This window comes from Chlamydotis macqueenii, chromosome 4, assembly GCF_036417535.1.
Source record: "Chlamydotis macqueenii isolate bChlMac1 chromosome 4, bChlMac1.mat, whole genome shotgun sequence".
Lineage (NCBI taxonomy): Eukaryota > Metazoa > Chordata > Aves > Otidiformes > Otididae > Chlamydotis > Chlamydotis macqueenii.
This window is the reverse complement of record NC_141559.1, coordinates 37191778-37316988: the sequence shown is the minus strand read 5'-3', so window position 1 is coordinate 37316988 and position 125211 is coordinate 37191778. Positions and strand designations below refer to the sequence as shown.

General features: G+C 39.6%; 3 protein-coding genes across 5 annotated transcripts; all 3 read right to left on the bottom strand.

The window, feature by feature from the left end:
• Positions 1-22420: 22420 nt before the first annotated feature.
• Positions 22421-35115, bottom strand: RBM46 (RNA binding motif protein 46). The gene is given in 5 exon segments (XM_010128768.2): positions 22421-22467; positions 28295-29077; positions 30637-31104; positions 32122-32283; positions 35082-35115. Coding segments are annotated over 4 exon segments (1449 nt in total). The 5' UTR covers positions 32273-32283; positions 35082-35115.
• Positions 35116-47923: 12808 nt separating this feature from the next.
• On the bottom strand, positions 47924-51081 carry LRAT (lecithin retinol acyltransferase). Its single transcript, XM_086747042.1, has 2 exons — positions 50392-51081; positions 47924-50000 (listed from the first exon to the last, which is right to left on the bottom strand). The coding sequence occupies exons 1-2, from the start codon at positions 50941-50943 to the stop codon at positions 49848-49850; spliced, it is 705 nt and encodes a 234-aa protein (XP_086603168.1). The 5' UTR covers positions 50944-51081; the 3' UTR covers positions 47924-49847.
• Positions 51082-54957: 3876 nt separating this feature from the next.
• Positions 54958-121516, bottom strand: LOC147600951 (uncharacterized). 3 transcript variants are annotated; one of them, XM_086747379.1, is made up of 20 exons: positions 121348-121516; positions 120974-121074; positions 120490-120559; positions 119487-119617; positions 118089-118177; positions 114486-114585; positions 112972-113015; positions 111709-111786; positions 102258-102454; positions 100495-100559; positions 97485-97591; positions 94134-94245; positions 84911-85013; positions 74195-74234; positions 73030-73081; positions 69872-69983; positions 64641-64724; positions 62820-62943; positions 57937-58027; positions 54958-56805 (listed from the first exon to the last, which is right to left on the bottom strand). In XM_086747379.1, the coding sequence occupies exons 1-20, from the start codon at positions 121511-121513 to the stop codon at positions 56731-56733; spliced, it is 1941 nt and encodes a 646-aa protein (XP_086603505.1). In that variant the 5' UTR covers positions 121514-121516; the 3' UTR covers positions 54958-56730. The 3 variants fall into 3 exon arrangements, with proteins under 3 accessions (XP_086603505.1, XP_086603506.1, XP_086603507.1); XM_086747380.1 differs by having other exon boundaries at positions 84911-85010; XM_086747381.1 differs by lacking the exons at positions 54958-56805; positions 57937-58027 and adding an exon at positions 63990-64029.
• Between the last annotated feature and the right edge of the window lie 3695 nt (positions 121517-125211).

Below are 125211 nucleotides of genomic sequence, written 5' to 3'. Positions count from 1 at the left end.
AGCAGATTTCACAGGACATCCAGCCTGCAAACGGGACAGTGATGGCATAAAATTGCTACTGCTGCCTCTGCAATACATTTGTGCAGTCAACAGGGGTACAGAAACATGCTGAACAGCATATTTCAGGTAACTCCATCCAAGCAATTTTCCTTTTACTGCTTTTTACAGTCCTACAGTGCAGCACTACGCCAATAAATGAGATTGACAGCAGGTCTCCTGGAACAAAGGTGCCTCAGCAATTATTTGGGACAGCTTGCCAGTTTTCCTGGGGCCTGTCAGGAGCAGGCGTTAAGCCAGATGTGATTCCTTTGGTAGGAGCAATATACTCCAGACCCTGGGGGCTTCTGACTATATAAAGATAGGGGCACATCCAGTTGTAGAGTGGGGAAGTTTGAGGAAGTAACAGAGAAAGAGGATGGCTGGAAGCTGTTTGCGCTGAAGAGCAGCTCACCCAATATACTGTTATCCCCAGTCTGCTCTCGAGTTGTCCCTAAGAAAGTGGGAGCCATTGCTTGGGAAGAGATGGACAGCACTTGTTCTGGTTTTGTTAGTGAGGGGGGGCCTAAGGTGGTCGCTTCTGTAGGAAACTGCTAGAAGTCGCTCCCCTTTGTTTAGTGGACTCGGCCAGGCCTAGGGCGGACCCGCTGCTGGCCAAGGCCGAGCCAATTGGTAGCAGAATGTCCCGTGATAACGCCTCTGTGCTAAGGTATTTAAGTAGGGGATAACAGAAAAAAAAGAAGAAGATGTGAAGCAGCTGAGCAGGGGGCAGAGAGGGGGAGGCGTGAGCCTTGTGGGCCTTGCAGGCCTCACCCTCTGGCCTCCTGCCGGGCAGCAGACTAGGCCCAACTCGGCCCGGCCTGGCTGCAAGAAGTGGAGAGGAGATGAGCAGTTGAAGTGAATAAGATGTAAAAAGGATCCTGAGAGGCGTCTGCCAGCCTGTTGTGAGGAACGGCTGCAGACGCCAAGGTCAGTGAAGAAGGAGGGGGAGGAGTAATGCGGCTCCTGGCCAAGATTCCTCTGCAACTCGTGGTGAAGACCATGGTGGAGCGGGTTGTCCCCCTGCAGCCCATGGAGGTCCACGGAGGGGCAGAGATCCACCTGCAGCCCGTGGAGGACCCCACGCTGGAGCAGGTGGAGGCCTGAAGTAGGCTGTGGCCCATGGAGGGCCCGCTGGGACAGCTGTTCTAGAGGGACTGCACCGCATGGAAGAGATGACCCACGCCGGAGCAGTTTCACGAAGGACTGTGGCCCGTGGGAGGGACCCCACGCTGGAGCAGAGGAGGAATGCGAGGAGTTCTTCCCCTGACGATGATATAGCGGCGTAAAACAATGCGTGATGAAGTGACCGCGACCCCCATTCCCTTTTCCCTCCCCCGTGCCGCTCGGGAGGGGAGGTAGTATAGATAATGTTAAGCCCGGGAAGAGGGAGGGGTGGGGGGAGGTTATCTTGTTCCCTGTCTCATTCTCCTGCTAATTTTAGAAATAAATGAGTGTTTTCCCCCAAGTCGAGTTTGTTTTGCCCATAACGGTAACTTTAAGGATTCTCTCCCCATCCTTATCTCAAACCTCGAGCCGTTTTCCTTATATCATCTCCTCCTATTCTCTTGGAGGGTGGGGGGAGCGAGAGAGAGACTGCGTAGTCTGGTCCCGATCAGGGCTGAACTACGACAGCACTGCATGAGAAGTTCTGGTGCTGGCAGACCACTCTTTCTTGGGAATGAAGTGGAGGTAGTCATAGGCTTGGTAGGTCTGAAGCAGTGCCCTTATTGATGGAGGCAGATTGAGTGAGATGGGGCAGGGATCTTCTCTGCGTTGGTGTGTCTCTGCTGCTGTGTTTACGAGTTGTCTGAGTAGAGGCATCTGTCAAAGACAAATAGAGATGGTATTGGGAAGGTGGGAGGAAAACTAAATGGATGAAAAACACTCAGCGAGTCCTGTGTTCATCAAACGATGCAGTTTTTAACTTTTAACGACCACCTGAAAGAAAACTTTGAAACTTGCAGTAACCCTCAAAATCACGCACTTGCTGCAATATTACCAAACTCCTGAGACAGATCCCTCAAATAGCACTAAAATAATATACAGCATGCTTTGTAGGTCTTGTTAAAAATTTATTATTTGTCTTCTGATTTTTGAGATGCCAGAGTTCCCCTGAGCCATGCTTACAAGTTTTTCTTTGTAACTAGCATCAGTAGAAAAACATCCATCACGTAATTGGTTAGACTCTTTTTGTTCTTCCTCCAGCAGCTGGAGTAAACTCCATGAAAAAAAAAAATTCAACAAATTTCTGAAAGTTGTTGGTATTGGGGTTTGAATCAGTGATGAATGCATTATAAAGAACTAACCTTGGTATTATCTTTTCATAAAGTAAGGGGGGGGGACAAGATTACTGGCTGTGAACTTCAGTGAATCAACAGCTGTGTAACTCAGAGAGTGGTGTCATGAAAAGCACAGGAGTAAAATTGGCCACGAATAAACCTGGGTTGCAAAATGTGAGAAAGTCCTAACTCAGAAGAGCAAAGCTCTGGGACAAGCCCCTGTCATAGTAAGAGGAGCAGTGGTGGTCTTCTAAGAGGAAGGTGACTTGGCTCGTGGAGAGAATGGAGTTGGGTGATGTACTTCCTCTGTGAGCATCTTAAGAGGGTTCCTGTCTTGCCAAAAAGAGAAGCTCTACTATAGCAGCTCCTCAGGGGTACTTATTTGAAAGGAGCAAAGCACTTCTAAAGCAAGTCCAAAATGTTTTAACTTTAACTATCTTATTTTAACTACACATTAAGAGACTGTGAAATTTTCTTTGAGATGTAAACCAATGATGATCTATACAGTACTTAATTATGTATCCAATAAAAGACCTAATTATCTATATTAGATCGAGTCTTTTGTTAGTGTCTCCCAGATCATGCTGGTATGTTGGCCAGGCATGATTTCAGGAGATGTAAAAAGAACCAAAGAAAAGCAATTTGAACTTGTTTAATTCTAGCTTGTGGCTTTTTTGTTCTGTGTTTAAAACATTAAACACTTCACAGTCTGGTTTTTTTTTTTTTTTTCCTCCTGGTCATCTCAAAAAAAAAAAAAATTATTTGATATAACTTGTGAGAGAAGAAACTGGATTTGAACCATGCCCTATAAACAAAGACTAGTATAATAATTTCCTACAAATGATAGTGTAGTAAAATGCAATTAATATTTTGATGTTACACAAAAGTGTCCTTTTCCAGTCTCCGACAGCAGCCTTGCTCTGGCAAATATACTGCTCTGAAAAGCTGATGTGTGTGCTGGGCATACTAAAATGAGAAATATGAGCTGTTCTCACTGCACTATCACAAGTATAACTGTACTATGCAAAGCCAGGTTGGATGGGGCTCTGAGCAATCTGATCTGGTTGGAGATGTCCCTGCTTCTTGCAGGGGGGTTGGATTAGATGACCTTTGAAGGTCCCTTCCAACCCAAACCATTCTATGACTTTAAGTTATTACAAAAAACGGGGCAGACCTTATGGGTTGAGGTGCGCTGTTTGCTGGCTTGTCAGCCTACTGCAAGGACACTCTTGCACCTTTCCAGATTACGTACTTTGCTGGAAACTAATGTCTTCCACACAGGCACCAACATCATATTACTAACTCCTCACCCCCCGGGAGCAGTTAGATAGGGATGCAATTTGTAACTTTTTGAAGGAGGACTACACAGATGTGATTTTTACACGCTGTTCTGATTTTAAGGATCATAGCCTCACTTTAGTTCAAGCCAGGTTAAGGTTAAAGCAAACAAAAATATTTTTTTAATGGAATTCAGACAGAAAGAGCTTACAGAGGCTTTTGAAGACGCAGGATAGAAAGGAAAGGGAAATGCATACAGTCAAGATGTTACACAATAAAATCTTTAAAGGCTTCTCTTCCCGCATCCCAGTGAGAAGCAGACTTACCTGACTTGCGTTGCTGGGATTCCTCAGTCCTCAGGCAGCAATCACGGGAGGTATGCTTGGATGGGCGGCAGGGAGAGGCCTGATAGTTTTCCATCCCCTTGATTCATGGCTTGATGGGAGAGAGGGATGCAAGGGTGTCCTTCAATCTCAGACCTTCTTGGTCTCACAAATGTTAAATTTCCCACTTTAGATGCCCTCTGGAAATGCTGGTGACCCTGGGCATGGCCAGCCGCTACCACTTCCTATCCAGGCAAGTAACAGATTTTGTTCAGGGTTGCTCTGTGTGCTTTCTAGTTTCACGACCTCATTCAAGTCAAAGAGGACCTCTGGAGGTCTCTAGTCGAACCCTTGCTCCAGCAAGACCAACATCTATGTCAGATCAGGCACTGGGGATCTTGTTCAGGGGAGTTTCGAGTATCTGCAAGGACAGAGATTCAATATCCCTTCTTGGCATCCTTTTGCAGTGCTTAACTACCTTCATTAATTTGACGGGACTATCTAAGGAACCTAGGCACAAGTCCATGGGACCTGATGAGATGCATCCATGGGTCCTGAGGAAACTGGCAGATGAAGTTGCCAAGCCACTGTCCATCATATTTGAGAAATCATGGCACTCTGGTGAGGGCCCAGCCAACTGGAAAAGGGGTAACATAACCCCCGTTTTTAAAAAGGGAGACAAGGAAGACCCAGGGAACTACAGGCCAGTCAGTCTCATCTCTGTGCCTGGCAAGGTCATGGAGCAAATTCTCCTGGAAACTATGCTAAGGCACATGGACAATAACAAGGTGATTGGTGACAACCAACACTGCTTCACTAAGGGCAAATTGTGCCTGACCAATTTGGTGGCCTTCTGTGATGAGGTTACAGCATCGGTGGACAAGGGACAACCAACCGACATCATCTACGTGGACTTGTGCAAAGCATTTGACACTGTCCCATACAACATCCTTCTCTCTAAACTAGAGAGACATGGATTTGACAGACAAACAACTTGGTGGATAAGGAATTGGCTGGATGGTCACACTCAAAGAATTGTGGTCAACAACTCAGTGTCCAAGGGGAGACTGGTCACAAGTGGCGTTCCTCAGGGGTCCGTATTGGGACCAGCCCTGTTTAACATCTTTGTTGGTGGGGGATAGAGTGGGGTAGAGTGTACCCTCAGCAAGTTCACCAGCAATGCCAGGCTGTGTGGTGCGGTTGACCTGCTGGAGGGGAGGGATGCCATCCAGAGGGACCTTGACAGGCTGGAGAGGTGGGCCTGTGCAAACCTCAGGAAGTTCAGCAAGGCCAAGTGCAAGGTCCTGCACCTGGGTCGTGGCAATCCCAGGCACAAATACAGGCTGGGCAGAGAATGGATCAAGAGCAGCCCTGAGGAGAAAGACTTGGACGTGTTGGTTGATGAGAAGCTCAACATGAGCTGGGAGTGTGCACATGCAGCCCGGAAAGCCACCCGCATCCTGGGCTGCATCAAGAGAAGCATGGCCAGCAGGTCGAGGGAGGAGATTGTGCCCCTCTACTCCGATCTGGTGAGACCCGACCTGGAGTACTGCATCCAGCTCTGAAGGCCTCAACAGAAGAAGGACATGGACCTGTTGGAGCGAGTCCAGAGGAGGGCCACGAAGATGATCAGAGGGCTTGAGCACCTCTCGTATGAGGCCAGGCTGAGAGAGTTGGCGCAGTTCAGCCTGGAGAAGAGAAGGCTCTGGAGAGGCCTTCCAGTGCCTCAAGGGGGCTTACAGGAAATATGGGCAGGAACTCCTTAGCAGGGCCTGTTGTGATAGGATGAGGGGTAATGGTTTTAAAACAGGAGGAGGTAGATTCAGACTGGAAATAAGTTAAAAATTTTTTACAATGAGGATGGTGAAGTATTGGAACAGGTTGCCCAGAGAGGCGGTGGATGACCCATCCCTGGAAACATTCAAGACCAGGTTGGACAGGGCTCTAAGCAACCTGATCTGGTTGGAGATGTCCCTGCTTCTTGCAGGGGGATTGGACTAGATGACCTTTGAAGGTCCCTTCCAACGCAAACCATTGTACGATTCTATGATCAGGAGGGGTGAAAAAAGTTGGAATTTCCCTTGTTTCTACCTGTGACAATTGCTTCTTGAACTCTCACCATGCATTTCTGAGTAGCTTTTGTCCAGCGCTCCCCACCTAGCAGTAGTGGCAGCCAGCCATCAGATCCTCCCTCAGCCTGCGCTTTTGCGTGAGCATGATCAGCTCCTGCTGTGGCTCCTGGTGCATTGTGGGCTCCAGCTCTCCACCATCCCAGTAGCTCTCCACTGAGCTTGCTTTCTCCTGTGCTGAGGGAAACACAGCTGAACACTGCTCCAGTTGGGTTGTAGAGTGATGGGTAACAGGAGAAAAACACTTGCCTTGACCTGCTGGTTAATTCTTACTTAACCCCACAGGCAGCTTGCCTTCATTGATTGCCACAGGGATGTACCACTGACCTGTATGCTGGCCTGTGCTCTTCTCCCGACCCGGTCCTCAGCAAACCTTGTGCTGCATGCACAACCAGCACGCTACAGCTACCCAGCAGGATGGAGTTTGCCTTCTAGTTTACCACGTAATCCTTTTCCCTCATGCTGAATCCCATTTTGCAGGAACCACATTTTCATCAGTCACGTACTACATCGCTGGGTAGATAAGATTAGTGCCTACCTCTTGCTAAGGACGACACTTGACAGCAAAGAAGTACTCCAGAGTGACACTGGGTGATTTGGGATGACTGAGCTCCTCTATCCTCTTGCTGGCGTGCTATGTGTAAATAATATGCATTTGGCATAGTACTCTTGTATACACAAGTTTGATAGATCAAAAAGCTGTGACTTAATCCTTTTCCTAGTGTAGCAAACATTTGACAAACTATTGCTGAAGCTGAGTACTGTTTATAGGTTTTTTACTATTTAGTTCTGAACCCGTGGTGCCTAATGATAAAAATGATACTGTACAACCATCAAATAGTTTTAAATACTCTCTAGTAGTCTCTCCTAACGCTTTACTTTGATTTTTTTTAAGTGAAGAAAGAAGGGGGGAAAGTTTAAAATAGTTGTTCTTTCCCCTTTTGGGGACAGGGGAAGACACAAAAGACCATATTTCTAATCCAATACCTCTTCAAAAAAATGCTACATAATAAAATTTAGACATTGAAATACCAGCTTACTGGAAGTCAGTGGTATTTTTGCCAGCAATTTTGTTGCTAAGCTTCTTTTACACCCTTTTTCTGCTGAAGGAAGAAGGTTGAATCAGTCAGAAATGCAGGTGCGTTGCCTGTGGGGACTTCAGTTTGTTATAATTCAGTGCAATTCTTCCCTGAACCAGAGTAAGTCTCTGTCTTGCTTCCTGTTTTGAACTCTATTTTTATCCTATTTTAATTGCATAAATTCACAGAAGTTATGCAGATGTGATACCAGAAGAATCACAGAATGGTTTGGGTTGGAAGGGACCTTCAAAGGTCATCTAGTCCAACCCCCCTGCCCGGGGCAGGGACACCTCCCATTAGACGAGATCGCTCGATACCCCATCCAACCTGGCCTTGAATGCTTCCAGGGATGGGGCATCCACAACTTCTCTGGGAAACCTGTTCCAGTGCCTCAGCACCCTCGCAGTAAATAATTTTTTCCTTATATCTAACCTAAATCTACTCCTCCATGCTACAGTGGCAGCTGTCCTCTTCCACAGCTGGAGGTACTTAAAGCCTGAGGAGGGTGGACTGAGAAATGGGGAAAAGAGAAGAAGCAGGCATAGGCTTTACACCTCAGGGTGCTACAGCTTGGATAGGTCTCCAGTAATCCATTTATGGCAGAATAAACATGTAGGAGGGGAGGCAAGTTTTATTAAGGGCATAGAGCTAAGACTCACCAAGCTTACTCCTATCAAAAGGCTGAATTTGCAGTACTTGGCTAAAACCTATCCATCAAATCTTTTTGGCTTGTGTAAGTACTCCTGATGAAATGTGAGGGGCAAGAGAGGTGGGAGATGATGCTGCTGGTGTAGGGGCTGCCTCTGGGGAGCTGCATCCTTCTTCCTTCCCCGGCACAAGCCGGCACTCTGAGCCCAGGGGTGCCCCGCAGCACCCACGTGTGCCTTGTTTTGCACATCACAGGCTCCTGCAGGACTATAGTTCATCTGTCTGGGACAATTAAGTCAGATAATTAAAATGGCTTTTTTTTTTCCTCTGTCAGATTAATCTCTTAGCCATTAGTGTTAGAATTATGACTTTTTTTATTCATCATTTAAAACCTCATTTTCTGTGCCTGTGTGTTGAGACCCCAGTTCAAAATAACAGCAGCGTAACAAAGCAAGCCAAGCTGTTCCTGCCGCAGAGCGGCCAAGGGAGTTATTCAAAATACAGTGAGAACTGATAGGATCTCGCTGCCTTAGTGCCTTGAAAGGCATTCTTAATTTCTTTTAAATCTGGAAGTTAGCCAAATCCCTGCCCTTTGAGCATTCTGAAATTTATCATACGGCTGGAAGGGAGCGGGGGGGGGGAGTGCATATGACAGCTGCCAGAGTGGGCAGCACCTCAGCCCCTGCGCAGGGGGGCAGCACCCTTCTCCGTGCCCCACGTTTCACCTGTGTAGGTTAGATATTGCTGGCACTGTCCTGTCCCTCGACCTTCTCCATTAAACTTGTCTTCAAGAGCAGCAAAAAAAAAAAAAAAAATTTCAAGCCAAGCCTTGCTTCTTTCCACTTTGCCTCTTCTCTACTCTGCCTGGCTATTTCAGGATATGAAAATGTAAGCGTATGTCTGAGGTTTATTAGGTGTGCACATCTTTCAAAGCCAGCTGTTATTTTAAATGTTTAATACCAAGTTTTGGCTGTGGAGGTGTTATACTGAATGCTGGCCCTGGTCCATCACTGATGAACAAAGCCAAGGCAGTCTCAAGACTGAGCTTGTCATCCTTGTGATACGCATTCACTTGTAAAAACTGATGAATTAGTTGCAGTAAAGAGGCTTTGTTCGGTGAAAATCTATTCTGAAAAGTTGTTATTAGAGTGAGTGTCTTTGATTATGATAGCATGAATAAGTACTTTGGAAAAAAAAACAGAATATTAAATATGAAACTCATATTCACATGAGAATCTGTTTCTTGAAATCCTCTAAAATTCTTCACTTATTATCAGGTATTGCAAAGCTGGAGATAAAATTAACCAACATTAAAAAAAAATTAAAATATCCTTCATTTTATAAAGCTATACATTAATTTAATAATCAGAGCCTTTATTGTCTCAGTAATTTAAATTACCATTAGTTGTCTTGTCATCACAGGCTGATATTAATAATGACTGTTACATATTGCTCTCCGTCTGGTACCTTGCACGCACGACTCATTGTGATACCACGTTTCATCTTTCACGTTACTGCTTCTGTAAGTGCTGAGCCCGGCTGCCTTCAAAGCTGAACTTGAGCTACTGATTTTATTCCCCTGATTTCCACCAGGATTTAGTCCGATAGGGATAGTGCCATCATAATTAGAAATTCATTTTAATGGTAACAATGTTCTGAAAGCAGTGTTGGTTGAAAAGTAGAAGATGGGTTTCTCCCTTGTCAGGCTCGCGCTCATGTTCTTCCCAGCCACGGTGTACCATGCCGTTCCAGTGCAAGTCAGCGTGTGGTGTGAAACTTTTAGTACCGAAAGAAGAGGATTAGAAAGTTCTAGAAGAGCCTAACACAGAAATCGCAAGCAAGCCTTCACTTCCGCCCCCCCCCCCCATGTTGTAGTTTAATTGCTCAAGACTTTTAAGATCTGATTTGGATAGGATTTGATTAAGAACCAGCTTTAACATTTCACTAGGTTGTTTAGGAAATCAGTGTCTTCATGTTGCTTGCCAAAATTTTGATGTATATCTACTGGAAAATAAATTTCTCCATGCTTCTTTTTTTTTTAAAAAAAAGAAGTCTGCTTCACCAATAACATTAACATTCTGTGAATTAAATACTTGTAGATTTATCACTTGATCCCTTATTAAATTAGTGCTTAGCCGAATATTCATATTTAGCTTTCCCCTCCAGAACCACAGTCCCTTTCATGCTTTTCTCTGAGCTCCATGTGAATGTCTTTGGTTTGGATTATTTTTCCCCAGAGGTGATAGTTTTCATATTTTCAAGCCAAAAAAGACATGTTACTGTCTGTCCTGGAACTGTACATTTTTCTCATCGATGACTGGAACATTTCCAGGTTGAGGACACTTTTTACTCTAATTATGCATTTATTTTTTCATATAGATCAGGGCTGAAGACACACATGTTGGCAAATACATGCAGCAAATATTCCTTTCTGGCTTGGGTTGGTGTTTGCTTTAAATGTTACTTGTTTACAGCCCTTCTGGTTCTCCACTCTTAACTTACTTAGCAGAACAATTACGGAGGCTGATCTACCTTGAGGGCTGGTAAGTGCTTTTCAGGCCCTCTGTTATCTCCCTCAGCAGAGGATCTGGGATTATCCCAGCTCTTCAGCACCCTGCCTTTCCTGCAGTCAGATGTTTGAAACCTCTCTCTTCCCTTCTTTGAACTCTTTTCATCAGGGACCATGTCTAACCGGGTCCGGGCTGCCTAACCTAATGCCTCTGGGTGTCAGGGAGCATCAGACAGGTCCAGAAAGACTGGAAGCTAAAAGTGAATGAAAACATAGAGGCAGACAAGTCCATGTCTTGATGTGTATTGACTTGTTAATTTGTACATTAAAAATAAAAATTCAGCTCTGACTAACTGGATGTCATGCAGGAATGTACATGAAACAGAGTGGAGATGGAGCGTGCTGCTGCTCTTCCCAGGCTAAGAGTAGACTGGCAGAGGCGTTTACAGCGCGGTGGGCTCAGCCCAGGCGGGTGAAACTCTGCAGGATGGAAGGGAAAGCTGCAGGGAAGGAAGGGAAATCACTGTCAAGCTTTCCCTCTTCCATAAATAAGAAAGATCATGCCCTACTGTCATAACCCTGTGTGTACTTTTGAAAAACTTCCATTGAATATCACTTAGCCACTGATGATACAGGAACGAAGTTTACAATGCTAAAACTAAATATCCATTTCTTTCTGTTACAAATTCTGTTAGTATGGATGGTTCTTCATAAAAATTGTTCTCTGGATAAGGGATTGCCAGCGTGCTGCAAGAGCTTTTTGATGAGAGCAGCTAAGATGGACGCTGTGGACATCTGGGTGCGTCCCAGGTTAGGGAACGCAGCCTGGGAGCATTAGCAGTCAGCTGGGCTCATGCAGTCTGCATCTTTCTGCATCCCTAGCCCGAAATCTCCTTTCAGAAAGCTGTTGTTTGCTTTGGCAATTTTTACCCCATATTCCTCTGCCACCTGGAGACCAACTGAACTATGAACTTTCATATACTTCATCTGTACTTTGCTTCTAACTTCCTCTTGCAATCCCCTAGTTCATTTTCTGTAGAGATTTTGGCTGCTGTGGCCCGAGTTTGGTTTATACATCCTCCACTCTCTGTATCTCCCAGAACTGACCAGATAATGAACACCAAAAGTTCATCAGGTGCTTAGTGAACTGTGTTTGCACACTTGAAATGATTCTACAAAGGTACTGTACTACCACAATACCGGTGTATTAGATATATTAACATAAAATATATGCAGTGATCATGTGGGACCACTTTTCCACTGAGTAGGTATGTTCTTGCCAAAGAATTAGAGATGTGGTAGATGCATCAAAGTCTCCCTTTGTAAAACAACATCTGTAAAAAATTACTCATCATGAAAAGAACTGAGATGATATTCAATACTTAGCAGAAGTCTGCAATGTAAGCTTCCAGCAGGACCCTGTTGCAGGCTCTGTTATGGATATGAGAAAACACAACCAGTGACAGACAGAGCTGAGCTGGCAGGAGCCTATGTGCTAGTGACGCTGAATCCATACTCAAAGTGACATTCTGGTACCTTACCTGGATAGCACCCTTAAAGATGGACATAGTCTATTTGGAAATAGTCTGGAAACATGCAAGAGGAGAATATTTTGATACCAAATGGTGTAACTGAGAGCAGTCAGCACTGCTTTAAATAAAAGAATCAGAACAGATATGCTTAAGGGATGTGCTGGGTTTTTTATTTCTTTTTAAAGAAAAAGCTATGGTGAGATGACAAGGGAAAAGCAGCAAATAGCACTTAAATACAGTAGTAGACTCAAGCCTATTGTGGAAGAATAATCGATGACCAAGGTCAGGTTGGACTTGGGGCTCTGAGCAACCTGATCTCATTGGAGATGTCCCTGCTCACTGCAGGGGAGGTTGCACTACATAGCCTTTAAAGGTCCCTTCCAAGCGAAATCATTCTATGATTCTATGACAGTGAAAAATATTTGAAGGGGGAAAAATGCCAAGCAAGATCCACAAAATGATGAAGTAGCAATAAAGCAACGAGAATCTAAAGAGAGCTAATGAGAAAGGCAGAACAGTTTGAGATACAGCTTGCCGAACTATCTTGGAAATTAAGCCAAAAAGAGCAAACATACAATATAGTGAAAAAGTTCATCACAGTTCACTTTCACATCTGAGTCTTATCTCCACTAACTAAGATTGCTTGGGTAGGATATTCTCATTTATAGTCAAACATCTGCTTACCCTAGCATTATGAATCCTAATAATCCAACCAGTTTTTTAGAAGTTATGAAATGGTTATTCATGTAATGCAATTAAAAATGTCTACTGGTACTTAGATCTTTATCCCTACTTTTTTCATATTCTCTGCAACTCCTTCCCCATACAACTGTAATTAAATTGCCTTTTTTTTTTTAGTGAACTGCTGAAGTGCCAAAAGCATAAGTAAATTTCATTTAAAGTGGAATTTTTTTTATGTTTAAAAAAAAAATCCTTCATAAACTCTTCCATAAACTTTCAAACAAGATACTGACATGAAGCTTCCCTGAGTTATGGTGGTTCTCCTCGTCAGGCTGCTAGTACATTCTACCTTGATTAGATGCCTCTCCTATCTCTGCTGGCTCCTGTTTGACAGATGGTGCACTAAGGATGTGAACATGTAAAATATGAATCTCCCTACTGTGGCAGACAAAAAAAAAAAAAAAAGAAAGAGGTATTTCAATTACTGCTGGCTACCTTTAATGATGAGGCTGTGTCTGATCAGGTTGTCCTCTGCACCAAAGGCTACTGCTATCTAGAATTTTCTCACATCTTGCAAGTCCAACATGTATTCACTTCTTCCTGAAGTAGAAAAGCTGCAGAACAAACATAGAATGAGAAAGGAATGTGGAAGGCTTAGCATTAAAATAAGAACCCTCAAAATATGGAAAGTGGGTTTTTTTTTTTCAGTTTTCTTCCCCTAATATATTATTCTCCCTATCCCAGTGGATTGCTGATAACTTAAGGAAAAATAGCTTAGAAAAAATCAAGTCAGTCATATCTATACAGGAGCAGCTTCTTTCCATTGTGGAATACTGGTATATCATGCAATAGAAATGGATTTAACAAGAACAAATCCAGTATGAAATGGAAAAACTGGCTTTTCTGGCCAATAATTCTAGGGTAGGACAGCAAAAGCTTGGCAGACACTCTGCTACAGTAGGATTCTTGTGCCAGCCTTTCACCAGCCCTTAAAGCAGCTACACCTGCTTGCTTTTATTGGGATTTGAATTTTGGGGGAGGAAAATCGGAAGCTGAGCTTCCAAAAGACAGCAGTGTTAATCCATCGGCTCGCTTTGTACAGTAGCATTTGAGAGTTCACTGAATTCCTGCCCTAACTGGTACGGTATGCTCTATACATCGCTTACCCTAGCATTAGAAAAGCTAAAATAAGCATTAGTAGAATTGTTTACAAAAATTACAAGATCTGATGCTCTAAATTCCTGTTCTACTTTAGGATGAAAATATTTCACGTTGTGAGGTTTTTTAAATACACATTTTTGTCCAAGTAATCCTTGAAAGACCTTCTGTGACAGACAGACACACCGTCCTCCAGTGAACACCTGCATCCACATGTGCCCCTGCTCTCCTTGTCCCGAACTTTCCAGTGAGAGCACCCAGCTCCAGCTCCTCTCATTAACTAAAGAACTGTGGTTTACCAGCGGCTCGGGGGGACCCAGGAACTGGAGGCCGTGTTCCTCCTCCAGGTCAGATACATCAAAATGAGGGGAGCGAGCTGTGCATTAGCATTCCTCACTAGTTCAGCTGCGGTGTGAGGTTCATGAGCTCTGTTGTGCGGGTACACCAGAGCTAAATACAGCTGAACTCCACATGCTTCACAGCTCGCTGGAGTCCTCTTACAGCGTTATTCACACAGTTATTCAGTAGTTACTGAAATATTAGGCAAGCTTCACATGAGGTTGTGAAAGAGAAGCAGGAAAATATAGCTGACACCACTAATAGTGACAAGCCGTTGCCAGTATGCAGAGCTGGTAGGTAGCCTGGAAAATTTCCTGAGCTCAAAGCAAGACGAGATATCAAGAGCTCAGGAAATACCCTCTGTATGTGGGAGAAATCGAGTATGTTTGCAATGAAGTACTGCACCTATTCAAAGTTAGGAAACCCTGATCCAATTTATGCTGCACGAGTAAGCATCTTGTGGCCTTTAATGCCTTTCTGGAAGAAGTGCTTTCATCAGCTGTTATTGGGCTTGCTCCAGGGGCACATAATGAAATTCAGTGATGTGTTTGGACTGCTGGACAAACTGGGTGATATGACTGTTTCCTCTGGTCTTAATCTGCCACTACCAAGCTTAAATCCTTGACTAGGATGAATGATAAAATAAATATGATTTCATGGTAGCTGAAAACCATATGCATTTTTTTAAGGAAAAATACATAGCGAAAGTTTCTTCAAAATGTATGTCTCAGTGTTAAAGAGAGTCTAGGTAGCTTTCTCTCATGAATGCTGTTTGAGATAGCAGAGGGGGGGGATTTTGTTTGGGTTTATTTGCCTTTTTTTTACATAATGTCATGTTGGTTTTTTTTTTTAAAAAAAAAAAACCACAAACCACCTTTCATCAGTGTTTCCAAGATCATAGTTTTCACTGTAAGACTTCAGGTGTGAAAGATGCTCACCACCTCCCCTTGGAAAGCAAGTGCTACAAATGAGCTGACATCCATCTTCCAACATACCTGTTCCCTGAGTAAAAATAATGTATTACCAACCAGACAGCTCCTTGGATTCTATGAAGAACTGGAGCTTTAGCCTTAGTTGTCTAACAGAAGAGAGATATGAAATTGAACACTTAGACTTTGTTGTGTGGCCCTTAAAATCTGTATCATCCTGCAGGCATCCTGAGTTGATTTTTTTTTTTTTTCCAAGCCCTCCTTTGCTATTTAAGTTTCTGAGGAACCTGAACAACACCTCCTCCACCAGAACCTGTTAGTTCTTGAAAGATCATGACAGCTTCCTGCTCTGAGCCCAGTTAGACCTTCCCAACAGATGTTATTCTGCCTAATATTCCTGAGGCTGTTTTACCTGTGCTAAAGGTGTATATGTCAAAGTATGTACCTACAACCAATACAACACTCATTAGCACTTGTTTTGTTTTGTTTTTTTAAAAAGGCGGGGAGGAGGCTCAAAGGCTTCTTCCCTCATCAGTCTAAATCCAACCTACTACTCTGTCTTCCCTGGGAATGTGTTGCAAAGTTCTGCCTGTGAAAAGGTATAGGGAAATCAGAAGAAACATTCTTGCCCTCACTTGCTGTTGAGTCTGTAGAGAAGAGCAAGGGAGACATCAGGATTCGGGACAGAAGGGCTCTGTTGCTGCAGGGACCAGCTGAGGCCCTCAGCACAGGTAGGGAAGGTCCCACAGGAATGCTTGCCCACCTCAGAACAGCCCAGGACCCAGGAGTTATGTCCTCTTCTCAAACACAAGAGGCAGAAATCAATCTTGGCAGAAAGAAGTAGAGGGCTGAGCACACATCCAGGGAAAAACAGGAACCTCCAGGGCCATTCTTTTTTAAAGAGTAATATTTTTTTTCTTCTTCATTAGTGTAACATCAGTATCACAGCCTAGAGGCGGCTCCTAAATCATAAAGGACTAAGACTGAAGATGTCTCTTTTGTATTTCCCATTGATTTGGTAAGTTTCCTTTGCTCAGAGAGCTATTTTATCACTTGAAATGTTTTGACTTCTCCTTAAAAACTGTGTAACCCATTCTTGACATTCTAGACTTTTGCTTTGCTTTACACGTAGGCATTTCCAGCTTTGACAAAGATCATTTGACTCAGTATTTGTTTTTCATACACTAGTGAATACTTCCCTCTGCAGGAAACTCTAAGTCAATAGCAGCCATAGCCTATGGCAGCGTAGAAAAAAATGTTTTGAGGCCAGAAGTGGTAACCGGTAACAGTTAAATTTACTGAAATGGGTACTTGTTTCTTGGAAAGCTCCCCTAGTGGCATGGTCACATTTTATGTTAAGTTTTCCATCAAGGTACTTCCATTGACTTTCACATTTTATGTTTTTTAGTGTATTTTGACAGCAAATAAATAATCTGCCATTATCGATGCAGAATATTCTAATACTGCTGCTTACAAGTATTACCCTCCTTGGACTGCCAGAGGAGAGAGGGCAGTCATACTTTGCCATGGCTTTCTAAAGGAATTTTGACTTCCTACCTAAACTGAACCATACCGAACAGAGAAGCCTCTATGAGCTACAATCTGCCTTCGTAGATGGTTCTGGTTCCTGCACTGTGATTGTGTCAATTATTTTGTCACAGTCATAAACTCCTGTACTTCCATGCTTTCCCCTCCCCATCTAAAAATGGCAGTATTATGCCTTCTTTCTAAAGCACCACAAGTTTTTAAAATGCACAGTACGATCGCTCCTGTTTGATCTACAAGCCAGTACTGTACTCAGTGGTTGTTACCCGGGAATATTCACCTCTTTCAAGTCTAAAACTTGTAGCTAAAATCTGGTAGCTTAGTTAAAAGTATCACTGCATTCTCAAAAATCTAAGACTGGAACAATCTTGTTCTTGCAGGTTTCTTTTTGAAGATATTTAAGTGTTCTTATAGTTCTTGAAATTTCACCCATCTTCAAGCAGTATGTAAGATTTTCTTTCGGTTCCCATGAGCAGGTATTTGCATTCTAGAGTCCTAAAAATCCCACCTGGTTTGAAAGTGGTTGCGTTGTTTAATTTGACTACGGCTGTTGCTTACATTTTGGGAGACAGAAAAGCTTATTTTCAAGAAAAGGATCAGCCTTACACAAATTAAGCCCTTCTGCAGTATGGCCAAATGGAAGACCATTTAAACAAAAATTAAGCTATTACTGAGGTATACTTAGAGAATTCTTGCCAATTAATGCTTCTCCATGGTAGTTTTGCAGCACCTGTACCTTTGGAAAAGGCCTGCACTCATTCCAGTTCCATCCACGTGCTGCCATTCCCAATACCCGGTGCTATCCTGGTGGCTTGAGCGCTGCTTCGAAGAGGTAACACAGGCTCCGCTTTCTGAGGAGGTGAATGGTGTAAGTTATTTCATTACTGACACAGCCTGTGATGTAGTGAGGAGAGCAAGCCTTTTTTACTCTGACTCTTAAGCTGAACAGTTCAGCCACAGACAACTTAGAACAATGATTTCAAGTTGTGGTGGCTGTAACAGCCTTGTTAGCACAGTGAAAAACTATAAGGGGTCAAGGAAGGAACTCTACGTGACTGGCCTAAACCTTCCCTTTTCTCGGTTGTTTTGGGGCCTGTTAAGGCTTTTTCTAACTGCAGGAATTCTGTGTTTAAGACTGCTGGATTATTACCCATTTTCCTCCCTCTGGCTGTCTGTTAAATTGAACACTAAACAGAAGGAAGAGATGATAAAAACTGGTCATCCTTTGTTAAGCACAGCAACTATGCTAAGAAATTCACTGGATGAGAAGACTTGTAACAATTGACTTCTTGGGGGTGCTTCTACCTCAAGAGTGTGTGTTAACCTAGTAATTCTTGAATACTGTTTCCTATTTAAAAGAAATTCCCATTAATTTAGTAACTCTTGTCCATATTATTAAATTGGACATTAGCTCTTGGTGACAGCCTTAGTTCCCCATCTACTGCTTTTTTTTTCCCCCATGAAAAAAAACAGGGGATGGAAGATAAGAGGCTGCTGCCTAAAACATGTTTGCTCTATATTGGCTTTACCATCTGTTACTGACCACAAGGTAGTAATATCTTTAAAAAAAAAAAAAATTTAAAAAAAAGGCAAGCAAGCACATGAAAAAGGTAACTGTAAGAATAAGGACTATCTTTTTGTATTTAGGGCAAGCTTTTAATGCAGTAGGTTTAGCACAAAGGGACAAAAACTTGTTTCACTAAACTCAGTGACCTCTATTTTCAGAGGGACTTCTAGTTTAGTTTCTACACCAATTAAAGAACAGGATTGGTATACAGACTCACTTTTATCAGTTATACAACAGTACTGTAAAAATGTAGGCAACACCATCTTTTCCCTTTGTCACACTTTTAGAATAAATTATTTGGTTTGTGTTTTTTTTTTTCCAAAGGTTAATAAGCTCCAGTGAGACTTTTATAAGTATGAAAAATATGCTTGCAATTTTGCACACTGATTAGAGATTTTTAATTATTATAAATAAACTTCAAAAACCCTTAATTACAGCTACTGAGTGCTACTGCTGCTTTAGCTGCTTATTCCTTACACCTTTGTTCTTATCTGCAAAACAAAGACCAAATTCTGTCTGAGGGCTGAATTTGGCTTAGATCCACCCAGGACTCATTACACTCCAACGTTTGATCATGGTTTTGTACAGTCACACTTGTTGGGAATACTGAAGATAATTGCCTAGGTACATGCTCACATTAGTAATTATGGGAGTTGCTAGTTTGTAGCAAAACTTCTTTTTGCAAAAGAGTGCCTCAAAGACTGCATGGTGAGAAATCTGAACAAGGATGTTACACACCTGAAAAATATAATCCCATGGCTTTCTACAGTACTGGTCAGCACCTCCTTTTGTCGACTGGTTAAGTCATCTCTCCTACAGGTATTCAATTTAATGCTATGCACTCTCTGTGCAGCTCGTCATGCAGTTCCCTGAAGCAGATAACAATACGAATTCTACCTAGGTTTGGTTGGCCCAGATTTCCATTATAAGTATTATAGAATATTGTTTTATCAAATCTTTCTTGCACATGCAAAACGTCTACTGTATTTTCAAGGTGTCACTAAAGATGCTTATGTAAAAAAAAAACTTGCAATGAAAAAGTGAGTCTTAATCAAGACACCTGAAAAATAAAGCTCATTTCAGCAGTCTGTAGACTGGAATCCTCAGGCTGCCGGGCCCAAATACATTTAAATTTGTTTCCCCATATCTTATCAATATTATGCTGTGTTACTCTATCTCAAACACTGATTTTTGTCTTGGCCTCAGGGACCACTTTGTTGAAACATGAAATAAAGCAAGCCCCTTCTTCTTTCCTCCCAACAGATTTTCTTTGGAAATCACAACAGTTTAACAACTTTCAAATGTGACAGGCACACTACTAAGCAAACTTGTTTTTTAAAAATTACTTTTCTTTTTTCAAGGTTTCCCTAAGCCACTTCATTACCCTTCCTCTTGTTCAGCAATGTACGTGCACTGGAGCCTCTGGCCAAAGCCTGCTAGTAAAGAAAGCAAAGTGAATCTGGCAAAGTAAGTTTTTATGAAGGTACCATGTGTAAAATAAATATTTTTGACACACCAAATACTAACAGCATAAATTTAATATAAATGTTAATTCAAGTACAGAAGTGAAACACATGATTTCAACATTAAAAATTACAACATTTAAAACAACTACTACGTAGCTAATATCAAATGCAAATAAAATTAAACTGCTATAACTGCATCTAAATTAACACCAAAAAAATACTATTTAATATGCTGATGAAACATTTAACTAAAATATGTAATGGATCACAATAGCTGACTGCTTTTAAGAAAAATTATTCAAATTTAAATCTTCCCATTGCATTGTTTTCTGTCTACATAATATTCCTTTTTTACAAACACTTTTCAGACAAAACAGCTTACAACAAATACTTGCATAGGTCAGGCCCTTAGAATCTTAACATATGCCACTTGGCCCATTCCTTGACCAGGAACTTAAACTATACACCAAATTCAAAAAGAAGGATGATCTACTGTATTAGTTTCAGATTTTAAAAAAGAAAAAAAAAATAACGGCCTTTTTTTTTTTGGTCATTCAATAAATAAAGCACTTTACTGAAAAATGCTAAATAGTCACAGTAAAAATAAAGATGGCCCACTCAAAGTGAATTACATATACCCGATTTAAAAACTTGAAAACTATTTTCAGTTTAATGATAAACCGATGTTTTTTTAAGAGCCTGGCCTGATCAGAAAGTGAGCAAGCTGCTGTTCAACATGGCTGCCACAGGCAAGCAGGAGTGTTGGTTACAACGGATAGCCTGGATAAGAGTAAGGCCTCTGTGAACACAGAAGCACACACGTGTCCCACCACAGAGGTGCTAAGAACAGGAAATGCACCTTAGTAAGCTATACATAAACATACATGTAATTTTTATGTGTCAAGAGTTTTTTATGCCCATTTTTGTCTCAAATAATTATCTAAGGTATTGAACTTCAATGTTACAACTACAGCAATATATCTCATGTAGCCTGACAGTACACTGACACAAAGCTCTTCAAGATACCACTCCTCTACTGATGTAATGCTATAGCAGAAGCATAGATTTCATTGAACATGGTCTTCCTACAAAATTTTGCATCAAGTTACATAAACAAATCTGAGTGTGGTATTTAAGTTTTACATTATGTATGTTTATGTATGAAAAGGCAGGGTTGCCAGAGTGGTGTAGTTTTTGGTGGGTTTTTTTTTCTGTTGTTGTTTTTTTTTAATGTTTGCTTAAGATTTATTACTTACAAGAGAAGCTGTAAAAATTCTACATGAAACTCAAAATACAAAAGTAGGAATTGTAGCAAATTATTTCAACACTAAAAATAAGCTACTGTTGTATAAACTGTTACAGGTAATAAAAATCTTTCATACAAATTATCTTTTCAAAACAAATTTAATCAAGCTAACCAAAATAATTTAACATTCAATTTCTCTAATCTTTCAAGTGAAATGTTTAATACACACATGTGCTTTGAAGAATTATTCATCAATAAAGATGTGACTTTCCGGTAATTATGTATCAGTGTGGTATTCTTTTTTCTATCGTGGTAAGATCCAAAGCAACAAATTCCGAACTTTTCTTCTTCACGGCAATTCAAACCACATAGGGTGTAGGTTGGCTGCAGAAAGAGGGGGAAGGTGGAGAAGAAACAGACACTTCATTTCAGCAAGCATACTGTACTACCTATTCCAAGATGGACTTAACTACTGAGGAACTTAAGATAATGCTGTAAACATTCACAGTTTTTGCCAATGTTGCATTCCTCCCTTTCCTCTGCACCCCTAGTACTAACTCAAATCATTAAGAAATTATAGTCAACAGTTCTCTATTTGTTACATATATCACACACATCATAGCAGCAGTCTTTCATATTGCATATTTACCATTTTAGATTGCAGCACGCTATTAACTAAGTACCAAGGTCTGCCAGACACACACTGCATAAACTAAACCAAACTTCACTGTGGTCATTAACGAACTAGAAAAGGGCACTAAATTCAGTCCTGTTTTGAAGCGACTGACTCTACTGAAGTCAGTCAAGTTATTTCCCCAACAACATTCTTTTATCTTTCTTTCTTACTTTTCTCCAAGTTCTCCTATGCAGATACAGACTTAGGAATTTATGTTCCCTGCCCATAAGCAGCAGCAACAGAAAAACAACTGAATCTTCAGGACAAATCCTGGGTGACTCAGATTAGAAGCTTCCAGTAGTAATGTTAACAACAAGCACGGATTTAATGCTATTTTCAAACTGCCTTATAAGCTCTTAAAAACCAATCTCACAACATTCAAAGATGGTAATCCCCATTTCAAAAAAATGAAAGAGGCCTCAGATGTGACAGACATCCACACTTAAATTAATCCACAATAGCATATTTGAAAAAAGACAACATTTACCCTTGCAGCATAAAATGCAGAAACTTAAAATTTCACTTTTTACAAATCAGAGGAGACATTGGTCTCTTTATTTTACAAGAAACTGACTACCCAAAGAAACAGTCCAAGACAAGTGTACTAACAACTCCACTTCCGAACATAAAGTTAAACCCAAGCTGGAAATGCAAATAATACAGAAATGACTGGAAAATGACTGACATTTTAGGAGTAAAAACCATAACCTCCCTTTGTGCTGCATAATCCACGTGAACATCAGACCAGGTGATCCATCAGCCGCTCTACAGCACTAGACTTATGGCCTCCTTTGAAAAAAAAAAACAACAAAAAAAAAAAACCAACAACACAAAACTGGACGAGTATTTCTGCAAGCTTTCTCAGAGGTATGCATGTTGGGAAATAACCTTGAGACCATCTTCTCTAATGAACAGTGCAACTAAGACAATGCCTCTGAGGAGGCAAAAACCTGCACCAAACACAATCCTGGGAGGTCCGCTCACCTCTGCAATCCCACTACACTGCATTCAGGGACAGCAAAGTTATACACACTCACTCAGGGACTGTGATATCAGGGTCACCTGATAAATATTTAGGACTTCTGAATTCAGACCATTAAGGAACATTCTAAGCCTTTCTAAAAATCACTAAACCCCTCACCCCCACCAATCACCATTTGCAAACTCATCTGTATTTGCTAAAGAATGCCAGCAGTTTCTCTATTTTTTTAAACATCTTACATTTTTTTTACCAGGCTGTTACTTGTTCCAACAGCAATATAGTTAATTTTGATAAAGCAAACAAAGACAGTGCTGAAGTAAAGAAAATCCCTACAGCAAAACAGTAAAATAAAAACATTTCACTTGAACTGTGACACCTTTAAGTTTAATGTTCAAAATCTAGGACAGCAGTCTACTGATATGTTTGTTCCAACACCCAGTTGCTGAGTACAGACTCTTGAAGTAGTTTCTGCAAGTTTTATCCTTGACTTGTAAATTGCTACAGCATGCAGTATTTAAGAAGCTTAAACAAGTGAATTCACAGGACTAAAATGTAATGCTTGCTCCACCTCTTTCAGTACAGTTTACTATATATAGTTTATGTGGTGAACTGGAATTAAACTCTTATTTTTGTGCTATAGTTATTAAAATGCTTTTTCTTGATACAGAGATTTATCAGTATATTTTTAAAAATATTTTCTGTTAAATACTTTTAAATATTTTCTTCTAGCTAAAAATTCATTTCTTAGATTGTGTGTCAGTGAGATGACACACAGAACAGCACGTGTGAGTGAACAAAGAATATTCTGTTGTGGAATACATGTCTAAAACCTGGCAGATCCCCGAAACTGAGGAAACTTTACTGAAACTTCTTCCCTTCTTCCCCATCAGCCTTAAGTCAGACTCAGTAGGAAGAGAACTCCCCAGGACTCAGCCTTTGCTACAAAGGGTGTTACCTTAAGGACTAGGAAGACATTCCGACATCTTCTGGTATTTCCTTAAACCTGTGGAATTCTACCAGCAGTAAGTAAAAACAAAACAATCAAACAACAAGAAATCATTCTCAGAAGGATGTTCTGCATTTCCAGGGTTCAGATGTTTACTCTTACTAAAGAAAGGGAGGTGGAAGTTCTGCTACAATTCTCTTCTGCCTATACTTTGAACTCATCTGGATGAGCCAGCTTGACTCCATAAGCTACAAAGCTACCTTACTGATGCAAAGGACCCGAATGATAAATACCACCTCCTACTTTGGGACTGACTCTGCAGCAGCACTGCTTCTGGACTAGAGGTGGAATGTAGAGTCTGCGTTAATTAGCACACGTATACAGTCTCCAAACTAGAGCTGCCTCACATCTAGTCAGCCTCCAGGACAGGCAAGAGTAGGAAGTCTTACACATTTTTTTAACTGGACACCACATTTAACAGCCAAGCACCATTCTGCAAACACCACTAGGGTGTTGCATAACTTCTAAAGCCAAGAACTTATTTGTGTTGAAATGAGATTCAAATTAATGGAAAAGGTATTAATTTCTTCTACAGGGCATTCAGGTTTTTGTCCTAGTCTGTTCCCCCATCCCCAACGTTCACCTTCTAGAACTTCAACATGTAGCTCTGCTTCCCTTCTCATGAACAGACGTCCAGATATGTAATTTCCATATATTTAAACAAGCCTGATATTTTCTACTTCCTCGATCTGTTCATGATTTATACAGTAACATAAAAATATAGTTTATTTCTCTTTCAGTGAAATCTTAGCTTTCTGTATATTCTCTAAGCATCGTTTTCAAAATACTTAAGTGACACCAAGTGGTTAATTGTTGTACTGCTAGCTGTTCAGGACTACTGTATGCAGTAACAACCAAGTACTCTGTTATGTTAAAGTAAATACAGAAATACGTATCAAACCCAAAAAAAAAAAAAAGCCAAAGTGCTTTGATATTATTAATCTTAACAGTCCAATTTTAAAATTCTATCAAAGTAACTCGTTCTCATTCACTTACCTTAGTCTGCTTATATGTCTTAAAAAGAGGAAAAAAACCCACAAACCTGTACATATAATCAAAAATTAAGTGGGAAAAAAAATTAAGTTCCTGTAGGAGAAGTTACTTACCAGAAGGAATTATTCCCTGTGTCCTCTTTGTACACTCACGCTTATAGTAAGTTGCTTCCAAGAAGAAACACACTCAGACTTTTCTCAAAATCACTGCTACTTATAAAAAAAAAAAAAAAAAAACGCAAACAAACCAGCCAAACCCAGAACACATGCACCTATGCAGCATCATTCAACATGTCAAGCCATACAACAGACACTTCAGTGAGACAGTGATCCTCTGTCACATCTAACTACTCTTCTTTAGCTTCAGATGTTTCTTTCAACATACTGTATATATTAAATTGGAACAAAACCAACTTCTGTAGATTAGATAGGGAAACAAAATTCTATTTCTAGACTCCTTAGGGTTACGTTTCAGTATCACGACAATGCCAATGTCAAAAAGAGGGTTTTTATCAACATGAAAGAGGTGTATCTTTCAAAAGTCTGCCATGGATGCTTGCTTTGAAATAGGGCTCTGCATGCTCTGTGCGGGGTCAAATCCTCAGAAAAAAAAAAAAAAAGAATGCACAGGGGACTTTAAAAGAAAAAAGTTTTATAGTTCAAAGATAACAAGACAGCATTACCAGCACTAGGCCACTAGGGAGACAGCTGTTAAAAACCAAACTTGGGATTTCAGAGTTCTGCTAAGTAAGAATTTGTATTAATTGTGATCATATGGCAAGAAGCTTTAAAATACTGATTTAAATTCACCTTGAGATGTTTTCCTTGTAGCACTTACAACTATAATTGAAGAGAAAAATCTCAACACATAGTATTCTTCTTTTTGGGGGGGAAAAAAAAGCAACAAAACCAAAACAACAACAACAAAAAAAAAACCAAAACACTTGCATTCTGCATTTGAGCACAGCTGTGAATAATCATTCTTAGTCTAATTTTCTTTTTAATTGTTCTGGCGATTCCTCCCACAGAAGTACAGGAGAGAAAATACAATCTTTAGAGAATGCTATCTTTAAGCCACAAAATGGGCAGGTATGCATGGTCAAGTATAGAACCAGAAGCTGTCTTCACTCTTCTTTAAAGGAGAGCCTCACACTACCATTTCAAATTTAGCATCCTTTTTATCTTCTGTGTTCAGGATTACACAGGTTATGAAAGTATGGCCCTAACTTTCATATCTAGAAAAAAAAAAAATGGAAACAGAACCATAAAATGCCCCCACAGTGTGTACAAAACCAGGCACAGATACTTGGCTGTTTTATTATTAAAAATAAATAATTCTGATAACTTTGACCACCTTAAAAGTATCACCTTCTGAAGGGGACTTACTAATGCAAACCAAACACATCACTGTTGAAGTGGAGACAATGTCTAAGCCTTTGTGTTTTGGAGATTCTTCTTCCTCTAAGACCTTTTGGGCATGCAAAAACAAAACCAAGGAGAAGACAGTCTAATGAAGAAGAAAAATGTTTACATTTCAGTCAAGCACTGCAAAAAAAGGCATCACAATCAAGCCTGAAATAAGTCTGCTACAAACTGCATTCAAAAGAATCATCTCAGCACAGCCTAAGTATCAAGAGACTTCCAGAACAAGTGCTACGTAGCAGTATTAGGAAGAGAAGGATGGCAACACTATTTTAACAGTTCACTATCAGCAGTAGCTTTTCAAATCCACCAAGACTAGAATAGGTGAGGAAAAAAAAAAAAAGGAAAAGAAAAAAAAAAAAAAAAAGAGGGCCATAGAGGAGAACAGGAAAGTCTTTCTTAAAGCATTTCTCAGGAACAGAAGCAGTCATCACTAACACAGGAGTCCACTTACACTTTCAGTTACTGTATCTGCTTCCATTTCCCTGAAAAAATTTAGTTTCACTGGGCCAAAATTATTAAGTAAAAGCATTTTAATAAACACTTCTTTACGTGTTCTCACTTCTCCTCCTTCCATTCTTAAAGCGGAATCAAGCTTTAAATCTTGTGGAAGAAGTCCTGGGCCCTGTATGCATGCACAGCTGACCAGAAAAGGATTACTGACTGTATTGTATGATCTCACTGTGCTTCTATCCAGAGCTCACTATACAGGATTACCAAATCTGATGCCTCAGACACTGCATGGCCCACACATCATAAGCACTATCCACAGAGAAAGCCACTCCTTTCAAACCTAGAAGTCCATGGCTTGAGCAGGCCAGTATTCTAAACTAGAACGTGAAAAAAAAAATATAAAAAAAATAATAGTAATTGAAGCACAACCTATTTGAACTTCCTAGGTATTATAAGACACACTGAAAGAACTTGCCTACCACCACTCAAAAAACCAAAACACTCCCTTCCAACAGCTCTGCCATTGCTCTAATTCTGAATAAAAAACCACCAAAAACAAAAACACAACAAAAGTAAAACCCCAAAACCCCAAAAAGCCCAACTTTCTACACAGAATTAGACAAGAATTCAGTTTGTATTATGTGAACAAGCCTATCATCTGCATCTCATCACAGAAAGAAAGGAAAAAAAAAAAAATCAAATAAATCTCTGGCTTCATTAGAAACATTTTTTTTGTAACAACAGAAAGATATTTATGTTGTTCTACAAAAGACTAGCAAGAATTCATTTCATGATACAGCATCTACTGATCTAGTCATGCTGAAAGAAAACATGCAATAAATACAAAAGAGCATTATTCAGCAGATCAGAGAAATTACGTGATGATTCATAATACTCACTAAATCATAAAGAGAAGTCCTATCTGATCTTCAAATATAACAGGATGTAAAGGCCAGAAGAAGAGCTAACTAAGCAGAGGAGAAGCTATTCAAAAGAACAAGTGGAATAAATTATACAAAGCTTTGCCTGGAAGTACAATGAATTTTCAAGCCATTACGGTATGGCTCTGTAATAGCCTTCAAATCTGAGTACCAAAGAGCTAAAATTCTGATTTCTTTGAGGATGAAGTTTGATCAGATGATGACTACAATTACCAGTGAAACAATCCGGCACTAGAAATCAGTTCTGCGTTCCGAATACTGTTTGCCGAATGTTCTGAAAAATGCTAGGCAGGAACTAGATTGCAGAAGTGTTATGTTTTGTGTTACTTATGTGTTTCACTCTATAGAGCAATGGGGATAACACTGCAAGAACTACAATGTTCTGTCTTCTTAGTTATGAACAGATCTTACCATAACTTTTTATAACATAAAAACTTCCCTTTTCTAGTAGTTGCATTCTCATCTTAATAAACGGAATACACATAAATGAAGATGCTGGACTGAGAAAGTGATCAAGAAAAACTGTATCCCTATTTTCTTCCTTTTTTTGGTTAAAAAAAAAAAAAAAAAAAGACCATTAAATGACAATACTCTTTACCCAAAGCTAATACGTGTAAAGTCATGTAATGACACTCTGCTATAGCCTTAGGAATGGCTATAAAGAGGACTCAAAAAACCTATGTATTTATCTGAATATGGATCTACCACTTCTGTTTTCCCTATTGATAATACATCAAAAACATAGCCTTTCAAATACATTTTCAGCACCATAATCATCACACAGAAGACCTTATACTTAAGTCACATAGTTCTTCCTTATAAATCACTATGGTAGATAAACATAAGCAAAACTGACCCTAGCATTGCACTGTACAGATGTTTACAGTGTTTCTTCAGTGCTATCACCTGATGATCCAGACTCAGCTGACCATACCAGAAACAAATTCTTCTGTAGACTAACTTATACTTTATATAAAGATACACACACAAGCCAAAATATATACATAAAGAGCAATTTTAAAGCAGCTTTTCTAGGTTCAGTTCTTAAGATCTAATTGAAAGCTTTTATGCTTACCTAGATGTAGAAGTGTGAACTGCGCTGCCAACTCCTTTGCACCTTCTACTGTTGTACAGAGTTTGTCTGGCATGAAGTAACTCTGGGAACCATCTGCAATGCTAGGAATAAGCACCTTGTACACCAAGAGTATTTTCCCATCCTGACTTGTGGTTGAATACAAGTAGTATTCTGGTGGTGCCCAGTTATTTTTATTGCAAAAATAATCCAGATGCATTGCTGCAGAACTGAAATGACTGGATTTTAAAGAATACATGCTAATTGGAGTAAGCTTTATTCCCGGAAAAAATGGGTATGTACATCTTTCAACTTCAGGCAGGCCTGAACTGTGCTGACCATTAAGACGAACTGAAAAACTTGGTGGTTTCCCTAAGGATTTTTGATGACCATCATCTTTGTTAGGAAACCCTAGGAGATTTTCAGAACTGGAAGTTATCTGACCATTAAAATGTTGCTTCCAAGCACTTTCTTTGTTAACTGGCTTTGCCAGTGTTACCTCAATAGTAGCTCCATCAATGCACTTTCCATTCATTACAGACATAGCAGCAACCGCATCTTCACGGTGGAAAAAATGAACAAAAGCATAATCTCTCAGCTTCTTTACACGTTCAACTACTCCTGGTTTGAACTTGTTGAATTCAGCTTTAATTGTGTCCTCTGTAGTAGAGATCATTAAATTTCTTACATATAATACTTTAACTCTCTGCATTGTTTCTTCATCAACTTCTTTCTCTGGGTCTGCCCAGTCTACTTGAATAGTATGACCCCACAGCTGGAATGTTCCTACAGCAAAGAAGCATTACATCAATGAAAAATATGCAAAGGAAAAAAAAAAAAAAAAAACATAATTCTTATTAACCACCTCTAGAAAAAGCAAACATGATGCATGCTGCATGATAATGGGGGATTTCTGCCTGCATCTACTTAAGCAAAATACATAAAATATTACTACTTTAAATTATTAAAGAAAACAAGACTCTGCAAAAATTCAAAAAACAGGTCATCTAAGTGTATATGCACTCCCACAAGCCTTACTCTATGTTGCAGCAGACACTGAAACCATAAACTACAAAACCCCTCCTTATTACTCATTTCAAGCCACCATTTTGAGTATCACACAACTAGTTTATTTTACATTCAGTGATGTGGCCACATTTCTCCCATTACTTCACAAGGCCTATGTAGTCTTAGGTAATGCTTCTTCCTAACACTCTGTCAGCAATAAATGCAAGAGCTGCCTGAATCTTAGCCTTAATAAATAGAGAGTTTTGTCATTCATTTCAGCAAGGCCAATGCTGTATGATCTGTTCTAATGACTTTGCTTCTCCCACTATATTGCTCCATTTCCTCAGTATTTAGTTTCTCTTCCTTCCTTTTCCAGTATTTCCCTTTTTAACTGCACCTTTATCTATTCTCTGCTCTTCCAGTGTATTTTATCCCTTCTACTTTCCCTCCCTCAAAAGGTATAAAATAAGGTGCAGTGAAAAAGTAATCTTCTACTTACTAAACTCTCAAAATTATTTTCTAGTAAAAAATCAGAACTATTTTTTTCTTAAAATACCAAACATTATTAACGTGACACTCAAAAGAAATACAGGACAGATTCCAAGCACTGTATTTTTTAAGCTCAGCTTTAAGAGAATTAATGTGCAGGGACTACTGCATGCAAATGAAAACTGAATGTGTGCCCAAGCAAGTACAATCATAGAATGGTTTGGGTTGGAAGGGACCTTTAAAGGTCATCTAGTCCAACCCCCCTGCAAGAAGGAGGGACACCTTCAACCAGATCAGGTTGCTCAGAGCCCCATCCAACTTGACCTTGAATGTTTCCAGGGATGGGGCATCCACCACCTTTCTGGGCAACCTGTTCCAGTGTTCTATAACTCTCATCGTAAAAAATTTTTTCCTAATATCTAATTTGAATCTATCTCCCTCTATTTTAAAACCATTACCCCTCATTTTAGTAGAACAAGCCCTACTGAAGAGCTTCTTCTCATTTTTCCTGTAGGCCCCCTTTAGGTATTGGAAGGCCACTATAAGTACATATCTTGGTGTAAATTGTGCTTATAAAATAGACAACTATTCCATTCTCAGAACTGATAAAATTTCAGCTTCTTTTTAAAAAATAATAAATAAATCAAACAAAAAACCCACCCTGATTCATGAACAAAAAAAAAAAAAAAACAAACAAACAAAAAAAAACCTCTTTAGCTGAAAGGCACTACTGCCGTTTTGTAACTCTCAAAAAACCTTAAAGAAAGGATAATAGGGACGATGCACCACCACACCCCCTGCAAAATGGAGAGAGATACTCCCCCGAAAACAGCTACAAATAGGTTTACCTGGAATTAGCCGCCTTCTAGCCATCGCAGCTGCTCTGTGAGATTCATATTCTACAAAAGCAAAGCCACGATTTTTAGTTTTGTCAGTGGCATTTGGATAAACAATGACATCCACCACGCCTTCTGTAACTTTTTTCATTTCATTCAGTATTTCTTCTTTCTTCTTTTCTTTTGGAATTGCTCCAATAAATAGCCTGCAGTTGTCCAAGCTTACACAGACACCAATAAATTTCCCTGGACGAATTTCGTAATTATTAAGAATCTTGATGGCTAGCTGGGCTTCCTCTTTAGTAGTGTACATCACAAAAGCATAGCCTCGGTTCTCACCACTGAATTCCATCATCAGTCTGAACTCATAGATCTTCCCAGCTCTCTCGAAAACAGGAACCAATTCATCTTCATACATATCACGAGGAATCTTACCCACAAAAACTTCACATCCACGAGGTGGTGGTGGACCTTCCCAACCTTAAAATAAATTGTCCAATAACAATATTAGTACAAATGCCAAAGAGGGACACTCCCCCTCCTCCCCCTAATGTGGAGGTGGGAGACATTTTTTATTTTTAGTCTCAATTTTAAATTAGCATATTGTCATCCATTATTTCTTATTTTTGTTATGTTTAAATTAAAAAAAATGCCATGAGCCCACAATTTATATTTCTTTCATTTCATCTTCTGTTTCTTTCACTGGAATCTGTATGACAACCCACTGAACCTAGCATTATTTAACACACAGCCAGGTTTGCTGTAAAAGTCTACATTTCAATCATTTTTGACTCTTAAAATTATATGTCAGTTATTAATACAACTGATAGGTGATAACTGAGAAAATTTAAGTTGTATTTTCTTCTGTAACATTTTAAAGTTGCAAATGTTTCTCTGCACTTTTTGCCCATATTTAAAGAATTTTGGTCAGATTGCAGTATTTTTTGGTTGTTCTTGACACCATTCAAGACATACAAATATTTTGCTTCCACCTTCTCCATTCATCCACTAAAACAGGACTCCCTAAGGAAGATAGGATATGGAGAAATCCTTTCTTCAATAGCCAAAAAGACTGAACACTTCTCCTCTAAAAACAGACCACAGTTTTCACAGCCTATGCCTGCTATCACCAACTTGATTATCCCTCTGTGCCAGTAAACGTTTTCAAGCATGTTCTCAGTCATGAAACACACATAGCGTTTTCAACTACACATTTGTTTTGCTACCCGTCAACCTCAACTGCTTTTAAAGCTGTGATTTCTTAAATTCACCAAAAGCAAGTGTTCAACATAGTCTAGCACACAAAATCTTAAACTGCTGAAAACTGTAAAGCGTATCAGGACCCTGTTTACATTGTGTTTCTTACACTCTTTCCCTAAGCATCTTCTACAGGTCACTGTCAAGATACAGGACATGGGGCTACAGAAATTGTCAGTCTGATTAGCTCTCCTTACAGCAAATAAACTCCAACTTTGTAATCTCAAAAGAAATGCTTACCTGGTGGAGGACCCCCAAATTTTCTTTGCCCATTTTCTTGAACCATACTGTATCCAGTCTTCTCCATCAGGGCTAGTAAAGCAGCCTCATTCTGAGTGCCACTTCGGATTTTGCCACACCCATTTGCTGCAGCTTTATTTTCCTCATGCATATCTGCAATAGCTTCAATGGAACATGGCAGATATTTCAATTCAGATAATTCTAAGTTGTTATATGTATACAGAAGCTACCAAAGCACAGTAGAACAACTTATTCTATACTTGCCTATTTACTTGGACTTTGTTTAGCATAAGGCTTCAATCCTGCACACAACTACTATGATCTATGTATTTCCTTTCAAAACATTGTTCTGTAGCTGTGATAATCTTTAACCAGCAACTATATATGCTATATGTAAACTTTCAGAACAGTTTGATACCACTTACAAGTATGCTGTCTAATAATTATTTCTATCATAAATCATATTACCAAAGTTGTGTAGAGACCTATACGCTAATCAAACGGACAAGTTACCCTTTCTTTTTACTACATTTATAGGAATACCAATGATTTTAAAACCATATTTTAATGCAGAAATATTAAAAATACATTAAGCCCACGCCTAATTAATACAAAGAATTCAGGAACAAAAATAATTTAATTAAAATCAATACATAATAAAACTAAGCAGAACTGCCTGGCAAAAGTAAGGCGTTCAAATAATCCCGCCTCTGTGGTCCTTATTTTCATGCCTTTATCCGTTTTCACAATTTCCAAAACTAAAAAAGTTTATCGATACGGTTGTTGCTGCTCTATCCACTATTTCCCTGGCATGCTAAGATCTCGTACAACAGTTTTAGGTTTCTGTCAGCTAGCTGTTTGGAAACAACCACACCAAGGTACCCATTTGGTAATCACCAACTTTACTAGTCAACCCCCTAAAAAAAAAAAAAAAAAAAAATTAACTTTAAAGTCAGATTTTTTTTTCACAGCTTCTTCTTCGTTCCCCAATATGTATATTCCCTTCTGAAAATTTTCTGCCCTAAGGTTTGCAATACTTAGACAAGCAATATTCTTCACCACTTCAATTCTTTGCCCAAATTCTGTGTCCAAGTGCTATGCTACTCATTCTCCAAAACAAATGCTGCCAAAAAAATCACCAGTAGAAAAATAAGCTATCGCTCCTGTTAATTCCTTAGTGCCCCTTCTATTTTCAGCTTGCTTTGTCTTCACAATCAGGCTTCAATAAGTAATGTCCTGAGAGCTCCACAGTTTATTTTTTTTCAAAGAAAAACAGTTAAAACTAACTTAAATTTCATACAAATGTTTCCTGTCAACTCATTATTATTTTGCTGAACAATGAGGCTTCCTAGTTAAGGTCTCCATTAATAAAGTATCTGGAAAGCAGAGAATAAAGGAAACTAACTCAAGGACAGTAAAGAGTGCATAAGCATCTAAGTGTCTGTCTCTTCATTAGACTTCCACTACTCAAGCTCCTCAGAAACCAATTCTCTCAACCACTGCAGTAAACTCCAACTTGTTGCTCTGAACTGAACGCTGCTGAAAGGGAGTGAAGAAGATTTCAAAACCAGTTACAACTGCATCCTTTTTCTACAATCTGAAGATGAAGCCTCTTTCCCCTCCTCTGCCTGTCACTTCTGGTGCTTTTATACTGACTAAAACTACTACTTCTAACTTGATTATAAAAATTAACACCATTATCTACACAGATTATTTCTTTTACCTAACAGCCGACCATGTAACTCCCTGCCACTAGCAGAAGCAAGAATTAGTAAAAATAAAGCCATACACAGAGTTAATGTACCAAATGTTATTCCACCCATCTTTATATATAAAGGTTTTCAGGTGATTGCTGGTCACACTTAGCAAGCTTTTGCCTCCATACTCAAACCATTAATCAGCCCCATGGCTGCTTGTTCTTTTATTCTTCACTTACACATTCCACTGAAAACATTCCAATATCTCAAATTAAAATGAGCTTGCATAAATAGAAGTTTTTTTAAAGACTATACACCATATTTAAGGAGTGATTAAGCCCCTTCCACTGCCACATTTATACACGTTATGCAATGGTATTACTCGCCAGAGGTGGATTTCCCCCTCTCTAACAGCTTAGTCAAAAAATGTGCTTTGAAGCAAAGTAATAATGAAACTATTCTTCATTCTTTTCACAAGAGCCCTCATTTGACACTGTAGCAGACTCTATACATCCCTTGATTAGAGTGGTGATAGAATAAACACAACTGCAACTTCTTTCCATCCTAGAAAAAGAAGACTTCTGGTGGAGATACACGTATTTTGTCTTCCCTGTCAAGCTGGTATTCATTTTGGGGTAGGAATGCACGCAAACACTCTGGAGAATTTAAGTTTATATATGACCCATCACTGGTCATTAAAAAAGCCAATATCCAACCAACTCCTGGCTTCATCAAAATGAAATTCCAGAAATGAAGCAAGGTAGAGCACAGAAAAATCCCGAAGAGATGACAGCAGTTAACAGCATAACTCTTATTTGCTACAAATGGTATCCTACCTCCTTTCAGCAAGTGAATTATTTACTGTGTTTCACAACCTAGAAACTGCATGAAGATTCCATAATCAGGAAATACCTCTCTGCAGCTTCAGGCCTAACAAGATATGGAAATAACAGACAACAACAAAGTTGGGGCAAGGGAGAGGTAAATTCATTTCCCCTTTGTCTCAGTGAGTTCAAACATCCAGCCAAGAACATTATCTGTAAGAGCAGTAAGAGAACACCAGATTAAAATCGTGGGCGTTGATGAGGGTGCCCACAGCTCTCCCACAAAGGTGAGGAGGCATGCAAGAGTCAGGACAAGAGACGAGCAGAGGAAGCAAGCAGACCAGGGACAGGCCCCAGGGCAAAAACACCACCTGATGAGATGAGACGGGCATGTGGGACAGGGAGAGAAAATAGAGGAAGACAGCAGCCCCGGCCATACCCTGCACTACTGTCGCCGATTTGCACGTTGAAGGCAGCTGCTGCAGCCACTTCTCTTCACACCTTCGTCCCTCACGCCGCCTCTGCCTTTCCCCACAACGCACCCAGGGCACCAAGAGCCCGAGCCTACCGTTATCCCCAGAGAGGCGAGGCCTCCACACCACTCTCCCGTAGGAGCTCTGTGCCAGGCCGAGACAGCGCACCCCAAAAACGCTCCCCTCCCGCCTGACCCCGCCGCCACAGCTTTCCCTCTCCTGCCCCCGCCTAGCCAATCACCAGGCGGCCAGGGTGGGCACGGGCACAATGGACTGGCTACACCAGCCAATCATAGCAAGGCAAAGGGCGGTAGCCGGCACGCGAGCCCTCTTAAAAGAGGAGACGGTTGGGCAGACGATAGGGATGCAGAGCGTGGCGCGGGTGCAAAAGCCGTTAGAGCTGTCGCGTGCTGGTGGCGCCACGTGACCACCCTGGGGGCTAGGGTGGCACCCTCGCTTCAGTCCCTCGTTGCGGAGGTGGGGGGGGGAGAAGGAGGGTCTAGCAGCTGCCCACCAGCGCTGTAGCCCACCGTTCCAAGGGGAGGGCCAGTTGCTGACCTCACCCTTAGCTTTTGAGAACCCGGGTCATGGGGTTTTTTTTGTATCTTTTGGCTTACATCTGCTCTTAAAAGGTGCATTTGGACCTCTAGGATCGGCTGTGGTGTGTTCCTGTGCTGCGGGGAGCACTTAGGTGTAGGTCCATGTTAACCAGTAATACCTAGGTGAAATAGGTCTGGTTTTGATCCCTACTGTTTTAGGTAATAGTTCAGTTTATTAGAAGTGAAGCACATTACCTTCAGATCAGCTACAGGTGCTTCTCAAGGCAGTTGGGCTGGGGGCTGTGGGGTTTTAGCTTTGCTCCTGAACCCCCATCAAAACTCAGGTCACAGCTGTGCAGCTGCAGCATGGCATTTTGATGGGCACACATAAATAAAAATAAAAAGGGTCAATAAAAAGTATGGGATTAGTCTGCAAGTTCTTCAGTTTGTTGTTGTCAAAATGTTGTGGCCCATTTAGCAAATAAAAATCTCTGAAAGCCAAAATACTTTTTAGCAAAGACTTCCTCCCCCCTTTTGGAAGATTTAAATGCTCAACTGTGCTTTGTAATAAGGAAGAGAATCCCAGAAATTTTAACTTGGGGAAGTGCACATTCATCTTTATTATGAATGTGTTCCAGAGTTTTTATCAATCTAGTTTTAAATATGTACTGATCTAAAATTGTTGCAACATAATATTAAACATTTACCTATTCAAGTTTGCTTATTTTTCAAAGAGCAAGCTTATTATCCTTTTATTAATAATGGCATGATACACTAATAATGCATTTTACAAATGATACGTCTCCATTTAAAAGTTCTGAATGGCCAATGTACCAAAGCTATTGCCTTCAAGATTAAATTTCAACACCTTTTCATTTCAGATGTCTGTTTGTTTTTTGACCACATCTAAATCGGCCACGAAGCCTCTAATAGGAATGTATTTGGGGTGTATTAAGTTAAATAAAGTTTGAGGCATTTTGACTGCAGCTCGGTGTCCATGTTACCTTGGAGACTGCTCACTCCCTGGCAGAAATCTCCATGTGTCTCAGTTGTTATTGCTGGTGGGAAGTAGCAAAAGAATGCGGATAGTCTCTTCTGGGGGGGGGGGGGGGGGGCGGGACAAAAACCCCAAACAACCAAACCAACCACCACAGCTCCTCAGCATTTTCTTTGTATTTCATCTAAGTAACATCTTACTGGACGGGTTACGACGTACAACCATTTCTGGAGTACAAATGAGTGTTTTCTGCTCTAGGATAGAGGAGCTGAACAGCTGCTCAGCTGCAAATGTTAACTCATTCCAGCACTTAACAGCAAAAAAAAAAGTCACAAGGAAAACATACAAATTTGCCATCAGGTTTTTAACTTTATGATAGGACATGAATAAAAGAGACAATCAAAATAATGAAAAAAAGTATTTTATGTCTACATTATTATCTCTTATTAAACATCAAAGTCAGACATAAGAACTAAAGACTCATTTGGTTTTCTCGCTGACCCCTGCCTCTCTAAAAGAAATTAATGATCCTTTTTTCCCTTTGTTCCCCACGTGCTAATTGGGTATCAGAGTTCTGACTACCCCCTTGCCCACAGGTGCTAGCTGCTTTTTTCTCTCTGACAGTCTAATTGTTCAGTATAATTAGGTTTTAGTAAGAACAATTGTTTCTAACCTGTATTTGCCTTGAATTTTGCTCTGACTCATGATAAAAGCTGAATATTTTTATTTCTCTTCTGACAAGACAAGATTTACAGGGGAATACAATATTTTTATTTAATCTAGAACTATATCTGATAACTTCAGGTCTTCAAAAGAGTTTGCACACCTGAAAGCTTTTCATGGGCAAATCAAAACAAGTTATTCACCTCAGTAGTCTCTGAGACATTGCTTTTGTTGTATTACAGGAAGCAGAATCCTCACCAATCAAACCCTTCAGTGAATCTACCATTTTAAAAAGTTAGGTTTAGTTACTTTTAAACTTTAACACAATGTGTAGTTCTTTCAAGTTGGAACACTTGTAGGAGATAAGCCTTCCTCCAGGTAGGCACCGCCCCCAGTGAATTCCACCTTGTTTTAATTTCTTCCCCTTTCTCTCACGTAGTACTTGATTGCATTGTGTCAAAAGACATGTCTCACTCATTTATCAGTAGCCATCGTTTGGATAAGTGTGGTAGAAGGAGAAGGGCGATTAACATTTTAATTCCAATTTCTAGGAGTGACAACTGTTCACAGCAAAGGGACAGCTTCTCACAGTTGTAATTTCCTTCTCTCTCCCCATACATATATAAATACCAGTCATCCAAATTAATGCCATATCTTAATTCACTAATTTTTAATGAAGATTTACTAAATGATGGGAAAGAAGACCAGGCCCAGAACAATGTTTGTTTTAAAGCTGATAAATAGAAACTTACTTTAGGATTATTTTACAAGACTTACAGCATAATTTACAAAAAGCATTTGGCACAAATTCTGGTTAGAAAATTACTTTCAATTGCAAATAATATGCTATTTGCCCTAAAGCTTTATTCAGTTCCTGTTAACACTGAGTTACTTTCCTCACAAATGTCTTTTTGAAACTGTCACAACTCTGATGGATGAGGAATCAAGGTAGAGTCCTGCCAAGATTATGACATTTATTCCTTTAGCTAAATTTGAAAACGTGAAAGAGGTCTTTTTCTTACACATTTTATTTTATAGCGCTGTAGCAGAGAGTTGCTTTTCTTCTCCTTGTAAGTTATTTTAGCTGTAGTTATTGTAGCTGTAACACAGAAGTCCTTGATGTTTTTTACCTTCTGTTTCATTGGAATGCTAGCAAGCCCTAGCATATATATTCCTGGAGTGGGCTATTACTGCAGTTGCAATATACTTTAATAGAAGCATAACCTTTTTTTTGTCAGTATAAATTTTACTATGGCCTGGAGCGGGAAAAGAGGGCATGTAGTATTTCTACACTGTGACAGGTTTGATATGTAGGTAGTGGAAATACTTTAAAAGGAAACAGACGTCCTTTGAAGTTTAGACAAAGGTCGCTGTAGGAAATCTAGACATAATATGATTGTAAATCTAATTATAGTAAGCTGTCTAGAAAGACTTCATTTCAGTCAATCAGTCCATTTTATTGTGGGGTTAATTTTATCAAGTAGCTACAATGCTTCTTTAGTAGGATCCTCCTAACAAGGCATCCTAGTGCCTAAAGGTTTTTTTTTCTGGAAAGGTGCTGTTTGCTCTCATTCAGCTTTTTAACTTAAAATAGTTGGAATCTTTTTTAATTATAAAATTACAAAATCTGATATTGCTGGAATAAGCATTTAGGGAAACAGAATATTAATTGTATACAGAATTGCTTTCTGGTTGTTTTTTTTTTAAACCACATGATTCCACATGATTTTAACCTGCAGATGTACAATGAATATGAAAAAAAAATGGATCCTGAAGCATATTCTGTCTTCACTCTTAGATGAGTATGAATATCAACAATTTCACTGATGTAAATGGAATTAAATCAACTTAAAGCCAATATTGCTGAGTGCAGAGTGATGTAAAATGTGCATGACAAGGTGTATAAAACCTCTCTGCTTGTTTTTTCCCCCCATTACCTCTATTGCTTTCTGCTCCCTCTGTATCTCCCCCTGAAAACCTGGAGCCTGTGCGACAATGCCGAACCTTTAATCACTGAGTGCAACGGCTGTTTTCTGGCAGTACAACTGAGCCCCAGAGGGAAGGAGCAGATGGGAATCACTGAAAAAAGTAGCACTGCAAAGGGCTGGTGGAAGAAGAGGTGACTTCAGGGAAGAGAAGGGAACAAAGGATGGGAAGGAGGGAAGGGCCAAGGGAGATGGAGAATCTTGTCCTGCAGTACTGCGGTCTTCTGATGCTCCACCATTACAGAATGCTTTCCCACCTGCTTTTTGGGCAGATGTTTTAAATGAATGCTGAAATGGCAGTATATCCTCCACATGTCTGTACAGCAGCAAATTAAAGAGGTTTGGCCTTTTTAATGCTTCTGAAAGCGACTACTGGCCCAACAACCTGGAAACCCAAGTTTTCTTTCCACAAGAATGTGAAGCACAAGGTCTATGGAGCGGGCTTCCTTTTGTCACACCACTATTGTCTCAGTCCTCACCGGAGGGCTCTCAAAGATCAGAGACCATCCCCTCTCACTTGCTGCTCTGTTTTTTATTTCTCTACAAATGTCAGAAAATACTTGAATTTATGGTAGCTCCCGTGAAAGTCTTAGAGCATGTTTCAGCATTGGAACCAAACAGGCATCAGGCATCAAACAGTAAAGACTTTGGTCATACCTGATCTGACCCAGACATTAACTGGAAGTTTACCAAGGAGGTTGAAGATTTTTATATCACATTACTTTTTGAATATTTAATAATTCTGGAAATAAATTGCATTGAGTGCAACAGTGGAGAATAAGATTTGATTTTTACTTTTCCTAGATGTAAATATTTAAAATACCTTAATTGTAGTTTGAAAGGTGGAAAGAGTCTACTCTTTCTTTAGGCTGTTCATAGTTGACTTTGAATTCCTGCTCACTCTGAGAATCTTAAAAGGCATTGATTTGTCAAGCTCACATACCTCTAATTTATAATCTAGCTGCTGTGAACTGCTAGGTTGCTTTTAAGTCAGGAAACTCTGGACTGTCAATGCCAATTATAGTTAAACAACTTACAATGCTTCTGTGTAATTTTCTTTATATTTTTCCTGAGGCTTTAAGGAGATAGTGCTATGCTTGGAGAGACAATTAAAGTCTGAAGCAATGTAGTAGGTCGTTTTGTGTGTTTCTTTCATTTATATATATACAAAAAATGTATAGATATATTTGTATATTATACACACAGAGAATTCCATGACTTATCTTTAGGGGGTTTTATAGCATTCATTAAGTACAGCTAATAGAATGATTTTTAAGTACTTTTCTGTATCTAGCTATTGTCTTTCCTACAAAGCCTAGTGACACAATCAAAAACTGTAAGGAAAAAAACTAAAACACTGTGTTATGGGCAACTATAAACAAAATCAGTGTTTTGCAGTTTAATTGTTCCTTCCTGATTTCTGGTTAGATGTTACAACAGCGAAACAGGAATTCAAAATCAACATTTCTAAACCTACTGAGCTGTTGCATCAACTTAGTAAACATCTGATTTACTCGTTTAAATGCGGGTTTCATAGTTAACTGTTCCAAATTTGCTGGAGATCTGCACAGGGCATTTTCCTGAATGTAAGAGAGCCACTAGGTGGGAGTATGATGTCTTAAAAGGAGATGGTCAACCCCAGCTGATTTTATTTTGAAGGAGCTCTGCACCTCCCTTTTTCCAGCAGCCTTGTTACTATATATCAAAAGCCAGGCATTTGCCAGAGAGAGAACTCACAGATTATAAAGATATACAAAGGGCTTTCTGAGGAAGATTAGACCATAGGGGAGAAGAAAATTGCAGCAATATTCAACACAAAAGTGATGGAGAAGTTTTCAAAGTAATCCTATTATTTTCTACACAAAGTACATCTTCACATTAGTCCTAAACTGAGGGGTCAGTAAAAGGCATTTTAGGACTAATGAGTAAATTCAGAGTAACAAACTGACATGGCTGGGTGTACTCAAGTCTAAAGGAACTGCAGAATGATATTGTTGGACTGAGAAGTGTCATGTGTAATAAATTTCTGAAGGGTGGCCATGGTACCGGAAGGATGGTGTCAAATGAGCCGCTTTCAGAAGAATTTCAGCACAAATTTGTGGAAACTGAAAAAAAGTCAGACTTCCACACCAGGAATACCTGAGAGTTGTAAGACTGTAAGTGGAAAAAATGAAAAAATTATTATTCATTGTTCCCTCTAGTACAAGAAAGGGAGGGACAGCTAATGTAATCATCAGGCAGCCAATTTAAAATAAAGTGGTTTTTCATATGTTGTAATTAATCTTGCCATAGAACTTTTTGGAGACCAAACAGATTAGCTAAAAAAAGAGTAAGACAAGTTCACATAGGATAAAAGTATTAAACATGATGAAATGAATGCGAGTTTTAAAGCTGGAAGTTCATTAATTGTTGCTAACAGAAATTTTTTAGATTACATCAAGACTGTGTCTGTACCCGTACCCTGTTCCTAAGTGCTCACTGGTGGAGAATGATACGGGGCTAAACTGACCTTTGGCTATTGCCAAGTTCATTCCTGTGTTCCTGAAAAATTTGGCCCTCATCTACAAGCTTAAGGCTCTCAAAGGTAGTTAAGTTGTTAACAGGGTCTGGTTTTCTTGCTGCAGCTCTGGATTGAGAATCTAGTTTTCCTAAAGATTAATGGGAGTACTTGTGTTCACAGAAAAAGATCTCAGAAGCCAGCTGAAGAGTGCATTGCCTAGACCAGCAAAAAAAAAATAGGTAGAAAAACTGGTGGCAGTGCAGAAGCAACCATCCGTAGGCAGCTGTCTGAATAGATTTGAAGAACTAAAAAAAAAAAAAAATGCTGCACAGTTTATAACTGGTAAGATTCTTCAAATCGTGATTCAGCGTAAAGTTCATAGTGATCGGGGGTTCATTTCTGAACATCATTATTAAATTTTCACAGGTACAAGATTTTGGGGAGGTCAAGGAATGAGTGGGAATACTTAATCTTGCTCTCTATGAAGACAGTGACAAAGCTCCTGGTGACTTTAGCTGGAACATAACCCAGTGATGCTGTTGCAATAAAGAAGCTTGGAGTACTATAAACTCAGGTACTGAGAACTTGTCCTAATGGGATAATTTTTAAATATGCAGTGCCAATAAAGTGATTTTTTTTTTTTTTTTTTAGTCAGTTATCTTACTATTTTTTTATTAGGCTCAAATGTTGTTCACATCCTATGTTCCCTTCCTGCTCACTTACATATTTTATGTCACAAATCCAGTGTCTTTCCCATAAGAATAGACTGTTGTTGCAAGCACAAATTTGTATTTCCTTGCAGGATTGAGTACTGTCTGTGAGAGAGCTTTTAACACAAATATTCCCCAAGCTGAAAAATGCAAACTAGAAAGTTACTGAGGGAAAGTAATTTCTATAACTGGTTTGGGTGGATATTTTCAGTTTGCTTGTAAAAAAAAAACCTCTTTGCAAGTCATAAAAACTTCATTACAATTTTGAAACCTATTTCATGACTATGCATCAGGTCTGCTGCCTGTGCAATTCTCAATGCTTTAACAGTACTAGAGTTACTGGAATTGCTCAAAGACATCAGAAATAGAAACGCTCCGTTCCTCACTGGAATTTCAGTTCATTGGCCAAGCAGAATTACTGCTTTCTCCAGGCAACTTTTTGAAAAACCATTATTCCCAGCCTACACCCTGTCTCTGTTAATACATAATCAAACCGCCATTCTACAATAGTTGCTTGTACAATGGAGTGGTTCTTTCTTGCATACAGTGCGACCAAACCTACTTGCTTTCAGAAATTGTGAGTAATAACTAAAGGAAAATAAAAAGCTGCCTTTACCAAGCAATTGTCAGTGCTAAATGGCTGATGTACTAGATGAAAAGATGTTACTTTTGCCTCTATTTGTCAAGGCCATGTCCTAGTTTATTACACATTTGGATTTCCAGAGGAACTGAGTTTTGTGCACATCCTGAGCTTGATGAAGGTCTGAGGAATGGGACATGGCAATGTGACTGTGGATATCACAGGCTACATCTTCATGTAGGCATTGCAGCCTTACACACTTGCCAATCTGGGGTGATTCTCAGCCCTGAGAAAGGCCTTTGGGCTCCTCTTCCAAAGCCGGGAGGAGTTAGATACCTTGGGAAGGACTCCTCAAGAACTGGCAGAGCTGGAACATGTGTAAAGTAACCCATGAATAAAATGAGGCTTGGGATGGAATTTAAACAGTCTAGAGTTTATCTGCATGATTCAGAGCTCCTGCTTCAGGTGAGTTGCTGTGACTGTGAAACAGGACAGGACCATGAGGTGCTGTCTGTTGAGACTCCAGAAGTGACAGAGCTGTGATAGCATGATGCTGAATGAAACAGCCTTCTTATGTGATGACTAAATTCAGTTCTGCATTTTTCACAGCTATGTTGTTTCTGCTTCTAGAGGCAACCAAGTCTTCATTGGCTCCAGGCTACTTGCACAGTGCACTACCACATCATTTAGACAGACTCTAAATGAATGTGGTTGAAACCAGGTGCCTCCCTCCTCCTGAGCATACACCTGGAGCTACGTACCATCTCGTCTGCAAACAGAAATAGCAAAAGTTACTCTGTTCGATATCTAACTCTAATCTTTCCACCAGGGGTGCAGAAGACCTCTCATTATCTCCACACCCACATTTCTTCACTTTTGATTAGAATTAATTACTGACTTTTTACCTACTGTGGCAGTAGCAGGCCCACCCCTCCCTGTGTTTCTGTGCAGCACTAAATGGGAATGTGCAGGTACTGCCTGCAAAATTGCAAGGAACACAGGTGCAAATCTGAGTCAGGTCTTAAGACTATGCAGAAGCAGAAAATAAGGTGGCTTGGCAAGTTTAGGGGAGTATAACCCTTCATTTGTGTGTATTCTTAATTATATCAACTAATATACCTCCTTAGCCTCACAGAAAACTCTGGTTTCACAGGCAGGGAAGTTGCTTTCTGGTAAGGAATCATGCATTTTATTTATTTGATATGCCCCATGCAAGGAACCCACAACCTTATGCAAATATTAGCCAGGTCTTGCAGCTGTCCAGAAAACAGAGAGATTATTATTGTCCCAGTTACAAAAATTGGAAAGAATTAAAAAAGATAAACTATAGGTAATTGTTAGAGGAGTACAGCAGGTATCTACTTTAACTGAAAGTGTTTGTTTTAATTAAAACAACCCTGCAGCAAAGCAGCAAACCTTTGATCTAACCTAATAGTCTCTCCCTTATTTTTACCTGAAAGTTTTCTGAATGGCTGCAGTTTCTGTTGTGTCAAAGTCAGAAATGTCCCAGTCTTGGCATTTCTAGTTCCTGGCTGTACCTAGGGATCTGGTTCCCACTCAGAACCTCACTGCGGTAAGAAGTGACATCCCTCTTGGAGAGGGCAAATACATGGAGCCAAAATAGCGCCTTTTCCAACACATAGGGGCCAGAGAGCCATTTTCTCCTTCTAACTCAAAGCCAGAGGTATTGTCTGACTTGATTAAAAAAAAAAAATAAATTAGTAATCACTGTCCTAACCATGAGATAAAATCAGAAAAGGTGAAGGGTAGCCACTGCCTAGCCCTCTCCAAAGTCTGTTGAGTCTCCTGCAGGATGGACTGAGAAGGTCCTAGGAACAGGTCTCCCAAATCCTCAGAAATGCTGTAACCATCACATTTTTGCACTCTTCATGAAATGGTATTGCTGTTTCCATTCAAAGTGCTGCTTAGTCAGGAAAGGACTCAAGGTTTTGGGTAACAAATGGGGATGTCTGCATTAAAATTCTGGCCAGGTTAATCAGCTAAACAAGGTCACTGAAGAGATTTGCACATTTGTACCTGGTCATCTGTGTTTGCATGGATGCTGTTTGCCTGATGCCTGGTAAGCAGTGCTCTCTTGGAGCGTGCCTTGGGACAAGGCAGGCCAGGGAGTACTACGAGTAGACACTGGAGGTGAAGCTGTGCTGTAGCGGTGAGGGAGTTGAGCTCTACAGACATGAGTCACAGTGCACCACCACATAGTCAAAAGATGGACCTCAGCCCATTTTATTTGCTAGGTTTGATTGTGGCATTAACAGCACACCTCTCAATTTAAGGGAAGGCAGGTTAATCTCAGCCCTAACATACAACCCCATCTCAGGCCCCCTAAACTCCAACTGGGGACAGGAGTGGTCACGTCACTCTGCCCACCGTGCCCAACTCAGCAGCGTCTCAGTCTTCACAGGCACGTACCTCTCTGTTCAGACCTCTGACTACTGGTGCTTCAATATGCTTCATGTGCCCTACCCTTGCCAGTAAAAGCAACCTGTTACCTGCCTCCCGCACTTCCACTGCCTGGTTCAGACCAAGCACCCAGTTGTAGGTGTTGTGAAGTAGTTGTAGGGAACAATGATGCTGATTTGCTTCAAATCATGCTATCGCAGAGCAACCACTGGCTGTTTTCCAGTTCGTGGATACCCTATAGAGAAGAGGCAACAACTAAAACAAGGTCACAAGGCTAAAAAACAGTTCCCTAATAAACAGGGAAAACATTAAAAAGCTACAGAACGTCTTACAGAAAGTTTTCTACCCTATGAGACACAGAAACAATAAAGATAAATCACCAGTTTTGTCACAGACAGAACTGTGGTACTGCAGTGTAATTCTGATTTAAGTCTCCTAAAGATCACTGCACTTCCCCCTCTCCTTCCAGCCTCTGAGCACCCAGGACCACATCCTAAACATTCCCTTGACTTCAGAAGTGATGCTACGCCACAAAACACAGCACAGAATCTGTTTTTAAGAAATTATGCCCAGAATAGCCCTCAAATACTTTTAGTGATCTATTCCTACAGCAGAGGAGATTGTTCATTTTACCAGCACAGTGTTCTGAAAGATTTCTGTCAGGCTTACAGGAGATTGCAGTGCACTACAGCAAAGAGCCTCAAAACTACTAAGCTTTTGTATCATCGTTCCCCATCAGTAAGCCCATTCATGACAGGTAAGTGCTCAGAGGAATCAGGTCCTAAGCTATTACAAAGCATGAGGAGCTAATGGCTCCTAGAGTCACCTGAGAACTTTTCTTTTTTTTTTTTTATTTCAGTGGATAAAGCAGATGCTAACCAATGCCTAACAGAGTTCTCTGTCACTCAGTGGTGTGTGATGCTTTATTTAATGCGAGAACATGCGATACATAATACAACACTATCATTTCTAGATATCACAGTTCCAATGTTTCGTGTTGCTGCAGCGTGCTTTCTAAAACCTGTCTGGACGATGTCAAGTCACACACGAATTTAATTCCCTCTTCCCAACCCCCTCAGACTTTAACAAGTATTGCTATGATTTTGTTTTCATTAAAAGCCTCAATGGTATTTATATGTAGCATTCTCCTTCAGCACAGGAGGACCCAAAGGTGAAATCAAGCAGCAGATGACTTTTGACCACAAAATGAGTAATCATTTATATTCCAAGCGAAAATAAATACAAACAGAAAGCTCACTGTTCTAATGTCTTCATTTAGCAACTTACTTTTTTTTTTCTTTTAAACACAGGTTTTGTAAAAACAGTTTGAGCCTTGTGAATGCTTATTTTATTTTTGTTTTCTTTGGAAAGCCTGCAATGAAACATCTATCTTTTTAACTTGATGTCTTCACTACTTGCCTTTCCCACTGGCACAGGGGATGGTTATACTCCTCCATTACATATTCTGGTTTAACCACACAACTTTTCAAAACAGCCCCACCACTAAAATGAACTGCAGCTCTAGATTTACACTCCCCATCACCATGACTTACAGTTACTGATGAACAATTTTACTTCTAAGCACACACAAAATTCCGAACAGCTGAACTGCTCCACAGTTTTTTGTGTTTTTTTTTTATTTTAACTAGCTCCTTAATTTCAATGGTATCACAGTTGAGCTCGAGTCTGAAATGCAACGCTCCACCTAGGGCAAGTGCTTATTTTTACTCAAGTAATTACAGAAATAAAAAGTTGACATTTACCAAAATATTTCAGAGCACAAGCACCACCCGCTGAGCTGAACATGAGAATTCATGCCTGCCAGTCTTGTTTTTCCCCTCCAAGTATGACTGATTTGACTCATGCCTGACTTTTAACAAAATTTGCAGATCTCTGCTAGAGTTATAGTTGGTAGGAAAAAACTTGCCTCTGATGAAAGGATACATAGCAGGACATTCTGGACCCTTTCATAGTATTTCCTAAGCTTAAAACTTTACAATTTGAAGGAAAATTCTCTGCTAATACAGCTGGAAGTCTGCAAGGAACTGCTTTCATTTATTTTTGTAGACACCTATCAAAATCCCAGTTTAGTCCCCCAGTCTAATCTGGATGCTTCTTGATCAACAGCATTAGCAAAGCAGGAGCATTGGTCCTTTGATACTGAAGCTAGAGCAGGAACATGTCTCTGCCTTCCAACAATCCCAATTGCAATTTGGTTACTGGTCGTGACCCTGTTGTTTATTGTGCAAGTGAATCATAAGAATTACTATAATTCTTATAAATGAAGGCGAAAAGAAAAGCCCACCTGTAATCAGACACCATGTAACTGCATGTTAATGGACTGTTCAGTGCCCTACTGGGATCTATTAGAGAAATGCTATAGCAATGTACTCAATTTCAAGAGGCCAGCAGACATTTTTGAATGAATAAATTCTATTTATATAATTACAGTAATGACTACAGTTCATACCTTATGCACAGTAAGTAAAAAAACCACACTGGAATTGATGTAAATATTACTAATGCATACATTATGATAAAAGAAATTCATGTTAATTAAAAAACACCTTACTTTAAAAAGTTTTCCAGAAACAGTTACACTGAGCGTTGTAATCTTCGAAAGCAAGAACAGAAGTTGTTTAAAAGGATGCAACAGTAATTGATATCCAGCTTCTGTGGAGCTGGGCTGCAGGCTGAACACATAGTGAAAGCTGGGCTGAAATCCCCTCTCGGTTGACGGCAGCAGCAGTCATGCTGCTGTTTCCTATGAGCCTGGGATTTCACCCCAGTCTTTACATTCTTCATCGGTTATAGTGGAGCAGCCAGAAGAAGAAAGATGATTACGGACCAACCAAGTAGACTCACAGTTCAAAAATCCAATCTCCAAGCAACTCTAAGGTCTTGGTGAAAGAGAAGGGGGGTTCTAGCACAGTTCAAATGAGTCTCTCTCTAAAAATGGGGAAAAGCTGCCACTTCAGTAGCAGAGCTGAGACAGGATAGTGAATACCACTCATGAAAAGAAGTAAACCTGAGGTTCAGTTGTTGGTGAAGACAACATTGTATTCGCCTTTAACTAGAAAGGAAGGCAAGCATAGTGTGTGAACATGTAAGCGCGTGTATTGCGTGCAAGGCATTCCAGGAGCTGAGCAGTTTCTTTGCATACATCAAAACATTGCTAAGAAAAAAAAATAGCAAAGGTTTTCAGCGCTCAAACAATTAGCTTGATGAATTTGATTTCAAATCCAACTTTACACATTCTTGATAAGCAGCAAGGCCTCATCATTGAACACAAAACATTTTTAGCACCAACTGCTGGCTTGAAAGTGAATATTTATTCACAAGAGATAAGTATAGAAAGACACGTCATCTGTCACCAAGAGGCATTCCATTTTAAGGCAATATCCAAAATGACAATAAAGCCACCACAGAAACTGCTCCAACAATCCCTAATGGCTGAGGGAAGGTAGAAATAGATTGGTGTCTGCCCTCCTCCTCCCTGCCATGTGTCGTGGACCACTGTAAGTTTCTGACTTTTGTATGTCACTAGTTGTCATAAAGCAAGCTAGTTTCTTCCTGTATCCCCTAAAACCTTCTGCAGTCATTTATATGAGCCATACTAACCACTGTCAGTAGCAAGGAAAGTGCTAGGGCCTCTTTTCTTACCTCTAACCAAATCAACACGTTTTTCAATATGGTAGCATGTGTTTGCAAGATTAATACGAATGAGAGATTCATGAGGATTTCCCAGAAGGAAAGTCAAAGGACTGTAGCCAATTCAGCCAGACGTGCTACTGCAGTGCAAAGCGACCAGCCTAGGGTTGGTTTTTCTTCTTTCCTATCAAAACCAGTCCGTTTACTTACTTGTGTCTCCCCTAAAGGGTATTTTAGGAACGGAGACAGTAACTTTTGAATGTAAACTCTATCTATCAAAGGAAGAGGTAAGCGGTTTGTTCTCAATACCACTTTGTGGTACTCCATCATGCATTTTTATTAATAGTTACAGCACCTGGCTATGCAGCCAAGAAACTGAAGAACATGAAGGATATTACCAGAATCGCTTATGGCTAAAGGCAAGGAGCAAAACTGCATCGCAACCCTACTTTTTCGTGATTTAAAGGTGTGTTAAAATGTACCAACTGAGATTTTCAGGAAATCTATTATTCGGCTTACACAGTAAGCTATGCCTTGTGCGCTGTGTTCTAGACAAAGTCGTATTTAAAAATGGCACACAAGGTTCAGAAACTTTTACGCGACGCTGATGAGTAATCCGTGCTGTCATAAATACAGTAGTATACATCCTATGTACAGATGCTGGGGGCGAGCCTCTGGGAAGGCTGTTAGCCAGCCATCCACAAAAAGAAGGGAATGAGGATGGTGGGGAGCGTGGTGGAGGGTGCCAAGCCCAGGCAGACTATTGATGCTAAGCCCACCAGCGCTGAGGCAAGAACGCTCCTCTGGTCCCGAATAATCATCTTCACAGTCTCACAGAACTGAAAAAAAAAAAAAAAAAAAAAAAAAAAAAAAGAAAGAGAGATGAGGGGTGGAGACGAGGGTTAGAGAGGAGAGCTTTAACCGACAGCCGGAGGTGCCCGCTCCCTCCGGTCGCACCCGCCGTCGCCGCCCCGTCTGTGAGGCGGGCTCCCCGCAGCACCCGGCGGCTCCGGGGCCGGGCCGCAGCCCCGGCGGGGACGAAGGATCCCGAGAGCGCTTTAAGGGGCGGCGTAAACCGCCTTACGAACCCAGCCGGGCTTCCCTCGCCGCTCCCCGCCACCGCCCGCCGTCAGCTCCGCCCGGGCCCGGGCCGCCGCGGGTGGCGGCGGCGGCCGCCGACCCAGTTCCGGGGAGCGGAGGGGCCGCCCAGCGCCGAGGGCCGGGCCGTACCTTGTCGGTCTGGAAGCTGACCGGCGCTCCGTATCGGCAGTAGGTGACGAAGTGCTCGCAGTTGTTCCAGAGGAGGCTGTAGGCCGTGGCTCCCACCAGCTTCTCCGCCCGGCGGGCCGCCTCCTCGCTGCCCAGCACCTGGTCCTGGAAGAGCCGGTCCATGTGGTTGACCAGGATGCTGCCGCCGTAGGCGAAGTCCTCCACCGTGTCCACGCGGATGCTGGCCGTCTTGGTGATGACGCCCAGGATGAGCCGCTTGTTGGTCACCACCTGCTCGATCTGCCGCCGGTCGCCGGTGAAGGCGGGCAGGATATCGGGCATGAGGTGGGCGACGCGGTTCTCCCCCAGGTAGATGCCGAAATGGATGAAAAGGGTGCGGGGCACCTCCAGCAGGTCCCCCCTCTTGAAGCAGCTGGTGTCGTAATAGCCAGGGGCCGGCGGCGGTTCCCCGCCGGAGCCCGAGCCCGAGCCCTCGGGCAGGGGCCGGACGTGGACGAGGAGCAGCAGCTTCTCCAGCAGCAGCGAGGCCGCCTGCGGCACCGGGTTCTTCATGGTCGGCCTTGGGGGTGCGGGAGGCTTAGGGGGGTTGTAAAGCCCTGGCTGCCACCGAGCACCCCCCGCCGCCCGGACCCGCTTTTCTAGGCTACCGGGCGGGGCGGGGCGGGCAGCCGGGCCAGCCCCCGCCCCGAGGGGGCGGCCGGGTTTTACTGGGGGGCGCTTCCTTCGCCTCCCCCCGCCGGTGGCACCGAAAGGGCTCCCCCCCGCCACCCTCCCAAACCCCGCGGGGGCTGCCGCGGCGCTGGCTGGGCGGCTCCTAAGCGCGCCCGTCTTCCTCGGAAGAAAACAGGTCCCCGAGGAAGAGGAGGCGGGGCGGGGGGGGAAGTCACGTTTATAAATGAACTCGCCCGAAAGGTCCGGCAGCTGAGAACTAGTGGGAACGGGCGGAGGGGCATTCCTGTGCCGTTTTGTTTCGTGCGAATCCGTTACGCGAGTGGATAAAATCCTGGCAACGGAGCCCACAAAAGAGCAGCGCTGTCAGGCCAACAAAGCCGCCCCGTCTGAGGCCGGGGAGCTTCAGTAGCCCAGCAAATGCCCGCCTCCTCGGGGACGGCGGGATGATGGATGGGACAGACATTCATCTTACCTGGAAGATGACAGGGCCTGCAGGGTGGCAGGGGAGGGGGCGGCCACTGGGCGTTGTTGGTGCCGCAGCTCCCCCCCCCCCCCCGCCCGGTCCCTCCGCCTGCGGAGGGGGAGCTTTCGCCCCTGTGAGAAACTCGGAGCAGGCCTGGGACGGGGCGAGTGGGGAAAGCAAGAGAAAAGCTGGAGAAGCAGCAGTTTGTTAGAGCATCTTCCCCCAAAGCCGGACTCTAAAGCTGCCAGCTGGCCTGATCTACCCTCCTGCAGGTTGTGGACACAGAGTACAAAAAAGGGGAGCAAGAAGAAGAGGGCTAGCATGTAACTTAACAGCTTGGTGTCTCTCTACAAGGCAAACCGTGTTGAAACAGCAAGTTATTCTCTCCACCCCCCTCCCCCCACTCAGTCACTTTAAACCCAAGGGCCTGTGGCTCAAGAATGAGATCCCTAGACCGCCCTCGAGCTGTAGGACCCCTTTGGTCACATCAGCACAGAGAAAAGGTTCACCATCCCTTTTCTTTCCATCAGGGAACAGCTCTGGTATGAAAGGAAAGGCAAAGGGGATGTGAAGGACCCAGGGGGTGAGAGCCTCCTACCACCGTGGACACTGAACCAAGGTTCAGGCAGGATCTTGTGCAGAGGGAAGATGAGGCTTATCAGTGGCCCAGAGCAAGTTTTCCACTCCTCAGTGAAGAAAATATTTCAGGGGAGTGAGTTACCTCACCGTTTGCCAACAAGAAATGATGGCTGGTGTGGCCCGCCTGTTTCCTGCCGCTCAGAGCAGAGAGCAGCTTCCTGGGGAACTGAAGGTTATCCTCACCTTGCTTCACCTGCAGAGAGGCCCACCATAACCTCCTCTTTGGTCGCTGATCACAGGCCACAGCCCCAGCACTTCTTACCAGAGCGATCAGGTATTTGGGATTTTCTCTGGAGAGTCTCAGCCAAGTTTTTATGCAACAGAGGCTTAGCCCTCTCAAGCCCCCTACTTCAAATCGCATCACTTACAAAAGAGAAAATACCTTATAGAAGTGGCTCATGACACTGGTAGGAACCCTGTGGATTAGCCACCAGCCACTCATAATTACATAATTAAACCAGCATCTTTACAAATCCAGACATTTAAATGTATTTGGAAGGTCTGAAGCTTTTGCTACTAGTAAATAAAAATGAGGGGAGGAGCTTTTCTCGTTTTTAACTACAGCATTATTTTCAAGGGAGAGGGGGAAAATAAAAGATTAAAACCCCTCATCATGATAAAGGGCCTCAGCTGTTTGGTGATGGTCACAGCAGTTGGTCCAGAGCTGGAGCATTGTGCACAGCCAGAAGGTTATCAAAGACTCCACAGAAAGTCCTGGCACAGAAAGGTTCCTGTCTCCCTCCTGTGAGGATAAGCACTGGTCCTGCCCTGGGCTGCCATCTGAAGACCCCCCCTCCCCTTCCCCAAGGCTGTCCAGGGAGTGGCTGGATGGTCTTTGTTGAAAGAGGTGTTAGAGATGCTTCAGTCCTGCAGTTCAGATTTCTCTCCCCTGCCCAAAGGCAGGTGGAGGAATGCAGCTGAACTCCCTGGCAGAAACAGACATTTCCCAATGGGAGCTTTTACGCAGAGGCATCCTTTGTTTGCTTTCTTAATGCCAGTTAGCTTTAATCCCAAAATCACCAGGGTCCATTTCAAGTAAATCCGGAAAGGAAACTGGGATGAAACTGAAGAAGAGGAGTCGCTACAAGGAGACTCAACATCTTACTGCATGGGAAGGTTTCAAAGAAATAAGTTGAGAGGTGTGACATTTCTGGAGTGTAATTTCCTTACATCTGAGGCACCACCGAGCCTCCTCTCTCCCTCCCCCCCCAAACCACTTGCTCACTTTCAGGCCCAGAAACCCCAACGGAACATGCACAAAAGGCACTGCACAGCAGACAGGCCTGTGAAACCGCTTCGCTCCTCCAGCCAACACGCGTACTCAGCTGCAGCAAGGGAAATCCACCCAGGCAATGGTTCATTGCTACCTTGCGACTGTTGAGAGCAGTACTGCGTGCGAAGCGCCTAACACAACACATCAAAGTGATTTCTGAGTAAGACCATTCAGATTGAAAGGCAGCCTGCAACCCAACGTTTTCTGCTTTCAGACCTTACGGGCTGCACTCCTGTTACTTTCAAACTGCCATGATGCAAAATAAAATTTAAAAGATGTATTTACAGTTATTTTTCCTCTGCTCTGAAGATGAACCCCCCTCCCCCTATATTTTAATGGAAAAATGGCTTCGCTGGAGATGGCTAAACTGAAAATATACTTGGTGCCTCAAACACTGGCACATCCTTGTATCACTGGCACTTCTTTGGTCACTTTTGTATAAATAACTTTTGTACCTTTAATACACAAATTGCAGTGGGAAAATCACTTTGAAATATTAAAGAGCAAACATTGACAAAGTACTGTTTGGACTTTTAGCATAATTTAATGATAAACCCCATGACTTAGTTTCAAGTGTTAGGCGAGATGCAGTAAGAAAGCCGTGACAGGTAAGAGAATGCAGCCTTTGTTTTTTAGTGCAGATGAACCACAGCACAAAAACTTCCCAGGTAAGAGGCCAGTTTCCATTACACGAACTCGTGTATTAGATGGAACCTTATTTTATACACTGGGTATTACTGTTTCCATCCTCCCTCACAGCTAACACAGTAGGGAAAAAGCAGGAAAGAAAGGCAATTGGAAAGCTAAGTTCTTGTCTATGAGGAACAGCTCTGATTTAATAAGCCGGCAAAATGCGTTTTTTAACTGACTGAAGTTCAGCCAATGCTGCCTGCATACATGCACACCTTTGAGTACAATTTATGTTTTACCAAACTTTTCTCAATTACTCAATCTCTATCACAGATTAAGAAACAAAGGCAGCTTTAACAAGCTTTCAGGTCAGCTGGAACAAGTACAGGTTCATGAATGCAAAAGATGTTAAGTTGGTCAAGGAGAATAAAGTCTTTAGATACGGATTTTTGGAGGCTATAATTTGCAAGTGAAGTATTTGAAAAGCAATGCCACTTGGTTTAAACTGGTGCACTGAAAGAAATAACGGGCAGAAAACAGGTTTGTAAAGGATGGTTCACATTCAAAAGGGCAATTCCAGAGATAAAAAAATAACACCTTTGTATTCCCATATCCAATCAATTTTAACTCTGTACCATTCTTTTCTGCAAATTACAGCTTCCACTGTAGAGCTGTAAATGACTAGCTCTCTAGAAAACAGTATCACTCACTTTTTCAATTTTTGTATTTAACAAAGACTAGGGACAGAACAGAAAAAATCTGAAGGAAAAAGGAAACCAGCAAGACCTGCATGAAATTGCAGGCACATGAAACAACCCCAGAACAAAGAACCTTTGAACTATGTGCCACTCTTCCAGTAGAAGAAACAACATAAATGACTAAGTTTGTATTTTATAAATGTTCGCTTTTATTCAAAAATTACTGCATACACATTTACCGAGTCACTTAAGCAGCATATTGAGTGAACTGCAAGAAACTGAAGTCTACCACTTTATTTCCTCTCAATACCTTTGTCTGTTCTGCTAAACTTTCAAATTATTAACAAGAGTTTTCTAACAAACAATGACTGTAAACATAATAAAACCAGGACGCCATTTTCCCTTTTAAGTTATTAAGCTGGATATTTTTCTGCAATGAGGTATTGACTCATTTTTACAACTAGACTGAATCATGCTGTATACACAGATAACATATTATTCTCTTGGCGAGTCATAAATGCTTAGACAGATAAAGCATTCACTTATGATACCTTAAATGCAAATGAACAAAACCACAGAAGAGGTGGGAACAATCCACTGTATAGTCCTTGTTAGCAAGCAAGAGGCTAGGAAACTAATAATAGTGGTAGCACACACTGAGACTGAGGAGCAACTCAATTGTTGGTGACAATTGCAAAATACTTATTTTCATAATTTTATCTGATATTAGTAATGTTTCATTTTGTCAGCATTAAGCAATTAATACAGTCTCCCCAAAATAAAGGAAAAGATTCATTTCTGAATATAAAATGCCTGAACATGTGGAGTAATATTTATATGGCTTCTGCAGAGGAAATACAGTTATTGTCCCAGAAAAAATGCTATGGATTTTTAAGTCTCTGCTTAATCAGATGAAGAAGTTTAGGAGTATCCCAACTGGGACACGCTAGTCATACTGTGCAGGAAGTGAGATGGGGAGGTGATAACAGAGTCAGAAGAGAGAGGAGGACACTGCACTCAACATGGTATTTCCTTCACAGCAGGAGACCGACCTTTCTGTGGGCAGGGCAATGCAAATGACAGTCAAATGAACTTAATCCAGGCAGGACTCCACTGCACAAAATGAGGACTTAACAGCCCTGAAACAAAGTGCAGTATCCCTCCACCACCCAGCCCCCCTTCCTCCCTGCCATCACAAGAGAGAGAGCGCACAGGTGGACTACCTCACAGCACTCTCCTTTCCTCATCTTCAAATTTATTCCCACTCCAAGATCTGCAATTTACTACTAGTCAGTGCTTTCAGCTGATGGATTAATTAGTAATAGGTGTTGGAAGCTGTAAGAATAAAGTCTGTCATTAACTGGACAAAGTGCTGGAAGTTTGGTGGCTCACCACCAAATGTCAGCCTTTACTACCAGTCACCCTGTAACAGCAACAATTATTACTTTTCTTCACAGTCCAACGGGGAAAGCTGTTCCCCAGTATCAGACAGCGCCGACTTCATAGCGATGCACAGCAGGTTCTCCAGCCTCACTCTACGCACAGGACAAACACAGCTGACAGGAGCTCCCCTGTATCAGTCAGTTTAATTTTCAAATAAAGATTGAGAGAAGAAAAAGAGAGATGGACTGAACAGAAGGTAATTTCCATCTTGGAACAAAGATTATTTCATCTCATAATTGTTACACCGCAATTTGATTAACTCTATTTTACAGGAAATAAATTAATTCTTCATCCAATATATTATCTAGACAGGAAGTGTTATCAGTCACAGACAAAGCTATTAGTCTGGTATTACTCAAAACATTTGCTAATCTGTGCCATATAGCTAAGCCTCTGAGAGATAACTGTCACTAATTTCTACTCTCTGACTTTTAAAAAACCCTCTCACTCAAGAAGCCAGTTCTTGTTTATAACATGTTTTTATACCACTCAGTGTTAAAAGCATATGTATTAAACACCTGTTACTCTATCAGTGATTTTAAATCAGGAACATTTTTAATCTGGAAATCCAACAGCATCTGTCCAAGAGCTTTGCCCTGTAAGAAAAAAAAGAAACAAAACCAAACTGACATTTCATTTTACTATCTAAATATATCACCTTTGTAAATTAAGTTTTAAAAAATGGTTTAATAGGATATTTTTCCTACAATCAGTGTAAGAATTCAGTATGTTTTGTAAGTTTTATGAGTATTTATCCCTACATATACTTACATATAAATCTAGGGCAAGTTTTAGCAAGCCTTGGAGTCCAGGTTATCCAAAGTTATATTTACCTTTTCCATTTATTTGGCTTTCTCACTTGTGAATCAATATAATTAAGGAAAACTATAAATTTGTGTTTTCAAGCATCCAAACCTGAACAGATTGAGTAGTTTCTTCAATTTATTTGGTACCTAGTGCTAAAATCTATTTTCTGGGGGTTCCGTTCTGCTATCTGATTCATACATAGCATCAACATATTTTGTGAAATCTTCTTGACTATGCTGAGAATGTTTGTACACTTAAGAATTTATCAGCCTATGGTGGCAGAACTGTGCTTTGCTGTAGCCACAGAATTGCCACATTAAGGGATCTCATCTTCAGGTTTAGATATTTCAAATATTTAACACTCAAATTGCACACGTGCAAAAAATGTTAGTTTCAGATTCACATAAGGTGGTCAACACAAAATATCTCCTATTCATCTACTTTTCTCTTTCAGATTTATATTAATTATCAGTATTTTAACTATAGGAGTCATAGGCTAAGCTAAAGGAGCTGTCTTACAGTTAATGGTTCTTGTATGCACTAGGAAACACTTGATCAGAATTGTCTAGTAAATCTGCAATCTCCAAAACGTGACAGCCTTTTTGAGAAGCTAATTTTGCTGGTGCATTTAAGAACACCGGTAGCACATCATGAAGAACATAACCAATTTGAAGACTTTCTTAGTAGTTTCTTCTACACATATTTTTCACCAAATATTCTAAATCAACTTTCTACTTCCCTGTATCATTTTCAAATCTTAAAACAAGTACGTAGATAATGTGTATTAACAGGAAACGAAAAGGAACTAAAGAGTCAAAACCAAAAGCTTACAGTTCCAGCCCAAAAGTTGGTTATAAAGAGACTGTGTAATACACAGTTATAAAAGATAACTACATTAAAATCAATGCTTTGATACGTGCCTGTGGGTCACTTCTTAGGGATGCTATACCACCACCACCAAGGGAATTCTTCAGAACAAAATTTAATCCATGGATTCCTGGCAGCTCGTATCTGTAAAGTAAAATCTACACGTTGTTTCTCACGAGATATAGAAAGAAACACCTGTACAGAACATCAGGCAAGAGACAGCATGCAAAAACTTCACGCTTGTGATGGCATCCTCCACTGCTGAGTCAAGCTTAAAAGCTAACTTAAGATTAACCCATGGCCTTTCCCGCCTTCTTGTTCCTTCCCCTTACTCCAAATCAACAGTCCTTAATAGTTTTAAAGTGGGACCATAAAATAATAATTCTCCTCTCATTCAACTTCAAAACACATTCATTTCTAATGAGGTTGTTATCTACATTTTTTTTTCCCCTAAGAGCTAAAGCCGACACAGAAAGCTCTGTAGGCAAGAGGTTCAAGATCCAACATGAACTCCGAGAATACAGTGGGAAATATTTTTAATATTTTCTAGTTCTGATACTGAAAAATACAATCGCTTAATTTCTAGAACTCCCTTTTGCTAACAAAGGCCACCAGCTAACTGGGAAGGCATCTTCTTTATTACTGAGGAATAACTATGAGTCACTAGATCAAACTCCTATGACCGACTGCAGATAATTTTATAACAAATGAAAAGCAGAGCTACGTTTCAATGCTTTCTTGGAGCAACATACTTTGCTCAGATAAAATTTTATTTTAGTTTGACAGACCTATTTTTCTGTTCCATTGTCACTGTAAGCACTTTTCCATCCTTGCTTTTGACTGGTGGAGTTCCAATTTGGAAACTTTAGTAGAAGTTTGGCAAATGGCTCTGTGGTTTCCTAACAAAGTTGCTTCAAATTCCATAAATAGGTCTATAGCATATTTCCACTTGCCTCTCCTTGCACAGACTTTCAGTGTTTGGTCATCTTCCCTGTATTCCTCTTGTTGGAGAAAAGCAGAAACAAAAGAAGAACATTTTCTTTGTCTAAGGACTCAATAGCTTTCATTTTTTTCCATAGGAAAGGATTTAATCAGATCAGCAGCAAGACACGAGGAATAACAGAGAAAGATGATACCCAATTCTTGCTCTGCTGCAATTTAAATCACACTTCCTCCAACACCACCTACTTTTCCTCAGTCATCTATCTGATCTTCATCTGCTTGGCACAGATTTGAAGAATCTGTCCTCTGAAATAGCTGGAATTTCTTGCAGGGTTCTTGTACTGCCTATTTTTTCACTCCGAGGTTTATCTTTTTCAGCTCCTTGTCAGCTCTTGCAAGCAGTAGTCATGGAGTGTCTGCACCTGTCTCCCAGGCAAGGAGTTTTCACTCTTCCATCTCCTCTTTCATTACCACACTCTACTTTAGTATTAACATTATTAGATGTAATTAAGAAAAAAATTGGTGTTAACATTCTGTTGACCTTCCTTGAAAACTAGTTGCCGGGCTACAATATCATGCTTGAATGCAGGAAAGTTCGATGAATCCAACAGTGCTCCACTAGACAAAAGGAATATCAAGAATACAGCAATTTCCATGATACGTAATTTAGTAAATTTAATAACATAATCAACTACATAGCAGGATCAGAGGACCCCGCAAAGTTTTCAACTAAAAAATTCAATACAAATTACCAGTAACCATATACCATGAGAGCTAGAGGCCTACCAAAAATGCTACACTGTAAATTTTACTCTGAAAAACTGGCAGACTTCCAGGCAGCAAACCATTTCACAATTGGCAGATCTCGCCACAAGAACTAGACTAATGGAATACGTAATTCCAGAAGCTAATACCTCAGCTCTCAAAAGAAGTTTCATGAAAATCAATCATTTAAACAAATTAGGAAAGAAGTTGAAGAGTGTACAAAAGCAGAAGCAAATGACAAAAAGAGTGGAATAATTTCATTTCACTTTCTGCAGCAATTCTGGCAGAGGGAGTATTAATACAAGCAACAGATCTTAATTTGGAACATCACAGAATGGCACATTCCCTTCAAGTACTTTGAGGAAATATTTACTGTGAGATACTCTAGCTAAAACTAGGATTACAAAATAATAAACAACGGTCAGCATTTTCAGTATTTTAAGGCCTGTTCGAAGCATCTGAGCATCCAAAAATATTTCTGCACAAAAAATACACTCCTACAATAAAAAACAAGAAAAACCACTACAACCATCATAATAGTTTTAAAGCAGAAGCAACATTTCAACCAAAATGTTGGCGTCCATACACTCAGCATAATTAAACAATTTAATTAACTGAGATACAAAGGAAGAAAATAGTGTCTAATTGTACAATTAAATCAAAAGTTTTAAGAGCTGCTTTTAAAAAGCACAGAAAACAAATAAACCCTTCAAAGAATCCTAAGTCTGTGACAGAAACCAATAAAACAAGGAAAATGCACTGTTCTAGCTGAACTCCTATGCTTATGCACAATGGGGTGCCTGCTTAACTACTTCCTTTAAAGTGCTGTCCGTACTTATTCAAAGAAGTCAGGTTTCCCTGTGAATTTCCTGTTAAAATGCATGGAAATAATAATGGTACAAAAATTGTTCAATGCATTTAAATCAAGAAAAAGACAGGATTCCTCCCATCAGAGGAAAGCAGGAACTGAGTCCGTGGGCTAAAAGAGGTGTTTGCATATGAGATACACTGTAGAGAAGTATTTTTTTCCCCTCGTAGTAAATATACATACAAAAAAAAGCAATCTAGAAGCATCAGTACGCACATTTCTTGTTCTTCAGCTCTTTGCAGAAATATCCCATAAGAAGTCAGCTGACATTTTTATTTCTGAGCATTGGAATGCTCTCAAAACATAAAGGAGATAATTATGGCAGAAGATGAAACCAGTAAGTTCTCACAGGATAATTTTACTATCCTTTTTAAATGAGTGACCTACTAAATGAAAAGTTTCTTATTCCATATCTTAAGATTACCAGATCTCAATTTGTAGAGAATTGTATACAAAACACCACACAGATAACCTAGTATTAACACCATAGAGGGCAAAATGGCTAAAGGAAAAAAAAAAAAAAAAAAAAAAAAATTAGTAAATCTTCCATATGCAGTATGGTCTAGCTACTCATCTTACTACAGCATCGATACTATTTTTAATAGTGGTACCTGTCAGAATTCAAGAGACTGACATCTTTCTCTAAACTTTGAGCAAATTTCTGTCTGAGTACTGCTATCACTTCCCCATCCTCACTTATATTGATCTGACTTTTCATGTTGAGCTTGTGCACTCCTATGCTCAAGAAAAACTATGATTACCTGTTAAGAATGTACTCTACATAGGGTGGAAGCAATCACACATGTTTGGGGTTTTGGGGTATGCGGGGTGTTGAAAGATCGTATTTTGTTACCATGTTACTTGAAAATTTGGAAGTTTATGAGTTTTCAGAGTTCTCTATCAAAAATAATCGCACCTTTTCTGTTTAGTACACCAATTTAATAGCTTTAATGAAAAAGAATGAAAGGAAATTGGCTGACAATCTCTGTTCTGTAGTGAGGCAGAACCTGGTTGGTATGTTTTTAGTAGTAAAACTAATACATCTTTTTTTAACCATTCACACTTTAAATAAAGGAAATGAAGGAAAATGAAAGAGTAATACCGCTGTTTTTATGACAGCTAAAACAAAAAATAAACAAGTAATTTAAAAAGAAACTATACAATCTGAAGCACATGAGCATAATCCTTATAATCCTAAATATTTCCACAAAAGGATTTATTCTTTTTCCCCAGTAGTTTTTCAATTCACTCACAGAGCTCCATTATCACATCATTAAAAGAAGCCAAACCCAGGAACAGATAATCTAATTAATCAAAATAAATTGGCTTCATCCAGACATAGCAAATTTCAACTTTTATTTATGAACATAAACAGCATTAAGGAGCCACAATGAATCAACTTCTAGAAGTATCATTAAGAGGCACGAAATTTTTTATTTCTTCTCTGGTCTGTTTCAGAGGAAATTCAATTACATTTCTTGATATCAGAATTTATTAGATACACAGATTTGTTAGCACTTATGAAACAGTGGGTGAGATCTGCACTGAGCTGCTTATGAAGACAAAGTACAGCACTTACAGCTCCAAGACCAGTAGTTAAATGAACTCCAAGCTCACTCTGAGCTTTGAGCTGCACTTTCCTGACTTGAGCTCTTTGAACAAGAAAAAAGACAATAGTTTATCCATATTTTAAAAAGGGAAACTAGTTGGCTTTTTTTACCTTTAAATTCTGGCTTGGTGCATAGGGCAACAAAGTGGGTGAGAGCAGGTTAGTCAAAGCAATACTTTCTCTAAAGTGAGTGAAATTCATAAAAACTAAAATGTCTCGCTGAGATAGTGATAGAATGAGGCATGTTTCTGATGGAAGATAAGTAAGTTTTGGCTTCAATCTATAGTGGTTGTGTGCATGTCTTTCAGGTGGTGGTTTAGGCACTTCAGACTCCCAGTTCTGAAGCACTGAGGCTTGCGAAACCGGTTACTAAGTCCAAATGGTTCAAAACTACTATAAAGATAATATCTAATGGCCTTTAAGAAATGCATTTCTATTTTGTAGAGACATTCTGTACTGGAGCAAAACAAAGAAACAGCCCCAACGCTAATACGCTAATTCTGAGAATTTAAATGCCTTCACTAAAACAGATTGACTACCTTTGTCCAGCTTCAGGAGAGGTCCAAGTTCATGTTCTTTTTCAATGACTATTACTCAAGTTGTTATTTGAAGAGGCAAAGAAAGATACATTAAAAAATATCAAAGATAATACACACAGGTTTGCAATAATTATGTTAACACACTTTCAGATAAGCGTTGAATACCTTCATGTACCTACTGCAGAACTGTGGATAGAGCAGCAAGCTACTCACCTTGTTACTAGTTGTTCCTCACGTTTTTCTCGCTCAAAAAGGTGTTGGAAGTAATTCTCCAAGGCTTGAGCAGTTAAAGTTTTCTTTAGGTATGGATAGTAGAGGGGATGCCGCGCTATCACACCTATTAGGTATAACTGCTGTTACTTGGAGTAGGAGCTATTAAAACCAGTTTCTATTTATCCCTTCAAAACTGATTAGAGATCCTCCTCCTAACTCAAACTGTACATACGGATCCTTTTTAATGAGCTCCTGAATCAAAAACAATAGTATGACAGCTTTCCCTCTGTGAGCAGAGAAGTTGTGTGGAGCATGACTTGAAAGAATGCTCCCAGACTAAGTGATTAGTGGACTTTTTCTGGCTGCAAACAGTCCCTGCCACTGAAAGACACCTAAAGAACAACAACATTGCAACAAACAAACCACATGCAGTTCTCTTCCCCTAAATGGCTTCCATGACTTAGACAACTAATGACAATTAACCATAAAAAGGCATGATCAGTGACTGAAGCTTTGGTCCTTGCCACATTCTTTGCATGAGATCCTGATGTACATGAGAGAAATCTCAATTACATTTTTATTGCTGCAAATCATAGAATGGTTTGGTTTGGAAGGTTAAAGGTCATCTAGTCCAGCCTCCTTGCAAGGAGCAGGGACACCTTCAACTAGATCAGGTTGCTCAGAGCCTCATCCAACCTGGTCTTGAATATTTCCAGAGATTGGGCATCTACCACTTCTGTAGGTAAAGATGCTTTCATAAGCTTCAGGTAACTTCATGCTGAAGCTGACATTCCACAGCAGGATCAGGAAAGGAGATTTGTGTCACAGGGATCTTTTTATCTGTGGACTTCAAAGCTAATTTAATCTTAGAAGTCAAGTTTGTTGTTATTGTTGTTCCTTAATAAAGCAATAGTGTCTTTATATCCGAGGAAGTCTATTAGCTATATATCGTTCATGATTTGGCAATGCTACATTGCAACAGTGGTCAACCATGAGGAAACGAAAAAAAAAAAGAAAAAGAGAAAAAAGAAACATCTACATTCCTTCATTCTTCAACCCAAAGAAACAGTTTCACAAACAAGGACAAGAAAACTATATTCCTAACTATAAATTAAAAAAATTAATCAGTTTTAGCATGTCAGCTAATAGCAAATCAAATCCCAAACGCACCTTTAATTCATACTGAGCTTTGAACACCACACACTCTCATCTTCCAACAAGTAAGAGAGCCAATTGTTGCATGCAGAAGTAAGGAATAGAAGGAATTATTAATGTAAGAAGCAGGACAATCCAATGTAAAGAGACTGCACACTGAAATACACTATTTGGATTAACAATATAATAAAACCATTTTCTTATATGCAAGAAAAACTGGTATTTCCTAACACTGTCAATGTTTCAGCCATATTATATGTTGCAAAATTAACGTATGGAAATATTATACATGACCAGACAATCAAGATATTATATGACATAACACACACATGAAGGAGTAGCAATGAATGCGTAATGGAAACTTTGAAAAGACATTTCTCAACTTTGGGGAGCTCAACTTTGCAACCCTAAACAAAGACCTTTCTTTGTATTCTATTTTTTCCTAGTACCTCAGATTTCAACAGCTGCTAAACAGAAAACTACACACATTTTATTAGAAAAGTCCTTGTTTTATACAGATTATTTTTTGTTTCAGCACAGAGACAGTTAAAAAAAAACCAAACAAGTGATGCGAGAGATTTAACAAAAATTAAGAAGATCATTTGATATGTAACTCTTACTTGAAAAATCTTCTATCACTTCAGAAAGCAAGAAAAAGAAAAATACCTATGTTTGCAGAGTTGCCTTTGTCTCCACTTCTAGTATAGGCAAGATCTTCTAAGCGATAAGTATGTGGACCACTTGGCAGATCTATACAATATAAAAATGAATAAACTTTAATAATAGCTACAAATAATAGTACACTTCAAAGAGTATATTTTCTGCATTGTTTGTAGTACTCCTGAAAACATTTCCAAAGCTTTCTTCCCACAGGAACACTGAGGGAACAAGTGGTGAGGCTGTGGGCAAAAATTATGAAATTGATCCCTCCTGCTCCATCTCCCAGATTCCTTTTACCTTTTTACAGCCGAATGCTGTCTCAGGCTGTGAGGGCACATCTGTGCCCTCTTCCACCACCCTTTAATTCATCTTGGTTTTCACAGTGTGGTATCTTTGAAGGAGGCGTTGCAGCTACTTCTTGACCAGCTGACAACTTTTGCCCCCTTAACACACACTTCTCTGTTTCCAGTGCAGGTGGAAAATACATGTAGTTGCTACTGTCAAGACAGTTCTGTACTGTCTGTTTATTCTGATAACTTCTGCAGAAAACAGTCACAAGTTAAAATGCCTTTTCAATACAACACGTGTCTCTCTCACTTTCGTACATGCTGTTATAACAGTTACTTATTCAGCAGCATAGAACAAACCCAAGATTTCTTTTTCAAATTACTAATTTTGTAAATATCTTAGTATTATATAAGAAAAGGTCATAAATGGTCACAAATGCATACTCTAGAGGAAGCCAATCTTAATTTTTTTAACTTGTTCACGTCTCAGTACTGGACTTTCAAGTCTTTAGGAACATAAGGATTGTAACATTTCATTGAACAATGTTTATATTAAGTATTACTTTTATCCATTTACATATCAAAAAATGCAAACCCACTCCTGCCCAAATCCAGCAATTCAGTCTTATGGGATCCACACAGTTTATATGTAAGTTTTGATGGTTAAGTTACACAGCAGAAACCTTTTGCAATTGTTGATTACTAAGGGTAGTGAGCTGTCACCATTTAGTTTCTGTTCCCTGAAGAGAGATGAAGCACTCACTTTAGAATCATAGAATGGTTAGGGTTGGAAGAGATCTTTAAAGGTCATCCAGTCCAAGCCCCCTGCAAGGAGCAGGGACATCTTCAACGAGATCAGGTTGCTCAGAGCCTTGTCCAACCTGGCCTTGAATGTTGCCAGAGATGGGGCATCCACCACTTCTCTAGGCAACCTGTGCCAGTGCTTCATCATCATTGTAAAAAATTATTTCCTTATATCAAGTCTGAATCTACCTCCTTCTATTTTAAAACCATTACCTCCCATCCTATCACACCAGGCCCTGCTAAAAAGTTTCTCCTCATCTTTCTTATAATAAGCCCCTTTAGGTACTGGAAGGGTGCTTATAAGGTCTTGCCGGAGCCTTCTCTTTTCCAGAAGCTGAACACAGCTCCAGCTTTCTCAGCCTGTGCCTGTGCCCATAGGAGAGGTGCTCCAGCCCCCTGATCATCTTCATAGCCTCCTCTGGACTCGCTCCAGCTTCTTTTGTTGGGCCATGTCCTCCTTCTGTTTGTCACTGAGCTTCAGTTACTTGTTGATAGCAGCATAATACTGAAACTTGAAGCACGGGTTATATCCCAGTTTTTAGGCACTGAGCATCTAGTAATTTCAGCCAGTTTTGCTTCTGATCCAACTCCCCTCCTGCATCCCTGGCTTTTCAGTCTCATCATCTCTAACAAACTCATCTATGCTCCTGACTCACATGTAGACTTCTCACTCCTGAGTTGCCCTCTCCTCTGTCCCCTTCCTGTCATTTTCTCATCCTTCTGCACACAAGTGGCAGCTCTCCCCCCCACTCTCTGCTCCTTGAAGAGCAGGGGGAACATTCAGAGCAGGGAAGTGACAGCCTTCCTGCTTTCTGTCACAGCTTCTGGTGCATCAGCTGCTGGTGGCAGCCACAGGAAGCAACTCACAAATGTCCAACATTTTTTATTTTTTCTGCCACCCAACAATTCAGGCCTGGGCACATGCTTGTCACAGAAAATTTCAGTATAATGTATTAAAAATTGTTACATTTTAAGGAATTGAAGAGAGGGTCCTGTAAACCAATTATGGTGAACAAACCTCATCTTACAAGATAGAATGCAATTTGAAAATGCAGTCTACCTTTTCTATAGTGTTATTGCTTCTGCTGAGGATCTAAAGCTACTGTGTTGTTTAGGTTTTTAAAATTATTATTATTTTAGGGAGTAAAAGACCCAACACTAAAGATTATATGCTCTAAACATGCCCCGTATGGAATGCTGGCCAAATGCAGACTGTATTAAGAAGTGCAACTGCACCAATTTAAATTCAACCACAATATACTAACAAATGTCTTAAATTATACTTAAAATCAACATTAACACTGGGGCAATTTCCCATATGATTTAAATTAAAGTGCACCTACTATTAAGGCACGGGTAGATAGCTCTTTGTGAACTATGTAAAGTGATGAGGTAAACCCAGCCCTAGCCAAATTGTCATTACGTTCAACTCCTTCCCGTCCACAAAGGATTGGTAATCCTCAGACAGGAGCCAGGCTGACACAGAGAGCTTTAGCATAGCTGGGTAAGAGAGGGGAACTATGTCCAAGTCCTGCTGGCTGCAGTTTTTAATGTCCCTATCAGAAAAGGAGGCTGCAAGTCTATAGCAGTGGCAGCTAGACATTTGGGTTCATTTGGGTATAGGGTGGCAGATACTGTGGATGACAAAAATGCCTCACTACAACATCGACACATAAATTTGTATAGCGTCTCTTAGCTCATAGTACTTATTTGGTTGAAACAGATCAGGCAACACTTACAACAGTAGCTTTACTGGCACATTTGAGTGGCAAATGGCAAGTAGAAATGTGCCATTAAAACCGACAGAAAATTTTAAAGGTTGTATTTATTTAACTGGGGAATATTATTTTTGATTTAACAGCTCCATCAGAAGAGGATCTGAAAAAGTCCACCTAAAGCTCATTGTTCATTTTTGACAAGATTACCACACTTCATACAGCACAGAAATCACCTTATTTTAAGAGAGGTTTGTTTTTTTTTTTAAATACACAATTCAAGGGAAAAAAAAAAAATCAACCATAGTGTTTCTTAAAAGACTGAAGTATGACTATGTTTAAAATGTATAAGCTGTAGAAGTTTCTTCTCCATCAGACATTTTACACAGTCTTTGACAGTCTCCCTTTAAACAAAACCAATTACAAGAAGTGTTTTGGTGTTCTCATTTATTATTGCCCTAATTGATTTATCCTGCATGATCTGTTTATCAGGAAATTGTTTTCATTTAATAAAGATCTTAAACAAGTCTACAAAAGAATTCCCTTCAAAGCTAGGGCAAATGGTAAATTCAAATTCCACCCTCCCAGAACCACATCTAGCAGCATTTCTGAAATCCATTTTCACATATTTCTCTTATCTGTTCAAAGACAACTAACAGTCCCTCACACTTGAGATAACCATGAGACTAAGGAAAATACTTCCCTCCTTACTAAATGCTGACAGCAAATATTTTAGAGAAGTTACCCCTTTTATAGTCTAATCCATTTGTCTATTTCCCATCCATGCTGTCCATGTGTTAAGCCACAGAAGTAGGTATTTAGTCACATACAGAAAACATTTTTATTTACAACTAAGGGCAAAAGTTTAAAGATCCTTCTCAGAGGAAACAACCAGGGGAGCTCTGCTGTCCCTCAAAAGCGGGGTTTTGCCTAAATAAAGCCTGAGGAATTTAGTACTTAAGTTTTAGTACAGAAAGTTTTCTCAAATTATAAGGCAGCAATGGGGAGTCTAATAGCTTTTTGTTTCTCCAATATTTAGCATTGTAGTCACCTTGGGGAAAAAAAAAAAAACAAAACAAAAAACACAACCAGGACCTTTGCTAACCCCTGTATTAAACAGAACAATGACTGCCTATTCCTCAACTCACCCAATCTGATGGTGTGAATCCCCCACTGCCCTCCTGGGAACTCCCAGGTATCGGGGAGATTCTGGTGTACCATTAGATTTGTTTCTGCACAAGACATCAATCATCGCATTGAAGAGATGTTTCAATAGATGTGGAAAATCAGCCATCCAGTATCAGTGACTTTCAAATAGCAATAGTCATGTTTGGTAATACGGTTATTTAAAAATTTCTCTATATGATACAGAACATTCTCTAATAACTTCCACTATCCTATTACCAGCTTTGAGAAATACTGCTCACCTGCATCTGGAATCCAGAATAAATCTTAATGTATTGGTGCCTTCACAGCATTAAGTTTTTGAGCATACACAGACTTAAATACCTGAATTGCTCTTTCAGCATTAGTATTATTTTTAGAAATATTTCTAACAAATAATCACTTGATTTAGATTTGGAAATATCTATCCACAGCTTTAAATTAAATCTCTAATTTCACTGGTAAGAAGGAATAAGGTAATAAAGATTCTCTTTAGATCAAAAGGGAATTATGAAGCGTGCTGTGCATTAAGAAATACTGGATATAGTTCTGCCATTAGAAAGAATATAAAAATTTTTCAGTGTCTAGTGCTTTCAATAATCCTTAACTTAGTACCTAGGTTCTATGAAAAACTGATTGAACACTTCATTTTCATTGCAGACATCCTCTCCTGCTCCATTCAGCTCACTGGTTTGCCTTTCTCAAGTTTCTTCTTTTCCTTCTGCAGAGAATTTGGTTAGACAAGTCTAACAGCAACACAGGAATCAGATGGGCCATTAGCATAGTGTGTTTTCTTTAAAAGTCACCAGTTCCAGGTTGATCCCATTCTTGTTCATTTTGTGAAGGCTGCCATACGGAATAGGGCCAAATTTTAATTATCGAAGTGCTAAGCATTCTGCAAGTCTGTCCTCCATTCTGAACACAACTATTTTGATGTAAGGTAAAACCAACTATTTCCAGGATCGACAAAGTCAGATTTCAGTGTACTTTGAAACTATGTTTCAATTCCAAGCCAGCATTGAACAGTCTTCAGTTGTGTCTAAGGCTTAGGTTTTTTTGAACAGCAATTTACTTACATACTTGTTCTAGTCTCAAATATATTTTATACTGTGTGATGCTAACCTCCTTCCTTAGAAGAGCAGTAGCTTGTTTTGCAGTAGACTTAGAAATATATAGTATAAAGAGGTAAAACATTTCATAGAAAATCTAGCACACGATTTTCCATAGACAGTAAACTATATATTCACAAATAAAATGGTTAACTTACCTTTCAATTCACTGTTAGTCTTAGGTGGATCTAATGAAACAATCTCATCTGACGTAAATGTAAGATCCTCCTCAAATGTCTCAACATGCTGCCCATTTAAAAATAGGTTGATCTGGAAAAAATACCCATTTTTAAACTGTCAAATTAGAAATCCAACGTGATGTGAAAAAAATAAAGCATATTTCTAATTAAGTTTTGATCTGGCAGATTTTCAGTAATAGCTTTATGGATAAGGTTCTGTCGCTCCCTTTAAAAGAGTCACAATAGCAATAATGATGCATTATAAACCTAAAAGAAATCTTTGTGTAGGAAAAAAGCATAAAAACCAAAAGAAATGCTCTATCCAGTTGGGCATGTTTTAAAGGAAGACAAATCTATCTTTCCACCTCTCCCTATATACAGCAGCACTACATGGAATTTTGTGTCACAATTCTTGACAGCTGGCTCCCAAAACTTGAAAGCTTCCAGCTGTTCCATGATATTACCCCCTTTTCATCTTAATGTCACTGTGTATTAATGACAAACTTCTTTATGGATCCTATATTCATCTTCAAATAAATTTTGTGAAAGCAACTTATCAGAAATAAATACTGGATATTTAGGGTTTATGTCGAGATGAAAATATGAAATTGAAAAATGCCACGCTGTTCATCTTGCATGATGAGCATTCCCTACCCACCCCCTCACAAGAAATCTGAAAAAAAAACCCCAAAACATTGTCAAGTGTGCTATTTCATTAGCTGATTGGGCTGGTCACTTAAGATGCAAGCAAAGGTTTCTCTGGTTAAATCATATAGCCCAATCACCTAGAAAAATCAACTGCATCCATTTCATCCACACTGAAGGACCCTCAGCACTAAAGACTCAGACATACAATCAGGTTACAGTGCCACAACAAAAAGATATACACCAACTTGGCTGCAGCAGTTATCAGTGCTCAGTTATCAGCAAACACAAGTAATTCTATTCAGCCCTCTCTCTTAAGATTGCACTTAGAGAACAGCTAAGAGTGATAAAGGCATCCAATGCTTATGCAAGAGGAAGATTAAAAAAAAAGTAAAATCAGAAAAGCTGTTCTTGCCTTCAGGAGGTTTGCTAGAATTTTTCTCCCTAGGTTTAGATTACTTTTTAAACACGAAAAAGCACACATAGAAAACAACAAGTTTGCACTGTAAAACCACTAGCGATCTACGATTGGGACAATTGCATAAGAGCAGTGGAAACAACAGATGAGATATTGAATCCAAAGTGACACACAGAAAGGTGTTATCAAACACAAAACAAAAGAACTCACTGTGGAAATGGTAACATATCTGAAAATCTCCTTATGGAGTTTTTTTGGTTTTAGGTCAAATGCTGAACTAGAGCAACTAGACTCTTTGTAACTGAACTTCCAATCTAGAAAAGTAGTTAATTCATACCTTCCTTACTCTTTAATCTCCAGCTAGGCCATTGGTGTTAATACATGGCTAAACTTTGAATCCAGGACTTGAATCACTTACATCACACTTTTACATAACCTTTAATATTACTGCAGTACAACAGTGATAAGTCACATGGCATTTTGTTAATAGCGTATCAGCGCGTTCACCAGATTAGCTACCCTAGAGTAAGGATTTTGATTTTCTGTATTGAAAAGAGTTGATGCGACACTGCTTTCTTGCCCTGCTAAATTAGGTTACTATTTAATCTCAACAGTATTTTACCAAGTAAGGAACAAAGAACTAATTAGTAAGTTTACATTTAATTTGATGAATGAAACAGTAGTAGGCTAAACTTCCATAAAGATAATAATTTCATATTAAATGTGGCAAAGACAAGCCATTTGTACACAGCAAAATGTAAGTGACAACAAAAATAAGTACTTGAACGTTTTCAAATTACAAGAAAGGTGCAAGCTTTTTAATCCTTTTCCACTATGCACAGTTTATATTTAGTTTATAACTAAATAGCATCTGCTCTGTAAAATTAATCTTGAATTGTTTCCCACAAATGCAGAGTACTACTCAAAGAAAAGTGTAACATTTGGGCTTCTTTGTGCTAAGCACCACACGCATGTTAAAAATGAAAATGAAACAGTTATTTTCTGAAATGCTTACAACTCTTAAATTGATTACCAATAATCATTTTACAAAGTTGGGTTTGTTTGTTTTGTTGGGGGTTTTTTTGTTTTGTTTTGTTTTTTTTTAATCAATTGGGTTTCGTTTGTTTTCTCCTCCCTCCCCCACTGAGCAGCACTTGCTGCCTGTGCTCCTACGGCTTCCCTTCAACACCCTAAGCAGAAGCCTGTCACAATACCTGTGGTTTAACACAGACCAATGTTCTGGCCTTTGGCCGCTTTCTTGACTGTGAATGACTGAGAAAGCTCTTACTGAGCATGAAGCATCATTATCATGATGCTTTGGCATGATATGCATGCAATCGCTAAAGGTCAGTCAAAGACCTCTGAAAATAAAAAAGGCCATATATGCAATTTTGTCTGCAGTCTCCAAAGGATAAATTAAATATCTGAAAAGCAGTGACCAACATTTATAAATTTAAGCAATGTACATTTTCAGTAATACCAGTTTCTTCAAGTTTATCTTGAAGACTTCAATCTACACAGAGGTATGTGCATAGCAGAAGCAAAGCAGGGCTCTAGCTCAACATTTCACCTTACACTGTAATTTCTCACTGCCTAGTCATCTGAACCATAACTTCTCAGACAGAAAGAAACTACTGTTATGAACTGAATAGGGGTAGATCTCATCCACAGGCTCCTCCATGATACTCATCACAGTAGTCTCACAGACTTCCATAATTTTACAGCTTTTAACACAGGTAAGAGCAGAAATTACTACTTCAGTTTTTATAGAGAGGGTATTTGGAAGGAAAAGGCCTAACTCTCTGTTAAGGTAAAACCTGTGTGAATCAGAGGAAATTAACTGATTTTAATAGTTATTTCCAGTAGCATATACAAAAAAAGTAGACGCCCTCCCCCAAAGTCAAAACTTGTAAAACATTCCGTGTGAATAACATTAGTCTCTGGGAAAATATTTTTTTAATCAAAGTTACCGGAATACTTTGCAGTTTTAGGATGCAAAGTCACTGAAAAATGCCAGAGTCAGCGGAATTTTTCAAATGACTTCAAAGAGAACAGAGCAGGCTTTAAGTCTTACCTGAACATTGCTTTTGGGATAATAGAAGAAAAAAGGCTTCAGAACTGGAGACCTAGACACACAAGACAATAAGCATAAGTGCATTTAACCAGAAATTCATGAAAACACCAGATCATACACCTTTCGACTATTCAAACACCAGACAAACACTTAGGAAATTAAAAGCTATTTAGACATGATACTGTTTATTCTCAGTATCAGCAACGGTTTTCCAAACAATTTTGGAAAGCCTGACAAGTGCAGAAATTCCCTACATCTCATTATTAAGAAAGTCAAGATTTTGTTTAAAAAAAAAAAAAAACAAAAAAACCCCCAAAAAAACCAAACCCACAAAAAAAGCCACAAGAAGAAAATTTTGCAAGGAGGAGTATCCAGAGTAGCAACAATATTTTCTTAAAAAAGGATGCAATTCATGACACTGAAGTCTATTTCACTGTGATTAGCCCCATATTGATACTGAGGCTAGTTACACAGAGCTACTGGAAATACTTCTACAGTTTCTTCCCCCATCTCCATATGCAAGACAGATATATCAAAATATTTGCTTAAAGACAGGAAAGCTTTAGAGGCTCTCATGAGTAAGAATGGAATGGTGAGCATATAAGTCACCCACAGATTTTAGCAATATCTAGAAAAATACTGACTCAAACTAGGATTTTTTTTTTTTTTTATAAATATGCTCAACATTATTCTGATCGGCTCACTCATGTAACAGGTTCATGCTAACATTTTGTGGGATGTTCTGGGACACTTAACCTCACATTTCTAGCTGAAGCGTGCTGGTACAGACATAAATTTGCCATTCCCATATTCCAAACCAACAGGTACAAGAGATATCTGGTCCAGAAATCTCCATGTATTGGCACATGCTTGAGCTACTGCGCTGCCATAAAGTCACATTTCAAGTTCTCCCTACAGCTCATTAAGCAAAGACACCGTTATGAGCTGATCAGAGACTTACGTAACTCGCATTCAATAATTCAATAAAGAATTTTACCTTTTGCATACATATCTTGTAGCACTATTACCTTGTTATCAGTTATTAAGCACAGTGTGCCATGGAAAGACTTCAGTTGCTTCTGTGGTTGCTGTTTCAAGGTGTGACGGTGAGTGGTAGGAACACCACCATCACACGTTACAAGTTAATGATCAGAAGTTAACTTACACTCTGGGGCGCCCTCCAACAATTCCAGTGAGGCCAGGTGCTGGAAATGAAATTCAATTCACAAAAGAAGTGTTAAAACCACCTTTAAAACACTAGATCTCATAGCTTACCATAGCCTGAATAGTTCCTTTAATGCAGATTTAATAAATACTGAGAAATATCTAGCAAATTACATACATTCTCAACACTTAGTAAAATTGAACATTTTATATAACAGTTAAAAAGGCAAAGCATGGAAAAGGTACTGTGAATTTTAGCAACAACAACAAAAAGAATGTGTTTCAAAATGTGCAAAGTATAAACCAATTTGGAAGAAGAACCTACAGATTATTTTGCATTCCAATGCCAGTCAGGCAACACATTTGATAAAAAAGAATAACTTAGCTTTGGGGGTTTTGTTGCTGTTGCTATATTTACTTTTAAAGAGAGCAGAGAAACAATTCTGACCTGAACCACGGTTCATTTCAATACTTGTTTAATATGACTTTTCGTATTAGATTAATTGTTTCAGGTTAACTTGCATCTTTCTCTGTAGCATTAGCGCTGTCTAACTTTGCTTTTTTAAGGTGCTGGGTACTGCAGATCCCATTCTCTCTCTTTGATAAATAGGTAGTTTAGGGGCTTAAGTCACTAGCATGACTCTAGATTTGCAGGAAGCCAGCACTGTGATTAGACTCTTGTTTATTCTCAGTATCAAGTTGCCAGGCTTTACTACCATTAAACCCATCTACCCAGCTCAGTATTTCTGGAAGAAACAGTTTTGCTCTTCTCATCCTGAGCATAGCTTCCCACCCTTCTTTCTGGCATGGATAGAATGCATACATAATACCTCAGAGCTCCATATAGTATTGCAGGGGGAAAACTGTGAAGTGTATACATGAAACCAGTCTAGGAACTGACAAATGTGTTAAGCAGTCCCTTAGAAACAAATGCTGTGGAAAGCTGCCCACATGGTGCATTTACCCAAATTAATCCTGGCTAAAATGGGCTTCATGCTTCCTCCAGGTGTTAATTCTCTCTGTGTGTGCTCCAAACAGATCAAAAGCCACAAAAGCCACTTAGCCATGTCGCTGTGGTACTAAGCTCACACTCATTAGCTCTGCTTCTCAGCGGACTGGTTTAGTTTGGATTCAGTGACTTGGTAATGTGGACACACACCAGTGGCAGCACAGACAGTACAACACAGCATAGATTAGAGAGTCTTGCCACATTCATGTTCACTGGAAGTGATTTCCCTGAAATAGTGGTTAACAAGATGTTTCAACAAAGTTTTTGAAGACAGATGCTCTTACGTAGTCCTTATCTTGATCACACTGCTCTATAATCGGAGACACAAAACTAAAATTCAGTGCACATCTAAAAGGCTGATTCAGAGACGGTAATTACAGTAACTAAATCTGAAGTTATGGAAGAGGTCTTTTGCCTAAGGCTAGTGCATAATCACTCTGCCAGGTTGGTCAGCGTACTACTACAGTACTTGCACATTATAACTAATTCACAAGATAAACAGGCTTTACTGACTACATTTTTAGCCAGAAGCTGAAAAAACAAACAAACCAACCAACCTCAAAACACAGCAGCCTTTTGAAGGTACTACCCTCGAGAACAATCGGAAGGGATTAGAGGTGTTAACTTCCTCTCTTTCCCCAAAAATGTCTATGGTGTTTTTTTATTACAGGAAAAAAAGAATGCCTTCAACCAAAAAAAGCCATGAATAACCACCTCCCTACCCACTAAGTTCTGCTACAAAAAATGTGGTAATGGATAGAATGTGAAAGAATCCATTAATCTTACACAATTTGAAATGGTCCAGTGAAGATTCAGCCCCATACATATTATCCGTGCACTCTTTCAGGCAGAAAACTGCCATTCAACATTAAAACCAACTGCAGTTATTTTACTGAATTATACACCTCGTTTGTTTATTTAGGTTGTTGGGGGAGGAGGCTGGCTATTGTAAGGTCATGTTGAAAATATAGGCTCATAAAGTTAGTTAATTTAAATTATCTGTGGATTGTCACATGGCTCGCTTCCTGCTAGGCAGCTGAACTGCTCATTAAGGATACCAGATTTTGCTCCGACATCAATTTCAACTTCCTGAAAGCTCTCAAAGAAAGCTCTTCACTTGCCTGCTCTCACACAATGGAACTTGGCTCCTACCATAGAGCAGTCCCCTAAACACTGACAAGAAAACCATCCATCTAAGAGCAACCACTACTCACACCCCGAGGCTACGATAACCTTCTATTGCTGCTTGCTATTGCTATTCTTGCACAGTTCTCCAGCATAAGCTACTGTAACAACAGATCTGTCTCTGGAGATACTACAGGTACCCCTGCACAAAAGTGGGACTCAGAGCAAAGCTATACCAATATTCCAGTTGCAACATCATTAATTTCTGTCTTACGATTATCCGATCCATTGTTTATGTTAATATAAGTAAATTGGGAGTGCCTGTAAGCACAATTTAACTATATGCCATTCCTATTTAGACTTCAGGCAGAGAAGATTAAGCAAATCTTAAATTGATTATGGCTTATAATCAGTGATTTGTTATTTGTGTAAACAGCACTACAGCACAACACCTCACCTCAACGCAGGGCTCAGATGCCCATTACATTTATCCAGTAAAACAAAGAAGGCAATGGAAGGTGAAGCCAAACCAGGTAACAGTAGGCTTGCCACTGTGGCTAGACTTACTTCTCTTAAGTTCATTGTGATCTCCTTCGATCAACTGTTGTCCCAAGACATCTTTAAAAAGATCTTCTTATGTTGCACTTTATGCTTACTTTACATTGCTTGCTTAAATATCTGTGCAGATGCTCCTTCCTTTCTGGAAGAAGACTTATCTTTATCTACAATGACATGAATAATTTGTCATACTTGTATAGAGTACCAATCAGGCTGCAGCATCAAGTTGATAAGATTATCAGCTAAACTGAAGCTGTATCTCTCCTTTCCCGGAAACTTTACATGACCACTTTTTGCTATCAGATCTCCATTCATTAGTTCCTCAAGGCAGATAAAGTATCACTAAGCACAGTGTCATCCTATCTGCCATCAGTCATCCTCTTGAATGAGTTGCTTCACTTCAAGTTGACCAAGAACTCACCACCACTATCTGCCAGCTTCTGTACCTCAGAAAGGCACAAAACTGAGTATCCTGGTTTTGGCTGGGATGGAGCTAATTTTCTTCTCAGTAGCAGCTGTGCTTTGGATTTACCGTGGGATTTGGTATGTGAAGAATGTTGATAATACACTGGTGGTGTTAGTTGTTGCTAAAGAGATCAAGGACTTTTTCAGCTTCCCAGGTTTCGCTAATGTGCAGGTGCAGGAAGTTGGTAGGGATACATCTTCACTGCTTCTGATCTTCCATGCATGTTTTCTCTCTCCAGCTGCCTCTCAATCTTTTTCATTTTATTTAAAATGGTTTTTATTTTCTCATCCTACAAAACTCAACTGAGGATGAACATGCAAATACTAATACTTTTAAAGCTCATATATGATATGCTGGAAAAGACAGTAAGTTTCTGATAAATTTCATGAACCATGGTAGCAGGCAAACAAAAGACTACTGGGAAAACCAATGCTGCTCTCAGTTAGGGCTGTCACAACTCCCCCCTCCTCATCCTTTGTCACTCATTCTTCTCCCCTGCACCAGCTCTGGTGTTCACACAAGCATTTCAGGAAGTGGATCCACTGAAAGCCACCCCTGGCAAAAAGAATGCTTAAAATCAGCCCGAGGAAGCACCTATTTCAATATGTAGAAGCACTATGTTCTAATACTTTACAATCTATGCCATAGATATGACACCCTGTAAAATGCCCCAATGCCCCACAGCAGGAAAAGCTCCAGCTGGAACCTGCCATCAACCTATGAGATGCAAATTCCCAGCAAAACAAGCTTAATTCCCTCCAGCTCTCATAATTCCCCATTGGATTTCCTGGTGGTAGAAGAGCCTTATGTTTTGCCTCATTAATAGTTCTTCTATCCTATTCAAATTCTACTTTAGTGGCCACACCCAATTTTGGCTTATTACATCTTATTCTTTAATCTACTTCTGTCAAAAAGTGACTATTTCTGAAAAATCTGTATATTTTTCAACAACATAAAACATTATGCAAATTTTTGCATAAAACATTGTGCAAAAGACACTAGAGCACTTCTTTAAATTCAACAGGAGACACTTCTTTCTTTGAAACTGCACGAGTTCCAAAATACTACAGCTCCTGCTCACCAGCTTACAGTTTTTGACCCTAAATGGTGTTTCCGTTCTATTTCCAGTGACTGAATTAGCTCAACCAAAAGGTTATTAATCTATTTACTGCATATTCTAAAGACTGATATATATGATATATGTATATATATAAAACAGACATAAAAGAAGTCTATTTCTCAAGCATTATTTTTTAAGTGATTGAACTAGACCAATGTGAAATCCAAGGTTTTACACTCAACAGTTCTTACAATATAGTTGAGTACAAGTACAAAATACATACAATCTTTGTTTACAGGCATCAATTATATGTTCTTAATTATTCTATGTTCTCTGAATACAGCAGATAGTTTATCTTCTGCAATATGATTCTCAAAAAAATGGGGACTGCACTAAATTGTTAAAACAAGGACATTACTGGAAGTATCTTCCAACACACTTAGGAGATCAGTCATAATATTTACATATACTCAAGCACTTTAAAATCTCAAGTTGTATTAACCAGCTGTCATCTCAGTGTCAAACTCCGGTCATTTTAATGTGAAATAAGGGTCAGCACATTATTTCAGCTATTAGTAAAACATTTCTTAGCTACTGAATCCCTATTAAACTACAAGTGCCAGTTTCCCACAGCAAGGCTCTTCTTGAGTCTCTTCTACACTGCATTTTATTCAGAATAAAAGATTTGAATTAAAGACAACACATAAATATACTACACCAACACAATTATTTCAATACTAACAATATGGCCGACCAGACTGTATATAATGAAGACCTTTTCACTGAGTAGTTCAAACCTGGTCTGTAATTGCTAACTTCTATGGAGAGAGGGTGAATTTCTGTAGACTGGGCAATGCAGAACTGCACTGATCTCCCACAGGCTACTACAGATTTAAAAGTCTGACTCTGTGTGTCTAGGATTCTCCACTGCCAAGTACAGAAAAGTTAACTTTATAGAACAGGAAAATAGCTGCAAAGACCCTGCTATTAAGATTGAACATTACAGACCCATTTAAAGTTTTTATTTTTTTTTCAGGAGACCATACATGCATAAAACCGAACAAACTTGCTAGGTGCTGTTAAAAAACCTGGCTATAATCAACTTTGAAAGTATTGATAAATAAACAAAAAGCATAACATTATCAATTGAAAGTTTAACACACTCAGGTGTTAATTGTAAAAAAAAAAAAAACAAAACAAAAAAGATTAAAAGATTGGATTATGTGTATTTGGCTTTTTTTTTTCTTTAATAGCTTGTATCCCTTTAAGCCCATCAGAAGAGCACAATCCAAATGAAAACTGATTAACTGGCAAACTAAATAGCATGCTCAACAGAAGGTTACAGTAAAATCCTTCCATTTGGAACAGAAAACAAACAACAAAACACTCTCTAGTGTATGGCATGTCTATAGACAGTAACTTCAGATTCTTCTTTATGCTTAAGGATCTCATCTGCAGTTTTAATAGTACTTCAGAAAATTCCTGTGCAGGTACACTCATGTGCCCCATTGGTCTTCAACAAAAACAACGGGAATTCAAAAAAGCATTAGAAAAAAATGTTAAGGAATAGCTATGAAAATATGTCAGTCTTTCAGTCTTGAGTAAGGAAGCTTTTTAGAAGATGCCACCTTTCCAGACTTCTCTCTTGCAGGTCTAAATCCCTGCCTACATTGCAGAGCACAAACACATGCATGCTTCAGCCCATTCCAACATACAGGTAGCATTCCTTTATCTTTTCTTTCTGTGACAGAGGATGAGGTTCCATAAGAAATAGGGAATTTCAAACCAGCACTACGCCTTGAGAGGTAAAGATCTACCATAAATGGAATGGAGGTGGGGAATCAGCACTCTCAAATTGATTAGAACTTGTACAGTGCTCTCCTTTTATAAGGCCTACTTTTTTTTTATCCTTTACTTATACAAATACACAAAAAAATTATCATACCCAACAAATGTTTTGAAATAATCAAAGCTCCAAAATGAGGAAGAATTTTTTTTTTGTTTTATTGTTGTTCCCTGATATGTCTGAAAAACTGTAATTGCCCTCAGAAAGTTTCTCAGGCAAATAGTTAAAAAAATTTTGACTAGAATTATTTACATTTAGCCCAGATGAAAGCCACTTAAACTAGGCTTTTAGTACTGGCTATTAAATAAATTAATACCTATTTTCCCTATAATTCACAATTCTCATATTATGATACTAATACTAAAATTAAATTGCCTACCAAATCTAGCTCAGGGCTCCACAAGTAGTGATTAGCAGGCTGAAACAACCTGACAAAACACCAAGAGTGACAGTTGTCTGGGATTTCACCTCAAAAGACACAGCTGATAAACACAGGTAAATAATAGCTTAGGCTCAGTGCTGCCTCCCCCTCAGATACATGAGTAGTGGAAAATCCAATGGAATAGAGCAGAAGCTCTTCGGACTCCTCATCTTTATTCTGAACCATCAAATCTCCTTTCTCTAGCCCTCTTCTCCTCTGGAATCATAGAATCATAGAAAGGTTTGGGTTGGAAGGGACCTTTAAAGGCCATCTAGTCCAACCCCCCTGCAAGGGGCAGGGACATCTCCAACCAGATCAGATTGCCCATTCCTAAGTTTTAGCCAGCCTAGGCTCCTTAAATATTGGTGGAGTTCCTCTCTAGCATTTCTTACAGGGAAAGCAGAACCAAGGACTCTAATTCAAACTCTTTTGTGGTTGTGTCTTTCCACTATCTCAGGAAACCATCTGTACAGCAGACAGAATACTTTCCAATATTGCTAGATGCTAGAAAGCTCAGTTGATGGTGTTTACACAGCTTGCTAAAGAATCTTGGATGAAAAGTGCTATATATAAAAATTATCATCTGTATCACTGTCCACATATCACTTAGAGCAATAAACACCAAACAGCTACTGAGATGAAAGAAGACTATAGTTAAAAATAACTAGATACAGTCCAAGTAGAAGAGCAAAATTTTTCCTTTTTTTTCTTTCTTTTTTTTTTTTTTTCCTTTTTGTCTGGTACAGACCAAGTAAGTGCTCTTTGTTTCTTAAAGGTCACTCTCAAAATGTCTAAAAAAATAATGGAATGAAGTGTTTCTGTTCAGGTGACATCACCCTACAAGTCAACAACTCCTCCTTTCTCCTTGCTACTGGTTATGAAGGATTTATAATTTGTTCCTGCTTTTCCTCAGTTTTTCATTAAAAGAAGATTCAAAATTTTTTAAAAACCATTATTTGCAATCATTCTCATAGTCACTACCTCTCCTCCTGGAAGGGAACTAACCCAGGGGAGCTGGGGGTGGGGCATGACCAAGCTGGCAAACCTTGAAACACAGGACTTTGTTCCTTAAAGGGTTCCTGTGTTTTTACCAGGAAAAGCCACACATGCTTAAAACCTCACTTGGTGTGCATCGACACAACTGCCACCATTTTGGCAAAACAAAGCCACAAAAGGTTACATCACACACAGACCCATGTGGGATATGCAAAACCACATCTGATAGGCATGCTCTACCCACATAAGAGAGCAGCCACAGCTATTTTTGCTCAAAGCCCAGCAAGAAAAAGTGGTGCAGCACTGTACAAAAAGGGACCTCAGGAGCTCACTGCTCAGAGCACTTAGGGTATGGAAGGTTTGAGTTCTGGGTTCTTCTCTGCCTGTGGACACTCCAACCCCTTCTGTAAAATGACCAACCTCCCATAGGGTATGCTCTGCTTCTTGGTGAAGCTGTTACACTTCGGAGAATAGTAAACATTTGCAAAAAATGGCCCAGTGAAATAGAGGGGGAGGAAAAAGCTGAGAGAGAAGCGGGCAGGAAATGAACATCAGCCACCTTAAGACACAGATGTTCACCTATTCTGGTAACTCAATTTCAACACTGTACATAGAATCATAGAATGGTTAGTGTTGGAAGGGACCTTCAAAGGTCATCTAGTCCAACCCCCCTGCAAGGAGCAGGGACATCCCCAACTAGATCAGGTTGCTCAGAGCCTCATCCAGCCTGGCCTTGAACGTTTCCAGAGATGGGGCCTCCACCACCTTTCTGGGCAACCTGTTCCAGTGTTCTATAACTCTCATTGTAAAAAAATTTTTTCCTAATTTCTAATCTAAATCTACCCCCCTCTATTTTAAAACCATTACCTCTCGTCCTATCGCAACAGGCCCTACTAAACAGCCTTTCCCCATCTTTCTTGTAGGCCCCCTTGAGGTACTGGAAGACCGCTATCAGGTCTCCCCGGAGCCTCCTCTTCTGCAGGCTGAACAGCCCTAACTCTCTCAGCCTGTCCTCATAAGAGAGGTGCTCCAGCCCTTTTATCATCTTCGTGGCCCTCCTCTGGACCTTCTCCAGCTGGTCCATGTCCTTCTTGTGTTGGGGGCTCCAGAATATTCCACCCAACACAGGTAGCACAGATTTTTTACTTTTTTAATTCTGTGAAGAACAGTGGTGAAAGCAAAAAACTGAAACCTTAATAAACTTAGCACTTTCAGACTTCAAATAAGGTTTATATACACAGCAGTTGCTTTATAAAAGAAGATGCACAGATTAAGAATTAGGAGACACAAGTACAGATCTATTAGCTTTGGATCTTACAAATAAATAACTGTTTTAAAATCCACCCAGCTTTCCTTTGTTTAAAAAGATTTTCTAGGGGATTGCCTAAGCATACATAGAATAAACAGTAAGTATAGATCTTTACTTTCAGGAATGTTGCATAGTTACTTGAATAATGAAAAAAGAAAAACTACTTCAATTATGAATACTTAACTAATTATAGAAGTGGTAGTTTAGTCCCAGTGTAAAAACACCATTTTTTTCATTAGAAAAAACAGTCTGTAGAATCAACTTACGTCTGTGCTAAATGCTGACCTACTAACCAGTCTTCACAATTGCAAAATCTTTACAAATTATCTCAATGAATATTTGCAATTAGTTCTACATGATCACATTCTATCTTGTAGGGGAGGATAGGAAAAAAAAAAAGAAAAGGATGACCATGCACTGACCTTGCCTCTATAAACACCATTTAGGAAAAAAAAAATAAAACAACAAAAAAACCCTGCCCTGCATTAACTGTATCTCTGCTACCACTGTAAAGACTGCAACACAGAATGAGCACACTTTCATACAGTTTTCAATCCATTAAAAATAAAATGTTTATTAGTTCTTTAACTGCAAGGCAGCATCTACCCACCCCTCCATTAATCAGGATTCTAGATTTGCTACGGAAGTTGAGAGAGTCGCGTTAACGTAATTTAATTGTGAAAATCTATGTAAAGTTTCAATATATTCTTCATTAAGATATGTAGCAGCCATTGCAAAACATCTGAGCTCTAGTCCTCACAATAAGCTGTCAAATCTTAAATGGATAACAAAAGTAGGATGAGTAGTCATAATGTAAATCACGAGATATGAATGTGCTCCTTAGAACTGAGATGGATACAGTGGTAACACTTAGTGACTTGGGAGAACAGAAGAAAAAAAAATAAAGGAGAGTTTGCTCAAAATAATCAAACAGCAAGTCCTCCTAGAAAGTTAAGAAAATCCAATGACATCTACAAGGAAGAAATACAAAGTTTTTTTTTTGAAACCAACTTTTGGTAAACAATAGAAGCATGAATCATTTCATACTAGATGACTCTTATGCAAATACTGAAAATATACACTCAAAACCAATGGACAGTTAAACCTCAGTATTTTGACTTTACCTCACAAGTCAATTAAAAATAAATCTTGCAATAGTTGCAGTACATCACAAATTCACACAAAATCAAATGTTAAAGATAGAGTAATTTGAAGTTAGACTTAATGGTGCAGGATCAGAATTTAAGTTGGGTTGTTAATATACAATGTAAATTAAGAATTAGATGCAGGCTGTTAGTATTCTCACTGCAATATCCTATTAAAAAATTTGATTTATATCTGAAAGTTGTAAATACCTACACAACAGCTACACATTAAACAGGTTAGAAGTACAGTAGTATCTATAAAAATCCTTAGCAGTAACATCAGATAAAGTGCTGAAGAGAACTTTCAAAACCCTCAAACTGTACAGCTCTTCACAAACTGCAGTGCTATAGCTGGACACTGTGGTAAGCTTTTGCCAGCTAAATAACGTTCTTAGTGTTTATTGCCAGTGAAGTCTAACAGTATTACTGAGTTTTAATAACATGGTAAAACAGAGTAAGACACTGTTGTACATCGGTGTAACCATGGGTAGGAAAACAAAGACAAATGAGGAAAAGGAAAAAAGGCAGAAAGGGACAGTAGCAGCAATGGAAGCATAAGGAGCTCAAAGGAGCAAAAAGGTGGACTTCCAGAACTTTGATTTTATCATTTTGCTGATTTCCACAAAACCTATTTCTACATCAAACATAAATACCTTAAAAAAATTTACAATTTCACTATGCACAGCGCTATGAAACTGAACACAACTAAGCCTTTGGGTGCTAGGCGTGCTCAGGAAAAAAAAGTAACTTTGAAGTTCTTAGAAGATGTGGAAAATATTTACCCATGCCAGTTCCAGCTGGTGCAATCTCTCTGGAGAAGATTTCTACAGCTTCTTTTTGCTTATGGTGTACAGCAAGCCAAATAACGGCTTCCCGAGGACCCTGCTTCAAAAGAGTAGAAATTAGATTAGCTTAGATGCAGAACATCCGTTAAATCTACCAAACTGAAAAACAACGGCAGCTCAGCATTCCAGTTAAATCTAATGGAAATGTTTAGTACTCACTGCTACAAACTACAATTTTCATTCACTGACTTTTCATCTAACATCACTATAATTTCCTGTTAATGTTTCGTTACAATTTTTATTTTGCTACCATGAAATCAACTGTTGGATATTTCAGACTGCTAGGACACCGTGCTGCTTCTCCAGCGTTCTCAAAGAATCAAGTACTATAACTAACAGTACTTCATAAGTAACTAAATACTTGGTTTCACTCTCAGTGGAACTGGCTAACAAACTTTCCTCTTATTTAAGTGCATGAGAATACTTTGGGGTCAAGTTTGAGAGTCAGGTTTACGTCTCCTAGTATCAAGAAGTAAGCGGATCTGCTCACAGAAAAGAATTCAAATCTAATCCTTTGGAGCTGAACGGGAGAACAGAACTTTTAAAAGCAACCACATTTCCAGAGAAAAGGGTAGACACTCCTCTAAAGGTAAACCCAACCAATACTCTGCTCCCTATTCTGTAGTCAACTAATACACACACCCTTGCAGATAAGTGCTCTCATTTAAGATTTTACTTCTCTAGAAATCTCTTTTCTGCCACTGAAAGATACACCACTGCCATCAATACACTGACAAAAGTCTTAGAGTTAACATCAAGTCTCACTGAGGGCAAAGACTGTATTTATTTGAGAATTTGCATCCACCAGTGAGAACCACCTTTGGTCTACCTGTAAATTCCTAAAAATGTGAAACCTGCTTAAAATAAGAGTCTGTCTGTAAGTGTCCCTTACTTGTCTGAAAGCACAACTATTTCCATCATATATATGAAATGGGACTGCACAAGGTCTCAGTATCTCCTGGTCAGGAGTTTCTGAGAGAACTACTTCAAGTATGTAGTTCTACAGCAGGGTATTTCTTCTCTCTCGTAGTCAGCTCTCTAAAAATAAGGGGTTTTTTGTTAATGAGCGCAAAGAAAGTTTCTAAAGGTTCTCTGGTAACCTTACATGAAATTCTTGGCTTACTTAAATCAATGTAAAATGAAAAAAACGAGGAGTTTGACTACAAGTACTAGGGGATTTCTTCCAGTGTTTATGTCCTTTTTTTTTTTTTTTTTTTCTCTTTTTTTTCGTCAACAGGAAAGGATATATTTCAGGAAAACATGAAAAACAAAGTTTGTTTGTTTGGGATTTTTTTTTTTTGTTATTCGACAGAGCTCAGAGGACTTCATAACTCTCTAAATGCTCTGTCTAAAGAATCCCTGTAGATTTGGTCGCTGTTTTCATAGAACAGAATCATAGAATCATAGAACGGTTAGAGTTGGAAGAAACCTTCAAAGGTCATCTAGTCCAACCTCCCTGCAAGGACCAGGGACATCCCTGTCTAGATCAGGTTGCTCAGAGCCCCATCCAACCTGGCCTTGAACATTTCCACGGATGGGGCACCTACCACCTCTCTGGGTAACCTCTTCCAGTGTTCTACAACTCACATGGTAAAAAATTTTTTCCTAATATCAAATCTAAATCTACCCCCCTCTATTTTAAAACCGTTACCCCTCATCCTATCACAACAGGCCCTACTGAACAGTCTCTCCCCATCTTTCCTGTAGACCCCTTGAGGTACTGGAAGACTGCTATAAGGTCTCCCCGGAACCTCCTCTTCTCCAGGCTGAACAGCACCAACTCTCTCAGCCTGTCCTCATAGGAAAGGTGCTCCAGCCTCTTATCATCTTTGTGGCCCTCCTCTGGACCTTCTCCAGCTGGTCCATGTCCTTCTTGTGTTGGGGGCTCCAGAACTGGACACAGTACTGCAGGTGGGGTCTCACCAGGGCAGAGTAGAGGGGGAGAATCACCTCCCTCAACCTGCTGGCCATGCTCCTCTCGATGCAGCCCAGGATGCGGTTGGCCTTCTGGGCCACAAGGGCGCATTGCTGGCTCATGTTGAGTTTCTTGTCCACCAGCACTCCCAAGTCCTTCTCCTCAGGGCTGCTCTTGATCCATTCTCCACCCAGCCTGTATTTGTGCCTGGGATTGCCACGACCCAGGTGCAGGACCTTGCACTTGGCCTGGTTGAACTTCATGAGGTTGGCACGGGCCCACCTCTCCAGCCTGTCAAGGTCCCTCTGGATGGCATCCCTCCCTTCCAGTGTGTTGACGGCACCACACAGCTTGGTGTCATCAGCGAACTTGCTGAGGGTGCACTCCATCCCACTGTCCATGTCGCTGACAAAGATGTTGAACAGGGCCAGGCCCAGCACGGACCCCTGAGGGACACCACTCGTGACCGGCCTCCACTTGGGACATCGAGCTGTTGACCACCACTCTCTGAGTGCAGCCATCCAGCCAACTCCTTATCCACCAAGTGGTCCGTCCATCAAACCCAGGTCTCTCTAGTTTAGAGAGAAGGATGTTGTGTGGGACAATGTCAAAAGCTTTGCACAAGTCCAGGTAGATGATATCCATTGATTGTCCCTTGTCCACCGATGCTGTCACCCCATCATAGAAGGCCACCAAATAGGTCAGGCACAATCTGCCCTTGGTGCCATGTTGGCTGTCACCAACCACCTCCTTGTTCTCCATCTGCCTTAGCATGGTTTCCAGGAGAATCTGCTCCATGACCTTGCCAGGCACAGAGGTGAGACTGACTGGCCTGTAGTTGCCCAGGTCCTCCTTGTTCCCCTTTTTAAAAATGGGGGTTATGTTCCCTCTCTTCCAGTCATCAGGGACCTCACCAGACCGCCATGACTTCTCAAATACAATGGCCAGTGGCTTGGCAACTTCATCTGCCAGTTCCCTCAGGACCCGCGGATGGATCTCATCAGGTCCCATGGACTTGTGCACATTCAAGTTCCTCAGATGTTCCCAAACCTGCTCCTCAAATACAGTGGGCGGTTCTTCATCCTCGCAGTCCCTGCTTGTGCCTTCCACAGCTTGGGTGGTGAGAGAAGAGCCCTTATCCGTGAAGACTGAGGCAAAAAAGTCATTGAGAACCTCAGCCTTCTCCATGTCCCGGGTAACCAGGACACCGGTTTCCTTCCAGAGGGGGCCTACATTCTCCTTGGACTTTCTTTTGTCCCCTACATACCTATAGAAGCTTTCCTTGTTGCTTTTTATATCCCTGGCCAGATTCAATTCCATCAGGGCTTTAGCCTTCCTCACCCAATCCCTGGCTACTTGCACAGCCTCTTTGTAGTCCTCCCAGGCTACCTGACTCCACTTCCACCCTCTATAGGCTTCTATCTTCTTCACTTTCAGTTGGTCCAGGAGCTCCTCGCTCATCCACGCAGGCCTCCTGGCCTTTTTGCCCGACTTGTTCTTCATCAGGATGCACCTCTGCTGAGCTTGGAGTAGGTGATCCTTGAATGTGGACCAACTTTCCTGGGCCCTTCTTCCCTCCAGGGCCGCCTCCCATGGCAGTTTGCCAATCAGGTCCCTGAAGAGGCTGAAGTCCGCCTTCTTGAAGTCTAGGGCTGAGAGCTTGCCGTGTAGTTTCCTTGCTGCCCTGTGGATCTTGAACTCCACCGTGTCGTGGTCGCTGCAGCCAAGGCTGTCCTTCAGTTTCACATCCCCCACCAGCCCCTCCCTGTTGGTAAGCACAAGGTCGAGCATGGCACCCCTCCTTGTCGGCTCCTCTATCGCCTGCAGGAGGAAGTTATCGTACACGCATTCCAGGAACCTCCTGGACTGCCTGTGCCCTGCCGTGTTGTCTCTCCAACAGATGTCAGGGTGGTTGAAGTCCCCCATGAGGACCAGGGCTTGTGACCGTGAGGCTGCTCCTATCTGGCTATAGAGCACCTCATCTGCTCTGTCCTCCTGGCCAGGCGGCCTGTAACAGACCCCCACCGTAGTAACATCCCCTGTCCGTCCCCGTCCTCTAATCTTGACCCATAAGCTGTCAGCTCCTCCTCCATCTCCAGGCGGAGCTCCACGCACTCCAGCTGGTTGCTGACGTAGAGAGCGACACCCCCTCCTCGTCTCCCCTTCCTGTCCTCTCTAAAAAGCCTATACCCCTCCATGTTGACGCTCCAGTCATCCGAGTCGTCCCATCACATTTTACTAAAAATGTAGAAAAGTAAAGGAAAATTGAATATATAGCTACTTAGGATACATAAGAGGACATTTTCCTGGAAGAAAGGAACAACTGGATTTTAGATTCAGGTAGGCTTGGATCTTCCATGTCAGATGTTTGCTAAACCAGGAAATGAATATGCATGACTAAATAGTCCATTTTTAGTTTATTCCAACCTTTTTCCTTACATAAAATAATTTCTGAAGCATTTAATAGCTTCCCAATTGTGCATAAAAATAATGAATAATTTTTTAAAACTACATTTTTCCTCCTAGTGTAACACTTAACAGATTTTATCAAAAAGCCTATTTCTTTACAAGTACAGAAACCAGCGACATTTCTGAAAGCGTCAGACATTAAATACTCAGCAGAAAGGAAGGACATGGACGCCGCTAGAATTCAGCGGCCTCAACTTCAAAACACAGCAGTTCAGGTGTGCAGTAGAGGAGATGTGTTTTTTTTGGTCAGATGAAAAGAACGGAGCCATGACTCCTTAAAGGACTCCTCTGCACTAAGGAATAGCATCATCCTACACAGCAACACATTTTTTATGACTTAACACTGAAAAGACAGAGGAATGTTTCTTCATGCTAATAGTATCTTTCCTCTACTACATAGGAATAGGAGAGAAAAGATAAACACCTTGAAGTTGTTGTTATGTGCAGGCAGTTGTTAGATGAACTGAATTAAAGTTGTGATCAAACAAAACCACGTCTCATTCTTCTTGCTGTATGTTTTGATGTTTATTCACTATCCAAAGGCGAATGGGTGTCCCTGATCTCAATAACTAGAAGTCATGTCAAAAACAATTCTAAAATTACTTAAAGCAATTGTCAATTTACACAGCTGGCAGTGAAAAATGCTAGATTATTATGCCTAACAAAATACAAGTTTACTCATTAAAATGCTAGTAAACTTAACAGTATCATAACAGACTTTTCCCCTCCCTCAAATTTTAAGATTTTACTAACATTTTAAACTTTAAAAACTACTTTTTTTCCCTCTTCAAAATAACCTGAGAAACTACATGCTGGATCTGAGTTCTTTTAAACACATCTCCTAACTCTAGTGCTACTTATTTTAATTGTCCACATTTTTTTAAAGCTGCATTCTTTAAAAACATTACATAAACCAGCAAATTGAGTATTAGCTTTTGAAATATTGATGTTTTGTATATTAGCATCATTTTCCTGTGTGTATACAGTACATTTTTTCCAAAAGCAATACTGCTGAACATGTCAACATTCGAAAAATCTCAAGTCAGTTTCAGGAATTTAAGTAACTTCAGCAATGTAGGAACATGGATGTGTTTCCTAATAGCAGCTGCTGAAATGGTGTTTATCATAAATGCTGTAATACGCTGCACCAAGCATTCTGGCTACTGTAAGAGTATTCCAAAGAGACTGTTATGTTAACAGACTACTAAATCCTCTATTCCAACTCAAATATATGACAAAACCCCAACACAAACAAGCTCACTTAAGCCAGCTTATACCAAGGGAGGAAAACTTCCTGAGTTTATAGATGGTGATCAGCTAAGACTCAGTAATTAAGGGCCTTCTTGGTTTAGTACATTTAAACTTAAGTCCGAAATATTAATGAGATTGAAAGATTATTTTTCTCTACTTCCTATTCTAGTGGCATATCTACAGAGAGGTACTCTTGAGATACCGTAATGGTAAATATAGAATCATAAAACCGTTTGGGTTGGAAGGAACCTTTAAGGGTCACCTAGTCCAACCCCACTGCAAAGAGCAGGGACATCTTCAATCACATCAGGGTGCTCAGAGCCCTGTCCAACCTGGCCTTGAATGTTTCCAGGGATGGGGCATCCACCACCTCTCTGGGCAACCTGTGCCAGTGCTTCACTCTGTTCATCATAAAAATATTTCTTCCTTATATCTAGTTTAAATCTAAGTCCTTCTATTTTAAAACCATTACTCCTCGTTCTCTCACAACTTTTTTCCCTGCTAATTGATTTAGTGTTTCTTAAGTACCTCTGTGCAGACATACTCACAGGGAGACACACACACAGTATATTTCTCAGTCTTCAAGTGCCCAGCCTTGAAGTATAATAGTGTAATGTAGGAAATACTGCACAATAGTATAAGGTAGGAAATACTGCAAACTAATAAAAACGTGAATCAAGTTTATCTCAATACTCATGTAAGCAAACCCTAAAATAGAAGTTTAGCAGATCCAAGGTAGGAGAGGTTATGTTATTTCATCAGATCATGTATCACTGAAATGACAGAAATTTCCTTCTATGAATACAGAAACAGATGTTCTGATCAAGAAACCTATCAGTTTTCCAATTTAAAAAAAAAAGCTCTTTTTTTTTTCCACAGAGTTCGCAAGCTACCAAGAGATTAATTAAATTAATACAAATAATAATTAATAGGAAATACTCTTGCAGAAAACATATTTACACATTCACATCTGCTTCCTAGTTCTAAACTGTACCACGCCTTCAATATTCCATTTAAGTTCTAGGTTTACTTCCTTGCCCACAGATGAAAGACATAAGGGTCTATGAAAATAATAAGCTGAATCCTACTTTGAGTTGGTGAATCCAATATTAAAACTGGATATACAGACTATTTTAAAGTCATTTATCTTACAGTATCATATTTAAAAACAAAAAATTGCAAAACAAAGTTATACTTCATCAAGTCTTAACAATATGTTGTAAATTGGTTAACAAAGGGTTAGCAGAAAAGTAACAAGATACAACACATTTTTTATATAGCAAAGTCTAATATCCATATTATTAATAGACACCTTTCACACAAAACATTCGGTATTTCTAAACCATGAAATCACTGACATCTTGACACTGCCATAACCTCTTCTTCTTCCCCAACAGAAAACCACAGAGCAGGAGATACTAAGAATTAAATACCGCTAGGGTTACTCAGTGCTGATTCAGGTCCCTTTCTTGCTCATGCTGGGCTGTTACCGACAAAGCAAGCTATCAAGAGTGGCAAGCAACAACCACAGAAACAGGCAGGGAAGAGTGAAAAAGGAAAGGAGGCAAACATTTCTTGATTTGTCCAGGATACTTTGTGTTGTGAGGAACAGCCAATACTCCACACAGCAGTTCAGACTACAGTGTCCAGGCCTACGTAAGCGTGGGAAATACAGTGATTTCATAGCTGCAAACACAAACCTTTGCACCTAGTTTGACAAACCTGCGTGAGAATTAGCCCAGCCACACCAGACATCTACACTGAGCTCCAAATATTGTTCAACTTTTCCTGTCTTGGTAATTCATATACATATTTGCTTTTCCTTTTTAAATTTAGACAGTACAAACTTCAAAGGAGGAACTGTTTTCCTTGGGTATTAATACACTGCCTAACATAACATGGTTCTGGTTTTTAGCACTGTTACTTGCAACTCAAATAACCACATCTAATTTTGTCTGGGAAGACATGGTAGGAAAGAGTGTTTAGGTATCAGGTATTCCTACCTGCAAGCCCAAAAGGGCAGATGTTTTCTTTAGCATTCGATGACTTTGTATTTTAAATTGAGAAACAAACCCCTCTCCCCACCCTTTTTTCTCAAGATACTACGGCTGCTTTCCAGATGAAAGCTCCTCTGGTTATTTTCTTCTAAACTGTTGGAGAAACCTGGTGAAGAGGGAAGGCAATAGGGCAATTTCCTGTATTTCGGCCTCAGCTCTCACATCCTATTTCAGGCATGTATGAGAAGCACATACAATGGAGAGAATACTATTTACTTTTAATAGAAGACTTAGGAGTTGAGGCTGAAAATACAGAAAATACTACAAATACTTGATTTCATTTGGAAAATTTATTTAATGCACTGTAAGCAAGGCAAACTGAACAATAAGGAAGGAGAAACTGCTCTATTTCAAATCATTACTCACTCTATACAACATGACAGAAAACTTTCTATGTAACAATTTAATTAAAGAAGGTATTACAAAGCATAATCATAAGGAGCTGGTACAAACAGAACACAGACAAGTTCAGCATCTGGAACATCTGTTTCTGTTTCAAAATTTTGATTCTGCAGTCTCAGTAACACACTTAACATTGCAGGGTTTATGGCCCTAAAAGGAAAAAGACCACATTATAAAGTTGGTTCATGAGGAAGCAACTCTTGCTCTTGTGCAGAAGGAAACTGAAGTTCAAGCACTGAAATGAACACTCACAGATGTAACTTGCACAACTCCTAAGAACACTTAACTTACTATAGTAAGAAATTCACTGTCTTTCTCCACATCACGTTCTTGTTTCCTAAACATATAAACTGTTTAAGTGTTGGTCCTCCTAAGATCAAACTAACAGAGCTGAGTTTCGCCACGTGTACCTTAAGAGTTTTGCAAGACTGCCATTGACAAAGAAGAATTAGATACTACTGTTTTGGAACAAACTAAACTGTCTAAATATTTAAAGTGCATGTAAGTAAGGACAAGATTTACAGTCTTTTTCCTTTAAAAAGGACTTTCATATGGAAAACGGGCCATGGATATTACAGCTGCAGTGACTACGGCCATTATTCATATTCTTACATACAAATTTAACAAGTCCCAAAATAAAATGCAGGATTATACAGATGAAGATTGTTTCACAAATAGTACTAGCAGACAGTTTTAAAGTTCTACAGGCAACAACTCTGCCATTTCCTGACTCTGTGGACTTCATAATGTGGTCTTTTAGAGTTATATCTAATGCAATATGCCTATGTAACAACAACTTCTATAAGAAGGTATTTCTTCACATGAACATCAGAATAGACTACGTTTTTGTAAGATTTCATATCAGGACTTCTGGAAGAGCCAACACTGCAAAGCCCTTGTCAGTGTTAATTTTATAGGCTAAGTAGTGACACTGAATTCTTTGCAAGATGATGGGGTGAAATTCCCAAGATGATAGTGACTTCCTTTAAAGTTGTGGAAAAGATAACAATATGGAGAGATTAAAAGAGGTCAGTAAAAGTTTAAGAACACTCCACTGAATACTTACACCATCTATACTTCTTCTAGCATGAGGTCCATATGTATCTTCAGACCCTAAAACCTGTATGTTAACTGCACTGTAATCTTCATACCCAAGCTGACTGAAAATAAGACGAGTCCTGCAACAAATGATTTTTTTTTATTAGTAAACTGCCTCAAAATGATTATCTGAAGTAGCCCTGTGTGGTCCACAGGAGTTAGCTCTGTCATGTAAACTGGACTATGAATACTTTACACTAAACAAATATACCTCAATACTACAAATCAAGCCATTACTGACAAAGAAGTTATGCCTCTGAATTTATCGCTAGGTTTCAAACAGAGCCTTTTGTTTATTCAAATTATTTGAAAGATGACAGGCAAAGACAAATAAATGGATTTCAGCTCTTACTTTTATCTTTAAAACAAAGACAGCTTGAAATGGAATTGCAGTGTATGCAGTCTTCCCGGTTTTCACACTGGTAATTCAGTTCTTAACTGTTTCTGCTCTAAGGCATTGTGAACTACCAATAAATACATGAAGCCACCTCATTATATCACAGGCACAAATGAAGAAAAATTGAACTGAAGGAACTTGTATTCAAACCTTAAAAGGTATTTATTTTGGATTAGTGAACATAAGACTCAAATGCCAAAAAGTAGATAAAGATTTTAAAAGAGAACGTTTCTCCATTGCTTGTGCCTTTCCAGTGTGGCACTGAAATCCCTTAAACGTCTTCTGCTTTTTCTACTAAAAGCACATTGTGTCAAGAGTGCCAAGTTTATTCAATCACAATTAATAATGCGCATGAACACTACCTTCTTTTTATATACCACGAAAACACAACTGCTTTAAGAGAGACAGGAATTAATATTGGGTTTTTATAAATAATAAATTTGGATTAAATAGACTGTTTGCAACAACTTGTAGCAAAAAGAGCCCAACTCTCAAGCACTAAAACTGAAAATGACCGCTAGAGTTTAAAACAAACAAACAAACAAACAACAAAAAAAAACATATGAAGTCCAAAATAACAATAATTAAAAACAGTAAAAAAGGTTTAAAATAATTCAACCGTTAAGAACAGTCCAACTTATTAACATACTGCAGACTGGAAAAATAAATTAAGTTCTGAAGCACCTAAACTGGCTTCCCAATAACGTTGGTCTGGCACCACTCTAGCTGTATAAAAGATTTTATCAGTTGAAATATTGGAATTATGTTAGGATGAGGAAAATATTTTCAATCACTGGAACATTTTGAAAACACTGTTAATGTATCAGCATTGTTGTAAGTATCAGCATGGTACCTGAAAAATGAAGCAATGTACAGGACTTAAATACAAAATGTAATTTTCTAATTGTTGCAAAGAGATGAAGGTGGTCCACGTACCACAGATGAGGCTATCTCTATTTTGATGACCACAGGAAAGCAGGTACTCAATTTAAGGCACCTAATTTTGCAAATTGTGTCTGTAGTAAGTTATTTATCTTCAGATATTGCAGTTAGAGATAATAGAGTTCAAAATACATTCTGTGGGTAGTATTTAGCCCTTTGATGTGTCTCGGTAATATAACAGAACCATCAAAAATGAAAGGACACCAAAGACTATTCCAAAGAGACTCCTTCACACACATACTGCCAAATCACTCCTGCTTTCAAAAATGAATAAACACATAAAGGAGAAGCATGCAAGAAAGAAGTTAAATAAGTCATACTACAAGCTGCCCAAGCTGCTTAATGTCTTAGGCTGACAATTAACTCAACCTGTACAATCGAAGCACCTTAAATTTGTGCACCTTATACTGTACATGTTGTATTAGACTACTAGAAAGAATTTAATCTAGAATGGACTAGAAGCTGGCTAACTGAAAGATCATGTCCTTACGACATTCTCTTGCAACGGGAATTGGTGGAGTCAGAGCTTCCTAAAGAGATGTAGTTGCTGGTAGAGCATTCTCTGACAATTATCAGAATAGCTTAACTCTTATTCTGTATCTGGGTTGAGATACACAAATCAACATGCTGAATAAATGATTCCACTTAAACATCAAGCTGATGTTGACGGGCAATACTGTATGTTGTCATTTTTAATGCACAGAACAAGCCATAACTGCTCCAGGCATGCCTCACGGGCTGGAAGCCACTTATTAAGCCAGTTAACCAGCCTTTGGCTATCTCCCATCAGCCCTCTTCTGAGGATTACTCAGGATAGCACAGTAAGCAGGCTGATTTTCTAGTGGCCACAGAGGCAGCAGCACCACAAGCTGTTTCAATCAGACAAAAGATTAATGTAGTCTGGTCTGAAATAATGTCCAGGAGCAAACATGAAAAGGGAAAATATGGCATTCTATTTCCAAAATAATCACCTAGCTTCCAAAAACATTGTTTTTCAGGGACTTCTGAGTTCCTGAGTCTTTGTATTTAACAGCTCTTGAAGGGTTTTTTTTCCCCCTCATTGATTTTCTCAGTAGCTCTTGGACACAAACAATTTTAGCATTCGCACCACTCCGAAGAGAGGGATTCCATAGTTTAATTACACATCCCGTATCAGCCTACGCTTATCTGCTATGTGTGTTGAGGGAAGTCACCCAGCTCCTTCTTCATCACAGTGCTGTACGTGGGCACATGTGCAAGAAGCCACTCAAAGTCCACAGTGAACCTTGCCACTTCTGACAGTTGTCTATCCTAGCGCACTTGCTGCATGGGTCTATAATAGGATGGGAGGTGCGGGGAAGTTTTATATAAAACATGGCAAAAAGAAATATATCTCAAAACTAGAAATATGGGGCCGAATAAACGCTCATACTTCCATGAGGATACAGAATTATATTTAAGATAAATCTCTCCTTGCCCAAATACACTGGCATGACAATATGACTACAAGTTTATCAGTCTGTCTTACAATTATACAAAGTGTTCTAGTAAACAAAATAATTAGTCACATTTTACTAAGATAATTTTGTTTAAAACACAAACTTGGTAAACTGCCTACATTTCACAGCACTAAGATTTTTCACAAAAAGAAGTTATGTGAAAATCAGTGAAAACTAGTTTCACATGGATTTCTCTCTGGCACCTAATAAATTTTAATCTGAATCACAGCTTTTCCCTCATGAATTTGGGTTTCTCTCCACTATCCAACCATCTATTTTCAACAATATTTGACACCTTTCTTGCTCTGTCAAAGGTAGCTGAAGTGTAGAACCTGAAAATAGGTTTCCTAAACAGGCTACTTAAGACTTGAAATGTCCTCCCAATTGGAAGATTATAATCTTGCAAGGTTAGTATGGCTGCCATCATATGTCATATTTCTATTTTCATCATCTCAGAAAAGAAAAAGCAAAAAAAAATCCCTTCCAAGACTCAACTACTAACCTTTGCAGAATACTTTCCGCAGTGCGTTTCCCTTTTTGCACGGCCTTTGGACCTCCTACTGGACAGACAGCCGTAGCTCTGAAGCCATCAAGGTAAGTGGCATTTACCTAGTGAGAAAGGGATTATGAAACTACATGGAATTCAGTCCTGATATGCTATAAATGCTCTTTGACAATTGTTATCTATACGTCAAGCAGAAACATAATAGCAAGAAACCATCACCACCACAAAAATTTACTCCATTATTTAAAATTCTATTGGAGGAATATTCAAATCTGCAAAACTGTGAAACTCTGAATCACTTCTCTTTATCATCCTTAAATTCTCCTGTACTTATCTTTTCTGGTACACAGAACACTTTCTGATATTGAAAAGCTGAATAATCTATCACAGTGAAACAGACCAGACATAAGTTTCCCAAAAGTATTAAAGTAAGTGTGGAAAAATATCACACACACACATGCACACACAAAAGAACATGGTATATATTGCAAACATTTAGCTAATAAGCATTTTACTAGACCTCCAGTGAAAGCAATTACCATAACGCACGGTAACAAATGGTAGGAAAGCTTTAATAAAAGTATCTAAACTAAGCACGATGAGCATTTTCAACATTTCTTACCTAACAGGAAAACAAAACCAGAAATTGAAGAACCTTGTAGGACATACATTCAGTATAACTCTCTATTTCACAGGTAATGTATTTCTCATTATTTTCCCTGAAATTTACCTTACATATAACTTTCTCATATCATTGTTTTCCTAACTACACTTCACCTTTAACACAGCAATTAAATAATTTTCCTCTATTCTTACTGTAAAGTTACTGAACACCACAATATTTTTAGCTTCTTATAATGCCCATTCAGTCACTTCCTAGCCAAGTTAAACATACTAAGTTAATTTCCTAAAAATTACTTCTAAAATAGGTGTGTAAAGCACATGCCCATTTATCACTGACAGTCAATTAGATAGTTTCAGAAACAAACAAATATTTCACAGGAAGTCTAACTTACATATTTAAGAATATTATTACATGGTTTAATATACAAAACAAAATATCTGGATTTAGCAGTATTTTGTAATGTATCTTAAGTGTCCTATTTAAAACATAGTAAGAAATAAATTAAAACTAATTTTCATGTTACTGCTACATAAAAAACAAGTTGTTTTGTTTATTCCATTTCATGGTTCATCAACTGAAAATCTCAAATCTTAGTTATTTCCTTTAAATATACAGAAGTATGAAAATGTAAAGTCAAGAACAAAAACTGCAGGAGGCTGCTGAATAGAACAGTCACTGGATGTTGCCAATAAGCAGCAAAACATATTTTGCTTCAAACTACACACTTGGACCAAGAAAGAAAAAGTATTTCCTGCTTCATACAGTCACTGCCTTCTCTATATGCCCATACCAAATTCCACTATTTACTATCGGAATAATAAGAGCATTAGCATAGCTATCATTTGATTGATGGAATTTGATCTTTTGTACAAAAGTATACTCTTCATTCTATGTCGTTTATTATGTCATTGTGAATTACTTCTAAATTGACTTCTCCATCAGTTAACAATGACACTGTAAGCCTAATTTTTAAAACTAAACATCTTTTAGAAATGTGCTTGTAATTTACATTTTAAGACTTTTTTTGTTGTTATTTCAAACACAACAAAAACGTATTTTCTGATCAAAAAGACAGAGTTATTCCCAGAGGCAGATAACGCAGACACAGATCACTCAGAGAAGGGAAATTTGTTGTTCCAGCATTATGTAACCAGAAGTCTTGAACTAGTAATTAAAATTCTGAGGAAATGCAAAAAGCTGACAAAACAATATTGTACTGAAACTGTAGGCTGCCTATCAAAACCCCCAAAAAACAACACTTCCTTACATCAAGTGAATGTTTAAAAAAAAAAAAAAAATTAATGTTCAGATTACACTCCCACAATACTTTTGAAATATCAAACCACTTTTCCATAAAGCTGATACAAACATGATTACTACAAAGCTGACAGACGTGAAAAACTAAGGCAATGAGAAAAGTGATCTGTGGTATACTACTTTATTTTAAAAATGCTTTTTCAGTATGCTTTAATTATGGAGCCTTTAGAGAGCTCTTTTATTCTAACTTTACGACTCACCAAAACTAAACTTGCTTTGGTGATATTATTTGTGTTTGAAATACTGTGTCTTTTAAAAACTCTATCTTATCTAAAATTGTTTTTTTTTTAAAGTGTCAGAAATATCTTAAAAATGTAGTTAAAATTTTCAAAGAAAATTATGCTCAGATATACCTTATATTATTTAAACAGAAATATTAGCACAATTCCCTACTTAGGTTAGCATAGACATAATAAAAGTGAGTTAAGCATTTAATTTCTGATCCAAATCTTGCTTCTGTAAAAGTCAGTTTTGCAACTAGTTTAAACAAGTAAAGGATCCAGTACTATTGGTACTTCATCAGAACTGTATTTAATTTCATTCTGGGAATGGATGCCACTAGAAGAATACAAGTTTACTTTACTGAACTATAATTGTGAAAACCTGCACAGAAGCACAGGTTTCTTTCAACAGAGTATTTCAGGAGACTATCAGTCTCATTATTAGTTGCTCTATGACAGACATAGTTACTCATTATTTACGTTTGAAATCTACTTGGCAGATAAATTTCACAATGAAATAGAACAAAATTAACATGCCAGTATAAAAATCAACAAGTTTAAAGGCTAAGATGTTTTAAAAGTTATTATTATTAATAGAAAAGAACAATCTCAGCCTTCTCCGGCGGTTTGTGGTTAAGCCTGTTACACAAATTAGTGTGGTTCTTATGTCTCAAATAAGGCTTATCTTCTTTTATTTTTCCCCTCTTTCTTTTACTCTCAGGGCAGGGAGGATGAGGATTTTAAAGTGGTAACAGTTTTTGGCAGAAAATAATTAGTATTTTCTCCAAAATAGAATTTTTTTTCAGATCAAAAACACCTTACACTCCACAGAAAGAGATATTACCTTATAAAACGTTGAAGGAGGTGATCCTTTTGCTCCACAAACTTTCACTGCCCCACCGTCAAAACCTATAGTGGTTAAAAATCAGCATTTAAGCTTCTACAATATAACTTCAAATACACTATTTTGTGATACACAGTAATCAAATGCATGTAATTAAAAAGCAAATCATTGATAGCTGTACTGCCACAGAGGAGAGAACCTTTCATGAAACACTTCTCCCTTCCTTAAGAACACAAATAGCAAATTCACAACTAAATTTATGACTTCAATAACCCTTTTCATAGAACACTTGAAATGTTTATTCACGTACTTAAAAAATACTTAAGAGAGAAAGCAGCCGTAGGATTTTAGACCCAATAGTTATTTTCCACTTAACAGACAGTTATTGCATACACACACACACAGAGTGCATACAATTTACTGCAGTTGGCTGGAGTGGACTGCAGTCCTTCAACTGGTAAAGAAACAAAAGAGATGAGAAACCAGTGACAGCTTATTTGCTAATAGCTTAGTAAGTGAAGAGATAACTTAACTGCAGCCTTCTAGTTAATAACACAAACACAGCAGTCTGAATATTAATGCCAAAAAGAAACTGCAGAAATTTGCTGCCACGGCATCAGGTTGAAGTTTGAACTGGAGAAAAATCAATAGGTGCAACTCCTTGAACATTAGCAGTGCAGGATCAGCACTTCATGTCAGACACAGAATTATACTGTAGCTCACCTGTACTTAACCTGTGCTTGCAAATATTTAAGAAGCAGTTCAAAGCTTTACACAAATACTCTTAAGAGATCAAATCAGAACATATCTGAAAGTGAGTGTGACTAGCAGAAATTTTACATGTAAATCAAATAACATCACTCTCTCTGCAAGACTGACATAAGATTAAATTAACTCTCTCAATACTGAACAATATCCCTACAGTCAGGGTCAAGATCTGGAAGAGTTTCATGTTCCAAGTGAAGGTGTAATACAAAGAAAAAACCCCGCAAAACAAAATGCATAGCATTCACTGACCAAAAGAAAAACAGAAGCACCTCTCAGTTCAAATACTGCAAGTAATCCAGCAGGACAATAAAATCGGCAATGTAAACAGCAAAAACAGACAGCTTGACTGTTTTTACTGGTGTACGTGTCAAAGCACTTCAAACTAAAAATATTTAAGAAATCTGCCCATTTTCCATCTGTTATATTTCTAAGAGGGCTAACTGAAAGTTCATGTGAAAGTTCATTTTAAGTTCAAACATGTCATATCGGGTCATTTGCAAGCTAAAAGTTCAGAGGAAGGTTAGGGTTTCTCTTTTTTTTTTTTTTAAAAAAAAAAAAAAAAAAAGAAAGCCAGACTAGTGGCTAAGAGCAGCAAGCTGGCCTTATCAAACTGCCATTTGGTTATGTTGCATGAGCAGGAGTTTCATTGCACAATTTTACAGTACTTCTATTATTGAAGCAAAATATTTTTGATGCTACAATGTTTTGAGATTTATCACAGTAAGTTTTTAATTTGAGATTTCAATTGCTTTAAGTTTTATAAAGCCACTCAGAATACTGTCACAGATAAGTTCCATTAGAATGGAAAAGGATATATAATACAGATGCAGTAATTCTAGCAAAAGTCTTTGAAAAAAATCAGTTTATACAGTATCGCACTCTAAGGAACTGATTTAACAAGAAACATGCAGAGAAAACATGGAAATTGAAGTAACTGCCTTAGTTTGATAACTCAGTTTATTGACACAGATCTCTCAACATATAAGAGGACTAACCTGGAATTTCGGTGATGGAAACTTCAGAAAAATCACATGTGACATCTGGCAAAAGATAGCGCTGAGGATTGCCCAATTCATACACCAACTGTTCAGCTACAGTGCCAAAAGAGATTAGTCCCCCCGTGTCTGGCGGTTTGGAAAGAATAAAGTCTCCTTCAGAGGAACATTCTACAATTGGAAAGCCTATGTTGTGCCTAGAATATGAAAAACATTGAAAAAACCCTATAAATACAAAAGGAAAGCGAAAAGAAATATGAGTAACAACATCCTGCACTCTGGATTTGTAAAAAGGCGGTCAAAGCAGGAAGAACAGACTGTGCTGGAAGCCTCAGAGATGAAGTAAAGTAGGAAACAGGAATAATCACATATATTAAGGACAATTTCATATGTTAATAATAAATTATGTACAGAAAAGTTATAACCAGAAAACAGAAAGATATATGAAAGTTAAGATCTTCAGCCCAAAACAATAATAAAAGACAAAATTAACAGAAAATTATAAAGGCACAGCAAAAAGAACAGTAGTAAACCAGAAAGTTATAGACATGTTTGTAAATGAAAATATTCCTCCTCCTCCTCACATTCTCACAAGATTAATACACAGAAAGCGATCACGTAACTCCTAGTAAGAGGCGCATGCTCGTCATTTTCAGGGTTATGTGGACGAGATCTAGGTATCTTCTTTCACCGCTGAAAGGCTTTTATTTTATTTACAGAGAATTTGAGGAAAAGTAATTACTTTTAAAAAAATCTAGGAGTATCTGACAATTAAAACAGAGCCTTAATATTCCTCTAAAAAGGCTACCTGGCTTACTCCCCTCTCACAGGAAGCAGGAAATTCATGGAAATAAAGTGTCCCAGAGACAGAACAGGAACACAAAAAGAGAAGTTAAGGAGATATAGCCCCTTGCAAAAGCAAAACTGTTCTAAAAAGGTCCTAATAATGAAAGGTGGCGAACACCACCATTCTCACTGAAATCAATGACCTTCAGGTCCTTCATACCCCTGAAATTAATTATTTTTGGGTACTAGTACGAACAATGTGCTGAACATACAACCAAACTGGTTATCAGCAAAGGTTAGATGAGCATAGTTTGTATAACATAAATCCACAAAGTTTTGAAGGAAGTAAGCAAAGAAACCAGTGAACTCTTAAGTGACATCTGTAAAAGTTCGTGGGAGTTTGAACAGATTCGTTATCATCGGGAAGCTTCAAACACAACCCATTATTTTTAGAAATAATAAAAAAAGGATTAAGAGACAAGCTCTGTTACCAGAGACCAGCAACTTTAATACTGATAGTGTACAAAACTTGGAAAGTATGGTAGCTGGAGGACACCTAGAAAAGCCCACGACAAATCAGTAAAGATTATATTTCATTAGAGTGGTCTTTGAAACTATTGAAATCACCAAACAGATAAAGGGAAATAAAAAAAAAAACCACCTCATCCTGGCGAATACAAAGAATTTAATGCAATCAACAATTTTTTATACAAGTTATTCTTGAGAGGAAGAGGAGGGAGAAAAGATGGTGGCAATAAGTATGTAACATTCAACACTAAGATCTGACATAGAAAAAAAGAACACCCAAAACCCCTCTCAATTATTGGTCTTGAACATTATTGTAAGGTAACAGACTACTACAGGTAATTATAGGAGACAGATACAGGAGGCATCATGATTTGCCCAATGATACACAGCAGCATCAGTGACTGAACAAGGGTAGAATGAAGGAGCTTTTACCCTCTCGGTGCCAAGCTCACGTGCTTTCACCCTACCATCTATCTGTCTTAAGGTAAGAGCATCAAGTGCCTTGCCAGCAGGCTCAACACACCTTATTCGAATCACCTACTCAAAAATGAAATCACTTCCATCAAGACCAAGTGCAGTCTATCTCACTGCAGTGACCACTGGCATCCCTGCTGCAGCCCACTTTCATCTAAGTTACCAGCACATGCAACTCTTACGGTACATCCCTGCACCTACTTCCCAGAGATCTTTGTTTTGAAGGAAAAAGAGGTAAGCTTCAGTTTACCCAAGCTCCACTATCAAAAGACCTGAACCATTAAAAAACAAAACCCAACAACAATATAGTGAGGCAAAGACGGAAATTTCACCCTCTAAAATGGTTAAAATCTGGCAAACACTTAAGTCATTAAAAGCAGACTAATCATGGAAGACAGCAGATAAACAGTATAAACAACACTATTATTCAGGTCCCTTAGTATGCAAAAGGAAGGACAGATTCTGATTTTCCTGTTATCTCTGGGCAATAAAGTCAGAGGATCTTTATAGTAAAACTTTTTATACTGTCAGAGTAGCTGGAAGGAGACCATATAGGTACAAATATACTTTCTGGAACAGCTTCCAAATAGCCTCTAGGGAACCTTCAAAGGTCATCTAGTCCAACCCCCCTGCAAGGAGCAGGGACATCCCTGACTAGATCAGGTTGCTCAGAGCCTCATCCAACCTGGTCTTGAACATTTCCAGGGATGGGTCGTCAACCAGCTCTCTGGGCAATCTGTTCCAGTGTTCTCCCACCCTCAGTGTAAAAAATTTTTTCCTAATATCCAATCTAAATCTACCTCCCTCTATTTTAAAACCATTACCCCTAGTCCTGACACAACAGGCCCTACTGAACAGTCTCTCCCCATCTTTCCTGTAGGGCCCCTTGAGGTATTGGAACATGGCTAGAAGGTCTTCCTGGAACCTCCTCTTCTCTAGGCTGAACAGCCCCAACTCTCTCAGCCTGTCCTCATAGAAAAGGTGCTCCAGCCCTTTCATCATTTTATCATCAATTCACCAGCTCTTACCACTTGCAGTAAAATGTTGACCCAAAGCTTGTAAGAAAATTGTATGAAGGGGAGTAGACAGTCTAATACACACAGAAACAGCCCAACAAACACTCCCCCCTCCTCATAAAGAAAGGGGAAAACATAAGTCTTCCTAGGGAAGACATGCTGATCTAGAACACTAGTATGTCCTAGGATTTAGGAGAATGACGAGTTTTTAGTTATATTTAAACCATTCTGAAATCCACAACCCAGAAGGTCGATGAAAAGAACACTACAGCGACTTACTCTTTGGTCATCTCTTTCACTGTTACTCCGTTTCAACAGTTAGTGAAGGTATCAAGGAAGACTTTTTGCCTTTGTCTGAGATAAGCATGGGGGATGTTTCCTCCTTAAGGTACATCACCCAGTGAACTTCTCTGAATGCTCAGTTAGTTGCAGAAGATGTGTGTTCTCCCAGGTCATGTCAGCTGTGAAACCTTCCCTCACTTTTTAGCTATTCAAAACAGAGAGATGCAATGAATTGAGCAAGAAGTCCCTGGATTCCATCTGTATTGTGACTGGATGACTGGGAAAATACATACATCCTATATTACCTCATAGTAAATGCCAATAATAACCTACATTAATGTATGCATGCTTAAGAGAAAAGTGTATTTTGTTTATTGCTAAAAGCCCTTAATTTTCAGCTTGGAAACAAACTAGGCTAAATTGCCCCTATAGTATGATTCAGCCAAGTGACAGCTACTTAAAGCTGGTGTTAGAACTCACTAGCAGCAATAACTCCCTGGATGGGGTATTCTAGCACATGCCACAGGTACTATGATCACACCATCACCTCGATCAGCACTTCCAGTGAAAGAAGTAACTCCTTGCTTGATTCACTAGTAGGTCTTGCTGAATGACTACAGACCACGTGACATCCGTTCTGTAACGTGCCACCTTTATGCTGGCCATAAAGCAAGCTGTAATTTTGTACAGTGTAGCTGGGGAGTTAAACCACAGAACTATGAACTTCAACTTCAGCAGTAACTACAGTCATGCCATCCAAAGTGCAACAGTGGCCAAGTGGCACCCTTCAATAATAAAAGAACTGCATCACTTTAGTGATAAAATCCCCTAGTAGGATGGGGGCAGCATCAAGCAATGTAAACAACTTTGAAAAGAAACTACTGAAATGAGTTTTAATTAAATTATGTGATCATGTAATTAATAAAATACAATACTAGAGATAAATATGAAAATACTACTTCTAAAACATTTTGAGTAGTTCTTTTAAGGTAGAGTTAAAATACGGAAGTAATATATACTACTTTCTGAAAGGAGATGACAACTACATTTCTTTTATTCAAAATGTCTGGTTTGAGTTGCATGTCTAGTATTCAACTATCAAATAAATGATATGCAGTAGTAAACCAAAGCACTGAATAACTCCAAGCTAAGACTAAACCTGAGAAACTCCCTCCAAGCTGGGGCTAGGTGAGGAGTTAACAGTTAACAGTCCTCACTGACTACAGCACAGAGGTAACAAAGTTCCAAAACTGGGTTTGCTGCTGAAGCGACCTCATCAAACACCTACAGCTGCTGTCCTACTCAGTGGGAGTCAGGGCTCTCAAACTGAGTCTCCTGCCTGCTAACAACTTACTCTTGGATTATTTTTTTCTGTGTAAAACACTGGTTTCTCTTCAGGTTTGGCTCTCAGAAGTATTTCAGTTTATGAGTATGTCACAGGTGGTAACATGAACTGTCTAAGCAGAAATCTGTCTGTGTACTCTGGTACAATGCACTAATCAACCTCTGTGCAGCCATGAAGATAATCTTCCTTCTTGTTTCGCCACATATCTTACACCATTTGCATTACAAAAAAAAGTAACATCCACAAGCAGTACTGGGTCCTGTTGGGCTCAGGGAGAAAGACACTGCCTGAGATAAACCAGGTATTTCTTTCCTTATACAGTGCCACACCCCTCATTCTGGCCACTACTGGTAGACTGAGGAGCTTACTGGCAACAAAAGGTGGGACAGTTAGTGTAGTACATTTACTTGCAGAGGAAGATGCTGCAAGAAAAAAAAACAAACAAACAAACAAAAAACCCCCCAACAAATAACAGCAGAAAAGCCACAGCAATGCATGTGACATGGAAGCAAACCAGAGTCCAAGTAGGTTATTGTATGAACTTTTAGCTTTATAGCTAATGCAGTTTCCTGGGACGTGACTCTAATGTCATGCTGAGGAGAGCTCTAAGCCAAGCTCCCCACTGCCCCGGGCATGTACTTTAACTGCAATGCTATTAGGCAAAAAGCAGAAACTGCTACCACTTCCAGTAGGATTTTACAACCAATTCAAAACTACTAACATGTGTCAGGCAAGATCAGCACCAACTTATGAGCAGCGTATATGCCTCTCTTTACATGTAGGTACCAACATGTTTCCTAACTTCTGCTGTAATTCCAATTTAGACAAAATTTATTGATTGCATCACTTATCTCCTCTGATTAGGGCATTTCAGAGTATCCATTTTATGTAAACTCTTAACGCCTAGACAATTTCAGGCCAATCAGACAGACTGCCTGGTATTTTCAGCTGTCTGGAATAGATAGTGCTACAGAGAAAAAGGCCACATTGCTGATCAGGACTCAGAAGCTGGATTCCATTCAAGTCCCAAATTAAGTGATCTGGATCTAGGCCTTAAGAGACCACAACTATTGACTTACCCTTTTGGTCATCCCAGGCCAGAGGATTATGCAGTCTCAACCATTGTACACTCTTGGCTTAGGGCAAAATGTCAGTGTTTATCATCTCCTCAAAATGATTACTCTACTGATCAGCATTAGTTTATTCTCTCCTGCATTTCAAAACAAAACAAAACAATGTACTAATCACCTACTGGCACCAAATAATAGTACAAGACAGCAATGTCTGAGGTTAAATGAAAATTAACAATATGGTTCTGGCATCACGGTTCATTTTGACACACTGCTTGAGTTCCCTATTGAGTGCCATGCACTAGACATTAAATAGGGAGCAGTGATGTATTACCACTTCTTCTGACCATCTGCTGACATATACTACTACACAAATAACAGAAAGGAAGTGCTTTTTTTAATGACATTTACTTAAAATCAGTCACTTAAGAATGTTCATTAGTCTTCTACAAACTGTGAACTAATGGTTTCTTGCATTCTTTCTGTTAAACACCAGAGAATCCATACAAGGGGTGAGTCAAACAGCCTTCCTCTCACTGGAAAAGCAAACAGCATCTACCCCTTCTACCCGTCTGCCCATTTTCCTGAAAACGGGATGAAACTTTACAGCTTCAAGATTCCTGCCTTTAAGTCAAATACATTACGGAGATACACCCAGTACAATTAAAGAAATCCCAGTGCTTTAGGTCAGCAGACAAATCAACTACATCTAGCTTCTATCAACTAAAGTAACTAGAAAGTCACAAGTTGCAACATGCACTTCACTTTACATTAAAAACTTACTTTACCGAGACAACAAAGAAAAAGAAAGAATAGCTTAGGTTCTAACAGCTAACCATTCAATTGCCACAATATACCCACACAAACATTCCTGAGACTTAAAGCACCTTTTTGCAGTGGAATGAGTTCCCCAAAGTGGTCTACATCAAACACTTCAATAAAATAAATAATAATAAAACAACAACAACAACAAAAAAACCCCACAAATCCCTAACAAACTAGGTTGGATTAGTTAAGTGGGTCCAATCCAGTGCCTCAGTACTCACAGAGATGTGATAATATATGCATGGAATGTGAGCTCTGACTTGCCTGGCTTTATTTAGTTTAATTTAAAGTGTTCATTTACATTGTCTATTTTTGCTTACGCATAAACTATAGACAGTTAAGGTTTAAAAGCCTAAAATTTGATAAATTCTTCCTATTTTTGTTTAGAAGTTCTAAAAACTCATATCTATCAGTCCTTCTTAGCAGCACACCGAGATCTTTCTCGGCAGCCAGAGACAGAAGAGCAACATGGACCACTGCTCCCAGGGAGAAAAAAATACAAAGACAGTAAAAAAATGATCTGAATCTAATCATAACCAAAACTACCCGCTGCAATAAGACATGAGGAAAAGAGAGAGATTGCCCTCTAGTGTTTAGAGGGAACAGAATAAATGCTGTGAAAGGTTTCCTTAAGCTTTAGCATAAAGGTCCAGTAAATGCTTGCAGAGCTGAATCATAAGTGGTCTTTGCTTGCATGAACACACTCACGGCAATGAGAAATTTGTACATGAGAGGCATTTTAATAACAAACGCAGAGATTTGACTTAGCTTCTTCCATTTAATGACTTTGTTGGACTGGTTTGGATTTAACATTATGTATCACAGGCACTATGATCTATTGAGATCTAAGTTACACATACTTACTGTCAGGAGACTACTACAAATGTAGTTTTTCCTAAATGAGCAAGAAATCATTAACAGACTATAGCCAAGTTAACTTCTGCAAACTCTGTCAGAGCTCTTTCACCTACTGGCAGTATAAGTAACATTAAGTATTGCATTGGTCATTATTGAAACTACAAATTATTCTATTATTGTGCATTACTATGCAATGCATTATCTGCAGGTACTGAAAACTGATTCAGACTGTTTAAATAACAAAAACCCCATGGCATCAAGTTTCTTTAACTTAAGGAGTCTACAGGTTACTACTAAGCTATCAAATGGAAAACACATTTTTCTGCAGCCCAAAAGCTTTCATATTTCCCCTTCATGTATTTGGGCCTACACAGAGGAAACAACTATTTATTGTTGGATGAGGGGCGGGGGGAAAGCAGCGAAGCTCTCTAACAAGTCCCCTCACCTCCCTCCTTTCCCCGCATCCAGAATGGATGTGCTGGACCACAAGTTCACTTTAGGTGCCCTTCTACTCTGTCTCTCCAATTATAAAATTAAACTCACATGTTATTCAGGTTGTGATGAGTTTTTGGAGCTGATCATACAGGCTGAGGTGTACCATGCTTTTATTTCAAGAATTTAATCAATTAAATGCCTAGGACTTTTTGAATTTGCAAACAAAATCACTAGTTTTAAGGTACCATGATTAATTTTTTAGTAGACATAACCTGAAGATAAATAAATTGCTGTTATATTAGCACAAATACAATCATGCCTGGTTCAGAAGCATGCATGCAGATCAATGGGAATAAGGTAACAGAGCAGTATTGAGTGCTAACCTTCTATATTGTTTAGTAGCAATTCAAGTCAGCACCAGTCAGCTCTAAGCCAAAAGACTACTATGATTTTAGACAGAGTTACGATTTTCAAATACACTCATACACAAGTATCAGCTATGCACATACAATGCATGTATACTTGTTTGTAAAATTAGCTACCCCCACTCCAGTAGCTCATCGCTTAATATAAACTTCCTTTTTTTATTTTACATCAGACTGCCATTTCTCATAGAAAAACCCTTAAAAATAAATAATTACCAAGGGTTTTCTATATATTTTCTATTGATTCTCTCATTTGATTTCCCCTTGAATACAACAGTGAAGAGTGAGTGCAATTTGTTTGGGGCTAGTAGACTTCTAATAGGTGAAAAGAAATGTCTGACCCTGGAACTCTGAAAAGTAGAATACACCTTTCAGGATCATGCTCTGAATCAGAAATAGTCACTACAAGTAGGAGAAAAAAGCTTGGCAGCCCGAGGGAACTAAGCCAGGAGAGTGGCTCTTCAGACTGCAGGTCACAGTGTCCTGCTGGTTCATTCACCTGGACTACAGGCTGCCCCCAGTGGCCTCCTTCCCAGGGTCAACCTAGGAGCAGGAACACGCCCGATGAAAGCCACCCTTCTCTCCTGCATCTCTCCCACTGCTCTTCAGCCCCTTCCTCCATCATGGAAAGGAAGCACTACCTTTCTCATGGCACAGCACAGGACAAGATTCCTCCCTCTCATCTCAAGGAACACAGGAATAAACTGCAATCAGAATCACTCATCCTATATAAAACATGTTCCCTGACTCCTTTTAAACTACTCTTAAAAACAAGTCAGTCAAAAGCAGGCTACATTAGTCCTTCCTTGCGGTAGTTTTAAGCAGGCAGAAGGATCTACCTACAAGAAAGTCTAATTCACTAGGTCTGAACACAAGACAGACACAAAACGTTTTGAAAGAACTGACAGCTCAACACATTTGTGGAGATGAGGTCATACAGCAGGAGAGGACTGTGGCATACATTCATCCCTATCAAAGCAAATAATATAAAATTTGTGACTGAACAGCAGGTAACTCTGACCTAATTGAAGACTGATGAAACAGCATCCAAAATATGCATATTGTCTTTTCCACTACAATCATATATGAAAGCCAATAACAAGTCTTTCCAAAAAATCAGATGATAAAAACAAAAAATAAACTAAAAGGGGAAAAAAAAAAAAAAACAAAACAAAGGGGCTAAATAATTTTTCAAATCATCTGCTTCTTAAGTTAACAAAGCCCCCAGCTGAACAGAAAGGAAATAGAGACAAGAGACCTTTTAGAAGAGTAACATTAAGGCAGAAAAATATCAAGAGGTTCATATTCAAAAGAATAAAGTACAAGCCGTTCTCACAACATAGACACAGTAGGAAACCTCATCTTTGGTCCACTACAAACATACGTGCTAATGTCACGGTTACCTACCAATCTGGTACTGCATGCCAATCAGTGAATATTCCACCTGTACATTGAGCACCACATTCAATGAGATGACCTGCAAGGCTGGGAAAATGGCATTCAAATAACTAAATCAAGTTCCACAAATCCAGCTTTAAGATATAATAGTACAACGGAAATAAAGCTAAATAACAGAACATCATTTTTTTTTCTCCGTAGGTGTCTAATACAATTACAAATTATGCGTTGAACATAACAAGAGATTCTGAAATACGAATATAAGAAGAGCTGAAAGGAGTAACTATTACATTAAGAATCAAATTAATTTCCTGAAAAAAAATGAACACCTAAAAGACTACCTGAAGCCAAAAAACAAGTTTCATTAGTCATTTCAAGAAGTCTTGACCTAAATTCAGTATCTTAGTAGTCTGCACCACGTGTAACTAAATATGCAAAGCTCACTTTTCAATCAAGAGATTTAAGATCTCACTTCCAATGTGAGGGACAGAATGTATTACGATTATGTATTACAATTTTCAAATCTTTGATTGTGATAGTCCAAAAACACTCAACAGAATTAAGGGGGAAATCTTCTCTTCTCTATCATCGACTTCAGTGGAGATGGAGTTTCTGTGTGTATTTACTCTCGAGCAACAGGAGGTCCAAGCATACTACTACTAAGTGTACTCAGGTTACCTAACTACTCACTCATTTTTATGGACTTCAACATAGTCAGATGATGCAAGAAGTTAAATTAGGTGACAAAATTTTACCCTGTGCCTTCTGCAGTCAGATTCCTAACCTCAGGACTTACAACAAGGGTTTGCAAATGGGCGTACTAACACTGAGCTTTTGCAAAGATATATGATGATGCTAACCTCTGACTGAATCTCCTTCCATGCATCTTTTGAGGATAAGACCTGCTACGGTCTCAACTGTCACCAGTGATGGCCAAACAGAAACAGCTGGGAATCACTGGTCCGTACCGTAAGATTTTGTCTTTGGCCCAAAATTAACAGGAAGAGAAAGTTAAGCTGTTAAACAAAATCATTTACTCCTTTCCTCATTCTGTTATTTTAAGCTGGTTCCAGAATGAAGTTTCTGTTATTTCAATTCCAAACAAGAGAATGTTAAGTGAGCCCTAAAAAACAACCCTAAATCTAACAAAAAGATGCAAATAAATGAATTCAGTAATAATATGAAGAATCACTAAGTGCTTACAAAGTTATGTTATCTTGACATTATATGACATGAAATTAAAATTTACCCATTTCTTCTTATATCATTTACCTTCCCGCAGCTAGCAAGTCAAATTCATCTCTATTCCAGCCAAACTAGAAGAAAAATACAAATATGTTACACATCTAAAAGTTTCACACAGTACAGAAAACTGCACATAGTATGTTCACTGCTTTGAGTAACAGTGCATTGGATATATTTTTACTTAACTGCAGAAATCTAAAGAACAATAATTGGCAAGCGCTGTACGTGGATTTGAGTTGCTATACAGTAAATTAGTAAAAGAGCTCTGATATGTTTCAGTTTTCCTCTTATTAATACACTCAAACAAATACAAATACTCAAAGTCACACCCTCTTCAAAAGAGTCCGAAGTGCAGTATTCATAATATCCAAAATCTGCATAACTCAGAGGTTGAAAAGTCTTAGTGTCTATTTTATGTCATGTAAACATATCACTATGTTTTTTCAACTTTTGAAAATTACCAGTTCCTGGAGTACTACCAATCATCCTTAAGAACTGGAAGTATGTCCCTGCTCCTTGCAGGGGGGTTGGACTAGATGACCTTTGAAGGTCCCTTCCAACCCTAACCATTCTATGATTCTATGTTTTCTGTTTAACCTGAAATTATTTTTCTCAAGTTCATCAGAGTGCAAGCAATATATTCCTTGTTTTTTATTTAGAACTTCACAGAAGTCTCCCTAAAACCTTTCAATAAAGTAGATAAGGCTTCTCTGGAGTAAATAATACACACTGACAGCTATTTTGAGAATGTAAGCAGCTAGGAATAAAATAAGAAGTCACAACAGCAGTTATAAACGGGAAAGTCTAATTCTAGAGTAGGCAATTTTTGACATGCATGAAGTCAGAAGAGCATGAAGTTATAGAAAATATGTCTGTAACTACACACTAACACATATCCTCTTATATTTTTCTTTTTTTCTTTTAATATGCACCAAAATTAAGTTTCCATATTTCAGTGCATGGTGGTTCATAAAAATGTATAACCTATTCAACATACTTCAGAAAACCACATATGCTGCTTGTATAACTTGTTGAAATTAAAGGAATTTGTGAAATGCTGCATCAAAACTCACCTACTTAAAATAAAACTGCTTACCCATTGAAAAAGACCAGTGTTTTGGACCACCCCATGTGCCTTCCCTCCCCATTTCCCCCAACAAAGACAGCTCAACTATCACCACCTTGTGGTAAATAAAAATAGACTTCCTTCTTAAACTTTGCACACCAAATTTTAAAGATTGTGGGGAGAAAAAAAAAAAAAAAAAAAAAAGTGAAGTGCTGCTGAAACATGGTAAGACTTCCTTAACTTCACCAAAATGCTTTCCAGCTTCATGATACACGAGTTCATTAATATCCCTGCTATTAGTTTAGAAATGAAAGCTGGCAACTTTTCATGCACGTAAGGAAAAAAAAAAATTAATGTGCTCATTATTTTTAATTTAGTATCTACATTTTCATAAGAAGCAAAAATTGTCTGGCAATAATTGCTTAATATTCATTCACACACATTCATTATGATATGGAAATTAACTTGTACTTACAGAATGAATGAGTGGTCCTAATACAATCCCACTGTCAACGCATCTACCTGTCACAACGATATCAGCTCCAAGGTCAAGAGCCCTGCTTATCGGTCTTGCGCTAAAGATGACAAAACACAATAGTAATTACTTTTAAAAGCATCATTTAAAAAAACAACCAACCAACCAAAAAAAAAAAAAAACCTAAAAAACCAGCTTCCTGACACACACAGAATAAAAATAACTTAAAAATCCTGTAGGAAATTAATGAAATAAAACTTTAACAAACAATTTGTCATTTTGTATATACAACAAGAATATTTTAAAAAGCAGTCATCAGAAGACACCACCAAATTCAGGTACCTAAATGATATTATTGAAACACCAGTCTTGATGCTAATAGAAACTGTCTTGAACCACACAGATGGTCACTTCCATTATCAGTAAAAGAAAACAGTAAATGTTTTTCAGAGATTCATTATTCTTATTTCATTTGTAGATGAGCCTATAAAGACCAATATGCTTCAGAGAGAAAGCTTGGTGACTTTGGCCTCCAATTTTAAACCTGTCAAGTCAATTTCCTTAAGTGTTTTTTGACCTTGGAGTATCAGCCAGCTTCAAGAAGAGCACTGTGCACTCATTATTTTTGAAGAGACTCAGGCCACAGATTTTCCAGATTGTTCAGGTAAGAGACGCCCTGGCCAAAATTAGCCAGGCTTGAAAATATTCACCTAGGTGAACTGCTTGAGTTTACAGGCTTTAGTGAGCAAGCTTTGACCAGAGTGTGTGGTTCCTCATTTCTAAACCCATGGTATCTGCTAAATTCTTCTAGCCTTCATAAAACAGGCAGCTTGAAAACACAAACCACGTAAACCACGTGCCTTGAAGAACAAAACCAATAGCAGTGTTTTTCTATAAACTTAGACCTGTTTTTGTCAAGAGGTAAGTCAGAAGACACAGAAGTCCTCTTAGTGATGTAAATGTAAAATCATAGAATCATAGAATAGTTTGGGTTGGAAGGGACCTTTAAAGGTCATCTAGTTCAACTTCCCTGCAAGAAGTAGGGACATCTCCAACCAGATCAGGTTGCTCAAGAGCCCCGTCCAACCTGGCCTTGAATATTGCCAAGGATGGGGCATCCACCACCTCTCTGGGCAACCTCTTCCAGTGCTTCACCACTCTGATTATAAAAAATTTCTTCCTTATGTCTAATCTAAATCTATCTCCCTCTATTATAAAACCATTACCACTCATCCTATCGCTACAGGCCCTGCTAAAAAGTTTCTCCTCATCTTTCCTGTAGGCCCCTTTGAGGTACTGAAAGGTACCCCTGAAGCCTTCTCTTTGCTAGGCTGAACAGCCTCAACTCACTCAGCCTTTCTTCATAGGAGAGGTGCTCCAGCCCTCTGATCATCTTTGTGGCCCTCCTCTGGACTCCCTCCAACAGGTTCATGTCCTTCTTAAGTTGGAGGCTATAGAGCTGGACGCAGTACGCCAGGTGGGGTCTCACCAGGGCAGAGTAGAGGGGGAGAATCACCTCCCTCGACCTGCTGGTCATGCTTCTTTTGATGCAGCTGGCTTTCTAGGCTGCAAGCATGCGTTGCTGGCTCATGTTGAGCTTCTCATCCACCAGGACTCCCAAGTCCTTCTCCTCAGGACAGCTCTCAATCCATGCTGCACCCAGCCTGCATCTGTGCTTGGGATTATCCCAGCCCATGTGCAGGACCTTGCACTTGGCCTGGCTGATCTTCGTGAGGTTTGCACGGGCCCACTTCTCCAGCCTGTCAAGGTCCCTTCCCTCCAGTGTTATCAACCACACCAGACAGCTTGGTGTCATCAGCTAACTTGCTGAGGGTGCACCCACTGTCCATGTCACCAACAAAGTTGTTAAACAGTGCCAGTCCCAATATTGATCCCTGAGGAACGTGACTCGTCACCGAGTGACACTGGGACACTTGTCCACTACTTGGACACTGAGCTGTTGACCACAACTCTTTGAGCGTGGCCACCCAGCAAGTTTCTTATCCACCTAGTGGTCCATCCATCAAATCCATGTCTCTGCAGTTTAGAGACAAGGATGTCATGTGGGAGAGTGTCAAATGCTTTGCACAAGTCCAGGTAGACGTAATATAAGTATGTACTCTTTTTCCCTCCCCAGAGCCACAAGAACTAAAGGATACTAGCTAGAACAAGAAGTAACACAGCACATAAAAACAATTTACACCTCTGGGGACAGTGTTAAGTAACAGCCACAGATAAAAAGCACTACCAAGGTTTCTGCATAAATACATACAGGATACTGATAGAAAAACTGTGTAACTACCTTTAAAAAGCAGTAAATAAAGCTGTTTGGCTCTTGTATTTAAAAATGCATGTGAACTCAGTTGACAGAACTCCTAACAGCCCATATCAGGAGGAACAGAGGAAACACTTCAGCACTGAGACCCCAGTGTAAGTTTCTCAGATAGAGTTTACAGATTTGCTTTAGCTTTGATTTGCATTGCTTTTTTAACTCATGGATAAATAATGAATCGCCAAAATTGGAATGAACACTTTCTCATTATTACAAATCTTAAACATTATTTCTTAGATTTCATTTAGTTACTTATGATGTGCAAAAGTTGTAAGTCAAAGTTTAACAAACAGAAAATCCAGCAACAACAGGAAACACTAAAGATTAATTTTAAAAGACTCATCTATTAAAAGGCTCTTATCTTAGAGAGAAAAATACATCCTGTGTTAGATACAGCCATACCCTGCTATCTGCCAGTGGTGCACTTCTGGAAAGTAAAAGAGAGAGCAGAGCAGTTTTTCCAGAAACATTACTGTAAAAGAGGGGCGATTGTGTGTATAGACTTTAGAAACACACTGGACAGAAATACAGGAAGGATATATATGACATGGATGATGCAAAAACAAGAACAGGATCATCAACTGGAAGAGACGCTGGCTTTTGGAAACACCTGACCATTGTCCCATTTCTCAGTCCTTCCCCTTTTGATAGACTTGACATTGATTCATCTGAAGAATCTGATGGTGACAACAAAAATGCAACTATTCACAAACAGCCAGCTAGAACACTTGCCTTTAGAGATTTATGGGAGGCCCTTAGTATCATAAAGGTGGCAAGAGAGATCTTTCAAAACAGTGATCCATTCCAGAAAGCCAGCTTCCAAAATTTCAACAGTACACAGCCGGACACACAATTCAGTGCAGCCTCATGGAACCTCCTACAGCACTCAGAGCATGTCCCAACACTTGAATTCCTTGGTTGCACTTCTCTAGTGACAACATCCTAAACAAATGCTCCATGCAGCAACAGGATACTTCGCATATGAAAAAGGATTTTTGCAATTGTTACAATTAAACTAAAACTATTTTGGCTCTCCTGTAAAACCTGAGAATTCACAAGAGATGTAATGCTAAGGATTCACAATTGGCAAGGTTCTAAACTGAAAGTTTATTTAAAGTTAGAAACAAAACTTTTTTTTCTGGTTGCCTGAATAATGCAAAGGTGAACCTCACATAGTAAGTGGTTCTACTTGCAAAATAAAACTATTTCATGTAGTCAGTGTGTTAAAGTAATTTTTCCATAATAAAATCAACTTGTTAAAAATAACTCACCCGAGGTACACATTCATGCTGTGAATGCTCTCTGGAAATTGTTTGCCACTCTCTAAATCAGTAATACCAGCTCCTTTTAGGTTCTCTTTCTGTTAGAAAAGAAAAAAAAACCACCAAATCTATGAGCATTTTGTAGTATCTATTGTAAGCCTTTTATTAGTATCAGACAATAGATCAACTCCATAGCAACTCTAAGCAAAGTATAATCACTAAAATTAGCAACAATACAAATCAGTTGACTGGCTAGAAGCCCTAGACACACTTTTAACTACAGTTTTCAAGCACACAGAAACACGGTCAGTCTTGCCAGACTCTATACCTAATGCTAGTTACAGGCGGGATCTACAGGATGGAAAAAAAACTTGCATTGTGAATTAATTTGGTATTCTATGGTACATACTGAAATCCTCCAAACCACAACAACATTTCCTAATGTAATTTATGATGTTTGGTATCAACAGTAAGAGTTGTCTGTAGACAGTAAAACCTGTCTCCTTTTTGTTCCTGTAAGTTATGTACTGACAACAGCATAGAAAATAACTAATTTCAGATCAGAAACATCCACGACAAGCTCAAATAATGACCATTTCGGTGTCGTACCAGTAATGAAATCCTGGACCACTGATGCTAAAGCAATTTCAACAGGGCAGAAGTTTACTGAAAGGAAGTCCAAGCACTGCACACAATTTGCCAACAAAAAAAATCTTACTTGACCATCTTCCACATTCAATAGCATGCAAGGAGTAACAGAGCCTACACAGATAAATAATTTTCCAAGTTACGGGCAAAGATTTAATCATAGTGCAAATCTATCCCCTCTTAACCACTACAAAAGTATAAACTGTTTTCACAGTATCTTTTCAGGTATGGCCAACACTTTTTGCATAACCAGACTTCATATGTAGAGCACCATCGTTTAAGTCAAAAAAGCCATACATTTAATCTCTTGATTTCAAGGGTGTTTTTTAAACTTTAAAACTTCAGTCCTCCCACTTAACATTACCTTCCAGGCCATAAATTAATTATTTAAAAAACAGAAAAACAGATACCTGTAAAAAAAATAACAACAGGAAATTCCTGTAAACTATTAAACACAGCTAGAAAGGATGAACATTTGGTAACTACATCACATTTAACTTTAAGAGATTCAATACTCAGCATTATTTAGTTTAGACAGAAGACAAACACCCCCATCACACACCATGTGCCAAGAATACTTTTCATGCATTAAAAAAAAAAAAAAGTGAAGCAACAATTTTATATGCTTGTAACAGTAGAATACTACTGCATAAAAATACAGAAAATAAGTTCCTACAGGACAGTAAATGACACTTTCTAGTCTATATAGACTAGAATAATTTCCACAATGCTACTAAGCCTTAAGACAAAGTAAAATACCTCACTCATTAGGTCATCTCCAGCAACAACAGCTATTTTCAAATCAACATCTGCTTTCTTTGCAACCTCCTGGAGGGCAGCTGCACAAGCAAGTGGATTAATTCCACCAGCATTACTGATGACACGAACACCTAAACAAAAAAGACAAATTAAGTTCAGCAGCAGCAATGATCACTCGTATTTTTTTTAAAAAAACATGCTGAAACACAAACAAGGTATCACCTCTGCAAGGTGTCAGATATCTAATCAAGTAAAGTACTAAAATCACATTAAAACATGAACACTATTTAATCTGTGAAAGGATGGGAGTAAGCCAATGCAAAATAGTTTCCAGAAAAATAGTTATTACAGATACTTCTCATCTTTCCTTTATGCATGGTAGGAGAAAGTGACCAAAAAGACAGACATGATGAGGCAGACAGACAGTATCAAAACAACTCCTACAAGAACAGTATTTGACACCAGTCATTCGAGCATCCGAATGCTCTCCAAACAACTGCATTTTAGGGGAAACACGCATCTATCTCTATAAATTCCACACTGTGTTAGCAAGGTAGTGGGTACTTAGAAGTAATCCCCGTTCTCCTCTCAAGCTCAGAAAGCTGCCAGGCTATTTTAATATAAACACAAAAGTGATCAGAAAATAAGTGATACTCTAGAATAACATGGGAATGTTGAAAAACTTTTAGACTGCACTGAAAACATCTAGATGTCACACAATAACAAAGATCACACATTCACAAAAGCTACAGTAAGAAATACACAAAGGTATATGCATATAATTATAGCACGCATTTCAAATTAACCCAATTTAAATGTCACCATCAGACCTGCACTTCACACCTATTACGATGCGATTTTTGCTGATGTTTAAATCACTATTCCCAGAGGAGAGCAAATCACTGGGATGAAAAATAGCTGTTTATAGGAATAGTAACTATATGAAATCCTCCTAAGCAAATGAACTTCACTAACACACAAATTCACATCAAGAGTAGCATACCTTTCCTGTGAATATCTTTTATATAGGGAGCCATGGCAGCTGAGATAAAATCCGGAGTGTAACCTAAAACCTGAAATAACGAAAAGCTGTAACCGCTCATTACGGTTAAGTCAACCCAAGCCCTTTTCTCGGTTAAAAGAAAAGCGAAAACAGGGAAATTAGATAGCGCTACAGAAAAGGACGTGAAGGCTGTTACTAGATGAAACTGAGAACAAACACACACGCACAAGTAAGACGTACACAAAAGCAAGCGCGTCCCCCGAACCTGACATGTTTTACACCGACTCTGAGCGTCAGCTGTGTCGGAGCAGCGCTGGAGCCCGCCCGCCTCACCACCCCGCCCGCCTCACCACCCCACCCGCCTCACCACCCCACCCCGCCTCACCACCCCACCCCGCCTCACCACCCCACCCCGCCCCGCCCCTCTCGCCCGAGCCCAGCCGGCCGCGCTGGGGCTGGGCAGCGGCTGCCGGCGGCTACTTACGGGAGACCGGGCTTTGGCGGCCGTCAGCAGCGACATGGTGATCTCGGAGAGATAATCGAAGACGAGGAAATCCAGCTTCCCTCCGTACAGCAGCTGCGGCACTGGCGGGGCAGGGCAGAACCCCCCGTTAGCGCCGCGGTACCCCCGCCCCGGCCCGCCCCTGCCCTTGGGGCCGCCCGGGCGTGCGGCGGCGGCGGCCCCGACCCGGCCGCTTACGCAATGGAGTTGTTTTCGGCGCTAGCAGCGCCCGCCCGCCCAGCGGCCTCATCAGGCCTCGGCTCCCAAACCACTGCCCTCGCCGCCCGGCCGGGTGTCCCCGTCGCCTCCGCGGGCAGCCCCAGCCGCCGGCTCCGCTCCGCGCCGCCACCGCCTACCTGCGGCCCCCGTGTCCCCCCAGAAGCCCGAAGCGCAGCCGATGCGCACCGCGGCGCCTGCCGGGGGCTCGCAGCCGCCGCTGCGCCGCCTGCTCCAGCGGGGCGAGCGGGCAGCGGCCCCCAGGAGCCGCGGCCCCCGGAGCCCGAGCAGCGCGGCGCAGCTCATGGTGGCGGCGGGCGGGCTCCTGGGTGCCGCCCTTGCCTGAGACCCAGGCCCACCCCGCGGCCCGCCCCCGCCCAGCCCAGGCCGCGGCAGGGGCCTAACATTGCCGCAGGGGGCGCTGGAGGCTTGCGGAACGGGATAGGAAAAGGGACGAGAAGAGGTTGATAAACCCGGAGTTTGCTGGGGAAAATGGCAGGAGCTCTGGGGGTCGCCGCTCGGCCCGCTTTGTTCAACACCAGCTGCACCGGGCAGCCGAGCGGCTGTGATGGCGCCGCTCCGGGACGTGCCCAGTCGGGCGTGATCCCGGTTTTATTCTGGCCCACGGAGGGTGTAGGTCAGTGGCAGGCGGGTTTGGGGCTGCCGCGTCCCTGAGGTGCTGCAGGGATGGCAAGGGCACCCGTGTCACCACCGAAGCATGACGCGTGGGGTGTGAGGGGCTAACCGTAAAAGTGGAAACCCCCTTCAGGGCTGTGGTGACACCAAAAGCATCTCAGATAGTCTAGTTAAGAAATTTTGATTAAACCCTTTCCTCCGCCCCTAAATAAAAAATGTGTTTACTGAAAAATGAGGCTTTCTGTGGGAGTACATGTGTACATGTCTCAGTTTTGACGGGAAGGGTTTCTCAGGTCCCAGACTGAATTTCTAGTCAGTGGACGGGAGGTAAATCTCACCAAACCAGAAAATTCCCCAGTGTACAAGAGGGAATGATTTCCCGGTCCTGAAGTCTGAATCAGAGGGCTGCCTTTGCACGACTCCACAGAGGGCTGATCACGTAGAGGTGCTTCAGAGTGACCCCCTCTCCACAGAAAATCCTCATCATTCGTCTGATGTGACAAGGACTGTGACTGAATCAGTCTCACACACTAATCCGATGCGGTAACTGCTAGGCCTCCCTTAACACGCATGCTTTGGTTCTAAGTGGTTTTGAATTATCTCTTGCAAATGAAACAACAATAAAACTTGGGGTCTCTGCTGGAATGTTGAAAAATACAACATTCAGTGTGACATTGACAATGCTAAGTGTATGATGATGAGAGGTGGTTTTACTGAAGTAAAATGTAGCCATGTTGAAAATATTTAAATAAGTACTTTTGAAAACTGTTGATAAAGCGCCCAATTAGACTAATTGCTAATTGCAATTAGAAATAATGCAGTTGAGAGAAGATAGAAAATAATCATGCTATGTTCTTAGAATTTATTTCTTTATTTAAGGCAGTGCAATGTTTTCCTGTTGCAAAAAGGCCATAAAGCTCCATCTTCTCATGTTCTCAGTGCCTAAAAAGTGATGAACAATTACTGTCCTAAGTAATTGAACAGGCAGAACCAAGGAAGTCACAGAGAAAGAAAAGCAGGTTCCCTACACATAGAGAGAACCTAACTTTTTACTATTAAATTTGTAAGTATTTGATTATTATGTTGAAAGCTTGCAGGTTTTGAGTCCCTGTAAACTAGTAAGCATTAAAATAATCACAGCAGGGAAAAAAAACCCAAACATGTTATATATACATAGCTGACTTGAGATAGCTTTGTCCTAAATATACCAGTGTATATTAATTGTAGCTTCTTAAAGTAAACTTTGAAACAAGAACTAGAAAGAGCACCATCTCATACAAAATGCACAGCCATCAGGGCAGCCACAAAGATAAACGCTTTCTGTAGTTAAAGCGCCTTCCATGTGTGTTTCAATATGGAATACATTGCAGTAAGATTCCAACATACCGTAACGTAGCAGGAAATATGGCTAATCCTCAGCAGGGCCACCCGAGCTTGCAGTGGGCTCAAATCCTGTGGTGAAGCTCAAATGCAGTTTGCCTTGGCTGAGGCTCCTTAATCAACGCGCTGCAGTCCTTACTTCTGTGCTTAAACATATCCAAAATAAATGCCAATCGCTAACAAACATAATCATTTATAATCCATGAATGTAAGTAAAACTCCTGCTGAAATGGGTTGGGCCAAGATTTCATGCCTCAAAACTGAATTTCTGCAGGTGAGAAGCCAAGGTTGCTCAAGCAAAGCAAACCAGAGGCCGGTAGATGGCTGTGTTTCACCACCGTCTGCACTCGCCTCACATGCAAAACCATTCCCAGCCCCCAAAAGTGTCATCTGCTCCCACCAGCATCCCCTGTGCTGCCTGCCCTACGCAGAGAGGCAAATGTGTGCATTTCACCCGGGGTGAACAAGTGCATTTTATCTCTATTAAGATACAAATATTCACAGGCACATGTGTACATTGGTAGGGGTCTGGAAGGTGCTTTGCTCTTTTACCTTCTTTCAAATATGTTTGTAGCATGAATTTTGGCAGCAACTGCCAATGTTTCTGTGAAGGGCTGGATGTTGCCTTGTCAGAAACCATTTTAAGGCCCTTACAGAGCCTTACCATTTTAGCCAATTTGCATACAGATGTTTATGTATATGCGAAAGAATTAGTATCGAATGCATGTAAAATACTAAGACACACCTATTAGTTGATCTACCAAAAACGAGGAAAGGATTTAGGATTGTTTCCATTAATTGCAGTGGCACACTGAAGACATGAAGCGATCGAGGCCAGTATTCTGTTGATTCCCCCAGCAAATGTGTTTCTTACTCAATTTAGACTTGCAGGCTATTTAATAGACTAGCAGGCTATTTAATAAGCTTGTTGAGTCCCCAGGAAAATAATCCATTTTTTTGGTGGGAGTAATTTACACACTCCCTGTATTCCTTCCACTTGATTTGGCAGATGATTTTCTTAAAATAAACGCTATGAGTTTTCATTGTCATGACCATGATTCCATCATGAGCAGTAATGATTAGCGCAGAACCCATTGTTTTACACACAAGATTAGGATTGTTTTGATGAAAACAGAGGCAAGTTATTTAGACTCCCTTTTCCAGGTAGACTTGGGAAGCAGCGTTCTGTGATGGTCAAGTCTTAATTTGAGATTTTGGCCTTTTATGTGATTTAACAAATTTTAGAGACAGTTTATGGCTCTTTGAGGACATTAGATGGCACTGCGTGCTTGTCAGTGAAGCTCAGAAAAAGCTACAGTCAGTAACAAGCCTATGTGAAAGTCATACATGGAGGTGCCAGTGAAAAAACTTGACTTTATCTGTGGTCTATGTAGGGGATACAGGTCAACAATAACAGACGCCGTAAGTCTGTCCCATGGTATGAGTCCACATCCATTGGCTCCATTGCTTAATGTACAACTTTTAAAAGTAAGCCTGATTTTTAATTCTTCCCATAAACTGTGAGAAGAAAGGGGAAAATAAATCTTCTGGTTTTAATTTTTATGCTGGAGAAAGAAAAAGGTTACAGAGTAAAAAAAAAAAAATTATTAAAGAATATATATTTTTCCTGTTCATAGTTCAAATGTAGGTCAGTCTGAGATTCACAGTTTGCCTCAGTGACCCTAAATACTTAGATTTACTTTTAAGCTAGTGCCATTAATGTTTTAAAGGTAGGCCTGTGCTTCCCTCCTTGTAAACAGATTTGTGCACCAGTGTGGAGCACAGATGATGTGAAAAGAAAATGTGAAATTAATTCTTCTACTACCATTATCCTGAATTAAAAGCATTCAGAGCTAAACCTTCAAAGTCAGGGCAGACAATGCAGAGTACATTTTTCCAAAGCAAATATACTTTCCATTATTTTTCTAGGATTTTTCTGACTGTCACACTTCCTCTGATTGCTTAAAAAAGTACAAGTGAAATATTTC

Bases quoted from the DNA above. Each gene is read 5' to 3' on its own strand.
- LRAT (XM_086747042.1), bottom strand. From the start codon at position 50,943: ATGAAGAACCCGGTGCCGCAGGCGGCCTCGCTGCTGCTGGAGAAGCTG. The intron at 50,001-50,391 runs GTACGGCCCGGC...TTTTTTTTTCAG, and splicing joins TCAGCTTCCAGACCGACAAG to TTCTGTGAGACTGTGAAGAT.
- LOC147600951 (XM_086747379.1), bottom strand. From the start codon at position 121,513: ATGAGCTGCGCCGCGCTGCTCGGGCTCCGGGGGCCGCGGCTCCTGGGG. The intron at 120,560-120,973 runs GTAAGTAGCCGC...TCGTTATTTCAG, and splicing joins CCGCCAAAGCCCGGTCTCCC to GTTTTAGGTTACACTCCGGA. The intron at 102,455-111,708 runs GTAGGTAACCGT...TTCATATTCTAG, and splicing joins TGGCATGCAGTACCAGATTG to GCACAACATAGGCTTTCCAA.